This window comes from Balaenoptera acutorostrata, chromosome 3 (genome assembly GCF_949987535.1).
Source record: "Balaenoptera acutorostrata chromosome 3, mBalAcu1.1, whole genome shotgun sequence".
NCBI lineage: Eukaryota > Metazoa > Chordata > Mammalia > Artiodactyla > Balaenopteridae > Balaenoptera > Balaenoptera acutorostrata.
Genome location: NC_080066.1, coordinates 73,924,335 through 74,068,513, shown reverse-complemented (window position 1 = coordinate 74,068,513; position 144,179 = coordinate 73,924,335). Strand labels below are relative to the sequence as shown.

General features: G+C 40.9%; 2 protein-coding genes and 1 long non-coding RNA gene across 5 annotated transcripts in view; 2 read left to right on the top strand and 1 right to left on the bottom strand.

Moving 5' to 3' along the window:
• The first annotated feature begins 22,767 nt into the window (after window positions 1–22,767).
• Window positions 22,768–90,794, top strand: RAB8B (RAB8B, member RAS oncogene family). Its single transcript, XM_057544105.1, has 8 exons — window positions 22,768–22,972; window positions 71,744–71,804; window positions 75,012–75,072; window positions 79,836–79,913; window positions 80,886–80,975; window positions 82,201–82,266; window positions 85,525–85,575; window positions 86,505–90,794. The coding sequence occupies exons 1-8, from the start codon at window positions 22,849–22,851 to the stop codon at window positions 86,595–86,597; spliced, it is 624 nt and encodes a 207-aa protein (XP_057400088.1). The 5' UTR covers window positions 22,768–22,848; the 3' UTR covers window positions 86,598–90,794.
• Window positions 36,940–39,162, bottom strand: LOC103018325 (uncharacterized). Its single transcript, XR_449654.2, has 3 exons — window positions 39,077–39,162; window positions 38,208–38,391; window positions 36,940–37,314 (listed from the first exon to the last, which is right to left on the bottom strand). It is a non-coding gene; the product is annotated as an uncharacterized LOC103018325 (long non-coding RNA).
• Window positions 90,795–97,556: 6,762 nt separating the features above from the next.
• Window positions 97,557–144,179, top strand: part of APH1B (aph-1 homolog B, gamma-secretase subunit) — an 85,434-nt gene continuing 38,811 nt past the window's right edge. Inside the window, exons 1-7 of one of the 3 annotated variants that reach the window (XM_007165975.2) lie at window positions 97,557–97,773; window positions 99,142–99,312; window positions 104,315–104,385; window positions 105,208–105,330; window positions 119,901–120,028; window positions 132,648–132,842; window positions 133,556–136,139. In XM_007165975.2, the coding sequence (XP_007166037.1) occupies window positions 97,661–97,773; window positions 99,142–99,312; window positions 104,315–104,385; window positions 105,208–105,330; window positions 119,901–120,028; window positions 132,648–132,815 (774 nt within the window). In that variant the 5' untranslated portion in view covers window positions 97,557–97,660 and the 3' untranslated portion in view covers window positions 132,816–132,842; window positions 133,556–136,139. Of the gene's footprint in view, window positions 97,774–99,141; window positions 99,313–104,314; window positions 104,386–105,207; window positions 105,331–119,900; window positions 120,029–132,647; window positions 136,140–144,179 lie in introns of those variants that run through there. The other 2 variants (XM_057543778.1, XM_057543780.1) reach the window with 2 other exon arrangements.

The following is a 144,179-nucleotide window of genomic DNA, read 5'->3' as shown; positions in this document are numbered from 1 at the left end:
CTCGCATTACCGCCTGAGCCCCGCCTCCTGTCAGATCAGCGGCAGCATTACATTCTCATAGGAGCATGAGCCCTACTGTGAACTGTGCATGCGAGGGATCTAGGTTGCGTGCTCCTTATGAGAATCTAATGCCTGATGATCTGAGGTGGAGCTGAGGAGGTGATGCTAGTGCTGGGGAGCGGCTGCAAATATAGATTATCATTAGCAGAGGGTTTGACTGCACAGAGACCATAATAAATCAACTGCTTGCAGACTCATATCAAAACCCTATCAGTGAGTGGCAAGTGAAAACACACTCAGGGCTCCCACTGATTCTGCATTATGGTGAGTTGTATAATTATTTCATTATATGTTACAATGTAATAATAATAGAAATAAAGTACATAATAAATGGAATGTGGTTGAATCATCCTGAAACATTCCCCCCGCCCTCTGCCCCACACCCCACTCTGGAAAAATTGTCTTCCACAAAACCGGTCCCTGGTGCCAAAAAGGTTGGGGACCGCTGGGATAGATAGTATTATATTCCCCACTTTACGGATGAAGAAACTAAGGCAGCATGCTAGTTAAGGTCCCATGAATGGTAATTTGCAGAGCAAGCATATAAGCCCAAGTCTGGCTGAAGCTGAAGACCTTAACCAATATAAAATACTTGGATCGTCCAATAAGAAATTTTTGTAAAAAATTGAAAACGGGGCTTCCCTGGTGGCGCAGTGGTTGAGAATCTGCCTCCCGATGCAGGGGACACGGGTTCGAGCCCTGGTCTGGGAAGATCCCACATGCTGTGGAGCAACTAGGCCCGTGAGCCACAATTGCTGAGCCTGCGCGTCTGGAGCCTGTGCTCCGCAACAAGAGAGGCCGCGATAGTGAGAGGCCTGCGCACCGCGATGAAGAGTGGCCCCCGCTTGCCGCAAGTAGAGAAAGCCCTCGCACAGAAACGAAGAACCAACACAGCCATAAATAAATAAATAAATAAATAAACCCAAAGTTAAAAAAAAAAAAAAGCTAATGTTTAAAAAAAAAAAAAAAAATTGAAAACGAAGCTCCCTAATGGACAGTGGGAGTTCCTATCATTTTTTATCTCATGAGGAGTTTTCATTTTCAATACATCTAAACAAGTTGTTGGGGGTTTTGTTTTTGCTTTTTTTTTTTTTTTGTCTCCTATAAGGAAGGCACTGATGTCAAGGGTAATGCAAAAATGATTAAGACCCTCTTGGGTTTCTCAAGGAGCTCAAGATCATCTAATACTTAATAAGAGGCTGTACAAAATAGTTAGAACGCTGAATATGGTGTCTCATCCCAGTAACATCCTAGCTCTAGGAGATGAAGGGAAGGAATGATCATGTCTACTAAGTATATAAAAGTTACGATTTGCTGCTGTTAGCTGAATCATGTCAGAGAGACAGAAATCCCGTTAGCCAAAGTAATCAACAATTCTCAGGTGTGATTCTCAGCAGGACCAGTACAACTTCTGGTTAATCATGTACCCGTGTCTTTAAGTGAACTGTGGGTTGTGACCCTTATGAATAAGACACAAGACTAAAGGAAGAAATGGATCCTAGACAGGATTGATCCTTGTGGCCTGTTCTCAGTAAACACTGTCCCTGAAGAAAACACCTCTGCTGTGAGCTGTCAGCCAGCAAACCGAGGCAGGGACAACAGGGAGAAGGGCAGGGGAGATCTTTGGAAAGAGCTGTCCCCTCAACGTGACACTTTCAATCTCAAGGATCTTTCCAGAGCAGTCCCAGGAATAAATGGGTACACCTGTTCTTTGTACTTTGATTGCAGAAACCAGTCCATCATCTGCCACCAGCTGGACCCAATGGATCTCAGTGCTGCCTGCCATCAGAAATCTGAACCATGCACCGATTGCTTGCTCTGTGCTCCACTTCCATGACCGAACCCTGCTTTCTGTTCAGGTAAGGCGAGCCCAGCTGTGTTTTTCTGAAGTTTCTCTGTTTCTCTGTTTTCCTGAAGTCTGCAGCGGTCTGTGATCAGGACGTAAAGTCTTATCGATGGCAGTGGAAAGCAGGATGCACTCCAGATTTTGGATAAAATAGCTCCAATGCTCCTTTTCATTTATATATGACTTTACATGACAAAGCCCATCACAATCATCATTAATTAAACCCGCCGCTTGGTGCCCTCTGAGGCAGGGCTGAAATAGTCTGCTCATTTTACAGCTGACAAAACAGATAGCAAGGCTTAGGGGTTTGCTGAAGTGAAGTGGTGTTCAACCAAGGAAGCCTGCCCCAATTCCCTTTCTAGTTCATTCTTTTTGGCCTGGAAGAGGCCTTCAAAGTGCCCAGCTCTTAACTCCAAACAGCTTAAGGAAGTCAGCTGGGAAGAGCTGCTTGGCAGGGGAACGGCAGCTGTCACAACCAGAGCACAGTGTGGGGCTTGAATTCTTTGAAAACAGCCAAGTCATATTTTTATGGCTCTCAGTGGATGTTAAACACACATGCACATAAGGTTTCTCCTGCCAGGCCAGAGAGCAGGCCAGGAAATGTGGGCAGTTGTAGCAATGTCACATTTGACCTGGTGGAAAGCCGCCTACCCACTACCCACACTTCACCCGTCTCTTACCAGATCCTTCATATTAAAATTTTAAATGAACTCAGAATTGAACCTATTCCAAGAGCAGACCTAGTCCCATATTTGTGGGATGTGGGGAACAGGAAAAATGGAGGCCCACATATCATGTGTCTAAATATTAAAAAATGATAGCTGAAGCTAACAAGTTAGCCTTGACAGGCCAGTTAGCCTTTCCTACCTTGATAGATGTTTATAATGACCTATAAAATCAGTTTGACTGATGCAAAACTCCTCAGAGCTCCACGCCAGAATGTGGTGGTTCCAAGAAAGCAGTTCTGACCTGATGTCATTTCCCACCCGCCGCCCTGGCCCATATCATAAAGGGCCTTATATACACACGACGACGATCCCACCCCACATACGTTCAAGCTCCTGCCACATCGGCACCCCCTCACAGCCACCGCTTTGGGCCTGTTGTACCACACCAATGGCACGGTCTCCCTTTGGAAGGGTAGATCGGGAAAAGAGGTTCATACCAGTCCTGGAAGCAGGGACTTTGGCAGGGAATTCTGGACCTAAAAGCAGGGCAAGGCTCTGAGTGAATAAATCACTTGGCCTGTGGATTCCTCACCCAGTGAAGAGGAATGAGCAGAAGAGAGCAAGAGTAGGGCTCTCTAAAGAGTGGGCCCCAGGGAGGGGCCTCTTGCCAAGACCTAAGAGCAAATGCTCTCTGGCCAAATGATATATCAGCCAAAAGTGTGAGTTAATACTGGAGACGGCACAAATCTGGATACCATAAATAATTTCACTTCAGCTACAAGGCACAGAGGCATGAGCTGTTTCAAGTGTTATGTCTGCTGCCTCCCACAAATAACTCAATTACTCTGGGCAGTAGGCGTGGTCTCCAGTAGGTGTAAAGGCCAGAAACCCAATGAATAAGCTCTGTAATTAAATATTTTACTCAAGAGGCTGAGCTCTCATAAAAAAAAACAGATACCAAAGCTCTAGGTGGTGACCCTAGGTTGGGTACCCCTACTATTGCCTCCCCAAAATGGACCAAGTGGGTAGAAGGAGAGATTCCCCGGGCCCCTGGGCACGTGCCGCCTTGCTCTTTGTGGAGGGGTCCTTGGGTCAGCCGAGGTTTCGAGGAGCCGTGGAACAAAACAGATCCCTCTGTCCACATCGTTTCCCTTAGAGTCAGAGTCATGCTCCCAGTCCTGGGGCTTGAGATGCAAAGAGGTTAACGTTACCAGCTCCCGTATTAACTCACAGATCAACTTTGTTTAAATTAATGATTTACAACATTTAATTTTAGGGGAACCATGTCCACATCTAAAAAGTACTTTTATCATCAAATTCTCAAGGCCAAAGATGTAAATAAGGAAGTGTGTAAGATGTATATTCTGATGCTAATTTGTGACTGTGCTGTATGTCAATGGTAACAGCATTGAATTCTGGATTCTTGATTCAAAGGCTTTAGTCCAACCTTCTCTGACAGCATTGTTCCTAATATATGAAGGACATATTTCCTTAATGATCTTTCAATGGTGGTTATATAAATTAATACATTAAATTTTGTTTTTTTTTTTTTGCTTCTAAAATGGAGATAAAAACAGAGCCCAAATCAGAATAAAAGAGTCAATTCACACCATCACATAGTGGTCACATCTGTGGAGTGGACAGACAGGTCCTCTTCCTGCCCCTACAGCCTTCTCCCCCACAGATCCACTGTCTGTTCAGACAGACCCATTCTGTAGAGCCAGGGACAATCTGCATGCCTATACTGACCCCATCTCTGGTTGTCACTTGATAACATGGCCCATCTACTTTTGTGTTGCCACCCACACAAGTATCCAACTTCCTGAAGGCATGCCCTCAGCCTCCCCACCACAGTTCAAGTTCCCACATTATCTGATCCATCCTCCTCGCCCATCCAGTTCAGGTGAATTGTATGTCCAAAGAAGGTGATGTGGTGCTGTCAATAAGACCTTGCTGGAATGGTACAGTCCTGTCATTGAATGAGAAGAATGACTCTCAGACAATGTTGATGGCTGCTAGTAACACCTGATGTCACTGATATCGAGGAATGTAACCTTTCATTTATCCGGAATAGTTAAGGAACAGGGAGTTCTAATATACTGGATAATCCGCTTAACGATAGACTACCAGTTTTGAAAGAAAAATAAACTAATTTGTAAAGAACTATAAATAACACAACAGCACATTACTGGCAGATCATAATTTTACCTGGCATTGTAATTATTTACGAGTGTGCTCCACCTCCCCTGCAAGGCCATCAGCTTCTTTCTTTTTTTTTTTTTTTTGGCCCCACTGTGTGGCATGCAGGATCTTAGTTCCCCAACCAGGGATCGAACCTGCACCCCCTGCATTGGGAGTGCAGAGTCTTAACCACTGGACCACGAGGGAAGTCCCACCTGCGGCTTCTTTTTTTTAACCATCTTTATTGGAGTATAATTGCTTTACAATGTTGTGTTAGTTTCTGCTGTATAACAAAGTGAATCAGCTATACATATACATATATCCCCATATCTCTTCCCTCTTGCGTCTCCCTTCCACCCTCCCTATCCCACCCCTCTAGGTGGTCACAAAGCACCGAGCTGATCTCCCCATGTAATGCAGCTGCTTCCCACTAGCTATCTATTTTGCATTTGGTAGTGTATATATGTCAATGCTACTCTCTCACTTCATCCCAGCTTACCCTTCCCCTCCCCGTGTCCTCAAGTCCATTCTCTACGTCTGCGTCTTTATTCCTGTCCTGCCCATTGGTTCATCAGAACCTTTTTTTTTTTAGATTCCACATATATGTGTTAGCATACGGTATTTGTTTTTCTCTTTCTGAGTTACTTCACTTTGTATGACAGACTCTAGGTCCATCCACCTCACTACAAATAACTCAATTTCATTTCTTTTTATGGCTGAATAATATTCCATTGTATATATGTGCCACGTCTTCTTTATCCATTCATCTGTCGACCACCATTGGCTTCTGAAGAGATGGTCTGGATCAGTTTCATCTTTATTACCCTTATAGTACCTGGAGAGTTGCTTTATATATTGTAGGTGCTAAAAAATTTTTTTATTAAATGAAAATATAGTTGACCCTTGAACAATGTGGGGGCTTGGGGTGCCTACCCCACACGGTCAAAAATCTGCATATAACTTTTCACTCCCCCAAAACATACTGCTAAAAGTCTACTGTTGACTGGAAGCCTTACTGATGACATAAACAGTCCATTAATATATATTTTGTATGCTATATGTAAGGTATACTCTATTCTTATAATAAAGTAAGCTACGGAAGAGAAAATTTTATTAAGAAAATAATAAAGTAGGAAAAACTTTACAGTACTATACTGTACTTATTGATACTGTAAGTTTCAGTTTACAAAAGTTGTCTGTTTACAAGATGAATCTTCTGTCAGTACCTACATCAATATTGTCTTATATGATACAAAACACTGTAGATGTTATCCAAATAACTAACACTATTACCCAAAAACTGGGTTTACCTCTTGGTGGGTGTTGAGCCAAAAGACACAACCAAGCTAAAGAGCAGGAGAAGGAAGGACTTAAGCAAGTAAGGAGAACACTGGGGATCTTTCGCAAAAAAGTGTCTCCGCTTAAGCTAAAGGAGTGGGCCCCATGCATAAATACATGCATATTTATGTAGGGGCTTGAGCAGAGGAGAATTCAGCATAGAATTGGGCAGAGGTCGACAAGAGTCCAAGCTTTAGTTGATTGAAGTCACAAGAGTCAGAAAAGGTCAACATCATCATCCTTTAGGTTCTGGTTGATCTGGTGATTGAGTGCTTCAGGCTCATCTTTACCACTGAAATAGAACTGGGAGTCTTTACAGCTGATTTGCTCTCTTTGCTATTGTTACTTCTCTTGCCTGGTAACAGTCATTTGTTCCTGCTTCTTTTGTTCCCTTAAGATTATTAATTACTGAGATCTGTTCGAGGACAAGCACTGTGGCCAGGCTTAGATCACAAAATGACTTAGGCCAAAAGTGGCTTCTCTTTGTCAAGAAAGCCATGCCTGGTTCTCTTTCTCTGGGTACCCTCTACCCAATCTGCTTACAAAATCCCCCCTTGAGATATTTCACTCTTCAATCCTGAGGGGTACTGGACTGAAGGTAAGTCTTCTGTAATTGCTTCCTGCTGAGAATGGATGTTTTAGTCTCCTTAGTTAGAGGAGCGAAACTCTCTTGCTGCTACAGCTAGGTAAGTTTTGGGGTCCACCAAAGTAGTGTCTGAACCTTGCTTGAATAGCATTATTCTAGCAGGTGTAGAAGAGGCACAGTGGGAGAGACAGTTAACAGCAACTTTGCAACATCATTAGCACAGACTTGAGCCAAGAGCCCCCTAAACCAAACCATTTTTCTAATATTTTCCCTAAACTGGGAGGGGATCATTCAGAGAGGAGATTTGATTTTTCATGTGCATCATAAGATGAGTTATATTAGAAGACTCATCAGGTATTAAAAACAGCATTTGGTATATATTATAGCATAAGTTCCTCCTTGAGAGGCTGTTAAAATATCAAGGGCCATGCAGTTTTGTAGGACTGCTTTTTCATCATAGAAACTTCTGAGTTCATTAGACTGACAGCCTGATTACTGTTGTTAAGGCTTGCTGGATAAATTTTGTTAAAGCCTCTATGTGAGTGATGATGACGTCCTCTCTGTTTGATTTCTTTCTTTCTATTTTTTTTTTTTTTTTTTTGGCCACACCATGCAGCTTGCAGGATCTTAGTTCCCTGACCAGGGGTTGAACCCCAGGCCCACTGCAGTGAAAGCTGAAAGCACCAAGTCCTAACCACTGGACCACCAGGGAATTCCCCTCTATGTTGGATTTCTAAAAGCATTCCTCTCCTCAATGGCCAAAGCAGATGTACAATGCATGTTCTATAGGCCACAAAACAGGCCATTCTGGTCAGTAAAGTTTAAGTTAAACCATGTATAAGCCAGCATGACTTCCCCATATCTCAATATGAAGATTTTTTTTCATCATTTCCCCTCTTGATTGAAAGTCTTTCAACAGACAAAAATATTTGTCCCTTGATGCCAGGGTGGTTGCTGCCTGCCCTGGGTTCATCATGTCTCTTGGTGCTAAGCCTACTTTTTGTTAATATATAGATATTCTTCTAGTTATCCACATTGGGGGAAGTTAATCAATATTGTGAACAGGCTCAGAGGTATGTTAATGGGGAAACATTTTGGTAGGTTATATATACATTTATCCATTATACCAAATTGTAACACAAACATTGCACATGTGCTTATAGCAGTAGACTTAAAGCAAGCAGTGATACATGTCATGAGTAGTTACACTCTGTGATAACTTCACTAGATAATTTTCTTTTCCTCCTGAACATCAGGGCAAACATATGGCTAACACAATAACATTCAATTTTGATAGGGCCTTGACATGGGGCATCTGATCTTCTTCTAAAGATACATTGTTGTGATAAGCTTCAGAAACAAACTTAGAGTGTCTTTTTAGCAATTCATTTAAAATTTACAATTATGTAACGTAACAATATGTAGCTATCTGGGAGGTGAGTCTCAGGCAGTAAATACAGACCTCAATTAACAAAACTTGATTTTAGTATCCACTGAAACATAATTTTTCTCTAAAATTACCCTCATTTTTAGCAAATATAGCCAAATTAAGACTAATTTGTTTGCAAAATAAGTCTGATTAATTGATTACTTAGGCTCTTTTAAGTTGGCTCGGCTGGAGCTTTTCATAAGGAATCTCAATTGAACTTTTGAAAGGTATCTTAAAGCCAGGAAAGCCATGCCATGGGCCTGTCACAGATTTCACCTGAAATATCTATAGATTTGAGTGAATTCCGCCCTTTTCAAGGTCTCCAAAATATCTTGAGGTTCCTGTACCTTTTAGGTGGTGGCCTTCTTTATTTATCTGATAAAGCTGCTGGGAACTTAAGAATTTCTAATTTTTGGAGGAATCAGGTAGAAAAAAAAAGACAAATGTTCCTGTTTTACTTCCAAAGGTATAATTTACCAAATTGCTGTTAGTCATAATTAGCTTGAGCGGAAGGGTTTCTTTATATCTGGAAAACACAGATTAAAGCCAGTAACATTTTAGGCAAAAACCATAAAAATTATAACCATATTCATTAGTTCACTCAATAGCTAATCCTTTTTGTTAACAGTTTTATGAAGCCATCAGGTTTTCATTAAGATTCTTTAATTTCTTACCCAGTTCAGTGGTATGATCAGAAATTTATCAGAGACCTGTACTTATCAAAACATCCTTCCTAAGAATCTTCTTGAAGATGAAGCACTTTTGCAAAACATCAGAGTATAACAATAACTGTCTGTAAATGACAAAAGACTTAAAAAGGCGTGAGTAACACCTGATTACAATGTAATTGACAAAGAATGTTGGTTACTGCTGTGACATAGAACATTTTAAGATAATACCTAGAATTATGACATAACATTATATACCAGGACATATCCAAATTTTAGAAATTTCATATAATTTCTACAGTATCTATATTAATAATAATAACATTTATCCCTACAGTATAACCTGAGAAAGTTTATCATTCATTTGACAATGCTTCCCATGTAATTTAACATACCAAATAATCCTAGTTAATTTAATCTCTCTCTCTGAGGTGCTTCAGGGGTCCTCTGAAGCATCATAGTTAGCTGGAGGTCAAAAGAACTTCAGTTAGAATTTGATATTTGGGGGACTTCCCTGGCGGTCCAGTGGTTAAGACTCTGCACTTCCACTGCAGGGGGCACAGGTTCAGTCCCTGGTTGGGGAACTAAGATCCCACAAACCGTGTGGCATGGCCAAAAATTTTTTTAAAAAGAATATGATATTTGGGAATTTTGTCAAAAATATCAAAAGGAGGGGGTGGAGTCAAGATGGCGGACTAGGAGGACACAGAATTTGCGTCTCCTCACAATTAGGGCACCTACCAGGCACCGGTGGGGGACCACGGACACCTAAGGGGACGGGAGGAGCCCCCAGCGACCGGGTAGTACGTGGGGCGTGAGGGGAGTGAAGGGGGAGGAGAAGTGGAGGTGGGATGGGACTGGCGCCCCTGAGGGGCGGCTGGGGGAGGGGAAGGGATCCCACACCCGAAGGGGGAAATTGGGGGACCACTGGGAGGGCAGAGGATCAAAAGGGAGTGTGGCCATGTTTCCCCTGCCCACTTGGGCCCCCAGGAGCCTGCTGAGATCTGGGGCCTGATCCTCTGCCCGCCGAGGCCCCCTCCAGCTGTGGGTCCTGAGGGAGTGGGAGGGAGGGAAAGGGGAACAAAAGTAAAGGCCTGACCTCGGGACCAGCATCCCTGAGGGTTAGCTGGGGGAGGGAAGGAATTCCTACAGCCAGCGGGACCCACCCACGGTTAGGGGCCCAGCGGCGTCGGGGGAGACCCTGGGGGAGATAATGGGGAGGGGTGCAAAGGGCCGGAAGGGAACTCAGCCAGTGCTTTCCCTGTCTACTTAGGCACCACGGGCTCCCAGGCCTAATGCTCTGCCCTAGGAGCAGATTTAAATTTTGCAAAATAGCTCAAGATGGTGCTTCAGGCTAGTCTTTACCATTGAAATAGAACTGGGAGTCTTTACAATTTGTTATCTTTGCTATTGTTACTTCTCTTGCCTAAGTTTGTCCTTTTGTTCTCTTAAGATCATTATTACTGAGACCTGTTCAAGGACAAGTACTGTTGCCAGGCTCAGATAACAAAATGCCTTAGGCCAAAAATGGCTTCTCTTATGTCAAGAAAGCCATGCCTGGTTCTCTTTCTCCAGGGATCCCCTACCCTATCTGCTTACTGGACAAGATTAACTGCACAGTTCTTGAGTCATTCCTCCTCCCCTGTTGAGATGGGGACAGAAGCTGATTTGTTGGGTGAATGCCACTCACTTCTTCAAAGGGACCCTCCAGATCAAGATGTCTGGAGTAGCCTCTGAGTCTGATAAGTGAGTTGAGGTGCATGGACCTGACAACTCAGGCACCAAGAGGGATTCTCCTATGCCCTTGCCTGCAGGTCCCCAGCAACATAGAGCTGGGAGAACCCAAAGGGGCTAGGCAAGATGTCCCTTCGTGGTCGCCAAAAATTTTTACCAAAAAACTGTTGACCTCTTGGTGGGGGTCAAGCCAACAGATACAACCAAGCCAAAGATCAGGAGAAGGAAGGATTTGTTACTTGCAGCAAGTAAGGAGAACACTGGGGATCTTTCCCAAAGCAGTGTCTCCCTGAACAGCAAAATTGGCAAAGTTTTTGTTATTGGTGTTGTTTGTTTGTTTGTTTTAATATTTATTTAATATTTATTTATTTGGTCTTAGTTGCAGCACGCGGGATCTTTGTTGTGGCATGCAGGATCTTTCGTTGCAGCGCGCAGGCTCCTCGTTGAGGCATGTGGGCTTCTCTCCAGTTGTGGCGTGCAGGTTCTAGAGCACGCAGGCTTAGTTGCCCTGCAGCATATGGGAATCTTAATTCCCTGACCAAGGATCAAACCCACATCCCCTGCATTGGAAGGCAGATTCTTAACCACTGGACCACCAGGAAAGTCCCAAAATTGGTGACGTTTTAAGTTGAGGGTACATGCATATTCATTCATGAAGGGGCTTGAGCAGAGGAGAATTCAGCATACAATTGGGGGTTGACAGAGTTCAAGCTTTAGTTGATTGAAGTCACCAGGGTCAGAAAACATCAACAGCATCATCCCTTAGGTTCCAGTTGATCTGGTGGTTGAGTGCTCCAGGGGGGTTTAAATTCTACAAAACAGCCCAAAAAAGTGCTTCAGGCTAATCTTTACCATTGAAGCAGAACTGGGAGTCTTTACAACTGACATATTACCTTTGCTATTGTTACTTCTCTTGCCTGATAACAGTCATTTGCTCCTGCATTCTTTTGTTCCCTTAAGATCATTAATTACTGAGACCAGTTCAAGGACAAGCATTGTGTCCAGGCTTAGATCACAAAAAGGCTTAGGCCAAAAATGGCTTCTCTTATGTCAAGAGGAGCCATGCTTGGCTGTCTTTCTCCGGGGACCCCCTACCCTATCTTCCTACAACACTAGGCATCAGAAATGAAAAGATAATGTGAAAAAGAAATTCATATTTATTTACAGATAAAATGATTCATGCATTGATAACAAAGGAGCAATATGATTGCTTTACGGTAGCCTAGTGTAATTGATACTATTGCTTCACTGTAACTTAGCATATACCCACATGAATGGTTATACCATTTTTATGGCATACAGTATTACAGTCATATTCATACTACAGTATTAGAAACATTGTTATATTTTTTTCAAAAACCACGTACCTGTGATGATAGGCATATATGCAGTTTCTCCAGTTACGAGAGAGAGACAGATAGAGAGACAGAGAGAGAGGGAGGGAGAGAGAGGCATACTATATGGTCATGTAATTCTTTGAAAGCAAAGCTATAAAACAGTAAGAAAACTAACATATTAATTTCGTATTAAATATCACTCACCTCATGCTTACGTAAGGATAGGCTATCCACTTCAAGTCTTGCACAGGATGTTCTATATGTATATTTTTGGATATTTATTGAAAAAAAAATCTGCATGTAAGTGGACCCATGCAGTTCAAGCCCATGTTGTTCAAGGGTCAACTGTATAGAACACATACTATAATTTACCAACATGACTTAATCCTTCTTTGATGACTCAGAAGGCCCTCCAGGATCACACATTTCTTCAGGCTTATTATTATGTGTTTTATCTCTGGGGATGTTTAATATAGGCCAAGTGACGAAAGCAGAATTCTGTAATGACTGGAAGACAGAACTTGATGTCCACTGACTCATTCCAATTCTAAGTCTATGTGCATGTGTCTCAAAGTCAAATACAGAAGTGATCCCATTTATTACTACCTAAAAGAAACACCACATCACAGTGCAATTGTTTATGAAAATAGGTTACAAATAAGGAGTGTTAACCAGCTTCTGATTATAAACCTTAACCAGGGCAAGGAATGTATCTTAGAGATTTTTGAAAAGGTAGGCTATCATTAATTAGTACCATTAATATGTTATTACCAGGGGCCGCCCCCGCCCCCGTCAGCCGGGGTGCTCTAGATCCTGCGTGGAGACCCCCTGCGCCCCTGCGAACATGGCGCTGCGAGCGTGCAGGCCGCGGTCTGCAGCCTGCGCGCCATCTCTGTGCCCGACGCACCCTGCTCGCCGTTGCCTTGGGTACTGCGGGCGGGCTCCCTTCGGGCGCTGCGCACCGGCCCCAATCTGCTGTCGGTGCGTAAATTCACAAACATGAATGGGTAACAGCAGAAAACAGTGTTGGAATAGTGCGAATCAGCAATTTTGCACAGGAAGCTTTGGGAGATGTTGTTTACTGTAGTCTGCCTGAAGTTGGGACAAAATTGAACAAACGAGGAATTTGGTGCTTTGGAAATTGTGAAAGCTGCTAGTGGACTCTATTCTCTTATCAGGAGAAGTAACTAAAATGAATGAAGCTCTAGCAGAAAATCCAGGACTTGTCAACAGATCTTGTTATGAAGATGGTTGGCTGATCAAGATGACGCTCAGTACCCCTTCAGAACTAAATGAACTAATGAGTGAAGAAGCATATGAGAAATACATAAAATCTATTGAGGAGTGAAAATGGAACCTCTAAATATACTAGTTTGAAACAAACAAAAAATATGTTATTAACATTATTTTATTAAAGCCTAATCATCAGATTATAATCTACTAATTAATGCAAACGTATTTATCATTATGTGCCTGATATATGCCAAGCCCTGTGTTAGTCATTAGGGATACAATGTAAATATAATTCATGCCCTCAAGAAATTTAAGTAATTCACCTTTAAAACCATTTTATTGTGCAGTTCATTTTACAGAACTTTAGATGTCACTGTAAGAAATTAGCCTGGGCGTGATGGGACTGTCTAACACATCCTATAACTCACTCAAAATGTAGAATAATAGAAAAGAAAGAACGTGAATGTTAGCTTAATTACTTAACATTCGCCTTTTTTTCTGACAAACACAGCATCCAGAATGTTCCTTTAAGGATCTAGTCTTTTGCACTTTCAGAATTCTGGGTGAATTTGCTTCTGCACATAAAATGATTTTCATTTCAGTTAGTACAATATCTGCCAGTCCCCCAGGACTTGATGGTAAAGCCCCAGGCGGGAAGGGAACAGCCATCACATTGCCCCCACCCCTTGGCTGGCCTTTCTGTGGGTGTGATGGTGACAGAGGCAGCATGAGGGAGCCCTGCCCTGGGAGTCAGGAGAAACCAGGAGGCAGAGACAGGTGCTCTCAGTCCGGTGTGTCAGGCACTCTGCTAACGGATGCTGCCTTGCTTCTGGACAGCTTCTTGTAAACATGCTGATTCTCATCGTGACAGGAGGACTTTACAGCTTAGATCTTCATGTCTAAAACTAAGGGTTTAGGTTACATCAGAGTTTCCCAAATTATATTCCGCAAAACACAGGTCCTTTTTAAAGACATTTCTTCAAAAAGCAGCCTGGGGCAGCAGTGTAGGAAAAGCTGCCCACCACACCCAGTGGTGGAGAGTCACAAGGCACAGCAGCATATGAAGGGTTCTGAGAAGCTGTACCTTCAAAACACTTTGATAGCAGCATTTCTCAAACGAGTTTGACCATGAAACCCTCTCTTCTAGTTTCACCTACTAACATCTGCTGATTCACTTAGTATTCTGAGGTACAAACTTTGGAAACATTAGAATAAACGATCTCTTAAACGCATTGATTTTATAGCATCTTAAAGCAGAAAATAGTCTTAGAAATCAGAGGACCGTGAGGTTAAGATCTCATAGCTAGTCAATGGCCAAACTAGGTCCCTTTCAGTTGCCAATTTTTCACATTCTATGTGCTAACAATCGCAGTGAATGAAATTTTACTGTGAGGAAGTTTAGAAAAAGCGTCAGTAATTGAAATCTACAGATAATCTTAAAGCTCCAGGGTTTCCACTTTTGGTAAAACTCTGTTGTTTGAAGTTACTCCTGATGAAGCAAAACTAATGGTGTGTGTCCACAGGCTGGTGGAGATGCTACTGAGCAGAGAATTATCCAGAATTCAAGAAGCTAATGAGAACGGGGGAAGGAGAAACAAATGGCACTGAGTCCAAAGCCAGGGTAATTAGCTCCTGGGTGACTAAGAGTAAATTACCGTTTTTTTTGATACTGAGCTCAAGGAGATCCTTGGCTTTTTTTTTTTTTTTTAAGTACTGAGTCATATATTCCTTTGGCGTCAGAACTAAGAAAAGAGAACCGATGCTTGCTACACTGACCTCAATGTCCTGTGCTCTGGATAGTGTCTCCTTAATGCCAACTCGAAAAACCCTCACACGTCACTTCACAATGGTCTTTGCCTCTACTTAAAAGGACGAAGATAATTTTAGGCTTCAATTTCTTTTCATGCCATTTGCTTGAAAAGAATTCTTTAAGTTGGTGGCTAAGTACACAACAGTATTCTCCCAGCAGTGAATTGGCTGTCCCACTATCCCAACTGTAGTATAGCCTAACCCCAAAGTAATTAAAGAACCAAGCGATTTGCATTCTTTCTCTATAAAACTACTCTTGAGTAGCAGATGGCAAATGGCAAACACAAATGATTTGCTCTAGAGACATATGGAAACCTCTCTGTTTCGTAAAAGCCTCAATGAATATTAAACGCCGAGTGATGTCACTCACTGAAGAAATAAAATGTTGTGATAATCCCCCAAACAGGCCTAATTAGGCCATACAGCTACTTGAGTTTCAGAAAGTAATAGGAGGGAAATTACTATGTGATTGGGATTTCATTAACAGTTCTTCTTCATCTGAATATTCATCCTGGCCCCAAAGAATTACCTATTCAGCCTTATTTCTTCAGCATGCTATTAGATTGTACCATAATTTATCATTGTAAATCTTAAAAATGAGTAATCAAAGAGATCTGCTTGATTTCATGTTAACTCTTCAGTTCTGCCTGAACAGCAAGAGCAAAAATTTCAAGAGAGATAGGGTGTTTTATCACAGGTTTGGGAGCATTCAACGTGCTCCCTGATAAACTCCGTTTTATAAGCCCTTTTGCTGCTGTTACATTGGTGGTGGGGGCGAAATCTATGTTTAAGGTTATTCAGGAAATGATTATCCATATTAAGTAGGAATTGGAGGCAGGAATCTGATTGAATATGGCTCAAAATACAAAGGAGAATTTCATTTTTCTCTTCATCCTGTAGATTGGCAATCCAATAAGTTGTTGGCAACCCAGTAACTTGTTCTCGTCACAGAAAGGACTGAAACTTTGCACTCCTTGGAAAGAGAGAAGTACTGATAACTGAGTCATAGGGTGAACTGAATGCTTTTTAAAATAAGGAACTAGGTGTCTTGGGCTCCTTTCCAGCCCCACACTCTGCCTGGCCTCCAAGGCCTCCTAGGCCTGTTGATGAATCTCCTCAATTCACTAGGGTGTTTAGTTGGCCTTGGAGACCAAAGTCTGTAAGACCAGAACCCCTAAGGCAGATCTCAGGACATCTGTTAGGAGCTTGGGTTCAAGAGCCAAAGGATTTTATAGACAGAAATGGATTCTCTAGTCCAGCCTCTTTCATTTTACAAATGAGGAAACTGAGGCACAGAAGGGTTGTTGTCCTTCTTTTAGGTCACAGAGCTAGTTAGGGGCAGAGCTAGGAACGGAACCCAGGTCACCTGATGCTTTGTCCAATCTTCCTTCCATTACAAAATCCCAGGACAGGCTTGTCAGGGCCTGATAGAGAATTTAGAAAGTTCAAGGCTATCAAAGTGTTTGACCTTAGCTGGTTGCTGAAGTGGGGTAGAAAAGGGACCAGGTGTCTAAGTGCCTGTGTTAATTCTAGCTTTGGACCACCCATCCCCTCCTCAAGGAAACAGTATTTCTCTCTTGCCTCTTCTTTCCAGTTCAACATCAATCTATCTGTTTAAGAGAAAGACAAGTCAGAATTTTCCTGGATTCAGCCCCATGACCTCTCCAGAAATTCCAACATAACTGAACATGATATGAATATCTATATGCATTTGACACTGAAACAGGTAGTAGTTTTTGGGTTTTTTTTTTGAGAAGTTTTTTTTTTTTTAAATTAATTAATATATTTATTTTTGGCTGCGTTGGGTCTCGTTTCTGTGCGAGGGCTTTCTCTAGTTGCGGCGAGCGGGGGCCACTCTTCATCGCGATGCGCGGGCCTCTCACTGTCGCGGCCTCTCTTGTTGTGGAGCACAGGCTCCAGACGCGCAGGCTCAGTAATCGTGGCTCACGGGCCCAGTTGCTAAGCGGCATGTGGGATCTTCCCAGACCAGGGCTGGAACCCGTGTCCCCTGCATTGGCAGGCAGATTCTCAACCACTGCGCCACCAGGGAAGCCCCAGGTAGTAGTTTTCAATGGTTGCTTCTACAGCCTTGTTGCCTCCTGTCTTCTCTATTTCTAACAGGACCCTGTGATTTAGGGTGAGTTTGACCCCATATTCAGCTTGAATGACTTAAGCCAGTTGGGTTATGCCGTTCTCTTGGACCCTAGGATTTGTTCACGGAAGGGCAGTCAGGGCCCATGGAACTGAATTCTAGGGTATTAATTTGAACTCCTGAGAAAGAGGATTCTTTACATTCTGCTCTCTTTGAATCTAGGTGTCCCAGGAGTTTCAGCAAGTCATTTTGCAACCACATGAGGCTGGTCTGTTGAAATCAGTGTTACTTTGAGGAAGCATTGCTAAGAAACCAAGAGAGAGAAACCAGGTCCTGGGCATGTCATTTGAGCTGCTGGATCACTCACCTGTCGCTAGTTCTAGATCTCATTATTTTAGTATATGATTAAGTAAATATTTTTATTATTTAAACCATTTATTATTTTATTTTTTACTGCCACACGTATCTCAATACCTCTTATGATGCTGATGGTGAGTTTCACATCTTGACTTTGCCATTGGATCAAAGTCCATTTTTTTTTTTTTGAAATTTGAGTCTCAGATTTTTTTTTTTTAATTTTATTTATTTATTTATTTATTTATTTATTTATTTATTTATTTATTTATTTTTGGCTGTGCTGGGTCTTTGGTTCGTGCGAGGGCTTTCTCCAGTTGTGGCAAGTGGGGGCCACTCTTCATCGCGGTGCGGGGACCGCTCTTCATCGCGGTGCGCGGGCCTTTCACTATCGCGGCCCCTCCCGTCGCGGGGCACAGGCTCCAGAAGCGCAGGCTCAGCAGCCGTGGCTCACGGGCCCAGCCGCTCCGCGGCACGTGGGATCCTCCCAGACCAGGGCTCGAACCCGTGTCTCCTGCATTAGCAGGCAGATTCTCAACCACTGCGCCACCAGGGAAGCCCCAAAGTCCATTTTAAAGTTGGTTCCAAAAGGCTTTCTTTAATCACTCATTCTAACAAGAAACTCTACCCAAAACACATAGTACTTACTGTGTATGTGCCTTATTTGACACAAAATCCTACATAGCAATGCCCAGGCTAATGAAAGGAATGAATTTCACTAACATATTTTATTGTCAAAAACTTTATTATTAGAGAAAGAAAGAATACAAATGTATTAGAATAGATTCCTTCCAATCCACCCTATAGTAGAGTAAATTTCATGTAGCCATTTTTTGGTATTATCATGTCATTTTTATTTAATTTTTACATTCAGTGGAGATATGCAAAATATTTAACAATCAGTTTGACATAAGCACTTGACCAATCAGATTGGAGGTCTGACCAATCCGAATTAAAAGCCAATCAATCAGAACAGACACCTGACCCATCCGAATAGATGAAGTGTGTGTCTGCCAGATATCTGCCTCCCATTTATCACTGAACTTTTCGCTTGTGGGATCTCCCCTTAATTACCTGGGAAGCAAACTGAGGGCAGGGACCCCATGATACATACCTTTGTATCCTCCAGGTAGGCCTTGCTGAGCTGGTTTCACAGGGTGAGCTTGTTTGAGTAGACATTATTCAACCAGTGATTGCTCAGGAAACATCAGTGGGTGGAAAGAGTACAGTATGTCCCTCTCTGATGAAGAAAATTGTAGAATTATCCCACTGGATTATCACTAAACAAATAGCATGGTTTGGGATGACAGACAGTTGATAAGAGAAATTGGTATTTTTGAGGAGTTATCATTCAATATGATCTTGGCAAGCTAGAGAAATAATATATAATCACACTGATTTTTTAAACACAACAATAAATAGTATACTTTCAAAATGAATAACATATAAATACAAGGTAAAGTACGACCAGAAAGGTATTGGTGAGGCTACAAATACCTAGGTCTTATAGCAAATAATAAACTGAAGGTGTCCCAGATGTTTTATAAATACCTAGACTGGGGACTTACCTGGTGGTCCAGTGGTTAAGACTCCGCGCTTCTATTGCAGGGGGCACAGGTTCTATCCCTGGTCAGGGAACTAAGATCCCGCATGCCATGTGGTGTGGCAAAAAAAAAAAAAAACAACCTAGACTTCTGGCATGATAGTCAGATGTTCATTCATTTATTCAACAACTTAACTGAGTACCTACTATGTGTAAGGCATCATTCTAGGCATGCTGGCGACACAGTGAGAAATTAGCAATGTCCCTTTCCTCAAAAGGCTCAAGTTTTAAGGGAGAAGACAGAGAAGTACACAGACTTTAGAAAACAGAGAGAGAACTTATTCGATGACTGAGTCATCTGTCATTGAAAATAATCACCATGAAGGACATCTCTGTAGCCCACCAGGACAGCTGTGCTCAACAGATGGCAGAAGACCAGAACCCAAGGGTGGTTGGACAGAAGCATCAGCACTGATGGGTACAGACTGACAACCAGAGGTTGCTTTGTCCCTCATTTTTCAGGACCATGTAAGCACCTGGATTCTTGTAGGATACAGTTAAGGGAAGGAAAAGTCCCAATAATGTTTGATACCAGTTTTGCCAGCCCTTGATGAGTAGGGGTCTCAGCCAAGTTTAATTTCACTTAAGCAATTAAGAAAGGTGACATTTCTCGCATTCAAGTGTCATGGAACAATTTAAACCAGTTAAGGAATGCTTGAATTAATCTGAAAATTTGCCTAGAGAACACACAGACCCTCAAGAATGTGTTTGTAGATTCTTGGGGGTTAAAGACCCCCAGGATGAATAAACTACTGTAAGAAGTGAATAATGGCTCTTGGAATTGTGCAACATGGCTGTCCTGCTTGCTACCATGAGGAAAGCCAGACTGAGGACAAAGTAACCATATAGAGGAGGGCAGCAACAAGAGAATACAGGAAAATGAACTACATTCTGATCAACCAGCCTGAAGCTCACGAAGACCTCACATCAGCGAGACCTCCTTTCATCATCATCACCCCACCTTCCTAGAAAATTCACGGGTAAGAACTCAGTTTGACCTAGCCTGGCCATATGCCCACCTCTGTGGCTGAAGGAATAAAGTACCATGATTCACAGCCACCAGAGGGGGAGGAGCGGCTGCCCAAAAGCAGGAGGAAAAGAGTACTGGCCTGACAAAAACCACAGAGGGTAAACTCCTTGGACAGCTAGATTCCTGTTAAGTCAAGCTGCCATGTACATGTTAAACTTATCAAAGGCTTCAATAAACATTTACAGAATCAAATTGAAAGTGCTGGTCTGCCTAGTATCTGCAGTGACATAGCATTTTAAGGGTGGGTTTGGGCAACTGGCAAAAAAGTATTGATGTGGTTTTCTCAGAACATAGTAACGTGCCACTTGTAGAAAGAAAAGAAAGTGGCAGCCAGCACCCTGTTATCTGTGGGACCCTTAGGTCTACAAATACACTTATTGTCCAGTCTTTTGAGCAAAGTGCCTTGATTCAATAGTAGTTACTACCACCCAAATCTGATCTCTAAGTAACATGTTGTTATACAAAATATGAAAATTCATAATTCACAAAAGGAAAAGAATTGGATTCTGCTTGAAGTAGTGTCAGTATATCAAAATGCTTGAATGGTTCAACAGTGGTATACAGACTTATCAGCTAGAAAGTCCCAAATGTTATACACACTTGCTAATAGAGAAAAGCCAGGGAAGTGAAAACAAGACAAAAAAATTTTTAATTCCCATCAATGAACAAAATTCCCCTAAGGAAACTTAGGGACTTTAAAATTCCTAACCCTAGCTTCTCTTATGAACTTAAGTTCTTTGCCACATCAGTGTGTTCTTATTCATACAGAGAGAGAATGCCAATAGTTGCATGCAGGTAGTGGAAATAAAAGTTATTTTAATCAGTACACGTTTTACAGAAGAAAGAGGATTCCAGTGGTCTTTGAAGATTTTTTTCACTTCTTTTCCAAATGAAGAGGAAAGTGCTGTCCACATTTGTTCAGCCCTGGCTGAGGCCAAGTTCACAGACTTGCCCAGGAACTGGCTGGGACAAGGAGGCTCAGCCTGTGCCAGAGGACAGAATCCCTCCTCATTAGGGGATAGAAACCGTGACTTTGACCTTCTTAGAGATCTGTTCCCATCAAGTGGACTCTAGTGGACTCTAGAAATTACACATTAGATTAGCAGCAACCCTCTGGGTACTGTATGATTAAGATGTGTGAGTTAACATTTTATCTTTTTTTTCTTTTTTCACATGGAAGGTGAAAGCAGCTACTAGGCCCAACTGAATTTTCTCGTCTTTCTTGTCTCGCAACAAGACGAAGAATGGAATATCACTGGCATTGAACATAAAGTCACAAGGCACACAAGATGTGTTTTAGAAAAGCCTGCTGACTTGTTCAACTAACTGTCCAAGTTTTCTCCTTAGTCTACTAATGGTTGAGTCCACTGGTTCCCTTAATAACCTTCTCTAACTTTCCAAAAGGTGTTTCCTTAGACCTAAGAATCATAGACTGTGGTTCTCGTATATTTTGGCCTCAGGAACACTTTATCCTCTTAAAAATTATTGAGGACTCTAAAAAGTTTTTGTTGGTATTTGACATGTTAGAAATTAGAAGGGAGAAGGGATGAGAGACAGAGAGCCCTGAATGGATAGAGCTTCTGGTCCCAGACCTCCTTAGCTATTCGCTTGCCCTTCTGCTTTACCTGAGCCATTAAATCCCCCTTTCATGAGAGCGTGATCTGGTTGGGTTTCTGCCACTAGCGACTGAAAGAGGCCTGAATCATACATCCACAAAGAATAGTCTAAGACAAGAAATAAAGGATTAAATTGAGTATAACAGAATGCTGCTTTCCCCCCATTTGTTATCCGTAAAAGTGAGAGCCTACAGAGGGTTGAAGAAGGTAACCATCACCACTAACATTTCTACATTGCCTTAAGGATTTCAAAGTGCTTTCACATTCAGTATTTCACTTAATTTTTCCTACAACCCTATGAAACAGCTTGTTTTATACCCATTTCACAGATGAGAAAACTGAGGTGCAGAAAGCCTCTGTGCTGTTAAGCAGCTGAGCCAAGACAAAATCCAAATCTTATCCTCCAGATTCCCAGGGTCATATAGTTCCTGCCTCGCATGAATGATTGCAGTTTTATAGGGCACAGGCCTGCAGCACAAGCCTTGAAAATTTCAATTCCCAGATTTTTTGTCCATCTTCCTGCGGGAGGAGGTAAGCGGTCTGCATAGCAGATCCTCTAAAATATCCACTGTACTTCGCTCTGCTCTGGAGGCGTGAAGAAGAGAACAGGAGTGGGGTTCAAGTGAGAACCGCAATCATTCCTTTCGAGCTCCGTAACTGACGGACTGCGGGAGGGGGCTCAGACGTGGTTCTGGGCAGCAGCTGGAGGAGAAGCCAGATAAGGCACTCTGCAGGTAATCCACAGCCTGCGCCAGGGCAGCGGGAAGGAAAGAAAGCATCTCAGCTGCGGGTCGCGGTGGAAGAGATGCGGGATCGGCTGGACACAGATTCCGAGGTCCTGGATTTGAAAGGCACCAGCACACAAAGAAACGACGAAGTTAAGTTCCGGTGGTAGGACACGCAGAGCTGGAAACCGGCCCTCCCTGCCTACCTCGAGTGGAAACGCCTAATCCCCGATCACCCAGCCCAGAGCGGCTCTTCTTTTATCCTTTGGGGCCGCGGGGACAGGCCGCCCCGGGCACGCCCGAAGCTCCTCAAAGGAACTACAAGCCCCACCAAACACTGGGGCGCGGGCGGTGATGACGAAGTCTCTGCGGATTGGCCATGCGGGGCGGGGCGCGCAGGCCTTCTCCGAGGAAAGGGGCGGGGAGCGGGGCGGGGCGAGTGGCGGCGGCTCAGCGGGCACGCCCCCTCGCCCGCGGCCCCCTCCCCGCCACTCTCCGCCGCTCCTCTCGCTCCGCGGTCAGAGGGCCGGAGCGAGAAGATGGCGAAGACGTATGATTATCTGTTCAAGCTGCTGCTGATCGGCGACTCGGGGGTGGGCAAGACCTGCCTCCTATTCCGCTTTTCCGAGGACGCCTTCAACACCACCTTCATCTCCACCATCGGTGAGGGAGGGGCCGCGGCCGGGGACGGGGAGTGAGAAATGGGGAGCGGGTGCGAGGGGGCCGGGAGAGAGCGGTGGGAGGGCTTGGGAGCCCCAGGGAAGGGACCCCGGGGACAGCAGGGCTGCGAGGACAGTGGGAGAGGGTGAAGGCATGAGGGAGGGGGGCCGGTGGGGACGTGAGGCTGGGGGGGCGGGCGGTTGAAAGGAGGAACTTGGGGGCAAAGGAAGGGGAGGAGGAACCAGAAGAACAAGGACTAGGGGTGTTGAGAGAAATGAGAGGGTTGGGGGTGTGACAGGGAGGGGTCTTAGAAGGACAGAGTGGGGGGGACACAGGAAATCTCATGGAGAGAGAGAAGGGAATAGTGGGTGTGAAATGGATTAAAAGACAGGAAAGAGGAAGGAAATGTGAAGGGGGAAATGAAGGGTTGGGGGAATGGGAATGGGAGGTCCGTGAAGTAGAGGACAGAGGACACAAGGGACAAGAGAGGTGAGAACCCGGGAATCCGGAAGGAGTTCGGAGGAATGAGTGATCAGGAGGTAAGGGATGAGGGGCACTGGCTACAAGAAGTCTGGTCATAGATATCATGGGAGGGGGCAGAAGAAAATTGCAGGTAGAAGATGAGTTCAGGGGGCCAGAGGATGGAATGAGGATACTTGGTGGAGAAAGTAAAGGAGAGCTGGCTGTGAAATAGAAAGGAAAAAGGGAAGCAGAATATACAGTAGAGAGGTTGAGCAGAGAAGAGAGAAGATGGGAAAGGGAGAGGAAATGGAAAGTAGGACTTTCTCCAGTAAGTGGGAGCACTGGTTACCATTTTCTCTCTCTTTACTCCCTTTGGATCAAGTGCAGGAGAAAGAGCAAAAAGTGACTGATAATGAGATGCTGTCTATGGAGCATTAAATTGTTCTGTGAGTGTTAAGGGTGTTAAGAGGATGGGTGACTTTGGGAATGGTGTGGTCAGGAAAATGTGGTTCATTCCTTTACTATCTCCTGTGCCACAGCACTTCTCAGTTTTTAAAGTTCTTAGCCTTGAAGGTTTAATAATTCTCAGCTGGGGAATTGATCTTACATTCTGCCTGCCTCCCTGTATATTTTCCTTTGGTTTTAATTATTACTTGCTAAACGAATCACAACATGCAATATACCCCTCAGTTACTTTCAATTGATTCTGATTTTTCTGGTCTTGGCTGGGAGCTGTCCTTCCTACTTTTGGAAGACTCTGGTCAGGTAACAAGATCTCTAACTTAACGTAAACCTGAAGAAGAGCAAATCAGAGCTGGTTTTAAGCTGCCTGTACAAGTGACCTTAACATCATTTCCCTTGTTAAATAGCTGCGGTTAATTAAGTACCTTAAGAATCTTAGCTCTTGGTTGTCTGGATAATGTCATGGCTTCTCATAGCGGCTCACTTAAGCATCTTTCAAATGGTTCTTACAGCATATTTCGCCAAGAATTGCTGGGATTATTAGGGGGCTAGTGCTATGGTAATGAGTTATGTTTTAAGGATAATTTATCATTTATAAAAGAAGAATATTGGGGTATAGAGCACTCTTCAGCCAAGCACTAGGAAGGGCTATGGTTTGTTTGTTCTGGCGTCTTTCATATGGATTGAGTGGTCTGAAACCTCCCGGGTGTTATGATGTCTGGGCTTAGGGAAGTTTGAGTTGCAAGTTCTTGGCAGTCATTCTTGAGTGGGACTTTTTCTCTTCGGAGGAAGCAGATTTTAAATGTCATGTCTCAAGTATATTCCTAAGAGATTTGATGGGAGCGGTTGCAGCAACCAAAAGGCGTTAATTTTTGATGCTGGTACTCATTTCAAAACCCCATAACCCTTTTTCATTGTTGAATGCACACTGCAGTCCAGATGGTAAAGGACGGTTTCTAACAAGTCGAGTGGGTCGCCTTTTGTCCGTTCTACGAGTGACCCTCCCAGAAGTATTCCCCTGCATCGAAAGTGACTGAATCTCACTGATGCTGTTTCCATTAAGCTCCTTAAATGACTTTTGCTTGTTTGTAATAGTTTTATTAGTTTCCTCTTTTTTGGTCTTAATTTTTGTCCGATCTTTTCTGGGAGGGTGCCTGCTTCCTTTTACGATAGTAGCTTTGAAAAGTTACCTTTCATTCTGAAGGAGTACAATCTTTCTTCTGTGGATTTAAAAATTTTTTTTTTTAATGATTGAAATTTGGTTTTGTGGAGGGTTGCAGTTATTAAGGCAGGAAAACAAGTGTCCTGAAAGAGCTTAGAACTGGAGGTTAGACGTTAAATGGGGTGAATCTCATGTGTGATGCTGGCCTTTGTATTTTCCGTAGGGTGGATGTGGTAAAGAGAGGCTCTGAGCTGTGTCTTCAGTTGACATGGAGGAGGGGAAATCCCATGCCTCTTATTTAGCCCCAGAGCTCTGACAGGAAGTGGTGGCCCACTGCCTTCAAACAGCACAAAAACTGTACATACCTGCAACCTAATGCTTTGGAGTTGAAGTTAAGCTAGGAAAATAAGGTGAATGTTAACATCATTCTAGTGAAAAGTTCCACACACACTGATCACAAACATAGGCTTGGAGTGTCCACATCTCTGGCAGCAATATCTACCCGCCTCCAACCGTCACCCCTTTTTCCAGGTGATCTGAGGTTGCTGAGGGGAGAGTTGGTGGTCCATCTCCTCCCAGTCATAATTATTTCTTGAAGCACCTCAGTGTGGAAGTTTCCAGGGCTTTTCTGACTGCCACATCATTGCTGACAAAACTTGATAAGGTCTGCGTCCCAGGAATTGTCCATTCCTTAATGGGCATTTCTTAATACATGGGGTTTGTGTGTGTGTGTGTGTGTGTGTGTGTTCTGGGAGATATGTATGGATGCCTGTTTCTTCCCATGGAGATACATTTACAGTCTTAATTTTGCTTTGTTAAAATTTAAGTAGTTTTAAAAAATGGACATCTGCCACCTCTAGACACTGTTTTGATAGGGGTTCTGCATTCATGAAAGGAAGGAGACAATTAGTCATTTTGATTACAGAAACAGTTGTCTCACAGATGCTTTCTTCTTTCATGTATCTAAGGTTCTGGTATCTTCTCTGATGTCCCAGCTCCCCTCATTTCCTTTCTGCTCTTGGGGGTGGTAGAGGGTGCAGTTTTTCAAGTGACTTGTTGGGACACTTTTCGTATATCAGTCAGATAATATTTAACTTTTGAGTAGGGATGTTTTATCCATTTGAAGTTGTAGGCCCAGTGTCTAGGACCAACAACCAACTAGCATTTCAGTTCAAACGTTTAAGAACGGAAAAAAAAATTTTTGATTGACTCCCCAAGCCCCTTACATGATCATTAATAATGATTAATTAAATGTATGTAAAATGTAGCATTAAGACAACTAGGAAACAGTAATACAGTAGCTCTGAATTATATTTCCTATGGGATGTGGGTGCATTTTAATATTGATGCGAGGGTCGTATCGATGTCTTGGAATGGCCTGTACCGAACAAGGTGCTGGAAGAACAGAAAGAGAAAACCCAGCCCTGTCCTCTAACAGGACAGTCTAAGCTTCCTCCCTTAAGTGTCTCTCCCCTGCCCTGCCCCCTTCTTCCTGTTAGGGTATTTCCTGAGTGGTTTTATTATTTAGTATAGTCATAGTTTGACAGCAGAGTCTTAGAAATTATCTACCTTATGCCCATGGCCCAGTGTTATAAGTAAGAAAACTGAGCTTAGGTTGATACTGTCAAGATCACACAGCTGGTTGTAGAAGAGCCTCTAGTGAAACCCCAGATTCAAGTCTGGATCACTTTTCACAGCTGAGCTGCTGCTATTTCTGATCAGTATGATCACCACCATAGATTCAAGTCACCATCTTTTCCAGGGAGGGATTCGATTTTGCACGTTTGCTTTTATGTGAGGAAAGTTAAGGTGTTCCCATTTGGATTAGCTGTATCACTTCAGGGAAATGGTAAATGCTAATACAACTCAGAGTCCTATAGGAGTTTATATGGGCTAACTCAGCATGTTCTAACTATCCTTTGCCCTTTCTATGTCTGTAGTTTCACGTTAGGAGATCAAAGTGTATCCTGCCATGAAAGTTCCTTCCATGTGCAAAATAACTAATGATGTCATATTAATGTGTGCTGATAATCGTTGCAGCCTAGTGCCTAACATTTTTATTCCCTAACATTTTTTTCTTGGCTTCACTTACTTTCGTTTAGGGGTTGGCAAACTATGGCCCACAGGCCAAATGTGGCCTGCGGCCTGCAGCCTGTTTTTGTGCAGTTCACAAGCGAAGAATGGTTTTTACATTTTTAAAGGGTTATTAAAAAGTAACACAAAACAAAGAATATGCAACAGACACCATATGGGTCCCACAAAGCTTAAAAATATTTACTAACTGTTCCTTTACAGAAAGAGTTTGCTGACCCCAGCTTAAAATTAAAAACTGTTTTTGGTTGGTAGCAATTCAAAGTTTTTATCAAGACTGATTGACTGAAAAACAAACTTTGTCATATTTACATTTTTATCCAAGATGATATCAACATTTGGCTGAGCATAATCCAGATATGTAGTGCAAGTCTATTTTAATTTTCATAGTTGTTTTCCGTGGTTTCAACCTCTCAAACAAAAATATGTAAGGGACAGGCAACTTCAAATTGAACATTTTGTACATAAAGCCTTATTTTAATGTCACTGTCTTTTTTTTTTTTTCCTCTTGTGAGTGTCAGTACTTTATTTTGGCATGAAGACGGGAAGCTGGAAAATACACTGTATTTAAAATTTTCTTGGTTCCCCCTCACATTGTGGAAACCCCCTCCTCCCAGAGCTAATCTGTTCAAACTCAAATACTTAAAAATTACAGCAACAAAACAAAAGCACAGAAAAAAGAAAACCGGATGGAGAAGGTAGCCAGGCCAGTAGTGTCACTTGGTGTGGACGACCGAGGTGCTGAACAGGAGCTTCTGTTTGTTTTTTCTTTTCTTCCTCCTTTCTCTTCAGAGAGGGGATCTGAAGTAGCTGGCGTGTCCAGTTTCGTGAAGGCTGCTTCAATAGCTTGGCTGAAGGAATTCTGGAAACTGGGCACGGGAACACCGTCTGCGTTATCACTCTCCCCATCGGTGTCCACAGGGGCAGGAGGACCTGAGCTCTTTTCATCTTTCTTTGGAGCAGTTTTGGGCCACACATCTGCTTTTGCTTTCCCAATTCTCAGCATCTGGGCAAAGGAAGGGAAGGGAGAGTCTTCCTCCAGACTCCCAACGCAGAATGAAGAACTGCCCTGACTGGCGGTGGGTGACAGAGGGGTCAGCAGAAAGTCTGCTTGGGAACCTGGACTTCTGCTAAGAGGAGAAAGGGAGAGAGCCCCATGGCCCTTTCTTTCAAAGCTGTCGATAGACTTCCCATCTAGGTGATAGCTTTGAAAAGAACACTGTTTCAGGATTTTAATGCTTGCTCATAAAGGGTTAAACTCATCTCCTCAGTTAGTGTTCTAGCGAGTGCAAAAAGCCATTCAACAAATCAAGGATGGGAGTGGGAAACTGAGTCTTGGAGACAGACCTGGATGTGTCTTAAGAATAAGCGTACTTTCACAAAGAGCTTCACCAGCTGTTCCGCATGGCAGCAAACCAGGGAGGAGGTTCTCTTGGCAACAGCACCAAGATTGTTTGGATCCTCTAAGAAAAGCTGGAGGGAGATAGGTTTGGATATTGTCTTTGAAGACAAGGAAAAATTTAGCAGTTGATATTTTAGTGGAATCTGATAACTGAATCTAGAAGGAACCATGGAACCAGAAGTGGGAGACCAGGGAGCTGCCGGCATGGCCTGAGGCTGGCTGTAGATCAGATCTGCCTGCCTGCACACAGGACCATTCTGGAGACCCGCTCTCTGGTGTGTGTTAGAATGAGTACGTGGGAAAATTCTTCAGGAAAGAGTTTTCATAGCAGGATGAGAAGAGGGTGGGAGTGGGGAATGGGGAAGTAGCTGTTAGATGGTGAGTAATATCGTGGAACATAACATAATATGGATCTTCTGAAATTTAAGTAGCCGATGTAGCGGCTTGGTTCATGTTTGCTGTTAGGGAGATTGCGTGGTCAATTAAGAGCAATAGGTCTGGGGTCAGATCAGGGTTCATGTCCTGACATCTGCCGTTCCTACATTTCTGGCCTTTAGTGAGTCAGTTGTCCTTCTAGGGCCTTAGTTCCTTTATCTGTACTAGAGTATACTAATACTATACCAACTTTTCAGGGTTGATGTGAGTTCCCTAGGGCAGGAATCAAATCTTATTCACCTTTTAAGTCTCCAAGGCCTCTATTAAATGACTAATCAATTGGATGAATGAATTATGAAAGCACTATATGAGCTATAAAGCATTGCTTAAATTTTAGTTATTATCTTTCATAATATTCTAGATAATTAGACGATGTCTGAGGCAAGATTAATAGTGCTTAATTTGAATTCTTAATACAAGAATGGTATTTCCCCCACTATAAAATGCTGTCTTTCTATAATCAGTTTTAAAGGGATATTTTAGACTCTGAAAGATATTTCACTTGTCTTTCAGTCTCCATAATAAGCTGTTTAACACCCTGCTTCCAACCCCCCACTAACATAAATACCAAATAGAAAATGAGTGAAATCACTGGGTTTGCTTTAGAAGAGCCATTTCAGCTTTGTCTTTGCCCATTAGCTTCAAACAATGCAACAGATGCCTATTAACAGTTTCATGCCCGGTTTTAATTAGCAGATGGAGCTATGTTTGTGTCTGTGTTCTGCCCAGCACTGTTTGAGTGACAGGGTAGTGAGTGGTTTGGAATTGGGCTGGGCGTTTGGGTTGAATAAAGCCAAATTCTATTTTTAAAAAGATGGATATAGGGCTTCCTTGGTGGCGCAGTGGTTGAGAATCTGCCTGCCAATGCAGGGGACACGGGTTCGAGCCCTGGTCTGGGAAGATCCCACATGCCGCGGAGCAACTGGGCCCGTGAGCCACAATTACTGAGCCTGCGCGTCTGGAGCCTGTGCTCCGCAAGAAGAGAGGCCGTGATAGTGAGAGGCCCGCGCACCGCGATGAAGAGTGGCCCCCGCTTGCCACAACTAGAGAAAGCCCTCACACAGAAACGAAGACCCAACACAGCCATAAATAAATAAATTTAAAAAAAAAAAAAAAAAAAAAAAGATGGATATAAACATTTATTATATAGAACCGCTTGTGTATCTCAGTGGAACAGCATAGTGTCTAGAGTAAAACTAATGTTTGCAGTTATGTTTTCTGCTCTTATTATCCTTTAGAAATTACATAATATGGAAAAATACCTTTTTATGGCTTAAATGATGGTTTTTGGGTAGTCTTGAAACTGTCATGTAGTGGCTTTCTCTGAAGATCTGTTTCAGTATTTTGGTATAGTGGGTTGAGGACTATGCAAAGCTGGGACGAAATGGGCTTCAGCATGAATGTCGATGCTGATGGGTTGGTAGCTGCCTCCCAGCATGCTGTGTTGTATAGAGTTCTGAGGTCCTGTCTGAGCTCAGCAAGACCGAGGGCTGTGATAGATTCCTGATGTGGGCCATGGGCAATGGATGGAGAGAGTGGATGGCAACATCCTACACATTTGCTATCTATTTTCTTTTTCTTTTTCTTTTCTTTATTTATTTTCTTTTTTTTTTTTTTGGCTGTGTCGGTCTTAGTCGCGGCACACGGGATCTTTGTTGAGGCATGTGGGATCTTTCATGAGGCATGCAGGATCTTTTGTTGCAGCGCTCTGGCTTCTCTCTAGTTGTGGTGCACGGGCTTAGTTGCCCCGCAACATGTGGGATCTTAGTTCCCTGACCAGGGATCGAACCCGTGTCCCCTGTGTTGGAAGGCAGATTTTTTACCACTGGACCACCAGGGAAGTCCCTGCTATCTATTTTCTAAAGTGAATATGTAGTGTCTGCTGTGCAGTGTGTCATGGTTAAATTTCAGTATTAAAACATTATCTGTCAATGACTATTGCATATATATATATATATATATATATATTTCTTTTTTAAAATAAATTTATTTTTGGTTGCATTGCGTCTTTGTTGTGGTGCGCGGGCTTCTCATTGCGGTGGCTTCTCTTGTTGCGGAGCACTGGCTCTAGGCATGCGGGCTTCAGTAGTTGTGGCACACGGGCTCAGTAGTTGTGGCTCGTGGGCTCTAGAGCATGGGCTGTAGAGCAGAGGCTCAGTAGTTGTGGTGCATGGGCTTAGTTGCTCTGTGGCATGTGGGATCTTCCCGGACCAGTGTCCCCTGCACTGGCAGGTGTATTCTTAACCACTGAGCCACCAGAGAAGTCCCTATTGGATACATTGTGTCTGGAGATGTGTCCTTTTCCTGTGTTCAGTTTTGACTTTTGGGATTTTCCTTATTTTGCGTTGAATTATTAAGAAACTTAAAGGAAGTAGGTGCCTGATTGTCCTTAGAGGAAGAAATGTCTGCACTGCTTTTTTTTTAAAAGTTACTTAGTTACTTAGGACTTCCTTAGGGAAGCCACATAAAGTGATAGAAACAACTTGGAAACAGTTCTTGCAGCAGCCCTGTTTCTTGACTGTGACAAAGTATTTTCTTGCTGTCTGCCTGTAGCATCCAGCATCAGTTTAATTAGTCATTTTGGTATTTACCTGTTGCTGAAACTTTGGACGTTTTCTACGGAGCTCTCATCTTCCTCAGCCCAGAATTTTAATTCTTGGCTCCCAGGAGAAAATGCGAAAGCTCTGCATGTCCTCATGTTCATTAGATTAGGCTTGCTGTCACTAAGACAGGCTGGGTGACAGTGCTGCTTGCAGTCCCATGACGGCATTGCAGGGTTTCAAAGCGCTTAGCAGAAGCTCGGTTAGGTATGGAATCCCACCTCATCATGATAAAAACCAACCACAAAGTCGTTAAGCAGTATGTCGTGTTTCACAGCTTCCTGCTGGCAAAGTTGGGACTGGCGTGACTTCCCCACATCATGTCGTAATTTTGCATATTTGAGGGAAGAACTTGGCAGTAATTCTTTTAATAATTCATAGATATTTTCCTGATGTATAAAGTAGAAGGGCAGTCTCTAAAATGTATGATCAACTTTTGACCTGAAATATAGGGTGATCTACTTAAAAGTTGAATTATAAGAGTTCATTTCTTATGACCCTATGCAATATTTGTTTAGCTGGAATAGGTATCGCAAAATAGTTTAATCTCATGCAAATCTCATACACGAAATCCATTACGAAAAAAAAAGAAAGTTTGCATTGTGAGATGTCAGTGACTAACCCTACTGTAATTTGTGGCTTATGAATTTGGATGGGATAGCTGTTTCTGTTTTTCAACAAGGAATTTTTTTATTTTTTCTTTTCTTAAGGTCTCTGAATAAAATCTTGAGATGGCATGGAAAACAATTCTTTATTGAGAGTTAACTATTCCATTTTTGGAATGATTCAGACCACTTTCTCATTTCACTCTCCATTAACACCTCACCCCTATCAGGGTTTGGGGAGAGGGGATTGGATTGGGAAGAGAAGAATGAAAACAGCATTCCACCCTTCTCCTGTATCAGTTGCTTTGACTACTGTTCAGTCTCTTTTGCTTTTGTTAACACTTGGAATAAACTGTTGGGTGAGGAGTTAGAAACTTCTGCCTAAGATATGGTGACTTTTGACTGCATTGCTTTCTTACATTGTTTAAAACTAAATAATAAAAAATTGTCATAACCATGTCTCAGTCATAACCAGCAATGAACAGATTAGGATGTTGTCCATAAACAAAATAATTTGAGTGAGTGCATTTCCTATTTTGTCTACTTACTATTGTTTTGAAAATTTCCAGTCTTATAGAAGCATGAAAAATTAACGAAACAAGCAAAATAATTTCTTTCACATCCACAAAATTCCATAACAATTACATTTAAAAACATGTATATATAAATATCATCAGAGGTGTGTCTCTGTCTTGGCCCTTCAGCCTTCAGCTTCGATAAACACCATTGTATTTTATTTTCTGTTGGAATCTCTTTATATGATTTACCACATTTTTTTGGTCAGGTCGTCTCCTTGTTATTGCAAAATAAAGTATATAGTACTCTGAAAGACAATTGTTGCACGTTTCCAATCAGTGATGGCACAAGTCCTTCCTAAGGACATTAGACCAGGCCTGTTTTCTCATTGTGAAAGGCAAGTTCAGGCTTCGATGGTCTTCAGTCTCTTCTGGCTGCAGCATTCTGTGAGTCTATGAAATCAAGTAGTGTCTGTAAAGAAAAAAAGGGTTTGTCCTTTTTCAGTTAATGATTGTGGGGAGGTTTCTTTTTGCAGGTAGACACTAGGGTTTTGATGGCATGAAGACAGAAGGAAGAAGAAGTAGCATTAGTTAATCCAAGCTGAGCCTGTGTTGATCTTGTCATTCGATTAAACTTTTTATAGTACCAAAGAGACTGCTTAATGTTTTTGAATCCTGTCCTTAAAAATGTCTTGGTTTAAACAATAAAGCTAAATGTCACCAGAAAAATAACTATAGTCAGCCCTTTGTATCCATGGGTTCCACATCCACAGATTCTACATCCTGAGGATTGAACCAAACTTGGATTGAAAATACTCAGGAAAAAAAACTCCAGGAAGTTCTTAAAAGCAAAACTTGCATTTGCCACGTGCCAGCATCTATTTACATAGCATTTACGTTGTGTCAGGTATTGTAAGTAATACAGAGATGATTTAAAGTACATGGGAGGATGTGCATAGGTTATATGCCAAATACTGTGCCATTTTGCATAAGGGACTTGAGCATCTGCAGGTTTGGGTATGCATACTCTTTGGGGCGGGGGTGTCCTAGAACCAGTCCCCCACAGGTACCCAGGGATAACTGTACTCGAAAGCTGTAAAAATACTTCTTTGAGATGTATAAAGTATTTTCAGATTACCTCATTTTTGTCACATAAAACATGGCGAAGTAGGTGAAAAATAAACAAACAATAGGAAGCCTTTTGCTTCTTAGGTATGCTGATGCTACATTTCTGTTTGACAGTTGGGGGGCCTGAGACCCAGAGGCATGGAGATTGTTCAGGGTCACACAGAGCCTGGCCTTGAGCAGTAGTTTTCTGATTTCAAGTCTCTTTTCTCTTACAACTCCTCTACCTTCAGTTCTCTTGCTATGGAAAGACATTGATGGTATAGCATAAAACCTGGACATAGTAAGTATTTTGTGGGAGAACAGTCAGAGATCGAACTAGGAGACGTAGGGTGATTAGTCATTTGCTTTCGGGCAAGTCTTTTAGCTTCTCGTGGCCTTTGTTTTCTTTTGTCTTTTTTTTTTTTTTTTTTTGGCCTTTTCTTATCAGTAAAAAGGAGAGGCTGGGGTTGGGAACTGTAGTGATTTGTTAGTAGGCTACTAGTGTCAGACACTAAGTTATTTTCACTAAATTCACTCATTCAGTTAACAGTGTTCTTTAGTCCACGAAATATTGAGAGGAGAAAAGAGTAGTGAGTATCCAGGCAGTTTGAACACAATGATGAAAAGGGCTTCAAAGGGATTAATGTAAGATGTTAGGAAAGCATAGAGGAGAGGTAGAGGAGGACGTCTAGGGGGGAATGACGTGGAGGTTAAAATCAGGCCCCCAGGACGGGCTAGTTGGGTAGAATGTGGAGTGTCAGGAGGGAGGGCTGTCCCCTGCAGGTGTGGGAGTCACAGCCCCTGGAGGAACTCCTCAAGTGATGGGCATGTGACAAGAGGTCAAGTTGAAGAGTAGTTAGAGGGCAGATTGTGAAGGGACTTTACACCTGTTCAGGAGTCTGGACTTTTATCCTGAGAGCAGTGGGGAGTCACTGGGGATTTTCCACACAGAGACCAGTTAGGAGATAAGCAGACTTCCTCGGCTGCCCCTTTGCTTCGCTTGGACCTTTACTGTTTACAGAGTACTTGCACTTACGTCCCTGTTTAAACTCCTCAGTAATCATGTCCATGGACAAAGATTGTCTTCATGTTCTAGGCAAGGAAGCTAAGGTTCTGAGAGGGGGACAGACTCTTGATCAATCAAGCAGGTAGGTGGAGGAGCCAAGACTTGAGTCTTGAACTTCATTTCGGTTCTGGACTATAGTCTGTCCACAACAACCTGTTCCTCTCAGAATGGGCCCTGCAGTTTTCCGTGGGACTCAGTGCCCTGGCACTTAGCCTGTCTTAGCGGTCACTTCCAGTGGTCTGTAAGAACTGTGTAAACTGACCAGCAAACCCTTGAGAAGTGTGTTGAGTGGAGGGATGAAATCAGCCTCTCCCTGGATAAGGCCCAGTAACAGCTACTACAAACATGCATCGTGTCGCCTGTTGGCCCTGGGACGTCAGTGAACTGTGGTTTCGGGTTGTCTCCTGCTCTCTAACCCAGTCCCTTAGGAAGCAATCAAATATATACACAGCAGAACGGGGGCAGGAGGAGACAGAGTTTAATTATGGATCCAGCTCTTTTGTGGAAAGGAAACTAATTATGTCAGGAATCTCAGCATTGCTTCTCCACATGGGGCCGATGGTTTGTTATGCTTGTACGTACGTTGTTGGCCTCAGATAGACTAGTGTGCTAGGAACAGCTGCTTTAATTGTGAGCTTCCTTCCTTTGACAAATTAAACTTCTCGTTAGCCTGTCCTTTCTTTTCTTCCAGGGTGAAATTGTCTCTACTCTGGGTTTTGTTTGTAAAGCCTCGTTCGGCAGTTTTCCTCAGATTCACAGTGACATTGTAGACCAGACCGACACCTGATTTGTTTGCTAACCCTGAGTCTCCAGAACGCTGCTGTGAGCCAGAAAGCGGAAAGGTCCAAGCAGCGAAACTGGATATAACCAAGTCCATTTGCTAATGAACTTGCCTCACTGGGGTGCCCCTGGGTCCAAACTTAGCCTTTGCATTCTTGATTTATACAGTGGTCGTTGGAGCAGGGCTGGGGGCCTCCTAGAGACAGGCCACCAGCATCCAAGAGGAAAAAGCGGCAGCGTGGCACCGTGGCAGTGGCATTCATTATGTGACTTCGAGCAAGCCAGTAGCGAGCCTCCCAGGCTTCCATTTTTCTTCATAAGCAAACAGGGAATGTTGTGCTAGATACACTCAAAAGTCCCTTCCAAAACTCTGATCCTAAGTGATATAGCAGTGGACTCACCAACACAATGGGAAAAGTAGACGTAAGAACTGAAGATAACATTGTGTAGATAAAAGAACTTGGGCTTTTGAGACAGAAACTCTCAAATTCCAATCCTGATTCTGCTACTTCCTATTTGAGAGTCTTGGGTGAATTATTTAACCATTTACCTTATTGATAAAGGAAGGGTACTGACTCTCTTGCAGGAATTTTGTTATGTTTTATTTCGAGACTGAAATGCATTGTTGTGTGCATAATGTCTTTGGCACATGGGAAATACACAAAAAGGTGTGTGTGTGTGTGACTGTGTGTGGGTGAACTCAGTCTTGGTTCCCTGAGGGTGGGTTCGCTATGAGAACCTTGGTGATCCATGGGGTTTCGTTGTTCTAACACTTGCTTTTAATGATAAGAGCTAACATTTACCTAGTGTTTAATATATATCAGGTACAGTTCTAGGCATTTTACATGAATTAACATTTTTCATGGATTGACCCATTTAATTCTCACAACAACCTCTCAGGTACATTCTGTTATTATTTCCACTTTTTCCAGATGAGGTAATTGATGCACAGAGTGGTTGAATAACATCTTAGTGTCACACAGCTGGTAAGTGGTGGAACCAGCCCCGATCTGAATCCAGGCAGTCTGGTTCCAGAGTCTATGTTTTTAACCACTATGCCTTTCTGCCCCAACAGTGACTCAGAAATGTTAAAAAAGAAACAAAAAAAAGATTAGCTATCTTTAAGGAGGTGATGTGGCGCAAGGTGCACTGTGGGCGCTACTCCTTACCAGCTGGGTGACATCATCACATCCTTTAAACCTCCTTGGTCCCTGTCGCTTCTTCTGCAGAGAATTGGCATGAGGCAGTTTAATGAAGTCCTGTAGGGAAGCATTTAGCATAGGGCCTCGCACGCAGCCAGGGTCAGTAGGTGGTGAGGGTTTGGTTTTTCTCCAGGTAACTTGAGAAACACCTGCTAGCACAAGTTCCATAAAAAATATGAACGGGGACATTTTGGTTGCTTAATGGGGTGTGCTTTAGTTTTCTAGAAAATTAATCCTTAAAGTTTAGGACTACATGCGTTTTACTAAGCTAGAGTGAGAAGTATTTCTTTAAACCCATTTCCAAAGTGAAGGTGATTGTCCTTGGCCTCAGCTGGTGTAAGGAGGTGTCCAACACAGCCCTTGACCTTGGGTGCAGGATGTCGGTATGATATAAGCAGCAAGTTCTTCAGAACCTTTTAGCTGCTGCAAACTCTCAGGCATCTTGAATTCCTCCTTCTGGTGAAAACAAAAACAAAAACAAAATCAGTGTCGAATGCCCTGTCTAGAAAGGACAAATGTTTCAATTTAAATATTCCAGCTCAATGTCCTCTGTTAGGGCCCTGAATTTTAAGTGCAGTGAGTTTCTGAGTGAGGTCACCTGAATTTTAATGAGTTTGTTTGCATACATGAATTTGAACAATACATTAAATCTTGAAACATCGTAGCTGATTTTAATGGAGTAAATTACCCTACTTGAAAGTTAGTTAATAGGCTTTTCTTTACCTAATAATCAGGATGATGATACTTTCATCTCAAAAAAGTCATTAATCGTATTTTTGCAATATTGATACATGCTATTAATTTCTTTTTAATCATTAAAGTGTCTCATCAAGAGAATTAGGGAAATAAATGTGTCAGTGTGAGTGTAAAGCATGATCTTCCCCCCTTTTAACCCTTTTCCCCCCTGTGATATTTAGTACATACTGAATGGTTAAAGGTACATGGTAGGAATAAAGCCAGAACTGGGTTTGGTTTTGTACAGTGCTTGCTTGGACCAGGAAGGTGAAGTGAGATGCTCTTTACTAGCATAAAAATGTTTTTAAACATTAAAAAGAAATTACACCCCCCCACACACAAGGATGGTACAAGAGGTGACAGGGAACAAGTCATGAAGGGGTAAGGAGGATAGCTTTTATTGTGACTGTAGTTGAAAATACATATGTAGCGTTATATGCAGGGAAGTGACACATTTAATTTATAATTTGAAAAGCTGCAGTGAAGAGAGTTCATCTTGGGGTTTAATGGCACTGAAAAACCATGCCATGGAACTTTCTGGTCCAGTCCATTCCCTAAAATCATGTTGCATCCAGAAAAGTATTTGTTAAAAATGTTCAGATAGCCAGTCTTACCTCCTAATGAAGCATAGAGATTGTGAGGGTTGGTTCAGTTAATGTTCTGAGCACTCAAATGTGCCAAAATGTTGGAATGAGCGGAAGCTTTCAGGACATCCCATCTGATGGTGACCTTCTGGAGGACAGGAATCATGGCTTGCCTCTTCAGAGCTCATTTGTCTGATGTTCAGGCATGCAGTATCTGTGGAATAAATGAACTAACACCATATATTTCCTTCTGAGGAATGGATTTGGGCTCCTGTAATAGTGAGAATCTCATCCATTAGCACATACATAAGCTTCAAAGGATGTGTAATTATCACCTGTTACTGCTTATGGTCTTTTTCTAGATGTGAGAATGATAAAATCAACCTGTTTCTCTTTTACCCAGAGTATTTGCCTATAGTAATAAATGCCTGCTGACTTCACTTATGCCCATGTGTAAATGCACAGTTTTTGGTGCCTGGAAGGCCCTCCGTAAATGCTTGTAGCGTGAATGTACAGTTGGTGGCCAATGGCACTTTCCAGCTGTTCATGTCTCACTCAAATCACAGCAAATGTCTCCCCCTTTCCCCTGTTTTCCAGCAAAGACCCCATGACCCCATAACAAGAGCTTCCTCAACGTCCTTTCTTGCCATTATAATTTCTGCGTATTTTCATCTTCCCCTTGTTTCCTTTCCCCTTCTCTCCAAGGAGCCGGTGCTGACCTGTTGGTTGATGTTCTTGATGTAATACCCTCCTGCTCCTGGGGCCGGGCCCCGGCAGTCCTCCTCCTCCTCTCTTACATCTTCTCTCTCCTCTTTCTCTTTCTCTGCTGGCCCTTTCTGCTCTGCTTTCAATCCTGTTGAAATCATCCCCATTTTGATAAGGAGATCGCTTAAACTCACCCCTTCCTCAAGTCACCTTTCTCCCCATCGCCTTTCCTTTTGTCGTTTAACTTCTTGAAAGAGAAGTCTTGTCACTTGCACTTTTCTACCATCTCCTCACTCATTAACGCCTTGAAATCCGGCCCCGCCTGCTTCCACGCTGCGCTCAGGTTGTCCTGTCCTCAGTGAACAGGCCAGTGGCCTTTGCTCTTTCCTCATCCCTCTTGGCCTCTCAGCAGCACTTGGCACCATTTGTCACTTGTTCCTTGAAACGCTTCCTCCACCAGCTTCCAGGAATTGTCTGCTCAATTTGTTTCCTACTAACTGCCTTCTGGTTCCAGTGGCAGTCTCATTTTGCCTTTTAATTGAAGTCATTTTCCAAGTATCTGTTCTCTATTTTTTTTTTCCTTTTTCCTCTTTTGGAAATTAGACATTCTAATGCAAGTTGTAATGACAACTGCCTGTGTGATTACTGCATGAACGTCTGTCTTTCCTGCCAGATTGGAGGTCCATGAGTGCAGGTCCCAGGTCTGCTGGTCTTCAGCATATCTGTAGCACCTAGTACAGTGCCTAGCATGTAGTGAGGGTTCAGACATGCTCAAGTGATGAAGGAGGTAAGCTTGCCCCCTTCCAAGCCTTCCATGTCTGACTCTCCAGCGTCCTGTCTCATGTCCCCACCCTTTCCCAAACTCCTGCCCGGCATGTCCCACCCCAGCATGAATTCATTTCCTCCTCTTATCTAGTCCCCTAGATCTAGTACCCTTTCATGAATTTTCATATATCTGTTGACACTACTGTCATTTTTTTTTTTCTTGTATGTAGGTTCAAAATCTGGAAATCTCTTTGACTCTGTCCTTTTCCTCAAGTCCTATTCAATATATGTAATCTGTTGCTAAGTCCTTTCCATTCTTCCAGCACCCTGCTTTAGGCCCTCAACGCCTCTCACCTGGACTTTGCAATATTCTCCTAGGTGGCCTGAGCACTTCCAGTCTCACTTGGGCAGCAGCGCCCCCCTACCCCTCCCATTCCATCCCACACATTTTGATCAAATTAATTGTGGAGCATAGCCCTGATTATACATCATGTTAATCCCTTACCCCTCCCTGAAAAAGTCTTATTCTTCACTTTGCCAAATTGAATATATCTTCCTCAGTCTACCATTCCAAATCCCTACCATGTGGCTTCACCTGTATTTCCTTCAGCTCCTTACAGGAGTCCTAGACTCTAACCCACAGACTCCTACTAAACAGAGGTACCTGGTGGGCAGTGACCAAGTTTTCACCTGACCAGTGTAAGGTTTACTAGCTGCCCTTGCATGAGAAGGAATGCCATTTTTAAGTTTCTGAGATGATGTGCTTCCTACATTTTTGGAATGAAAATGCTCCTTTACTTATAAAATGATGAGGCTAATAGATAGCCATTATTTATTTCATTATCATTTGCAAAATAAAAAATGCAATAGAATTCTTGCTGTTTTGTTTCTCTGAGGGGGAAAAATCTTTCCAGTCCAGTTTTCTCCCCAAGCAAATTTTTTTATTTTTTTTTATTTTTTTAATGCTATTCTTGTCTGCTTACATTCTTTTTAATTTTTTTTTTTTTTTACTTTTTATTTTATTTATTTATGGCTGTGTCAAGCCCAAAATATCCAACCAGGCCATCTGCAGGAACCCTGTTTATTCACTGGAGTGTGACAAAGTTTTGAGGAATTAACCAGTCGGAGTTGGCTGATCGTAAAGAGATCTTTGCCTTGCATATTATAACATGAGAGATGACAGGCATGCCCTTTCCCTTCCTTATTCCCCAGTGCAGTGCTCCCCATTTTTTTTTTTTAAATGCTTTCTTGTTTTTTTTTTTAATTTATTTTTATTTATATTTATTTTTGGCTGTGCTGGGTCTCCGTTTCTGTGCGAGGGCTTTCTCTAGTTGTGGCAAGCGGGGGCCACTCTTCATCGCGGTGCGCGGGCCTCTCACTATCGTGGCCTCTCTTGTTGCGGAGCACAGGCTCCAGACGCGCAGGCTCAGTAGTTGTGGCACACGGGCCGAGTTGCTCCGCGGCATGTGGGATCTTCCCAGACCAGGGCTCGAACCCGCGTCCCCTGCATTGGCAGGCAGATTCTCAACCACTGCGCCACCAGGGAAGCCCTCCCCAAGCAAATTTTATGGAATACACAGTTCCTAGCTTAGTATGTTCCGTCTTTTAATTTCTTTCATTCTCCCCACCACTACCCTTTTTTTTTTTTTCCTGGAGATTTTACTAATTCACAAAATTAAAGAGTCTAAGAATCACCGCTCTACCAGAATGGGTGGTTCCACGAACACACCCCGTTCTGCCTGTTGACATCCTACCTTTCCTTCCTGATGCTCCTCAGGTGTTACTTTCTTTATGCTGCCATGTCAGAGCCTTCTCCCTGCCCCCTCCCTGCACTGGAAGATGCTTTCTCTTTCCTCGGTGGTACTTTATGCCCTGTAGTACTTTGGACTTTTACGTGGCACTTCCCGTGTTCTTCCTGTGTTAAAAGTAGAGCCGGCTTCCTTCTCCACTTTCCCGACTCCCCACTCCCATGATAACCTTGTTTGGGGCAGAAGCTTGTTTTATCTTGGTGTTCTCTGCATTGCCAGACATTGTACTTGGCACATATTTGGTGCTTGGAAAAATTGTCATCATACTGAAATTTCAGGATGATACTGATGAAGTGATTAAGTAAAGCTCTCATCTTTGGGGATAGGGGTCCCCTAAAGGTACTAGTTCAGAAGTCTTTTCTTGATAATTCCGAAATTAGAATTACAGTCACTTAACTAAAACACGTTAAGAATGATTGTCCGTTTATCTTTTAAAGATAAAATAATCTTAGACTGCAACTCTAGTTATCTGAGTGTGGAGTGAAGGTTTGCTGTGGTTGAGTTGAGAAATTATACACATTTCATTTGGCCTTTTTCTGTGAAACTTGTTTTGGAACGTTGATTTTGATTTCATTTTGACAGAGGAGGCCCTGAAAATCTTCTTTCTCCCAGGTGATAGGCTGCAATTTGTTTGCCTCTGGCTTTCTGTAGAGCTGTCAGCAATTGGCCTGATCTAGACAACGAGGCTTTCTCTGTGTCTGTGCGAAAGCCATCTTTGAACTATATACAGGCCTGTCACTTTTATTCTTCTTTAAAAAAAATTTTTTTGTAAGGAACTTCGTTTTTCTTCCCACTTTGTCTACGTCTACACTCTCCCACCAAATCTTTTGTTACTGAATTTGGATTGTGGAAAGTAAACCTGGCTGGGAGATAGATAGGTAGCACCACAGCTGGACCTCCTAGTATACACGCCCGAGACAACCTTCTGTGCAAAGTACCTTCTACCTTGACCTCCTGTGCTGGAGCCATTCTTCAACTTTTTCCACAGAAGCACTGAGATTATTTTGGAGTTGGGGAAAATGGCAGGGTTTCTAACATGGAAGACCCTGAAAGGAGAAGGAAGAGGAAGCCACTGCCTCTTCTATCTTGTCTTTTCTACTGAAAAAGGGCTGGAGCGGATGGTGAATAGTGATGGTAATGGTGGTGACTGCAGCTATGGGTAGTTCTTGGCCTTCTTTTTCTAAACTGGCGGCTGGATTTGTGTTCTGAGTGACTGGTGTGTAAATAGAAGATGATAAATTGAATTGTCTCTTGAAGAGGATGAAAGCTTAACATCATACGACAGGCCTGTTCTAGCAGCGTGCTAAACAGTGCTATGTGGTGTGGTTCTAATTAGCTTTGAAGAGCCGGGACTTAACTCCTCCCAAGGAATTTTTTTTTTTTTCCCCCCGAAAGATACCACTGCATAATGACCCATTGGAGTTCTTGCAACATCAAAAGATAAAAGCGGGAGTAGAGTTTGGGGAGCATTCTGTGCTTTGTTTGAGATGTGTGTCTTATCTGCAAAAGCCCAGATAAAAGTGAATGATCAACTCTGCTCTCATTGACTTAAGTGTTTTACATTTAAATCTCTTTTGGCTTTTTTGGCCTTTTCTGACAGGGGAAGAAATGAATAGAATATTATTGGTAGATCACAAGTGTAGAAATTACTGGGATTAGGGGGAAATGTTTTACAGATGTTCCTGAAACTACAGCCAAATTGAGTGAATTCTTGCCCCTTTACGTGTTGGGAGCTTGGAGAGTACTGTCTCACTTACTGGGCTATTATAACTGTGCTCTGCTCCAGGCTGCATTCACTCACTGTCTCTCATTGACAGGCTTACGTAACCTCGTCATACCTTAACAGTTGATGGCCTTTTGAACAGGAAAGAATGTGTAAGACTTTAGAGTCATAGTTTGAAAATTTCCTTATAAAGCTTCTTGATATTGTACTTAGCAAATACTTCCTTTAAATATATCTTGTTAAAAGTAAAAGTGAGTCTGGTAGAGTTCAAAATTAACTTCCACTTAAATCCAGTTATGGCTTTGGTGGATTTTTTGCCAGGCACCTACATTTTCCTTAGTCTCACCACATATTGACTGACCAGTGCATCTCATACGTACCAGATCTGAAGATGAAATGCCCCTAGTTGATTGTTCCACATCATTCGGAGCCCTGTCTTCCTATGACAATGCATTGTGGTCCTGCCTTCTTGTCGTGGAAGCATCCTTGGTGCAGGACAAGCAGAGCCTGCTGAACTAGTTCACAGCAAAAAGCAAACGCAACAAAAAGTTGATATCCAGGTTGTTGCATAGGTCACCATGTTTATCATTTTTAAGGATAGTTTTTAAGGGAGGGATTTCACCAGCACATTTGCTGTTTCAGTTCATGTTCAGCTGTGACTCATATTTATTCTAGTCTAACCCAATTTTTGCTTGGAAATTTTTTTGTAGTAGAAAATGTCACTTTCAACCAGGGGAGGGGAAATTCTGATTGGGGATCAGAAGAGCCAAGATACTGTAGTGATAATTTGGCATCACTGTTTTGTTTTTTTAAAAAAATTATTTATTTATTTATTTATTTTTGTTTTTGGCTGTGTTGGGTCTTCGTTTCTGTGTGAGGGCTTTCTCTAGTTGTGGCAAGCGAGGGCCACTCTTCATCGTGGTGCGCGGGCCTCTCACTGTCGCGGCCTCTCTTGTTGTGGAGCACAGGCTCCAGATGCGCAGGCTCAGTAGTTGTGGCTCACGGGCCCAGTTCCTCCGCGGCATGTGGGATCTTCCAAGACCAGGGCTCGAACCTGTGTCCCCTGCATTGGCAGGCAGATTCTCAACCACTGCGCCACCAGGGAAACCCTGGCATCACTTTTGACTTGAGGAAAAAATAGAGAACCCTTACAAAAGAGAGTGTTGAAAAGTACACAGTGATTCTTATAAACAGATAGGGGAAAGGAAAGTCACCTCTGAGCTTTACTGTGGGAAGGAGCGGGGGTGCGGGTCAGGGAAATTACTATAGAATTTTTATATGTGGCGGGGAAAGAGCCTTTGGACTTCCCCGTGTGTTGCCCCGTTCACTAAGCCAGCTCTAGTGAATTGCCTCACGATTGGTGTATGAATATAGAGAAAGACACTGGAACTCTCACACTTGATCTTTTTTTTTTTTTTTTTTGTAAACATCTTTATTGGAGTATAATTGCTTTACAATGGTGTGTTAGTTTCTGCTTTATGACAAAGTGAATCAGGTATACATATACATATGTCCCCATATCTCTTCCCTCTTGCGTCTCTCTCCCTCCCCCCCTCCCTGTCCCACCCCTCTAGGTGGTCACAAAGCACCGAGATGATCTCCCTGTGCTATACGGCTGCTTCCCACTAACTATCTATTTTACGTTTGGTAGTGTATATATGTCCATGCCACTCTCTCACTTTGTCCCAGCTTACCCTTCCCCCTCCCCGTGTCCTCAAGTCCATTCTCCAGTAGGTCTGTGTCTTTATTCCCATCTTGCCCTTAGGTTCTTCATGACCTTTTTTTTTTTTTTTTTTTTAGATTCCATATATATGTGTTAGCATACGGTATTTGTTTTTCTCTTTCTGACTTACTTCGCTCTGTATGACAGACTCTAGGTCCATCCACCTCACTACAAATAACTCAATTTCGTTTCTTTTTATGGCTGAGTAATATTCCATTGTATATATGTGCCACATCTTCTTTATGCATTCATCTGTTGATGGACACTTACGTTGCTTCCATGTCCTGGCTATTGTAAATAGAGCTGCAGTGAACATTGTGGTACATGACTCTTTTTGAATTATGGTTTTCTCAGGGTATATGCCCAGTAGTGGGATTGCTGGGTCGTATGGTAGTTCTATTGTTAGTTTTATAAGGAACCTCCATACTGTTCTCCATAGTGGCTGTATCAATTTACATTCCCACCAACAGTGCAAGAGGGTTCCCTTTTCTCCACACCCTCTCCAGCAATTATTGTTTGTAGATTTTTTGATGATGGCCATTCTGACTGGTGTGAGATGATATCTCATTGTAGTTTTTTTTTTATTTTATTTTTTTTTATTTTTGGCTGTGTTGGGTCTTCGTTTCTGTGCGAGGGCTTTCTCTAATTGCGGCAGGTGGGGGCCACTCTTCATTGCGGTGCGCGGGCCTCTCACTATCGCGGCCTCTCTTGTTGCGAAGCACAGGCTCCAGACGCGCAGGCTCAGTAGTTGTAGCTCACGGGCCTAGTTGCTCCGCGGCATGTGGGATCTTCCCAGACCAGGGCACGAACCCGTGTCCTCTGCATTGACAGGCAGATTCTCAACCACTGCGCCACCAGGGAAGCCCTCATTGTAGTTTTGATTTGCATTTCTCTAATGATTAATGATGTTGAGAATTCTTTCATGTGTTTGTTGGCAATCTGTATATCTCCTTTGGAGAAATGTCTATTTAGGTCTTCTGCCCATTTTTGGATTGGGTTGTTTGTTTTTTTGATATTGAGCTGCATGAGCTGCTTGTAAATTTTGGAGATTAATCCTTTGTCAGTTGCTTCATTTGCAAATATTTTCTCCCGTTCTGAGGGTTGTCTTTTCGTCTTGTTTATGGTTTCCTTTGCTGTGCAAAAGCTTTGAAGTTTCATTAGGTCCCATTTGTTTATTTTTGTTTTTATTTCCATTGCTCTAGGAGGTGGGTCAAAAAGGATCTTGCTGTGATTTATGTCATAGAGTGTTCTGCCTATGTTTTCCTCTAAGAGTTTGATAGTGTCTGGCCTTACATTTAGGTCTTTAATCCATTTTGAGTTTATTTTTGTGTGTGGTGTTAGGGAGTGTTCTGATTTCATTCTTTTACATGTAGCTGTCCAGTTTTCCCAGCACCACTTATTGAAGAGGCTGTCTTTTCTCCACTGTATATTCTTGCCTCCTTTATCAAAAATAAGATGACCATATGTGCGTGGGTTTATCTCTGGGCTTTCTATCCTGTTCCATTGATCTATATTTCTGTTTTTGTGCCAGTACCATACTGTGTTGATTACTGTAGCTTTGTAGTATAGTCTGAAGTCCAGGAGCCTGATTCCTCCAGCTCTGTTTTTCTTTCTCAAGATTGCTTTGGCTATTCGGGGTCTTTTGTGTTTCCATACAAATTGTGAAATTTTTTGTTCTAGTTCTATGACAAATGTCATTGGTAGTTTGATAGGGATTGCATTGAATCTGTAGATTGCTTTGGGTAGTATAGTCATTTTCACAATGTTGATTCTTCCAATCCAAGAACATGGTATATCTCTCCATCTGTTTGTATCATCTCTAATTTCTTTCATCAGTGTCTTATAGTTTTCTGCATACAGGTGTTTTGCCTCCTTAGGTAGGTTTATTCGTAGATATTTTATTCTTTTTGTTGCAATGGTAAATGGGAGTGTTTTCTTAATTTCACTTTCAGATTTTTCATCATTAGTGTATAGGAATGCAAGAGATTTCTGTGCATTAATTTTTCTCACACTTGATCTTGAAAGGCCCATCTTCATATATAATCATCCACAGATGTCTGTGTGTGATTATATATTCCCATAGTGAGGGAATGATAAATGTAAATGAGAACCATGGTAAAATTTTGCCTCGCTTTCTTGCACATTTTCAGAATATGATTGAAAGCACATGCCACTGTCAGTAGTTAACTGTGAGGTTCGCATTAAGTTTTTTTTTTTTTTCACGTTAAGTTTTTATAAGACTTTGTCAGAAACCTAAAGCATGTTTTAGTATCAGAGTCTTCCCTCTCCCCTCTCTCCTTCCCTCCCTTCCTCCCTCCCTTCCTTCCTTCTTCCCTTCCTCCGCTTTGGAATCAAAAGGAAACTCTCGTAGGTTCTGACTAATCTCTTTTCAAAACTAGGGACAATTCCAACCTGTACACAGATTAAATTAATTTTCATTTCTCTGTTTCCTAACTAGTACCTGAAATTGTAGCTGAGTTATACTAGATAATTGCACTCTAACATCTTTCTTCAAATAAAATCTGAAGGATAAATGTCTGCTAGACACTATTTTGCTGCCCCAGACAGGTGGATACGTAAGGAGGTGGGCTTGGGAAGGGAGGCACAGGTTAGGTTAGGGAAGCAATCATAATATGACTTAGGTCAGTGGATCAGTGTGTGGTAAATCTTTTTCCTCCAAATAGTGCCACATGCCCAGAAAAGCCACTGTACCGCCTGAAGAATGTCTTGTTCACTTAGTAACTCGTACTTACACTTAAAATTAATGTGTGCCTCTTTTAAATTCAGTAGGCTGTGCATTTATGACTACTGATAAAACAACCTTCATTTAAAAAATGATAACAGCTTACGTTGTAATAAGGACACTTAAAAAAAAACACGAGGAAACAAAACAATCTTCCTCTGATTAAGGGGAATTCTTACACGAGGTCTCTTTCCAACCACTTTTGTTTATGAGTACTGAAACTTAAAATGAGTAAATTGTCTTCCAAATAACATTCTACATTTTCCATTTATTCCTATCTCTCATATCTGTTCTCAAGAACAAAAAAATGTGGCTTCCTTCTCTCCACCAGTTTTGTATAATGTAGAAATTTCCAGTGCTTAAAAAGTCAAAGTAGTCATTCCTTTCAAAGCATTACAGTGTGGGCGTAAAGGGTCTGTTTAATGTAGTCATCTGAGAGCTTAATTCCAGTTTGGAAAAGAATTCTGCGATGGTGTTGAATTCCTTGGAAATGGGTGTGCTCAGCTGCTAACACTTTCCAAAGCTTGTGCATTTGACAATGGATGTGACCAGGGCGGGCATTTCCCGCCTCCAATTTCAGCAGCATGTCATTTCTCTTTTCTTACGTAACCATCAAGATTCGAGTTTCTGCTTTTGAGAGTTCACATTTCCTTTTTTTCCCTCCTAACTTAAAAACTGCATTTTTTTATTTCTAAAGAAAAATATATTTTCTGTGGAATACATATAGTATTTATTTTTCTTGTTTACTAAGGTCTTTAAAATTGAAGAACTCTTATGTCCTCATACCTTCCACCTCATTAGTGTAGAGTCAGGTGTCAGCAGTCTCTATAGGATTCTGAGCTGCTTCCCCATTCCAGACGGGCCACATACCTACTGTTCCTGTTTGTGACCAAATACCATGTTGGTCCCAAACCGCCAACTGGGGCTCAGGGAGTCTGGAAGTTGAAGACTGATGTCTGCATAATTCAGTCCCAGGGCCCTTCCTCTCTCATACCCATCCCTCTTCCACTCTCTGATTTAGACTTCTGCCTTCCTCCGTCTGGACCTCAGTTCCCTCTTGTGTAAAATGGGAATAACAGCCCCCATGCAGGCTTGTTTTGAGACTAGTGATAAGGTATATTAAGGACTTAGCACAGTCCTAAAGTTGTCATATTTTTCCCTCCTCTCTCTCTCATTAAAAAGTGAAGCTGGAGTGGCTTTTCCTTATCAGCAAAGGATTTTTTAAAAGGAAAGAAATGGCATGTGACCTTTGGTCGACTTCCAGAATCTTCTTTAGGCCAGTGTTTTTCAGTGTGGATTGCAACCCAGTATTGGGTCATGGAGTCTGTTGAGTGTGTCCAGACCTACTTTTTTTTTTTTTTTTTTTTTTTTTTGATGGAAGGGAAAAGAATAGATCATAACATAAGAATAGAAAAGAAAGTACATAGAAAAGAAAGTACAAAAGAATAGAAAAGAAAGATAGTTTCCAAAATATACAAACAGCTCATACAACTCAACAACAACAAAAAAACAAACAACCCAATCAAAAAATGGGCAGAAGACCTAAATAGACATTTCTCCAAAGAAGATGTACAGATGGCCAATAGGCACATGAAAAGATGCTCAACATCACTTATTATTAGAGAACTACAGATCAAAACTACAATGAGGTATCACCTCACACCAGTCAGAATGGCCGTCATTAAAAAGTCTACAAATAACAAATGCTGGAGAGGGTGTAGAGAAAAGGGAACCGTCTTACACTGTTGGTGGGAATGTAAATTGGTGCAGCCACTATGGAAAACAGTATGGAGGTTCCTCAAAAAATTAAAAATAGAGTTACTACATGATCCAGCAATCCCACTCCTGGGCCTATACCCAGACAAAACTATAATTCGAAAAGATACATGCACCCCTATGTTCACAGCAGCACTATTTACAATAGCCAAGACATGGAAAGAACCTAAATGTCCACTGACAGATGAATGGATAAAGATGATGTGGTATATATATACAATGGAATATTATTCAGCCATCAAAAAGAATGAAATAATGCCATTGAGCAACATGGATAGACCTAGATATTATCATACTAAGTGAAGTAAGTCAGAAAGAGAAAGACAAATACCATATGATATCACTTATATGTGGAAACTAAATATGATACATATCAACATATCTACGGAACAGAAACAGACTCACAGATACAGAGAACAGACTTGTGGTTGCCGGCAGGGGTTGGGTGGTAGATGAGGGAAGAAATGGGAGTTTGGGCCTAGCAGAGGCAAACTATTATATATAGGATGGATAAACAACAAGGTCCAACTGTATAGCACAGGGAACTCTATTCAGTATCATGTGACAAACGATAATGGAAAAGAATATGAAAAAGAATATATATATATATATATATATATATACACACACACACACACATATATACAAAACTGAGTAACTTTACTGTTCAGAAGAAATTAACACAATATGGTAAATCAACTATACTTCAATAAAATTTAAAAGAAAAAGAAAGAAAGGAAGGAAGGAAGGAAAAGAAAGTACAGAGTCCACTGCATATACAAGAGTAAGCAGGGGTAAGGGTCAAATATGATTTTATGAAACCTTTTCTTTTAAATATTTTTTAAAAATATTTATTTATTTTTATTTGGTTGCGCTGGGTCTTAGTTGCAGCAGGTGGGCTCCTTAGTTGCAGCATGCAAACTCTTAGTTGCAGCATGCATGTGGGATCTAGTTCCCTGACCTGGGATCGAACCCAGGCTCCCTGCATTGGGAGCGCAGAGTCTTAACCACTGTGCCACCAGGGAAGTCCCAATTTTATGAAACTTTTGTTTCAGTTATGTAAGTATGTACAGATGTGTAATGTACTGTGATATAAAAAGTATTTCTAAACTGTGGGTCAGAAAAGCTAGAAAGCCACTGGTGTGGCTGCTTTTGCCACTGAAGACTTTAAAAAACTTAAGCCAACTCTATGGAGGCTGTATTTAATTGGATAAATCCTTTTTTTTCCCCGTGAAAGAAAATTGGGCCTTTTAACTGTCAAGCTTTTATTGATGGAGGGCTTCCACTGATGGTTTGACCTGCTGTGTCTCTGTTAGGGTCTTTTGGGTAATCAACCTATTGTCTCTCTCCTTTTCTTGGCTTTCTGCTTTTTCTCTCTCTAAGTGGACTGTGGAAGCCATTCTAATTGTTGGAGCAGTGGCAGAAGTTCCCACACAGCAGAGACATCTGTAACATATGGTTTTGTGGTTGTTGCCAAAGTTTTAAGAAAATTATGGTTTCTGAAGAAAGTAAAACTCTCTAACCAACATGAAATATCCAGTTCTTCCCCCTTCCCCCCACACCCCCACTCCCCCACTGGGTGGTGTATTGGTCCTCCTAATATAACTGCAGAATTGGTATTTATTTCACTGTGTGTGTATTTTTAAAAATCACCTAGATTCCTAAGCCTATCTAAAGTGACATGTGATTTTAAGGGTTAGAATTGAGACCATGGTAAGAGAACCTTTTTTTTTTTTTAATAAGTTTATTTATTCATTTATTTATTTTTGGCTGCATTGGGTCTTCGTTGCTGCACGTGGGCTTTCTCTAGTTGTGGCGAGCGGGGGCAACTCTTCGTTGCGGTCTGCGGACTTCTCATCGTGGTGGCTTCTCTTGTTGCGGAGCACGAGCTCTAGGTGCGTGGGCTTCAGTAGTTGTGGCACGTGGGCTCAGTAGTTGTGGCTCGCGGGCTCTAGAGCGCAGGCTCAGTAGTTGTGGCGCACGGGCTTAGTTGCTCTGCGGCATGTGGGATCTTCCCGGACCAGGGCTCGAACCCATGTCCCCTACGTTGGCAGGCGGGCTCTTAACCATTGTGCATGGTAACAGAACCTTTAATTCATTTCTGCTTCTCTAGAAGAGACTGCATTGCTGTCTCTTCTTCATTCTAAAAAGAAAAGACGTGTTTTATGTGTGCTTAGTACTGTGTTTTTTTTTTGGTTTTTATTATTTATTTATTTATTTATGGCTGTGTTGGGTCTTCGTTTCTATGCGAGGGCTTTCTCTAGTTGTGGTGAGCGGGGGCCACTCTTAATCGCAGTGTGCGGGCCTCTCACTGTCGCGGCCTCTCTCGTTGCGGAGCACAAGCTCCAGACGCGCAGGCTCAGTAGTTGTGGCTCACAGGCCCAGTTGCTCCGCGGCATGTGGGATCTTCCCAGACCAGGGCTTGAACCCGTGTCCCCTGCATTAGCAGGCAGATTCTCAACCACTGCGCCACCAGGGAAGCTCAGTACTGTGTGTTTGATTTGTTATTTTCTCAATAATTTAGTGTTTGTGTGTCTCTCTCCTTTCTTCTTCCCTCCCTCCCTCCCCCTCTCTGTCTTTCTTTCTTTCCCTCTCTCTCTCTCTCTCCCCCTCTCCCTCCCTCCCTCCTTCTCTCTCTCTTTCTTTATCACCTAAAGTTTTCCAAATATGTAACTTAATTGTTACCCATTAAGATGCATTCCAATACGATCAGTTTGGAGATATGTGACCCTAATTGTTTTCAGAAGTGATTAATCAATGTCAAGAAGTATTTATTGAGTGCCTGTGATGTGCTTGGCGTGGGAGGGAAGTTTACAAAGAGAATAGCTTGTAAAAGATGAAGCTTAACTTTCATTCATCTCTTTAAACATGTATTGAGCACCTACTTAATCAGCTGCATACTGTGCTAGATGCTGTGCCTAAAACTAATCGGGAAGGCAAAACATCATATGAAACAAGAAAAATTAAATGCCACTGCTAGTGGTATTCTAAATTCAGTAGGAATTTAAGGTAGAGAGTAAGCAGGGCTGGCTGGGATATCTGGAGGACAGAGGAAGTGGAGTTACTGAGTCTTAAGTCACTGTCAGGACTCCAGTGGGAAGGATGGAGAATGTTCCAGACAGTGGGGGAATCCTGGAAAATGCTTCGAGGCAGGGAATATCAGAGTGGAACATGAGGGAGACGTTTCTGAGGGTGTGTACTGAGGCACTGTGAAAACTAGGGTTGGATATGTTGGGTGAGGCTGTGTACTTTAATGTGGGTAATTGTAGAGATTCATAAGCTCAAAAGGCACTCCACATACTGTGGGTGTGTACAGTCTACGTTGGGAGAAGGGATTATAAATAACTAACCAGGATGTCCTGTGAGTACTGTGATGGAGGCTGGTACCATGATGGAAATAGTATAAGGAAAAAACTTGGAGCCACCATGTCGGCGGCTACCCTTGAGCTATATTGGTACTGCTCTGGCTTAGGGCTTAGCAGCGTTGCTGACTCAGTGACAAACTTCCTTTTTGGAAGCCTGGCTCCTGACTTGCCAGCATATGACACTGTAAGTTCACCAGGTCTTCCTGTCCCGAACTGCCCGGTTGATTGTGAAGCTGCAAGATAGTAATAGCCAGGTAGTAATAGCCAGGGCTGCTTTCTACTTCCAGCTGGAGATCCCGAATGTGCTTTTCTTTCAGGACCAGGGCGTGGCTGGGGATCTGTACAGGTGCTTGCCCTATGCCTCAGGCTCACACATTAATGGTGGAGATGTTTTCCTTAAAGCAATTATTGAAAATAATTATTCATATGATTCCACGTTTGAGTCTCCATTTATCTGACGTTTCTGTCTGCTTATTTATTTACCTACCTGGTGTTGTTTGTGGAGGTATCCATCAATCAACTTTTGCTGTTACACAGCCCCCAAATCTCAGTGGCTTAGAACAGTAACACACATTTAATTCTTGTAGCTAAAGGCTGATCATATCCTTGGTCACTTTTCCATCAAATCCATTTCCTCCCTCTTCCCCTGCCCAGGCTCATGAGTCAACTGGCTTTAGACTGAGTTCAGCCAACTAGAGACACTGGAGGGAGGTTGGACGGGAAGAGAAGGGGAGCAATCAGGGTACTTCTCCTCCCTTCTGCCTCAGATGGCTTCTTCAGCAGAGACTGTTTCTCTGGGGCTCCAGCTCCCACTGGACAGGGCCACCATGGTTCCACCCTCTTATTATTATAGGCCTTCAGCTCCAGTAACATTATCTCCTTCTTTTGTCTGTCTGGCTTGGGGGTGGTAGTGGCTCCCTGCTGTTGCTAAACCTTTTACCATCCCTTCTTTGGTGCTCCGCAACTTCATGGCTTGTGTAACCAATTCCCTATATTAAATTCCTCCTGTGTAGATACTTGAAGTGGTTTCTTTTTTCTGATTAGATCCTGACTGATACATTTTTCAAAAAAAGGAGTATTTCTTTTGTCTTTTATGTTTTTTTTTCTATAGTGCAGCCTCAGAAATAGGTATCAAACAACCCATTTCATTATCCCATAAAACACCTCCTAATAAAGCAGCGTAATGCGAAAAGAGCACTGGGTTTGGAGCCTAACTGATGTCACAGAACAGTCTATCAGCTGGTCACATTTTAATTTTTTGTGATCATTTGTAGTTATTTCCAGCACAGTTTCTTTCTCATTATAAATTCAGAATTGGAAGATGCACCTACAATTATAAAGTTATATAAAGCATTCATGTCATATTGGAAGAAATTTATGTGCATTTAAAGGATATTCTCTAAATGGCCAGGAAATACATTTGGCCACTGATGATACCCTAGGTATTCCAAATTTTTTGGTTCTTCCTAGCTTTCCTGTGGAACCAAAAGCATGTTTCCTGGGGCAGCATGAGTGTCACAATCCCTGTCTTGCAGGCCGACTTGAGATGGATTTCCATCTCAGGAGCAAAAGTTGCCTCTTGCCCCTTCTCCTTAACATCCCCTATTTGGGGACTTGCTCGAGGGGAGAGGTTTGCTTTGATTCGAAACAGACTTGCTGTGATGGAGTCTTTTCCAGTTTGAAAGATGCCAGGATGATCAGATCTATTTTGTATTAATCTATCGATAGAATAAGAATTCTTTATGGAATGGCTGTACTAAACATACTGAGAGAGCTCAAAGAACTAATACCTAGTATTCAGGTCCACCCAGAGTGGACCCATTCTCCTTTTGTGATCTAGAGATGACCTAGAGCTAGGTTCAACTTTCAGTGCTCTGTTGGAAACTGGTTCCTCCCAAATCCTTTGTAATCTGAGTTGGTACCTTCAAGGCTGACTCTGAAGGGTGATTCCCCTATTAGTGCCACTTGAGTCCCAGAATTCTCATAGCGTATAGCCCAGTGAAGGGAGCTAGGCAGGCACAGATAAATATCCCAGCTCTGCTCTTACTAGCTTGTCATCTCGGACAAGTTACTTCTTTGAGCCTCAGGCTCTTTGGTGGTGAAATGGGGGATAATCGTGGCTATTTCTTATGGTTATATCTGGCACATAGTAGGTACACAGTAAATGGTAGCTCTTTAATATCATATCATCATACTTATCAGATAAAAGACTTTTGAGTCAGGGGCTCAAGACTACAACTGAGCTACAGAGGGTAGCTGAGCCCCCTAGCCTTTGCTAATATAACTTAAAAACTGACAGTTTTTATTTTAAAAAAAATTTTAAATTTTAAATTAATTTTTTAAATTGGAGTATAGTTGATTTACAATGTTGTGTTAGTTTCTGCTGTCTAGCAAAAACTGACAGTTTTTAATATTACCATTCTTCGTAAATGTGATGTTTGCTCATTTTGACTTCTAGCTGGTCATCAAAGCTCTTAGAGTTCAGAGAAAATGTCAAACTTGACCAAGACTATCGTTTATATATTGGAGTGCTGGGAGGGAATGTGAAGGTGATGGTAGAATGAGTCCTTTTTTTTTTAGACTGTTTTAAATCCTAAGCCAAATTGGCTTCTAAACAACAGTGAAAAATTGCTGTTACCATTTTTGCCATTTGTGATAGACAAATGCCACTTGTTTACTCTCAGCCTTTGGGAGATAATTGTATGCTTGCTTGTAGAAAAGACGAATTAAAGCAGGCAGTTTCATGTCTTAGGAAATCATGTTTTCTGTTGATTTATCATCTGTTGTTAGTTCCTGCTCCCGAAGAGCAAACCTTATAATATTATCTTTAACAAAAGATGTAAGTATGACGTGGGATTTTCACGTTAGGAGATTTTAGTGCCTACTGGCCTGTGAGCTCCCTGAGACCCATAAATTTTCATCTTTGTATTCCTCAGCACGTAGCGTCATGTCAGGCTCAGGACTTGTTGTCAAATTCAATATTGAAATTTGCCCTTTCATTAGTCAACTTGATTTTCATTAAGTGTGACTTAACGTCTGACTAAGCTAAACGTCATTGTATCTATCATATGTGGTTGAGCACTCTTTAGCCATGTCTTTTATGTAGCCAAAATGAAGCAGTCTCAGTCAGTTTTCTGTTTTATAATTTGCGTCGTGGATTATACTTACAGACAGGCTGAGGAACTGGTTTCACAGTCAAAAAGGGGGCCATGTCTGCCACTTCTTTGTCTCAGTATCATAATTTCCACACATAGACTGCAACCTTGAGGTCCACAAAGACTTATCTGAAGTGGATGAAATATCAGTTTTTCTGAATGCATGACTTTTTTCTGGTTTCTTCTGTCACTTTCAGAAATTCATTCAAAGAACTGCAGTCCAATGGGTGTGATCTCTTCTGTTCCCAGACTGGCCAGTGACATTATTCTTCACCCTCCTCAATTCTGCTGACAGACCATTTGGGGTTAAAAATACACAGTCATTGTGTATCATGTTTCTTAACTTCTTTGCATCACTGTCGTATGCATTTCCTGACCTAATGACTACACTGTCCAAACTGGGAGCACTGACGTTGTGACCACCAGATGTGGAAATCCTGCCCCAGGCTTGCCCGAGGACATCATTGAAATGACAGTGTGTCTATAAAATGATCACATGCGTGGAGAGTTCTGTTTTTGTTTTCCACTTTAGTAACTGAGGGTTACAGTTAGGGTGTTGCCAGTGTACTTTTGGATCACTCAGAAACTGGGTAGATGAATTTAACATTGTACAATACCACCTCTTCAATTGCAGAAGTAAAATTTTCAGCTTGATGATCAAGTTTGTTTTGTTTAGTTTTTTCTCAACCGTTTATATGTAGCAACACTCTGGCTTGATCCACCCCTACACACCCAAGAACCTGGAATTATCTACCCTCTTTACCCCTGAGTTTACTTTTAAAATAATCTGTATATACCTGCTGTTTCTTTTTTCTAAACCACATTGTAATATGGAGCCTTAAGTAGAAAGATGAGTTAAAAATATACAAAGCAGATTATTCACCAAGGCCACTCCTGCCCTTTGTGTGTGGGAGGGAATTCACTGTGAGCCTCAGCTGAGCAGGTTTTAAAGGCGCTCCCTTTATTAAAGCTTGCTCTGTTGGACTTCCCTGGTGGCCCAGTGGTTAAGAATCTGCCTGCCAGTGCAGGGGACACGGGTTTGAGCCCTGGTCCGGGAATGATCCCACGTGCCGCGGAGCAACTAAGCCCGTGCGTCACAACTACTGAGCCTGCGCTCTAGAGCCCGCGAGCCACAACTACTGAAGCCGCGTGCCTAGAGCCCGTGCTCCACAACAGGAGAAGCCACCGCAATGAGAAGCCCGCGCACCGCAACGAAGAGTAGCCCCCAGTCGCTGCAACTAGAAAAAGCCCATGCGCAGCAATGAAGAGCCAACACAGCCATAAATAAATAAATAAATTAATTAATTTTTAAAAAATAGCTTGCACTGTTGCCTTCTCCTGTTTTACAGCTGCTTAGATTAATTGAATAAGATTAATAAATTATAGTATGGCACACTCAGAATTATCTTGTTAATTAGGGACAGGGATAGCATGGGAAAATGAAATCTGCCGGTGATGCCTTTCCTCCTGGGTTTGTTCTGCCGATGCCACTAAGAAGCATCATGTGAAAGCAAGCTCACATTTCTGTATCCCTTTCTTTGTCTTGCCACACGTTCTCTTGCAGGTGACAGCAAATAAACTGCAACTGAAGGAATTAGGGGACAAGGGACACATTTGTCCAGGCTGTTTGGTAGATAATGGTTGCAGTGCTTCAGTTAAAGACTCTTTCAGGACCGTATGAATTACTTATTTGGTGTGCCTTTTTATGCTTTTTTTTCCCCCCATAGAAACAGTATTATATTCATTGGTAAGATTTTGTAAGAGCAGTCTCTCAAAGCTTCTTTAATCCAGAATTTGAAGTATAGTTGTAGTGAGTACTATTTCATCTATAGCATAAGTAACATTTTCTTCAAAATTGCTTAATACAAAGGTAATACAGGAGTATGTGAACATTTTAAGTTCATAAATGTGAAAATCATCTCACGGTAACATACCCTAACATAACTGCTTTATTGCTTTATATGTTCCTTTCCATATATATTTTCTTCATAGTTATAGACATAGTGCCTTTCATATTTTGCTACTTTTATCAAATTATAACATAAATACTGTCCAAGTTTCTGTGTAATCTTGATAATGATCAAGGATTACTTTTAATAGACTTAAAATACTCCCTCTTGGTGAAAAAGATGCAAAGACTTCAGTGGCTACTCTAGCATAGGAAATAGGGGAGGAACTGTCGGTGGGGGGATGGGCAGCAGGCAGATGCTGTTTTCAAGGAAGTGTGTCTGTGTTTGTACCTATCTTAAGAGAAGATGTAGCTCTTGGTCCCTCACTACTCCTGGTCACTGACTCCTGGTGTTCTGTTGTGGGAAATAAGGGGCATTGCCCTCCAGGACCCAAGGAGACTTCCGATGAGTCGTTTGTATCTTACATGTCTGTTGGTTGGGGCAACTGCCTGTTTATGACCTGTTTAAAGAACATTCTTGGATTTGTAACTTTGAAACACTTGCCTGAGAAAGACAGGTGCTAACAGACATTCTTTTATCATTAACGTGCTTCTCCAGGATTTGGAAAGAGCTATTTTGAAAGAAATGGGTAAAAAGAAGCATAAGGTAAATAATTCTCTTATCCAAGATTGAGGACCAGTCAGAGGAAACTGTGCAGGTAGTTTCTTGCTAGAACGCTCAAGGCCTTAGTTATTGGGGATGGGGGTGGGGTATCTTGAATGGGATATTCCACTTTGAAGTTGGTTTTATAAAAACACGCCGATAAAAATATAATTTGAAATAGATTTTTTGTCAATTTTAGAAAAGTTATTTTATGTGGCACTAAATGAATCTCCCAGCCATTAAAGTATCAGGATGGCTTCTAAAAAACGGTCTCTTGTCAATATTGTCTAGGTTTCCTTCTCCCCAGGCCCCTCTACCACTTCTCCCCACTCCGTGCCTCACCAAAACACAGGGCTTTGGAAGTAGGGAGAATAATGACTGAATGTGAATCCACTGTAGCGTATCTTGACAACCCACTCATTTTATGCTTTAAATATAGTTATTACTCATTCTTTGCATATTTGAAGTTTAAAGTGGCAATTAGCCCGGGGGACAAGGGAGAAAAAAAATATGACATGTTCTAGCTGCTTCACTGGTCCAGACTATAGGTCAGAGAAGATCTTGGATTTACCAGCCCAGTTGTAACATTGTATTCTGTTTTAAAAGTCAAGCCAAGGAAGTAGTAGGCGGCATAATCCTTTATCACCCTGTAAAGTTACAAAAATGTCTCAAGTATTTAGAGGTGTCTGGCTGTATGTCTATGAGATATGCATAATAGGCTGGTAGAAGTGTTTATTACATGCATGAAGGTTATAGGGTGTTGTCAACTTTAAACTTTTGTCTTGTAGGGAAGTGTGTTTACAAATCAGAATGATATAATCACCTGAAAAAGGTTTTCATTTCTGATTGGGAAAACTGTATTCTGTTTGTGCCATTTTTGTTGATTTTTGTCTCATCCTTTTGCTTGCATATACCCCATCTGTCTTTTTAAATCCTACTCATTAGCAATAGCTTATTATAATTATCCATCTGCTACCCTGGCTCCAATGAGCTGTAAGTGCCTCTTAATTTTACTGTACTTTTTGTGGCATTGATGTTGGTTTTGATCAAGAAAAGCCTTTTTTGCTAACTAGATTCAGAGCAGTGTGAGTTTGCAGTTATGTTTGTTTATTTTATAATCTCTGATCATCTTCCTTTTATCTAGAGAAAAGTCAGTGGGAGAAGAGGATGGGAGAGGTGAGGTGGGTACTGTATGACTTTAGATGATTCTTCTCTTCCAGCCTCCAGTAATTTGGTTCAGACCCTTACCTCCTCCCCCATTATAAGCTGATCTGTATTAACTGGCTGAGGAAAATTACTGAATTTTCACATTGTGCACCAATATAAGCTGAAGTCTTAAACAAGTGATATGGATATTTTCCAGGTAAATAATAAAATTGTAGCTAAAGTTTATTTCAGCCCTAGTTGCTAACTGGTATATTACATTGATAACCATCTTTTTTGGTTTTCCTCTTTTAAGAACTCATTCTCAAAGGGAAAATATATATCATTTGTTTTTAGTTAGTTGTACCATGTAATATTGTTGCTTAGTTATTTTTTTCTTTTTAGCTTTCATTTACCTCCAAACGAATGGAAAATATGATACATAGTCAGTACTTGGAAAGATTTAAAGGATCAGTTTTGTTGCATTTTTGGTGCAACATCATTGGAATGTAGTTGTAATTTTTTCCAGTGGTAATTCCAGTGATTTGGCAGTATGGTTTTCCCATGGCAATAATATGTAAAATCTGGGATTTGCTTTTTTATCTTCATCTTTTGAATAACCACAGTATTCCCTTCACCCTTAAATGAAACAGACCTGACCCTGAGTTGTCAAAGTACAAACAAAGAAATGCCAGGTTTAGGACTTGTACTGGAGGGCTTTGCCTGTTACAAAGGTACAGTTTTTCAGAAACAGTGGATAGAGCAGAGGAGATGCAGCTGGTTTCACTGGGGGGCAGTTTGGTTCTTGGAGTGGTCATGAATTAATAACGGGAAAAGAGATGGAAATCTCAGAGGCATTCTGAACTTTTACTCTTCAAGGAAGTCTAGTTCATAAATTAGGCTTTTTATGAAAAGAGATTTTATTGAAGGGAAAACATCTGTTCATTGAAAGCCTTTAAAATCCACATTTTGACAACTTCAAGCACATTGCTACTTCCAGCTTGAGTAACACTTAAAACACATTTCATTTTGAAAGTGCAAGATTTGCAAAAAAGACTTGTGCATTCTTTGGCCATTCTCAAATTGTGAGTTGAATGCTGGGTAATCGCTGCTGGCTCCTTAATCAGATTTAAAATTCTCAATCCTTCCTAGGTGTTTCTGCATACTTTATCTGAGTTGTTGTAGCTGTGTTATTACACCTTATTTGCCAGTTCTGTTTTTCTCTCTTGACATTTTGGCAGCTCTAGCATTAAAACCCTTTCATTTGTAATTCAGTTATATTTTAGTAGTTATCATTTGGTATTATAGTGATTTGTTTTGTTTTGTTTTATTTTTCTTTACACTGGTGTGAAAGTGATGGTATTATAGTGATTCGTTATTTTGCCCTTTCATTGCCCAAAGACATTTTAAGGGTTAATTAAATCTTTATATTTTAATCTATAAAGCCCTTTGAGACTCTCCAGTATAGAGACTCCTTAAAGCTATTCTTTTTTTTTTTTTTAATAAATTTATTTATTTATTTTTGACTGCATTGGGTCTTCATTGCTGCATGCGGGCTTTCTCTAGTTGCGGTGAGCGGGGGCTACTCTTTGTTGCCGTGTGCGGGCTTCTCATTGCAGTGGCTTCTGTTGTTGTGGAGCATGGGTTCTAGGCATGCGGGCTTCAGTAGTTGTGGCACGGAGGCTCAGTAGTTGTGGCTCGCGGGCTCTAGAGCGCAAGCTCAGTAGTTGTGGCGCACGGGCTTAGTTGCTCCGTGGCACGTGGGATCTTCCCAGACCAGGGCTTGAACCCGTGTCCCCTGCGTTGGCAGGCGGATTCTCAACCACTGCGTCACCAGGGAAGTCCCTAAAGCTATTCTTTTTTTTTTTGTTTTAAGAATTTTTTAAAATATTTATTTTATTTATTTTTTTGGCTGCGTCGGGTCTTAGTTGTGGCACGCAGGGTCTTCGTTGAGGCATGCAGGATCTTTCGTTGAGGCGCGCAGGCTTCTCTCAAGTTGTGGTGCACGGGCTTTCTCTCTAGTTGTGATGTGCAGGTTTTCTCTCTCTAGTTGTGGCACGCGGTGTCCAGAGCGCGTGGGCTCTGTAGTTGCAACTCGTTGAGGTGCGCAAGCTCAGTAGTTGTGGTGAGCGGGCTTTGTTGCCCCGTGACATGTGGGATCTTAGTTCCCTGACCAGGGATTGAACCCACGTCCCCTGCATTGGAAGGTGGATGGATTCTTTACCACTGGACCACCAAGGAAGTCCCTCAGAAGCTGTTCTTAAATGCACTGTTTTTGTATCTGTCAGGCGTATGTTTATGGCTCAAAGAAAAATTAGTAAATCCTTCATAATTTCTAGAATTAGTTTATGAATTTGTTATCTTTTGTTGTCATGATTAGATTTTATGGGTTCAGCTGTCTAATGAAGAATGCCAAGAATTGAATTTAATTCAGTAACAAGTAGGAAATTCCAAAACAGTGTAAAGATGTGCAGCTTTTTCAGCAGGAAGTGGTGATAAGTGTCACTGCTGATTTACACCATAAATGGGGTTTCATTTACCACTTCCTATTCACAGAGTAGAAGAACCAAAGAAATCTGAAAACTTCTAGTCTGTCTTCTTTTTTAGTACATCAGGTGTCCTTTCCTTTAAGGGCAAATAATATTCGCAGACCACTTGTTAGTCCACCTTTAAAAATAAAAAATCCCCCTTTTCTAATATTGGATTTAACAAAATTAACATATTTGGCTGCCAGTGCTCATTTCACACTGTTGTCAAAACGTCTTCTAAATTTACTTTTAATGTGTTTTTCCTTTTGAACTTTATAATGTTTTATCTTTAGCATTTTTAATGTTTATTTATTTATTTATTTATTTATTTTTGGCTGTGTTGGGTCTTTGTTTCTGTGCGAGAACTTTCTCTAGTTGCGGCAAGCGGGGGCCACTCTTCGTTGCGGTGCGCGGGCCTCTCACTATCGCGGCCTCTCCCGTTGCGGAGCACAGGCTCCAGACGCGCAGGCTCAGCAGTTGTGGCTCACGGGCCTAGCTGCTCCGCGGCATGTGGGATCTTCCCAGACCAGGGCTCGAACCCGTGTTTCCTGCGTTAGCAGGCAGATTCTCAACCACTGCGCCACCAGGGAAGTCCCCTCCTTTTGAACTTTAGATTTTCTAATTCTCAAATAAGAAAACAGTAAATTTGAATATAAGTGAATAAAATAAAAAATAGTTCTAAATATATGCAGTAAAGTTGGCACTTGGTGGAAATGTGCTTTTATGAACTTATAGAGTGTGCTTTTAAAAAAGAACAATGCCTTGAATGCCTCTCTTTTAATCTAAGTAACATTCTTAACTTTATTTCTACTTTTACACATTTTTTCCAAGTCCCTTCTTTATTTTGGAAAAAAGAAAATAGTTTAAAGCTTCAATCTATGACTCATATTTTATCCTATTTCATTAATCTGTTTTTCTAATTAGAGCTTTTAGCTAATCATCCTGAAGTCAGCTACTCTAAAATTTTATTATTCTCCATGTTTAAAAGTCCACAGAAAAAACAAGCAAAATATGGTTGTCAAAGTTTCAAAACTGACAGGATCCATCTATACTGTATCTTCATTATTAATAATAAAAGTCTTGAGTAAGGAAGTGAATGTAACATTTCTTTAAAGTGGATTTCAATATTTGAGAAACTTTTTTTCTATTCCTGGAGTATCTCTGAAATGTAAATAGAGAAACCATAAAACTCATATTCAGATAGCCTAGAATCACAGATGTTTTTTGTTCCCAAATGTACTTTTGAAACAAAGTACATTTTTTTCTTTTTAATTGTAAAAGTGCAGTGTTAAACTTATACTTCTTAAAGTGGGTCAAAGGGGATAGATGACCCGTGTTTTTTCCCCTCCTTGTGCAGCACTGGGGTAAACCCAGCATTGGAATCTTACATTGCTATCATTCATTGAAAGTCTCAATATCCCAGAAATCTTGATTTTTTTTTTTATGGCTCTCTTGACTTCAGCCAAATTGGACTTTTAGAAGAACATCAGTGGGAACCACATGTCTAAAACTTCAGTTGAAGGAAGGTCCCTACTGTTTCTCCACCCCTGATTTTCCTGGGCCAGGCAAGGAAAAGTGACCAAGTGACCCAAGATAGAAGAGAGAGCTGTGTGTGTGTGTTCTAACCTCCAGCACCCACAGAGCAAAAATAAATCAAGTCACAGCTTAGGCTGAAGGTCGAGACAACTCCCTGGCCCCCCAGAGTTAGTTCTGAAGGCCAGGAAAAGTCCTTCTTCGTACTCTTTTCCCACACTTCAGCAATGGTATCCTTTTACCCATTCACAAACCTGGGCAACCTCCCTGTTCTCTTGAAACAGAAAAGGTTTTGTTATTATATCTGTTGGCTGACTAATGTGACTTTGGTGTAAAAGAATTTTGTCCATCTGTTCGCTCTCCATGTTAAATCGTATCTAACTTGCGGAATGAAAGGAGGCCCAAGACTGCTCATTCCAAATTCCTTTTCCCTCTAAGGTCTGTTAACTGTGGACTTGGGCCAAGTTCAAAGTTTCTGTCCCTTTCTTTTGCTGGTCAAGCCCTCCCTCCAGGTCCACCACTGGTTTCTGAGAACTGTGATTGATAAGCAGTGCTTTGGGCACGTGCTTGGTTCATATCCCTCGCTAGAGCCTCACTGCCAGCCTCTGCCAGGTCTTGTTCCTATGGGTCGCCCTGAACAATGCAGAAGCCTCAAGTATACTCCACCTTCTCCTCAGAGGTGCAGGGCAGACCCCTGCTCCCCGCAGCGGAAGCCTCTTCCCTGTCGCATTAGAGATGGAAAATCAGAGCTCCTTTGTTCCTCTCCCACGGTACCATTCCCAACGGTGACCACATGTGTATTCCTCCCTTGTCCTTGGCCCACATGGAAGCTCCTTTTCCTCCAGTTGGGGAAGGAAATGTCCTTGATACCCTTACTGGAAATCTGAGTGGCCAGCACTCCTTGCAGCCCCAAGCCACTCATCTGCCCCCTCACTTTCTGAGCTTGATCCCGTCTTTCTGTCACCCCGTAACTGGTCACCAAGGGCTCAGTCTATTGAACTGAGCACCAAGGCCCTCTTGGTATTGAACAAGTTGGGGAGGGGGTGGTGCCTGTTTTTCCCTGGCCTAAATCTTCTCGGGTGCCTTTCATCTCTCAAATTTGGTTTGATTTTTCTCCTGCCATGAATAAATGTGTGCCTCCCTATGTCATTTTTCCAGTAATTAGCCATTGCTTTTAAAAAATGATGAACAGATTTAGGCATACAAAAGTATACCTAATAGAAAACACTCCCATGTTCATGTACCACCCCTCACTCTTAGAAATAATAAATAACAAGTAGAGTTGAAGTCCCTGTGAACCCCTGTCTAATCCCTCCTCTTCCGTTTCTCTCCAGATGTAACAGCTATCCGGATTTTGTTGATAACCATTCTTGCGTATTTTTTTATATTTTAATTACACGTGGATGGATGTATAAATGATCCATACTGTTGTTTTTGGTATTGAAATTTTACAGAAATGGTTTGTCTCTGTGTGCATGTCTGCAGTTGCTCTTTTCCCTGGATGTTGTTTTGAGCTTCATTCATGTTGATACACGTGACTCTTGTTCACCGCTCCCTAGTATTTCCTTATATACCAAGGTATTCTTGGCCTTGTATACCAGGGCATTCCTGTTGTTGCTAGTGCTTTGCTACAACCCGTAAAGAGGAGGCCTCCTCAGGGAGATGTGGACATTCTTGTATGCATCTCTTCAGGAAGGCCTGATCTTTAAATGCCAAAATTTGATTTTAACCCCGTTTTGAATTGGCCTTTGTGAATCTGGGTAAGTTGCTGCGTCTCCCTGAGCCTCAGTTTTCTTCAGCACAGGGGGAGGACTGGACTAAATGGTCACTAGAATTCTGTGGTTCCTTTCATCTTTCCCTCGGTGCCTCCTTATGCTGCATAATATGTATCAGTGATGAGCAACCGTTTAGCATGAGAATCAATTCAGAAAAAATAAAAGTCTATTAGTGAGTGTGTGTGTGTGTGTGTGTTGTGTGTGTGCGTGTATGTATGTATTTAAATTCAGAATGAAAAATGGTTTTGTGTCCCTTGCAAATGTTTTCTTACAACTTAGATTTCCTGTTTTATTGACTAGATAAATATTGAGAAAACTGGCGCTTCTTTAAAGCCATCAAAAAATTAATGTCAGGGCATATTCAAGCAACATGGAAGCAACGATGGAGTCTTCTCTTGAGCATAGATGTTGGCTGTGCTGCCAGCCAGGTAGGCTGCAGGCAGCCTGGTGGCTCATGGATTGCTCATGAGGTGGGATGACTCAGGGCTGTCATTTTGAACATGAATTATTGTATTATGTGCTGCCAAAAAATGATGCTTTCTAAATGACTATTGAAATACAGGGGGCTTGGGACTTCCCTGGTGGCGCAGTGGTTAAGAATCCGCCTGCCAACGCAGGGGACACAGGTTCGAGCCCTGGTCCGGGAAGATCCCACGTGCCGCAGAACAACTAAGCCCGTGCGCCACAACTACTGAGCCCACATGCCACAACTACTGAAGCCCATGTACCTAGAGCCCTGCTCTGCAACAAGAGAAGCCACCGCAATGAGAAGCCCTTGCACCACAACGAAGAGTAGCCCCCGCTCGCCGCAACTAGAGAAAGCCCGTGCGTAGCAATGAAGACCCAACGCAGCCAAAGATAAATAAATAAATTTATTAAGAAAAAAGAAATACACGGGGCTTTTTGTGACCCTAAATGTAATCCTCTTCGGGAGCTATGTTTTTTGAGATTGTATAGTCCTTTTTTTTTTTTTAATTTAATTAATTTAATTAATTAATTAATTTATGGCTGTGTTGGGTCTTCGTTTCTGTGCGAGGGCTTCCTCTAGTTGCGGCAAGTGGGGGCCACTCTTCATCGCGGTGCGCAGGCCTCTCACTATCGTGGCCTCTCTTGTTGCGGAGCACAGGCTCCAGACGCACAGGCTCAGTAATTGTGGCTCACGGGCCTAGTTGCTCTGCGGCATGTGGGATCTTCCCAGACCAGGGCTCGAACCCGTGTCCCCTGCATTGGCAAGCAGATTCTCAACCACTGTGCCACCAGGGAAGCCCTGTATAGTCCTTTTAAAGGGAGGAAAAAAAAAAAAATTGGTCCCTTACTGCTAGGATGAGCTTTGGTTCTTGCTGCTGCCGATGACTGCCTCCTCCTTTGCAGTCTCTAATATCTGGGGCTAGAGCACAAGCCAGGTCTTTGGAGCTGTGGGCTTGGGAACTCTCCTAACAGTGAAGATCATGGTTTAACCCAGAGATGTTGTGGCAGCTACTTGGGTTGCTCGTTGTCCTTTTTTTCCTTCATGTTTTCTTTCTTGTTCATGGCTGAACATGAGGAGAAATTACCTTCAGAGAAGTACTGTAGTTATCGTGAAATTTAATAACATTCATGCCAGAGTAGTAGTGATAGCTGTTAGCATCTCTCTGTTTCATGTAGCTATGAATATAAAATTTTATTAAATAAACTTGTATAATTCTAACAGATATTATGATTGATCCAACAGCTTTCCCCTCTCTCCTATTTTTACTAGGATCGGGGGAGTGACCCAGCTCCAGGGATGGGCCTGGATTAATCTGAATTTAGGGATGGGTTTAGATTCATCCAATCTTGGTAACTGCCCAGGGCAGTGATTAGTTCAGGAGCTCAGTCTTGGCCCCCAGAACATGACATTCCCTTGGTTATAAATCCAGAAATGAGACATGAAGGAAAGGTTGCTGGAGGCTTTGGGGAAACATTTCCTCACTTTTAAGAGAGAGGCACAGGAAGATGATCTCTTTTCTTCTCAGTATTGCTGTTGTAGTCAGGAGCTGCTATCAGTCAGAGGATGAAATTGATACTCCCATGAGGGCAGAGCCAAAGGAGGTGCAGAGAAATGAGCCAGAACTCCTGGACTGAGCCGTCTCTGAACCCCAGCTCACCACTGGGCTTGTCATATGAGTCAACAAATTACCTTAAGCTAGTTTGATTTGGAGTTTCTGTTATTTGCAGCAGAAAGCATCCTAATTGATATAATTATATTATCATTCTTTTTTTTTTTTTAATAAATTTATTTATTTATTTATTTATTTATGGCTGTGTTGGGTCTTTGTTGCTACGCGCGGGCTTTCTCTAGTTGCCACGAGTGGGGGCTACTCTTCATTGTGGTGCACGGGCTTCTCATTGCTGTGGCTTCTCTTGTGGAGCATGGGCTGTAGGTTTGCGGGCTTCAGTAGTTGTGGCACTTGGGCTCAGTAGTTGTGGCTCGCGGGCTCTAGAGCACAGGCTCAGTAGTTGTGGCGCACGGGCTTAGTTGCTCCGCGGCATGTGGGATCCTCCCGGACCAGGGCTCGAACCCGTGTCCCCTGCATTGGCAGGAGGATTCTTAACCACTGCACGGCCAGGGAAGTCCTATATTATCATTCTTATGACTGATTATTCTTTTAATCCTGGAGTAGCCTCAGAAAGTTGTCTTTCCTTTATAGTAAGTATTAATGCACTATATATTCTACTGATATTATTGTCAAAACTAATTGTAATGTAGAGATCTTCATTTTCTTAGTGTCATAAGATTTCTCAGCATCCCTACTATTCTCACTAGAGTATGCTGACAAAACTTTGAACTTCCAAGGTTTTCTTAGCTCTCTCCACACTGAGTAGAATTTAACCTTTACTTAATTACACATGGGTATTTAACCTTTCATTTAGGATCTACTGCATACATGTTTCTGTGTGCAACCTAACTGGCAAAGAGAGGATGGAACCCTTGCTTGATGTGAGAGCAATTCAGGACAGTATGTTAATAAACCCAGTAACACAGTATTGAATTGCTGTGCAAAAGCCAGGCCTGGAGGTAAGGATGGACAGGCCTGAGTGGAGAGGACCGTGGGGTAGGGCGGCACCCTCAGAGAAGGCTGCCGAGTGAGGTAGCCATGCACGGGCAGAGGGGAGGAGGTGCGGGGCCCAGTGAGAGAAACAGAGGCCGAAGTTGGAGAGAGACTGGGAGGGTGGCGGCGTCGGGAGAGCGGTGCACCTGTGGGGAAGGCTGGATTGCCAGGCCGAGGAGGTTGGATCCATGGCTTCTTGAATAGGGAGGTGACATTACCACAGGGATTGTTGAAAGCTGTTCTCACAGTTGCATGCAGGGGAATTAGACCAGCAAGAGATGTTGGCACAGCGCCCTGGGAGGCTATTACCATAATCCATGCATGAGGTGACGAGATCTGCCGGATAACAACATCTGAATGTGTAATATCTTACATCTGTGTGGAATTTCAGAGTTCCCACCGCACAATCAAGCACATTATTTAATTTATCTAATGAGATTCTCTCAACCTTTTCTATGGATGGGAATGTGGAGGTTCAGAACAGATAGGCAACCTCCTAAAAGTTGTTAATGACAGAACCCAACCTGCAATCTAGCTCTTTGGACTTCCAGGGCCAGGGCTTTTCAATAATATCATAAGTGATATTTCCCATTTTTAGTGAAATTCAAGTTGTGCTAATTTGACTGTGCTCTACAGCATTTGTCTGTCAGCTGGCTCCTGATAGCAGCATCAACCAAAGCTAAATACCAGTTCACAGCTCTTACAAAATGTTGAAAACCTCTGAATAGTGAACAGACGGTTAAGTATCACAGATAATGGTAGAACCTCCTCCAATAACAGAAAGGTAATCCTTCTAACAAATACAAAAAACAAAAGGCTGGGTCAGTAGAAAGCTTCCTCAATGTTTCACATGAATGGAGAGTAACTGAGACTTAAGGGCGCCTCAAAATGGCTTTGTTGAATGAAGGTGGAAAAGTTGCCCATGACTCCTGACTACAGGTACAAACAACCTTGAAAGAACCGGAGTTACATCTTAATAAAACAGAATAAGGAAAAGTATTCATTTGGCAGGCGTTTTGATAGACATCATCTTTTACTTAAAATGTGAATGAACTATTAAAAGATGGAATGTTGGATGACTTTAGTCTTCCAGTTAAGAAAGTTATTTTCTGGAGATACACTAAGTATTTTGAAAGTCATGAATTTTTCTTCTTTTTTACTGTGCTAAAAAAAACCCATACACACACATAAAATAAAGTTTACCATCTTAACCGTTTTTTCAGTGATCAGTGCAGTAGTATTAAGGATATTCACATTGTTGTGAAATAGATCTCCAGAACTTTTTCATCTTGCAAATGTGAAACTTTATGCCCATTAAACAACAGCTCTCCTTCCCCGCCCCCTCCCTTCAGCCCTTCATAACCACCATTCTATTTTCTGTTTCTATGAATTTGGAAAATTGTGAATTTTTAAAAAATGTTAACATCAAGAAACATTTATTTCTTGCTTACCGCGTGTTGGGCATTGTTCTTGATGTGAAGACCAAAAAGAGATAAAGGCTAGAGAGAATCCCTAGAGGGTCTTTGTTACACTGGATTTGGAGATATATAAAAAGATAAATCACAATAAAAATCAATGTGTGTTAAATCTTAAATGAATGATGGCCACAGTGAATTCTGTGTGATGCTGACAATAATATTTGTGCTGTGTTGCTCAGTTTTGCTTCAGTGACTGCAGACCCTGCAATACTGAGGTACCTTAGAGGAGGAAATGTGAGCCAGATAACCTGGGGGTATTGGGTATGAGATTGTATTTGTTAACATTACATGGTTATTAGTGAAGGGAAAGAATAAGAAGCTGTTCTGCTGGATTAGCTTGGGTGTGATTGTTGCGTATTTCAAGATTCACAAGCATATGTGAAAAGGTTCCCTGGGGGAAAAGTGCCACGCAGAGAAGAAGGGGCAAATCCACTTGGTTTATGCCTTTGCCATATATGAAGCTGGAGCCGGCAAACAGCCTTTTTGGGCGTTGTCAATGTTAATATGTAGAAATACTGTAATAATGTAGCTGTTGAAGGCTTTTCTCCCTCGAAATAGCTGCAGTTAATGTTTCAGTCACTTTAGAGGATGCATAATTGACGTTTTCTTGAAATGTCTTAGAAACCACTTTAAGGGGTTCTGTAGAGAATGTGAAGGAGTAGAAACATCTGAAACAAAGCTGAGTAGCCAGATGATGAGGATTTAGCAAATTGCAACCGAGCTGTATTCACTAACTGGTCCCCTCACAAAGAGCAGCAGCCTGTTCCTGTTAAATGGTAGAGGACGCTTATATTTGTCAGGGACTTTGTGGTTCTTTGTAGCTGAAATTGCTGAGTAAGTTTTGAGCTACCATAGTGGGGGGAAATAGGTGAGGGAGGGGTTGAACTGTTGAGTGCTGGAGGCACAAATGACTTTCACATGCTACCTGTCAGGCTGGTTGAGTGCTTCTTAGCTTTGGCTTCAGGTTGGAATCACTTGGGGAGCTTTTGAAATTACTAGTGCGCAGATCCCATCCTTGACCAATTAAGTCAGAATCTCAGAATTTGGGGAAGGGAGCAGGCCTAGTCATGAGTAGTTTTATTTTTCTTTTAAGTTCTTGAGGTAATTCTAAAGTGCAGCCAGGGCTAAAAGCCCTTTTAGCTATTTTAGCACTAGCCAGAAAGATGCAGGGAACATTTATTAACACGTATGTAAAGTACTTGCTAACTGTATAAAATAAATATGCAGGCTTTCTCATCCCTGCCTTCAGATAGGTGGGTTTTGTTTTGTTTTTTCTTTCTTTTAGCCAGTTGCAGATTCTAAAGAAGCAAATGGAAGGAGGTGGAAATAAAACAAAAAGAGGCCTCATGGCCTTCTTTAGGGAAGGACGGGGCACGAGGGGTGGGTAGGAAGCTTTGTTTATCTGTATTTCAGGAAGTGGAAAATATGGCATGTTCTCCATCTATCTAAATTATGTACCTTTGAGGGATGTGTTCCATTTGTGTCAAAATAATGAGGCATATAATACATTTCATTTAACATGTGTGGGAATTCTTTGCACAGTAATTAGCATTCCTTTCTTCAGCCTGTATTCAGAGGAAACATACCATTCACACCCTCTCTGTGTTCACATTTTCCAGTGCGTTGGAGAGCTTTTTTTCAAAAGAAATCTTTGTCCTTTTCCTAATAAGACTTGGATTATATTTGAAGAAATTTAGCATGTCTTTCTTTCTTTTTCTGGCAGGAATTGATTTTAAAATCAGAACGATAGAACTAGATGGAAAGAAAATCAAGCTTCAGATATGGTAAGTAAAAAAAAATATATGCACACAGCATTTCTACCTTAATCAGGAATTGAAAGTGGGAATTAAAAGGTGAATTGTGGTAAATTAGAGGTATCGTTCGGTAGCTAAAACTTCTTTATCAGAACCAAGGGGAAATGGGTAGGTATTCAAAGGTATCTTCACCAGGAGTGGGATGGTGAGCATGATATCACTAAGTCTCACAGCCAGGAGAAATTTGAGAGCTCATTCTTCCAAAATGCTAATTTTATAGGGGAGGAAACTAAATTCTAAAGCGTGTCAGTTATTTTTCCATTGTAGTTGTTGCAGCTGTGAAATCAGATAAGGCAAAGTAGTCAAGTGGTAGGAACCCCAAAGTTCCTACCCCAAAGTGCTGATCTGGAGTCCAGCCTCTAAATTGAAAGACTTGGAGTTATTTGCTTCCCTCCTTAGGGACTACTTGTCCTCATTTGTAAATTGATTGGTCAGACTGATGACATCTGAGTTCCCTTCCAGCTCTGATATTTTCTCATTTATTTGCATATTTCTTCTCCTTAAATAAAAAATGGGGAGCACTGCACTGGGGAATAAGGAAGGGAAAGGGCATGCCTGTCATCTCTCATGTTATAATTTGCAAGGCAAAGATCTCTTTACGATCAGCCAACTCCGACTGGTTAATTCCTCAAAACTTTGTCACACTACAGTGAATAAACAGGGTTCCTGCAGATGGCCTGGTTGGATATTTTGGGCTTGAACTCAAACTCTTAGATTTTTTTTTTTTAACCTCCTTAATTGCTTTCAGTGTAGGGCCTTCCATGGAGTCACATAGATTTGGAGCCTTGAGGAAGGTTTCTGATGATGTTTACTGACCTAATGTGTGACAATAACAGCAGGAGACAAAGCTTAGAAATTTAGAGCATCATAGACTTAAGAAGGAAGCAGGGCAAAATAATAAAGTAATACATACATATCAGCTTTCTCCATAGGCTGTTTTTCTTCTTTGAATTTCAGAACCGGGATAGAACTAGAACCTTATATTGAAATCCGCCAGCCTTTCTTTGATAGGAAACTGGGACTTAGAGTGGTTAAGTTCATCTGAAGGCATATGTCTGGGATAGTGATGGAGCTGGGACAACTACCCAAATCTCCTGGAACCTTGTGTCAGCTTCATGTATTAGCCTTGTATAGAGGTTCCCCGTATACTTCACTGGAAAACATTGTGTAGGTCACCACAAGCTACTCTTCTCATCTATTGGTATTTAATAAGAGTCAAATATTTTAAAGAAAAAAAAAATTTTTTTAAGGGGGAAGCAAAGAGAATCTCTGACTCTGTGCTGTACAGCCCTGATCATAGCAATAAGGAATGTTTCTAGGAGCCTGTGGGTAATCAGCTAATTAGAACCCCATGGCACTATTTATCAGTCCTCTTGGCAGCAAAGTAGTCTCCATTCAATCTTCATGGCCTGCTTTTAGGATGGTAGGGTTTCTCCTCCATCCTTGCTGCAGAGCTGGTTCTAAATCAAGTAGCATGTTAGAATCAAAATATGGTTATTCTGGGCTTCCCTGGTGGCGCAGTGGTTAAGAATCTGCCTGCCAATGCAGGGGACATGGGTTCGAGCCCTGGTCTGGGAAGATCCCACATGCCGCGGAGCAACTAGGCCCATGAGCCACAACTACTGAGCCTGCGCGTCTGGAGCCTGTGCTCCCAACAAGAGAGGCCACGATAGTGAGAGGCCCACGCACGGCGATGAAGAGTGGCCCCTGCTTGCCGCAACTAGAGAAAGCCCTCGCACAGAAATGAAGACCCAACACAGCCAAAAATAAAATTAATTAATTAATTAATTAAAAAATTTATTTTTCGCTGTGGTGCACGGGCTTCTCGTTGGGGTGGCTTCTCTTGTTGTAGAGCGCAAAGAGTAGCTCCCGCTCGCCGCAGCTAGAGAAGCCCGCGCGCAGCAACGAAGACCCAACGCAGCCAAAAATAAATAAATAAATAAATAAAATATGGTTAGTCTGCTCAACGGTGTTTGGCTCCTGTTTTCCTCATGATTTGTTTGCTGAGTCCTAAACAAGTGCCTGTGTATCTAATCCTGATCAGTGAGAGGATGGCAGGATAAGATGATGGTAGTGTGAGGCCAGGGCCTGCACTAAACAGCCAAGGCCTAGAATGCTTGAGTCGCATTCAAGGGTATGAGCTATTTAGTGGCAGAACTGGGACCACAGCCCACCTGAGCCTGTTTCCTCTTCTGTAGAACAAGGATGATGGTAATACCACCACACTGGGATGTGGTGGGCATCATTTGAGCACCATGTGAAAGTATTTTATGTAAGGTATACATTTTATGTAAGGTATGCATAAATGGTAAGGTATTTATTAATGTTTTAAATTTACTATATTTCCCTTAGGCCTTTATCTCATTTGGGTTTGGTATGTGTTAGATTTTTAGTATATTTCCACAAATGCTTCTTTTTTAGTGTACTTCCACAAATGCTTTTTTTTTCTTTTAAGAATATTTATTTTTCCCAGATATCAAGGAAATTTGACTTCCTTTATAGGGGTTGCTTTGGTAATGTAATTCGAAATGTTGGCATTTTTCAGAATGTATTTAGATGGTACGTCATCCTCCAAAAAAGCAAGAATAAATGCAAGTTGATGTAATTTTGAGGTATTGTTCATATTTTGAAGTCTTTGTCAACAATTGTGTGTTGAACTCCACGGTCTCATTTAATCACGGGCTCTAGAGCTGAAAAAGTTCTTGAGGAGACCCATTTTAGTGTGCTCTGCTGAGCAAATTCACATGGTAGTAAGTCCAGTCCAACTGCTTGCTTTGTACAGAAATCAGACTTTCAGTCAAGAGAGCAAAATGCCTGAATCATTGGGCATTTATAAAAAGGATTAGAACTGCCTCTAGTAGTCCAAGAAGTTAGAACTATTCTCTATTCTGTTCCTCATCTGACTGGCGAACACAACATTGCCAGTTCCTAGCAGGACCATGCATTTTCCTGTGGCTGCTTTTGTCATCAAGGTCCAAGTTTTTCACCCAAGTCATTGCGAGCTCCCGACAGGCTTCCAGAGGCACAACAGGCTCCCTTTGTGTCTCGTTCCCCATCTCCCTGAAACCACTGCATTTGTGAGCAGACCACAATTATATCTCCTACAGCTTCGAGTGTCTCCTCAGCGATACTGGTGATGACTTTGCAAACCACCCTCTCCTTTGTTTCACATTTTAGGGACACGGCGGGTCAGGAAAGATTTCGAACCATCACGACAGCATACTATAGAGGAGCTATGGTGAGTGTGTTTTAGGCTTTTGTGGAAGTAAAACATGAATGTTCATTCGTCAAGTTTGTAGGATTCAAGCTAGAGTCTAGTACATTGGAGAAAATAGATTTTTTGATGTGCAAACAAGACATTTAAAGGGGATTTTACGTTTTGTGTTTAGTAGCTGTGTACTCTGCCATTGGTCTTCATTATATTAATCATGTAATTAGCTTGGAGATGTCTTAGAACTCCTTCACACATTCTGAGTGATCGTATATTTTTGTGCTTTGTCCTTTTATTAATACCTTTGCCAAATCTTAGCAGACCACAAGCTCTGTGACTAAATATGCATTTCTTGCACCCTCTCCCCATTCAGCCCTGCCACCATCATCCCTTATCTCTCACCAGGTCCACAACGTCCACTCCTATTGGCTCATCCCTCTGGAGTCTCCTCCACCAGCATTCTGCCAGCTGGCCAGGAAGTAGCCAAATGATCTGTGACTCTCTGAGGCTTAGAATCTGGTGAATCTTGACTACCAGGTCCTTCTGTGCTATATCCTAGCCTTATCCTTGTTATCATAACCTCGTCACTTGGCTCTTTTCCGTCCTAAGATGCTTCATCTCTACAACCCATTATATTGTTGGCTCAGGGTAGATTCTGTGTGGTGCTGTGAGTACAGTGGTGAATAAGGCAGCTTAGAAGCTGAGCTCTACTGAACCAAGCCTAAAACGTCTGACCCAGAACAGGGCTTTATCTCTGGCTTTTAGGCCTAAGCCAGGTATAACTTGGAGCTTTAAATGATGATGAAACCCAATATGCTCAGAGAGTCTTGGAAGGTTGAACAGTTGAGATCATGTAGCCCAGCCTAGTAGACTCTGGGGTGCCAGCTGCCAACTTACCCAGCTCATTGCATGAAAGACCGTTGTGCTCCTGAGAGTGGTGTGGACGTGACGGAGCTGTAGGGGTCTTAGCTGTCCCTTTGCCGCAGGAAGGTGCGCTCTGAATCCACAGATCCCTCTATTATCATGCTGCTCTCCCTTCCTCCTCCACTGCCACTCACCCTCCAGTATTTGAGTGCCAGTGGCATCCCCACACAGAAGTTGGGGATTCCTTCTGGGAATTCCTTTTTGAAGCTCTACCACCTTGGGACTCTGTACCACTAACCATTTTATATGTATGTGTTCTCCACCCTATAATACTTTGAAGATTGTAAAAGGTCATCCTTTTAAGAAGGGCAGTTGTCAGCTACTCTCTACTTTGCTTAGATTGGAATCAAAGGGAAGGAACTTACCTTGTGTGGAGAAGTTTGTTTGTTTTTGATTTCCTCCAGGAAGGATTTTGGGGGTAAATAAGAACATCTTAACAGGGATGATTTAGAATAGTTTATAGGTAATTTTGATTAGAAGCATCTTATAAACACAGGCCTTTATATTGACCAATTTTTTTATTTTCTAGGAATGATGTATTGATACCACTTGCAAGCTTGTTTTCACTACAGAGTGGGCAAGAACACTTAGAATGTGGAGCAAGTGTCTTCCTTGGCTGTGTAGCTCTAGTTCATGGTATAAGGAAAGAGATCATTGAAATGTGTTCTTTAATTTAGATTTTATTTATCTACTGCCTAGCCTTTTTTTTACATTACTGCAAATAATTAGAAATTGTTGCTGTTCTAAGATATCTTGTCATTTTCATTTTGAAGGTAGGGATTTTTGTCTCTTGTTTTGCTGTGGATGCCAGTGCCTTACACATAGTAGATGCTCAATAAGTACTTGCTGAAGGAGTGAATCAGTGAACAATTTCAGACCTAGAAACAATCTTAGATACGTGTTCAGGAAATCCTACTCTACTTGAGTCTTGGATCCTGCATGTCATCTGTTCCAGTGGGACGTGGGGTCGTTGTGTTCCCATTTCAGCAGGTGGTGGTTCTGGCAGGTTTAGTTTGGTTGGCTCAGGTATGCAGTGTTTTGGTAAGCACAGTACTGAGTCTGACACCGTGGCAGCGTCCTTTGGTCTATTTCAAACTATTCAGCAACATTTGTAGGCATAGCAGTAACCCTGATGGACAATCGGGCTTTGGGGGGACAAGGGACTGTATCATTGCATTATCGCCATTTCTCAGTACTGTCTTGTGAACTCTTAGGAGGCTGTTGTTGTTAAAGGTATGTATACTAGATATATAAAGTTTTTACCTGGTATACCGGAACTTGTATTTCCAGCTGATTCATAATATCAATTAGCTTACAAACATAGGGAATAGTCAAAGGGTTTCTGCTACTGAAACCAAAGATATAAGTTAATAATTGTTGCCAATTATTGAGTCCAAGCTGTGTCCTGGATTCTAGGTAAAGTACTTTACAGATAATATCTCAGTAGATCCTCAAAAATCCAGTGTGGAAGATGTGCTGTCGTCATTTCCCAAACGCAGACTGCGAGGGATAAAATAACTTCTCCAGGATCTCCCAGGTAGCATGTGGTGGAGCCCAGACTTGATGCCTCTGACTCCAGAATCTGTGCCTTTAACCACTACACTGTGTTCGCACTTCCTGTGCTAACCACCCAGAGGGCTACTTGACAGACAGCAGTAAAGATCAAGGTTGTCCACATAGCCCAAAGGGAAGTAAAGCTCTGGCAATTTTTTGCTTAATTTTACTATTGTAGGTAGCTAAGCTGTTTGAATCAGGAATTATTCAGATTGCATTTTGAGGCTTTTAAAAATTATGATCAAATATATGTAACATAAAATTTAACATTTAAGTGTACAGTTCTCCACTTTGACTTTTTTTTTTTTTTTTAATTACCTTGGTAATTGTAAAATCTGCTTTACAGTGTAGCCAAAGTTAAACATTTGCATTTGAGGCTAGGAGGAGGGAGGATAGAGAAGAATGTTGTTTGTCATTTAAATTTAAATAATAATGTATATTTTTCTGGTTGTCAGAAGGTTACATGTAGTATAGAAAGCTTTGAAAATCCTAAGAAATCATCTAAAATCCCGCCACCATAAGAGATAGCTTCTGTTAACATTTTGCTATGTTTCCTGGATTCTTTTATCTATGTGTATTTTATTTGATTTATATTTATTTACATTTATATTTTGTATTTATTTACAAAGTTGGAAGCCAGACCCTGAAAGATTTTGCCTGCTATTTAAGGAATTTTAATAATGAGTACAATGGCGAGATACCAAAGGATTTTAAGCAATGAAGTGATAACTCTGGTACCCTTATGGAGAGTGGATTAGAGGAGGTTAAGAATGAAAGCAGGGAGACGTAAGTCATCCATGTAAAGGCTAATTGATGAGAATGTGAGTAAGGCCTTGCATGTGGGGTATCAGACTGTGGAAATGTGGAAGTTGTTGAGTCTACACGACTTAGTGACTGACTAGTGGTGGAGCAGATTACTCCCAGGGGTCTGCTTGGGCTGGCTGGCAGGGATGTATTGCCCTTCTTCAAAACGAGAGTACAAGGAGGAAGAGAAGATTTGAAGGGGACAAAGACAACTTCCTATTTCACTTAGTTGAGTTTTCGGTGACCACAGGGGCCATCTGGGAGCCGATGCCCTGTCAGTGTTCTCCAAGGCACACCTGACCCCTGTCTATGTCTTCGGCCTCATCTTGTGCCCTTCTCCCGGTGGATCTGGGCACTCTTGCCAAGCTGACAGTCTTTTACTCAACCTAGTAGGTTCCGGGCCTTCCTGGTGAGCAAGATATTTATCACATTTCTGCTATGTCCCAGGCACTGAGGGCTTCCCCTCTTCACTCCAGCCTCTACCCCTTTGCCCAGTTCAAGTCTACTCAGTCCTCAGGCCTTGGCTTTAATGTCATTTTCTCATGGAAACCTTCCCTGGGGCACCCCAGCCCCTCAGCCAGATTAGGTGAGCATTTTTTACTCAGAGTTCCTCATGCTTCTTCATAGAGATTGTCTAAATTATAATTAATTATATAATTATTGGTTCATTGTTTTCTTTGCTAGCCATCCATGAGAAGAAGGGGCCTTGTCTATCTTATTCACTACTAGTAGCATTTGGTATACTATCAGGCACATAGTAGGTGCTCACTAAATATTTGTTGAAATGGATGGACGGGGGGGGTGGATCTAGCACTTAGTACACAAGTGTGGTCTTGTGATACAGATTTTGGAATAGGTAACGTACAGGTGTCAGTTGAAACATTTAGAAGATAAACCGTTTAAAAATACTAGACATGGGGTCTTCTAAAATATGATGACGATGCTTTTCATTAAACTGTGTAACAAATGCATTATATTTTAAGTGTCTGTGATTTACTTAGACAAATAGTAACTTTTTTTAGTTTAGTAACATTTCAATCAGTTCATATAAAAAGAAATAAATCTAAAACCATATGGTTACAATCTTAGTATAAGAGTCAGAAACAAGATAATTTCTACTTAGAATAAAGAAGTGCACAACAGAAGCGATTACCTCTTACTCTCAATGTTACCTCTATTTTAACTTAAACATCCTTTTAGCTTCAGTTGGTGCCAGTTTTATTATATGAGGTCAGGTAGAAAGGGTGTATCACCTTTACCATAATTACTAATTCATTAAAGGTTAAAAGTGAAAAAAATGTTAACAGAGTATTTATTTACATGGTGAGACAATGGAAGATTTTATTTATTTCTGTTTCTCTGTACTTCAAATTTTTATTATAAATTCCTTTTATAAAGACAGAAAAAGGACAAACACAAGGTTTCTGGAGGAGAAGAGTACATTGACATTATATTCTTTAACTTTAAATGTATAAAGTACTAAATAACGGTCTTTTTTCCTCTTATAGGGAATTATGCTGGTCTATGACATCACAAATGAAAAGTCCTTTGACAATATTAAAAATTGGATAAGAAACATTGAAGAGGTATGTATGGAAAGAGAATGGATACTAGAGAAGAGTCCTGCTGGGTGCTTATAAAGGGCTCCTCTGTCTCCCTATCACTCAGCTGAGCTGCTAGGAAGTAGGGCGCGGGCAGGTCAGGCCCTCTGCTCTGAGGAGTGCCAGGGAGGGTGACATCTCTGGTACCGCCAGTCTGACTTCTCTGCTGGACTTGGGGGGTGCAGACAGAGGAGCAGTTTCACAGAATTTTAAACTTGGCCCTGATCTTGAAAATAATTTAATCCAAGCCCCCATTTTACACATGAGAAGACTAAGGCCAGAAAGAGGTGACTTGCATGTGCTCATAGAGCCTTTAAAAAGGAGAGCGAGGATTAAAACCTTGGTTCTCAGGTTCTGTCTGTTCCACCAGGCTGTTTGACGGGCAAAAATATATCTTTATTCCGGCAGTTTATCATTTTGCCCTTCTAACATTTTCTTCATCTTAGATATTTAAAATTTGGTTTAGTTCCAGTTTGATTGGTATGAAGATTTTTTAAAATGTCTTTGACATTTCAGAAAGAAATCTGACTCTGAAATAATTTCGTACACATTTATATTAACCTACGTGAATTTATTGTTTAAGTAGTTCAGAATCCAGAATACCTTCTGCATTGGCTCACTTAGTACTGAGGTTTTCTCCCTTCTTTGACGCAAACTAACATTTGGAAGTTTTTTTGTTAGATAACTTTAACTTTTATTTTTGTTTGTTCTTGTACCAAAAAAGACATGAGAATGACTGCAAGCCTTTGGGAAAAAAGTTTGCATGGACTCTTATGCTGTAGCTTTCCCCTCCTCTCACCTTTAAAATTTTTCTGTGAATCAGGCCTTGTGTTGAGTGAAAGATTATTTGTCTTATAATTAAATTTCTGGATCTGTTTCTGACAGGTTAAGATTTGCCTATTGAGTAACTGTGTTTTTCTCAGGTTGTTTGTGTAACATAGTGTTTTCTCCCTGCAGCATGCCTCTTCAGATGTTGAAAGAATGATCCTGGGCAACAAATGTGATATGAATGACAAAAGACAAGTGTCAAAAGAAAGAGGGGAGAAGGTAAATTTGAACTGAATGCATAAAGATTGGAATCTGCTCACGTTAAGCATTCATTTTCTTACTATTATTTAATTATTGATTTAAGTTTTAAAAACATCTATATTTTAATCTGTTAAAAAAACAACAAAAGGGTTGTAATCCATACTTGAATGGTATGAATTAGTATTCGAGCTCCAACTCCATATACTGTGTAGTCATGACTCATTCCTAAAGAATTTGCTGTTTTCTGGGAGATACAAATTGGTCCTTTTTCAGATTCCTGCAGCTTAGAGTTCAGGCTTTTTCTTCCGTATCTGTGTGTAAATACCCAGTTTTGAAGTTAAACCAGTTCATTCTCTTTGAAAAAAAAGTAGCAGGATAGGTGAAGTTTCAACAGTAATCATTTTTCAATTCATTTCTTTTTTCAGGAATATTTTACTACACATTAGATTTAGGTCATTATGGAGTTTTAAACTCTTCATTAAGCTATGGATATCATTTATAGGCATTTCTCTATTTTATGTCCTGCAAAACAAGAGTTTATTACATGTACGTATTCATTTCTATGACATTTTCCAAATTGACTTTAGAGGCTTCAATTTTTTAAGTCTTGGAATTTTGCTTTAGACTTTTTTTTAGTGATACGCGCAAAATGCATTTTGTTTTTCAATCTGACTGCGAACTTTTTTCCCCTAAAAACATTCACTTAATCTTGGTGTTGCACATGAACTGGGAACTCTTTGGAAATAGATGGAAATGTAGAAGAGTTCACAATTAGCCACAATCAATAGAAACCCAAGCAGTGAGTACTTAGTATTTTAAGCATTTGTTCTTTTATGCACCAATTTATTAAAAAATAATGAAAAGTTACAATAGTAACTGTTGGAGGTTTGTACTTTGGGAGCAGATAAAAGGGGTAAATGTATCCCAAATTAATGATAGGGGTGAATGTCTCGTAGGTTTGCTAGTGATTTTATTAGAGAACTACAGGTATAATAAAAAAAAAAGGGAAGTACTTAAGTTATGTTTTGAGTGGAAGTGATGCCATTTTACTTACTTGTGGTGATGAAGTTAGATATCTAAATTTCAAACATGATACAGTAGAAGAAAGCAAAGAAATTTGAGAACCACAGGAGTTCTGAACTAGGTACATTCCCTTTAGGACTCTGAAAAACCTAAAAAAATATAAATGCTCTATATGTTCAAGAAACTTGCACTGAATTTAAATGTTTCTCTTGTCTTTCAGTTAGCAATTGACTATGGGATTAAATTCTTGGAGACAAGCGCAAAATCCAGTACGAATGTAGAAGAGGTGAGAAGGAATTGTTTGGTGACTTGTTATGTAGTAGCATTAGTGTCTTAGGTGCCTGTGTTCAAGCAACTCTCCAAGCCTTGATATTTTCTGACTTAGTGAATGCCTTGTGGGAACTCCACTTCCATTCTGTAAATGTTTATGCTTCTGACTTTTATGTGGATCCTGGTTGTTGGATTTCTACCACCCGTCCTCCACATGGGATATATTAGATTGCTCAATTAAGAGTCACTGAACAGGGCTTCCCTGGTGGCGCAGTGGTTAAGAATCTGTCTGCCAGTGCAGGGAACATGGGTTCGAGCCCTGGTCTGGGAAGATCCCACGTGCTGTGGAGTAACTACTGAGCCCTTGGGCCACAATTACTGAGCCCTTGGGCCACAATTACTGAAAGCCGTGCGCCTAGAGCCCATGCTCCTCAACAGGAGAAGCCACTGCAATGAGAAGCCTGCAAAGAGTAACCCCCGCTCACTGCAACTAGAGAAAGCCCGCGTGCAGCAACGAAGACCCAACACACCCAAAAAAAACCAAAAAAGGGTCACTGAACAGAAGATGGAAGTTCAGGTTAAGTTTAGTTTTGCCCTTTGTTTGGGAAGCTGGAAATCCTGCTCTGGCCGACCAAGCACAGTGTCCTCTGCTCATTTATCATCGTCCATGTCATCCTACAGTAGCGTGTAGCACAGTCTTAATTACTTGCATGCCTGCACTCTCTCAAGAGAGAATTAAACTGTTAGCTTATTGAACAAATTCCCTTAGTGTCCATGTTTGAAGTCGATTAAGCATGATACATTTTAACACTATGGCATTAAGTAGAAATAAGAAAGTGTGTTTATCAGAGAGTAGTTTTAATAAGTTTTCAGTAAGTTAACTGTTAAGACCAAATTATCTAAGGTCTTCTAAGAATAGATTTTCTTTGCCAAGCGCAGAGTTGTTGATAATATTTTCTTTTTTAAAAACATTTTTAAAACTGATCATAAAAATAATACATGTACTATGTGTTAATACATGTAATTTATTTAACAATAAAACTGATGGTTTCATAAACATTTAATTTCTCAAGCTGTTCACTCTTCACCATGACACATGGCTAAAAATTGAGACTTAAGTGACTCGACTAGTGGACGCTGATCAGAACTTTTTCTTTCTTTTAAATAACTAACAGTCATTTCTTCAGGTTGGCTAATGGGTGTTAGGAAACAGGAAGCCTCTACTGATTTATTTACTCAAGCATAGATACGCAGAAAAATGCTTCCTTCTGCTTGCTACAAAAGGATTTCCTTTCATCAGAAAGAGGGGAGCCTCTTCAGTCAGGTTTAATGGTGGAGACAGGAGAAAAGCTTGCTCACTGAGATGGCCCACGTAGGATTGCTGCCACGGAGTGAGCTCTGTGCCCTGGCTTAATGGAGCAGGCTTCGGTCTCTGTTAGTCCTGTGCCCTGATCATACCTGTGACTTAGAGAGAGTATTGAGTTGGGAATTCCCTGGTCAGGGAACTAAAATCCCGCAAGCCGCTCGGTGTGGCCAAGGAAAAAAAAAAAAAAAAAGAGAAGAGAACATTGAGCTATGGAAATACAGACCTGGGGATTGCCCGAGCTGCTTATTCTGGCCAGGTATTCTGCAGAAGTTAGCAGTTTTCCCAGAGCTTTAACTTAGCCTCAAAAACTGAGATGGGCTTACTTAGAAACTTTGACTCACAGGTGACCAGTGTGACAGTGAGACACTGACAATGAGTGATAATAGTAGTTATCATATTGCTTCTTTTTGACTGGTTTAATAATAGTCCTTTTGCTGAACATTTTTGGGCATTAGGAGTGATTGGGAACAGACTGACATACCAGTGGTTTAGCATGGAGACAACTGAGGAAGCCTTAAGAGTCATGTAGAAACAAAGTAGGGATGATAGTTTTTTTAAAATTATTAATTAATTTATTTATTTTTGGCTGTGTTGGGTCTTAGTTGCAGCACAGGGGATCTTTCGTTGCAGCGGGCAGGCTCTTCAGTGTGGCAGTTGGGCTTCTCTCTAGTTGTGGCACACGGGCTCTAGAGTGCACGGGCTCAATAGTTGCGGCTCATGGGCTCTGTAGTTGTGGCACTTGGGCTCTCTAGTTGTGGCACATGGGCTTAGTTGCCCTGTGGCATATGGGATCTTAGTTCCCCGACCAGGGATCGAACCCCTGTCCTCTGCATTGGAAGGTGGATTCTTGTTTGTTTGTTTTTTTTTATAAATTTATTTATTTTTGGCTGCGTTGGGTCCTCGTTGCTGAGCGTGGGCTTTCTCTAGTTGCTGTGAGCGGGGGTTACTCTTCGTTGCGGTGCGCGGGCTTCTCATTGCGGTGGCTTCTCGTTGCAGAGCATGGGTTCTAGGCGCGCGGGCTTCAGTAGTTGTGGCTTGTGGGCTCTAGAGCTCAGGCTCAGTAGTTGTGGCGCACGGGCTTAGTTGCTCCACGGCATGTGGGATCTTCCCAGACTGGGAACCAGGCCTCAAACCTGTGTCCCCTGCATTGGCAGGCAGATTCTTAACCACTGCGCCATCAGGGAAGTCCCTGGAAGGCGGATTCTTAACCACTGGACCACCAGGGAAGTCCCAGGGATGACAGGTTTTAAAAACGTTTGGCTTGGGTTTGGGTCAAGAGGCACTAGGCATAAAATGCCACTGAGATTTGTCCTGCTTCTATTTCACTGATTTCCACGGTGGGGAATTTAGCTGAGCTGTAGGAACTGTTGGGATTTTGGAGTGTTGCGACACGGGAGGTTATATATTCTCAGGTATAAGAGGGAAAGCAATTTGAAAGAGAGGAGGTGGGGAATAAAAGGTGGAGATTTTTGTGAAAACGAATTTTAGAGCTATAGGGTAATTCATAATTATTCCTTCAGTTATTAAACAGATATTCAGCATCTCCTAGACCAGAAACTGTGCCCCACTCTGGGGATGCCCAGGAGCTTTAGAGCCTCCGCCTCCCAAGTGATCTTATTATACCCATAACTCAACAAGTGTCGTATTAGGAACTTGTGCCAGGTGTTATGTGCAGAAAATATTTGATGAACGACAGTTTGATTACACTGGAAAACCTTTATGATATGATAAATGAAAAATAAGTTACAGTAGTCATGTGTCTACTGTGATTGCAATTATGTTCTTTTCTCAATTAAAAACCTCAAAGTAATATATTTATATTTTATAATGAAATAATAAAAAAGGCTACATTTCTATTTTAAAAGATAATATAAACATATAATAATGAAATCTTTGGTTTACCTTTAGGCATTTTTTACACTTGCACGGGATATAATGACAAAACTCAACAGAAAAATGGTTTGTATGACATATAATTTTTATTTTCCTTATGCTGTTTTTAAATTTGTTTTCTTATTTGTGTTGTTTATTTATTTAATTAAAGGGATAGGCCTGATTATAATATATTCAGATTAACCCATTTTTTTCCCTGACTTACATTTTCACCTGCTTAAACTTTGATTCTTATTTCTGTTTCTTCAAATTTCTTATTTCTGAGCTGCAGCTGTTTCAGTTCTTTCCTCTGGCTCTTTAAGTGGTCTTTATTTTTATTATTTTTTTTAACATCTTTATTGGAGTATAATTACTTTACAATGGTGTGTTAGTTTCTGCTTTATAACAAAGCGAATCAGCTATACATATACATATATCCCCATTAAGTGGTCTTTAATTGAATTTTGATCAGAATAATTAAAGTAATAATGGCAAAATTAAATTTTTTATCTCTCTCTATATCAGTATATAATTATGATCTCAAAGTCGCTGAAGTTTGCTTAAATTTGAAACAATCTCAGTGATGAATCATTACGACATCCCGACATCCCGGAAAGTTTGGTTTAACCTGAATCTTGCATATAATTGTATACCTTATGTTACCAACTCTTCTTACCTCCAACAAAGGGGTTGCCTGTACCAGTATCTTAACATTGTTTACATTATTACCCTTGAAACTTTACACTCTTTTGGTTATAATTTTTTTGAACTGGACTTAGGAACTTCCTAATATGTGGTTAATATATTAGGTGCTAGCCTTAAAATATTTTTCCTATATTAACCCACCGTTTCCAAAGAAACAGACAACATCAGAGCTTAACTAGTTCCCTTCCTAATTAACCACACTACTGAGGACACATTTATGGCATGGTTAGATATTTTTTTATTTCTTAGATAATTGGGCTCAAACCATGAAACTTTTATTTCCTTGCTAACTCCATCTTCTGTTTTTTTAGAATGACAGCAATTCATCAGGGGCAGGTGGACCAGTGAAAATAACAGAAAACCGATCAAAGAAGACCAGTTTCTTCCGTTGTTCGCTACTTTGATGAACTCTTTCTGAGAGACTGCAGCTCACCTAGAGGACCCTTTCCTGCTTCTCTGAAAGCACAGGTCACCCAGCCTCAGAATCATCCTGCCTGGCTGCTACTGAGAGCACCGCTGAACCTAGACCTAGATTCTGCACGCAGAATGTGCAGTGGATTCCAGCCTCATGGCCCATCAAGATAACAGGCTTCTTCTTTCAAACGTGGAAGCAATGAAGTGGAGACACATGCAGGACTTAACTTGTTTTTCCTCTGTTTTATTGCGTGTTGCAGAAGCTGCTATCTTTTTCTTTTTCACTTTGCACATCAGTTGTTAGCCTTTCCTTGTTACAGCGCAATCTGAGATTCATATCTGCACACTTCTGTCTGATGAGGTTCTAGACAAATTTGCATTCGGGAATGTTTTAAAAAAGACTAGAACATTTAAAGCAGAGGTTAATGTACGAAAATTACAGCATATCTGGTCAGGTTCATATGGGCAAATGTTATTGCATTGATAGCATTTATTTAAGGGCTCTGATTTTCTTAAATAAAAGAGTCATTAAATTCTGATAAAATTTATCTTAAAAATTCATAAAAATGCCCATCTGTTCATCAAAGGCCACAGTTTCTTTATTTCTTCAGATTGTTTAGAGTTTTGCTTCATTCCTGACTTTTTTGCCAGAGTCTGGGTAGCTGAATAAATCACTTTTTCAGGTGATTTATTGATTACCTCTGCCTAATCTATTGACACTGCATTTGGAAATCACTTTAATGTCGCTTTTCTTGAGTTTTGTATTTGCTCTTCTTTCCTATGTTTGACCTATTATAATCACTCACCTAAAACATAACATATTTGAACATTGTTGTCTGTTTCTAAGTGTAAGCTTCTTAAACTGAAATTTTACATAGACAGACACACTACTTAGGGTTTTATTTCAGCATCTAATTGTTGTTCTGTCACATCAGCAAACATAATATATTTTTTCTTAGATTCACTCCTTAGCTGTTGGTTTAGTAGTAATGCCCAATTCTTATCATAATCCCTGTCTGCAAGAATTAACAAGAGTTAGATTTAGACTTAGTTCACAGAATGCTTACCTATAGGGATAGAGATTAATTTGTGGATATAAATTTCATAGAAATAGCTCTTGGTAATGGTGAAAATAATGATTTTTTTTTAATTTGGGCTTTTTTTTTTTTTAAGTAAGATTAATTAGACCTAGTGCAGCCTCTAGGAAAAGTCTTGCCTTTTCATTAGAGCAAATATGAGCATGGTTTCAGTTTTACAACAGCTGTTGTTGAATGTGTAGAACCCAGTTCCATCTGTTCAGGTGCATTGTTATAGAACTTGGTCCAGCCATTTGGGCCAAAGCCAACCAAAAAACTTAGCTGCCTTTCTCACCAAACACTGGTACTGGTACGCCTTTTGTAGATGAAACCGTCACATGAGAAAAAAAGGTATTTAGTGTTAACTTAATGTGCCAAATTCATTGTTGTTATTCTAGCCTTCAGTGTCATAACACAGAAGGGAGTAATAAAGAGGTGATTAGGAAATAATAATTATTCTTCCTGTTAGGCCTGGTTTTGTTTCACAAAGGTTAACATCATGCTTTATAGTTAAGTCCGGGAGTTGAAAGCGGGAATGGATTGCTTGTTACCTCAGAGAATTCTGCTTCAAATTAAGATGTATCATTAGAATACTTGGACCAGTCAACCTTTACTACTTGTTTGAAAACTTATGCACAATTTAGTGGCAGGAGATATATACCAGAGCTATTTTTGATGGGTTCACTAAATTTATTGTTCACAAATTTCAGTCTCCTTGATTTTTTCTTTTTTTTTTTTTTTTTGTACTTACTTATAGGCTTAAAGGCACCAGTTGGTGTCCCAGTAAAATCAGTAGTTCCTTGATCAAAAGTTGACTGTAAGTCTACCATCTGAAAATTAGATAGGTTTCTGGAACAAAAAAGATAATTTCTTAGAAACATTTTGTATTCACTGATTTTCAGAAAAAGATCCCAGCAGTTAAGCTTTCTGGATGGTAACAAGGTAATTTCTGAAAGGCAAGTGCTATGACACCAGGTATGAATGTAACTCTCTTAGTAATTTACCTCCAACTCTTTGGTGTCTTAACACTTTGGTTTATATCTCAGGGGTTGTCTGCAAACCAAAACTGACATATTCTGTGGTTAGCCTTTTTTTTTTTAAACAGAATGCTTTGCTTTTGTTTTTTTTTCCTTTTCTCTTCTGTTGTCTCACATGGGTTAATAACTAGTCTCCATGAACTTCCCTTTGAAAGAGCCTATGAAAGTTAGATGAGTCTAAAAGTGTTCTTTGAAGTAGCAGCAAACTGGGGGTATATACTCTGTTATATAGAAATAAATTGTCCTTGCTATTTTCTTACATTTAGCTTTGCTAAATTGTATATAATTTGAGCTAAGACCATAGGAGATTCACTTTCTGCATGGTAAAATGCCCCAATAAATACTCCACTTTGCTTAATAATGTACATATAGTGCATTATTTTTTCTATTTGTAGATGAATTTAGTGACAGATAATTGTCTGTTCCCTGCTGAAATCTAGTTTTGTGTGAACATTTTTGTGGTTTTATGGATAAAGGTACATGAAGGTTTATTGCAGCAGTATTAGTGGTTCAGTGGCTGCATTTTATTATCAGTGTGCTAATTTTTGACAATGATTGGGCTAGACCTTTTCAAATAGAGTCTGAGGGTATCAGACAATGAAAACGTGCTGTAACTAAGTAGCATGTAAATCAGTTGATTGTAAAGCGTTTCACTGGGAACTTATTTTAGCTATATTTTACTTCAGACAGATTATGAGAAAATAATCCACCTGTGCATCAGTTAGGAGGTGCTGCAGGGTTTCTTACTATTTACATGAACATTTTGTGCAGTCTTTGTTATAAATTTTCAGAAGACTATACTCTTTACTTTGAAGGACTATTTTTTAATTATACCTCATTTAGCTAATTAGTATTCTAATACCTAGTAGAAAAACAGTGAGCCAGTCTTTAAGTATCCAACACAATTTAGACTATATGTTTTGTTTTGAACTAAAGGCATCATTGGAAAAAGTAGCAGGTAGTTTAGGATAGAACATACATGTCATATCCAGTAGTGCAAAAAAAGTATTATCTTCCTGTCTCCATTAATAAATTTAGCTGTGCAATATAGACAAATGTTTGCAGAAATTTCTAAATAAGAGATTATAACTCCATTTTACAGGTTCTGAATGCTGAGAATCTGTATTAAGGCTTATAGTTTTTCCTGTGAACAGTAAGTGATACGTGTAAGCAGACTTCCTTTCCTAGTTCATGACTTAGATTTCTTTATAAATTTAGTTCTTAATCTTTAAAGATGAGCTTCTAAGCTTAAAATTTTAAAATAGCATTTCATTATGTTGGTTTACTTTTCTCTGATTTTAAGCACTCATTTCTGCTCTCAGATTTTTTATAATTTTTCTTTTAACAGAAAGGACATTCCTTTTTCCTTCTTGTTATATCCAAAGAAGGGGGTGGGGGAATGTCTAAAAATGAAATTCCTTGTCCTAGAGGGACCTAGATGGACAGGATATACTAATAAAATTTCAAATGCTAGCACAATTTTACAGTAGAATTGGTCTTTTTTCAGACTAATAAAATTAATGGGTGTCATGTTCACTATGAAAAAAATCTAAATGAAATTTACAGAAATGAAAATTAGCAAACAATTATTTTAGGGATATTTTCAAATTTTACTTCATTTTTTGAAATGCTTGTGCCGTACGCAATTGCATTTCATATTGCCAAGAACTAATAGAACTTCTTGTTTTATTTCTTACCTTTTTTTAAAATGTGAATTTAATTATAATTCATTCCTATGGCCTTACAGATGGGTTTTGTTTATTTGCAGCTGACACTGTCCCTTTAAAGCAAAATACTGTAAACTATTTGACTAAGATCATGCCCCTAATGGGAAATATCCGTTTTTTCCATAGAATCATCCTACTGTAAGTTTCAGCATATTTTACTTTTGCTCCAATGGCTTAATGTGAAAAAGCTCCTGCAGATAAAGTGGACCTGTCATGTTGTTAATCTTGTTTAAGCCAATTCATTAACTGTGTACTGATAATGATGATGTGTTTTTTTTAAGAAAAAATGGATTTTATTCCAGGTGAACTTTTTTTTACAATAATGTTCGTCTAAAATAAAAACTACATAATGAAAATACTTATGTCTCTCTGAAATGGATTGCACATTTTTTAAATGTTTCTTCTAATTTGCTAGGTGTGTGTCTCAAACCATGGTAGACTTGAGATATTTTAGCAAACTTTACATCTTACTTCGAGTTCTTTTTTTTTTTTGATGGGAAATTTTATTTATTTATTTTTAAACTGAGGTGTAGTTGATTTACAATGTGATGTTAGTTTCAGGTATACAGCACAGTGATTCAGTGATATATATATATATTTTTCAGATTCTTTTCCCTTACAGGTTATTACAAGATGTTGAGTATAGTCCCCTGTGCTGTACAGTAGGTCTTTGTTGGTTATCTATTTTATATATTTTAGTGTGTATGTGTTAATGCCAACCTCCTAATTTATCCCTCCCCCCCGCCCTAGAGTTCCTTAAAGACTGAGAAAAATGGCCAGAGCTCCTGCTTATTCTTAATTCAGCATACATTGAGGTTATTCTGTTATAGAACTGCAGCCTTAAATTGATTGTGCTTCCCTTCTTAGTCCTTGCCAGTTTAGTTTCTGTTGTTTTCACTTTCAAACAGCACAATTGGATGTCGATGTTCTGCCAGTGTTCTACCCCTGGGCTGGTGCATGTTCCCGGTAGCTTTTGCCGTTCATCCCCAGAACCATTTTGAACCTTCACTATTCCTCTCAAGCTTATTTTCCTTTCACTCTTTTTTTTTTTTCTTAAAGGTCAAGTCTTTTATTTATTTATTTTTGGCTGCGTTGGGTCTTTGTTGCTGTGCATGGGCTTCCTCTAGTTGCGGTGAGCAGAGGCTACTCTTTGTTGCGGTGCGCGGGCTTCTCATTGCGGTGGCTTCTCTTGTTGCGGAGCACGGGCTCTAGGCGCGCGGGTTTCAGTAGTTGTGGCACGTGGGCTCAGTAGTTGTGGCTCGCGGGCTCTAGAGCACAGGCTCAGTAGTTGTGGCGCACGGGCTTAGTTGCTCCGTGGCATGTGGGATCCTCCTGGACCAGGGCTCGAACCCGTGTCCCCTGCATTGGCAGGCGGATTCTTAACCACTGCACGGCCAGGGAAGTCCAGCCTCTAGGATCTTGAAAAGGTGAGGTTAGAGATTTTCCCCTAAAGCCTCTAGAAGGAAACTATCCTGGCCCTGACACCTTGATTTTAGCCTGGTAAGACTCATTTCATAATTCTGACCTCCAGAACTATAAGAGAGTAAATTTGTGTTGCATTAAGCCATTAAATTTGTGGTAATTTGTTTACAGCAACGATAGGAAACTAATACAGTTTTCACATTTGTATCTCTAGCTCCAGCCGCTTTCCAGAGGGCCAGACTTCAAAGTTGATCCGCCTCCTGGACACCTCCCCTTGAATCTGCTACAGGTACATCAAACAACATGTCTGAAATTCCAACTCAACTCTCCATCTTTCCTCCTTCTCCAGCAATTCCCACCAACAACTCTAAATCCCAAGAGGAGAAACCTATTCTTTCTCCTCCTCTCTCCATCTTGATAGCACCATCATCTGCCCAGATCCCCAAACAGTTAATCAACCTCCGAGCCTTACATGTACTAACTCCTTACTCTCTAATCTATCTCCTTGCCCGTTATTTTTGCCTCTTCGTTCAGGCCTCCTTATCTTTTGCCTAGATTTCTGCAACCTCTCCTAACCAGTCTTCCAGTCTCTAATCTTATTTTCCTCCAATCCAGTTTTCACAGTGCTGACAGGTTTTTAAAACAAGTCTTACACCCCTGCCAAATTTAATCCTCATAACCTTGGGAAAAAAAAAAAACTAAACTCTGTAGCCTGGCAAACAAAGTCCTTTGCGATCCCCACATCTTTCTTTCCCGCCTTAGATTTTGTCACTCTTTAACTCATATGTACCTTTTGAACCGCATCAGTAATTGCATTTCCCCGAACATAACATGCTTTGTCATTCCTTTCCTTATGCTCTTCCTTCTGCTGACTCCCTGCCCCTTGTCTAACTCCTCCTTATCGTTCAGTAACTTCTACTTATTTTCATTCAGTAAGGGTTTCTCTGGGAAGACTTCAGCCACAACCCATCCCTGGTTAGGAACTCCCTCCTGTGTCTGCCCAAAGTGTCACTCACTACCCTGGATTCGAATCATCTGTTTACTTTCCTTCCCCACTAGACTCTAAGCTCTTATAAGGTGGGGACCGAGTCTTTGGTTTTTGTAATCACAGTATCAGGCAAAGAGCCTGGCACATAGTATGTGTTTAATAAATGTTGAAAGAATCAGTGAACTTCAGTAGTCATCACAATCAACACGTTGCTGAAGAAAGCTAAGTGTAATTTAGGAGCTGTTTGGTTCTCCATTTACTTTTAATTTGAAGGAAGAATGGAAGTAAATTCATCAGTGCCTCAATAAGTTTGGCAATAAAAAGAGAAGCTTCATTATCTGGTTTTTATTCTGGCCCTCATCTTACACTATTTTAATCTTTGTTAAATATCTTACACTCTTTTATCCTTTATTAAATATAGAAGAATTTTCTTTTAATGAGATAAATCACCCAGCATGCTCTCTATGTATTGATAAATTGAGTAAACCCTCTCTTCCCCTTTCTTCATGTTTTCTACTCTCAAAATTTAGGTTTTCCAATATTAGTTCCAGGGATATATGAGAATGCCCCCATAGCAAGTGTGGATGAAAAATGTCGCATGCCATATCAGTAAACAAAGGATGCTGCGACCATCAAGCCCTCAGCCACTGCAGCTGCCCCCCAAAACTGCACCCAGAGGGGAATCAGGATGAAGAAAAGCAGGATACTGACCCTAGATAGCTAAGGTGCATATCAAAGGAATGTTTTCAATGAGCCAAGACTCTTGCGTCTTCCCACACATAGAAAAGTGCTAAATTCATTAACTTGAGATGTCTGGTTTTTCTTTAACAGTAATCGTCAGCTGCTCTAACCACCAGGTTTTGTTTTTGTTTTCAAAACTCCTATATATCTGGCTCCTCCCTTTGGCTCTTTATTTAGAGCAGTCCCGAGCCCTCAGCAAGTCGGCTGAATAAAACATAATTCTCAACTTTTAGGTTGTGCATTTTTTTTCAGTCAGTACAAGTAAAATTAATTAATATTAATTAATTTAAATATATATATACCTTTCCAGAAGCCATCACCCTTGATTTTTTCCCCTCCTTCACTCCATGTAGCTCATCAGGTCATTAAATTGTGTTTGCACAGTTCCTAAATCTCTTCAGTCTTTCTGCTTCTCTCCAGACTCCTGCTGTTTCCCTGATTCATCTGCAGATGCCAAAGACCTCTTATCTGAAATCCCATTTTCCATTATCTTTACAAAGGAGATCTGAGCCTGTCACTCCGAGCTTGGATAAACTCCGGACTTGAGGTAAACTCTAACCTGCTGGCCTTTTCTGTCTTATCTCTCCTCACACTGAGAGGACATCCTGAACTACTTTCTGTCCCTCAGAAATGCCCTGCTTTCTTTCACTTTGAGGCCTTTCCACTTGTCCTTCCATTTCTCCCCTACTTCCTAGCTTTGCTGACTCCAAAGCTGAGACCTGAATGAGTGGGTGTCATCTTCTTTAGCAACAGCTCCCAAGTTTGGATTGGCTGTCCTTCCCTCTTCCTGTATATCCTCATAACCCCTCTACTTGCCTGTCTGGCTTCTCCACTAGACTGTAAGCTCAGTGGAGACAGGAGCACAACTGTTTCATTGGTGTCCTCCCAATCCCTAGCGTTTTGCCTGATACTTCATGCTCACGCAGCATGCATTTTGAATGAATGAATAAATGGTTGAGTATAAATCTATCAGCACTATCAGAAAATAAAGCTCAAGTGAATTCATTAGTATATTGTGAATTACTGGTGGGTATGTCCAAGCCTTATTGGATAAATTGCTAAAATGTGGTATTGCTTTTTGCACCCTCCCACTCCTCCAGGCGCATACCCAGCAGTGGATATCCTTATCCATAGTGTGTGTCAGCCTCTTTCCCCCAGGCACCTTTTAGAGATTTAACTCTCAACATCACTTAGTATGTTTTCAAGTCTTTGGAGAAAACTCATAGTAAGTTCGTAAAAACTTAAGGAGTCAATAGCACTGCTTCTTAGCCTCACATTCCTCACTTGTAAAAGAATTGTGGAAATCAGTGTAAAAGTGCTTTTTAAACAGCCATGCATCATATAAATGTAATTCAGAGAAAACTTGAAATAAGTGTTTCTAGTAAATAACCATGAATGCTGAAGAAGTCTATCTTATTGGTGATTTTGACAGTTTGGTCTAGTTACTTCCTTTCCTATTTTATTCCAACAGACATCAGTTAAAGATGTCTTCATAGATAGGGGGGCAGAGTCATTACATTTTGCATTGCCTTCCCATTTTTTAACTGGACTTGGGGACTAAAATTGAACTGAGATATGGTCAAGATAATGTAAAGTGCAAATTCCCCCAATTTATAGCTCTGCATGTTGAGTTGCCTACTTCCAAAGTATTTGAGGCACCTTTAACAGAGACACAGATCTATCCTTAAAATCAGGATAGTCAAATCAAAATAGGGATAAAAGAATAAGCCATATTCTGAAGTCATGGCAGTAACTGTAATTAAAAAAAAGAAGAAGAGTTGCTACAATTGACTATTAAATTTAGCTCCAAGCTTCCTGGGAATTAAGATAAAGCCTGAATATGATGAGTTAGCTCTCAAGCTGAGCATATGCACTTGTCAGGAGAAACAAAACTTTTTTCTAGCCCTGAACTCAAACAGTAAATTAGAGATATTGAATAATGATAATGAAATAGTTTATGAAATATGCAAGAAAAAATGTAGATGGCCATTTTGCTACCCAAAAAATGGGGTTCGCCTCTTGGTGGGTGTCGAGCCAGAAGACACAACGAAGCCAAAGATCAGGAGAAGGAAGGATTTATTACTTGCAGCAAGTAAGGAGCACACTGGGGATCTTTCCCAAAGAAGTGTCTCCCCAAATGGCAAAACTGGGGAAGTTTTAAGCTAAGGGTACATGCATATTTATGTAGACGCTTGAGCAGAGGAGAATTCAGCATAGAATTGAGGCAAAGGTCGACAGAGTCCAAGCTTTAGTTGATTGAAGTCACAAGGGTCAGAAAAGGTCAACATCATCACCCCTTAGGTTCCAGTTGATCTGGTGGTTGAGGCTTCAGGCTAATCTTTACCATTGAAACAGAGCTGGGAGTCTTTATTACTGATATATTATCTTTGCTATTGTTACTTCTCTTGCCCAATAACAGTCCTACATTCTTTTGTTCCCTTAAGACTATTAATTACTAAGGCCTGTTCAAGGACAAGCATTGTGTCTAGGCTTAGATGACAAAATAGCTTAGGCCAAAAACAGATTTTCTTATGTCAATGAAAGCCATGCCTGGTTCTCTTTCTCCGGGGACCCCCTATCCTATCTGCTTACATTTCTTGTATTAAAAAAGCTTAATTTACACCAAGGACGTGAGTAGGATATGCCTCTGTGATGGCACTTCTGCATGAAGCTGAAGTAATGTAATTGTATTTGACAAATTTGATTCAGAATAGAACCAAAAGAATCTATCTAATGGTGAGTCACTCTATCAATTTCAACTGTTGTCTCAACCTGAGTTTTAACAGGTGCTGGACAAGACATTTCAAAATGAAGAAAAATTCTGTGGAGTAATAGGAAAATATGTATGTCTGTTGTAAATGGACAAAGGTGACATTTTACCACAAAAATTAAATACTTGTATTATTTGAAGGCCCATTTTTCAGAGGTGAGCTGCGAAAACATCTTCAGCCAGGTCCCAACTTTTGTCTTTTCAGTGTTGATTTCCAAGAGCTTTATTCACGATAGACATTAAAGAATGAGTAGGAATGGCTAACACTTACATAGCACTTACTGTGCAGGCACAATCCTCAAAATAACCCATGACGTATTATATCCCCATTAGGCATGGAGGTAAATCTTAGATGTGAATGATTACGGAAATTAACCTTCTGGTTTTAATTTGTAAACCTCTCAGAAATTGTTTAATTAATACAAAATAGCAAATGTTTTTAAGTTCCACTTTTTAAATTATTTCACTCATTGAACAGATATTTACTTCAGCACCTTCTTGCTGCTGCAAAACCAACTAAGAACAAAACAAAGACCCTGCCCTCCAGAAGTTTACATTTTAATCGGGGAGACAAAATGAGCAAGCAAAAACTGAGCAGGGAGATGTTACTGTTATTACGGGGTGGTCAAAGAATGCCTTCAAAAACAACTTTTTTAAGACTTGCCGGGAGTGGGGTACAAATAAAACCAGCTCGCCAAAACAACCCCGAGATGGACAGCTTCTACTGTGAGTTATCGCCTGGGTCACTGCCCTCCCAGCTAGAGTTTTGTACGTAGTTTCACGAAGTTCCCGCAACTATACAAATGGCATAATGTGCTTCAAAAAAAGACTCCTTTGTTTAGAAATGGAATCCTGCCTATGTCCTGCGCGGAGTTTTTCGTTAGCTGATCTGGACTCTTCCCCAGTTCTGGCTCCAAAGCGGGTTGGGGACCTCCCCTTCTCTTAGCCACGTCGTGGGCGGTGTCGTTGGCCTGATGGATGCGTACCTGTGGTGGTGGCGGGGGGCGGCGCCAAAGCTCCGACGCTAAAGTCTCCAGATACCGCCGCCTCTGCATCAGAAGCTGCTAAGTCTCCCGGGCTGAAAGCCAGAGGTGAGCCCCACCCCGCCTCCTCCGCCGCGCCCCGCCTCCTCCGCCGCGCCCCGCCTCCGCCGCCGCGCCGCGTCCCGCCTCCTCCGCCGCGCCCCGCCTCCAGCCCCTCGGCCTGCCCCGCCCTCGCCGCTCGCTCTTCACCGTTGGCGTTCTGCGCCCCCGCGTCCCCGCTAGGCCCCCGGGCCGGCTTCTGCGGTCGCCATGACGGCGGCCGTGTTCTTCGGCTGCGCCTTCGTTGCCTTCGGGCCTGCGCTCGCCCTCTACATCTTCACCATCGCCACCGAGCCGTTGCGCATCATCTTCCTCATCATCGGGTAAGGCGGTTGCGCCGGGAAACCCGGACCTGGGGCTCCCCTCCCCCGCCGGGGGTACCGGCGATCCCTGGCGTCCCCACCAAACGGCTCGTCCTCGTTGGGCTTTGGAGCGGAGAAGGGTTAGGAGGGGGGAGAGCGGAGACCCCACTCCTGGGACTCCTCGCCCTCCTCCGAGGGTCGGCGAGAAAAGAACAAGAGCCCCGCGACCCCAGAGGGCGAGCTCTAGGGAAGGAGATCACACCTTGGGTCTCAGAAAACCCTGACGCTTGGCTCCCGACTTTTTGCCTAGGGTCCGTGGGTGGGCGTTAGTGAGTCATACATTAAAACTGTATTTAAAAAATTGTGGATAACTTCAAATATGCATTTTTTTTTGGAGGGGGAGGTCCCTAATTTCCCTCAGATTCTGACAGGCATCTGTAATCCCCAGCGAGTTAAGAGCCCTTAAGCACCTGGGGATCGGGTGCTTTAAAACATACGGATGCACAACACCTATCCCTCCCTGAATCAACTGAATAGGAATGTCTAGGGGGTGGAATTCGGACTTTTTAAAAGCGTCCCAGGTGATTCAGGTGTGCGGCCAAAGGGTAGAAACCTGTGAAAACTCCGCAGCACCTGTAGTACGTCTCCTTGCAGGAGCTTGGTCAATACCGAACTCTGGTGGCGAATGTAATCATAATCTCAGTTTTCACCTGTCTGGCAGCTCTTACTGGAGCTCCCCTACGACCCTCTCCGCCACTGAGTCTCACTTGGTACCAGGAGAAACAGCCAGGCGAGGCCAGTGAATCCCACCTTTTCTGAGCTTTCTCACCTCTCACAACTGTATTGAAAATGCTGCATCACACGTGTCATTTAAAAAACAATAGAGATTTGGGCAAGAGGTCTGTAAAGCTTGTTATAATCATTAAAATCCACAGGAATGTTGTAAAAACCAGGCCTGGAAGACTGATGTAGATCAGAGCACAGGCTTTCAACCTCTGGATTTTAAACCAATCGCTCTGTTAATAGAGATGTAGACATTTTCCTGGAAAAGACATTTGCACATCAATGGGCAAAGCTTTAATTAGGAAGCTTAGCAAATAACCAAGTTTCCAGACAGACAGTCCTTGGCGGTTAGTCTGCAAATTTACTTACAAATAGCAGGGTCACTGAAAAAAGTGATTTTTAGGAAAAATCTCAAACTCCTCTTGGCCTGCATGTTTATTTCACCGGGGAAACTGCCCCATTGATTAGGACCAGTTGGTTAAGAGCATCACTTCATGAACACTTTTTTTGTCAGGAAATCTCTTCCTTCTCAAGCAGGGTTTTTTCTGCTTTTAAATCATTATTAGCCCTGTTCACTTGTAACTCCCCCCCACCCCTAATTTTCAGAGCTTTCTTCTGGCTGGTGTCTCTGCTGCTTTCTTCCTTCATTTGGTTCATGGCAGCAACCCTTACTGATAACAAAGATGAACCAAGACAGAGAGATCTGCTGATCTTTGGAGTGTTAATCTCAGTCCTTATCCAAGAAATGTTCCGGTTTGCATATTATAAACTTTTAAAGTAAGTTAAATGCTTTACCTTTTATCCCAGTTTTATTTGAATTATGATTTAGTAGTTTGAAACATTAATGTATTGTTGTATTTGAAGGTCCATGTCTTCCTACATAGTTCCAAGCCAAGGGATTGTACATTTCCAGCCTGAAAATATTGAGTATTTTAACTCGTGGACATTCATTCCTTCCTTCACTCATTCAAAAAATATGTCTTGAGAATTTGCTCAATGCCGTGCATACCTTAGGTACTGGGGATACATCATGATTAAAAGACAGTCTCATGGTGGTAATATTATAGTGGGAAGAGATAGACAACAAATGAATAAACAAGAAAAGACATTGTATATTAAAAGATAATAAGTGCCATGGAGAAAAATAAGCTAGAGAAATAGTCATTGAAACAAGAAGAACAAAAACTGTACCAGATCAGAATTTATACGCACTTCTCTTTGACATCACCTAAAATAGGTAATTCTTATGGTGATTATGCCTGCCATTATTTTGACCGTATTAGGGAGGAACAGGGGTTCATTTTGTGATATGTCATTTGATTTCATGTTCAGAATAGAAAAATACATTAAAAAAAAAAAAAAAGCCATGGGCATGAGTTCCCTTTTTAGGCCAGAAAGTAGGTCATCTGTAGGATCCATGAGGATCTCACATGAAACCACTGTTTTTAAACACAGCTTGAACTTGGAACCATATTTTCTTTCAGGTAGTCATGAGGTTGGCTTTGATTATGTAGTAAGGCTTAGTTAGTAGAGTGATAAATGTGCTATGTCTTCTCATCTCTGCAAATGAGATAATTAAAGCACTTTATGAATTTTATGGATGCAACCAAGACAGAACCTCAATAACATCTCTTATAATAGGCTTCTGATAATTTGTTCTTGCCAATATGCCAGTCCTTTTGTATTTTTTACTTGTTGCTTTTAATAACAGATATTGAAATTTAATAACGAAGCAATTTAAATCACAAGTAGAAAACCAGGAAGCCATTGCTTAGAAGCAAAAGTCATATCTGAGAAAAAGTTTAAAAATGAAATTTCCATTAGTTCCTGGAAATATTAAAGAACAACCAATAAAAATCAAACATAACATTTCAGATTCCATGGGAATACAGTAGCCTTAACAGATGGACATTCAGCTGTGGTTGAATGTTTCTGGTATGCAGCAGTTACTACTATTCCAAAATTTAACTGTAGAATATATTAAGGTAATAAAAATCTCCTCCTTTCTGACCTCTACCTTACACAGGCAAATGCAGTCTCTGTCACGTGGTTATCATCTTGTCTCTTTCAAGGCTAAACATTCCTTATTTCTTCAGCTGGCCCTCAGGAGACATGGATGTGGCTTCCAAACCTTTTCCCATCTCTGTTCTTTTATGTCAGTGGACACACCCCTTTTTGTCTGGGATTGTCTGGGTGCCTGGGATTTACCTGTGCCCGGAACCCAGCACAGTACCCTGCTGTGGTCGAAGCAGTGCAGAGAGCAGGGTCCTTCCCACCCTTGACAGGGCACTGTTCTCTTAACTCAGCCTCGGGTTGCACTGGATTTTCCTGTCTCCAACATCACTGGCTCATGTTGGTTTTGCATTTACTAATTTCAGTAGATTTTCATAGATCAGGACATGGCTTTAATAACCCCTTAGGACTTGAGGTTCTAAAACCTCACTTACCTGGAGTGGCTAAATGGGTATCTGCTGTTCTTCACTATTGTGTTTCTTCACAGTTTCCACCTGAAAAGCAACCGTTTATTGGCACTAACCTAAGGTTCCAAAGGACTACAAGCTGAACATGGGTTGCCTTTTTTTTTTGGCCATGGCTGTGTGGCTTGTGGGATCTTAGTTCCTCCACTAGGGATTGAACCCACGCCTTCGGCAGTGAAAGCGCAGAGTCCTAACCACTGGACCACCTGGGAATTCCCCATGGGTTGCCTTTTTTTTTGGCTGCGCTGGGAGGCGTGTGGGATCTTAGTTCCCCGACCAGGGATCGAACCTGTGCCTCTTGGAGTCTTAACCACTGGACTGCCAGGGAAGTCCCAGAGTTGCCATTTTTAATGAGGGCCACGTGCAGAAGGAATTATGGCTGTCAGTCTGCAGGCTCTCATGCCAGGAAATTCACAGAAGGCTCTTTGGCCTTCTGGGGAAACCGTGTTTGCTCCTCTGAAAGGACCTTTGGAGATTTGCAAACAAATAATAGGACAAACCTGTATTAACAGGTGCCTTTGTTTGCCTTTACAAAAGGCATCTGCTACAAACCTTTGGAATATGGTACAGTATTTTCCTAGCACATTTTAGAAATGTTGGATGTTATGTAGTTACGTGTTAAAACAAGTTTGAGAATTATTATGATACTTTATTCATGACTAACATTTATATAGATGCATTTAAGTTGCTCTCTTAGGCTTTACTACATTCAAATATAGGAACTTCAGTTTAATCAGTATTCTAACTATCTCCACTGCCAAAGTAGGTTTTGAACTTTTAAGTTTAAAGTACTGCCTCAATCAAATTTTCTCTATCTGAATTTGGTGCCAAGATTAAAATGTGGAGAGCTTGCACCAGTTTTTTTTTTTTACATATAGGGAATTGAATCAAAGTATTTATTATTGTAGTCCAATATAAATTTACTTCATGGCTTAGGTCTTAGGACCAGTACTTCATCTTGAATGAATGAATTGACACTTTCAGCCTAGCAAAGAGTTGCACTCTGAGAAATTGACATGTGGCCACATGTGATAGCCCTTTCTACCTTAATCAGAAGGAAAAAGAAAAACCCAAGTTATGGTCCTGCACATTGCCTAAAACATACCTTAGAATTTTTTGGCTTGGATTGAAGCTTTTGTAATTTAGTTCAATTGTCTTATAATGCTGATACCATAAATATTTGGTAATTTGAGAAAATCATTTATAGACAAAATAATAAGATAATCATTGCTATAATGTCTTAAAAGGCATAAGTCTATTTAAAAAATTTTCTAAAATGGTGTATTTATATGCATATTCCTTGGTACTTTCCCTCTCTTACACACACGTATAAAGTGAATCAGAAGAAACAAGAAAGCTGGTATGATTTATCATTTGTTTTTCAAAGTTTATATTTAAAAAATTGAGCTTTTTCTTTTTTGTTCTTGGAAACAATAATAAACGCAAACAAAGAATTTTCCACTTCAGTGAAATGGTCAAATTAAAATCACCGTCACTTACATCATCAGTTGTGTGATGTATCCGTCAGGAACACGGAAACTGATGGTGTTTTGTACTTTTTCACTTCCTGATGTCGGCCCTAGACCTTTCCTTCCTCATTGAACAAGGACGTTTACTAAACTTTTAAATTTATATCTTTAATATATTTGTGATAGCAGTACTTTGTTTTACTAAATAGCAAAAATCTTTTATTCATTGCTGAGCAATTTACATAAAACAGAAATCCTCCAAAATTTATTGATTCTATTATACCATTATATCTGTTTGTTGATGGGAGTTATTGCTATTGTATAGGTCTCTAAGCATTCAGTAGCCTTTAACAACATTCCTGTGACAGGTACGTTTATTTAGGAAAATTGCACATTTCAGGTGGTTACTGCTCCAGAGAAAGAAGATGACAGTCACTAAATTTTGGCTCATGTCCCTCCTACCAAGTGATGCTTCCAAATGGAGAGCACTGAAATGGCAAATTGTTTCTTTTGAGTCTAGAAAAGAAAAAGGCCTTTTTTTTTTTTTGGCCGCATCTGGGATCTTAGTTCCCCGACCAGGGATTGAATCTGTGCCCCCTGCGTTGGAAGCGTGGAGTCTTAACCACTGGACCGCCAGGGAAGTCCCAAAGACCTTCTTCTTTATGCTTATTACAATTTTGGTTGAATTCTGTGTTGCCTTAATGTAGTCAATATATTTATGTCATGAGATAAGCTCACTGTAGTGAATATACATACCTTAAAATTTAATTAACACAATACCCAGAATATAATTTCCATGTTCTAGTTAATTTTCTACTCTTGCAGTTAACTGAACTCCTTTTTGTTTCAGCACTTGTTGAAAAATCGTTGTAAAATGTTTGGTTCCTTTATTGCTTTAATAAGTATACTTTAAATATCCTTTGCGTCAGGATTGTTGTTGCAGACTTTCTAGCCAACAAGGGGTAGCAATAGTGACAAGAGTGGAGCCGACCTGCCGCAGTCCTCACACATTTGTGTGGGGTGCAGGGGCTCATGGTCAGTTTGCAAATTGTCCATGACAGAAGCATGGATATGATCACGCTGAAGATCATTTCTTATTGAGCAGTAGTCTAATGTTTCATTCAGGTATTCATTTATCTTCTTTTCTGAGGGTAGCATTTTATTCTCCCCTGAGGCCTGACTGGGGTTATGAAACAAATAATCTTTTCGAATCAGAAGACCATTTGATTAGGTATCCATATGAGAGTTCACACTGTCAGTGTTGTAGAATCATTTAAGAGTAAGGAGAGATGGGATGAATAATTATCAATCATTGGTAAAGATGGCTTCTTTGAGCAATTGTTGCATGAACTAGACTTTGAAGAGTGAGTACCACTTACGTTCTATGGAGTGGAGGGTAGAAGGGAGAGTGGCAGAATAAGTCTAACCCAGGCGGAAATACAACAAAGTACCAAAGAAGTGGAATAGAAGATACAGTACTTTGGGAAGAGGAAAATTCAGAGTGGTAGATGCCATAAGATATTGAATTAAATACTTCCTAAGCTTAGTCATAAGTATTACTTTTTTTGTATTATTAAACTGAATCCCTGATGGCTTATTTACTTATATTCTTCTTATTTTTCCTCCTCTTTGTGAATGTCAGATAAAAGGCAAAAGTTGGTTGGAAATTTTGGTTGACTTTAGTTAATTGAAAACTTGCTGTGTTCGTTTAAATGGATTTTAGATTTAGAGTATAATGTGATCAAAAACCTCATTAAGTATCTGGATTTCAAAATATCATATTATTTTTCTGATATACTACTTAAAAAAATTATCTGTGTGGTTTTATTTTAGAAAATCCAGTGAGGGTTTGAAGAGTATAAACCCAGGTGAGAAAGCACCCTCTATGCGATTGCTGGCTTATGGTAAGTTAGAACTGCATAGCATCCTAAAGGTAAAAGATCAGACTTGACATAAAAGCCATTTTTATCTTTTAAATCTTTGTAGGTTTCAAGTAGTATTTTACTACCGCATTGGCCTATTGGTGTACATTGTTTATTTTTCTAGCTTTTCAGGGCCCTTATGTAAAGGAAAGTGATTGCAGGTGACCATTATCTGTGTGTCCATTAAATATTAACCAGATTTGACAGTTACGTTTTTTAACATGTATACACTCTAGTTAACAATTTCTAAGTGATGTTATTGTTACCTTCTCTGGGTTGTTTCCATGACTTTGTCTGTACTGAGAGGACTCTTCATATTAATACAGTTAATACCTCTTTGTATTTTTCTTTCAGAATTATGGTTTAAAGGTTGGATCCGGGTCCCTAAATTGAGTCACCCAGCTTGACCCAGGGATCCCTCTTTACAATACAGTCACCCCTCAAGCTCAGTTCCATCAAACTTAATTCTACAGATTCTGTTGTCACGAATTAAAGTCAGAGCTTCAGTATCGTATTCTTCTGTCTCGCCTATCCCTTCGGAGCCTTTCTGGATCTGTTTCTCTCCTTTTTCATTTCTCTGCTACATTTCACTGACCATTTCCTTTCCTCTTTTCTCCCCACTTCTCTCTCGGTTCATCACTTAGCCAAGCGCTTGCCTTTTCTGAGCCAGCTTTCCACTGCTCCTCCAACAGCATGTGCACCCTTTTTCCTTCAACAAAATAGTGTTCCTTAGTCCTTGGGAATTTGATTTGAAGAGAAATCACAGCATGAGTAAGGTTTAACAGTGTTTTCCTTCCTCTTTAGTTTCTGGCTTGGGCTTCGGAATCATGAGTGGAGTATTTTCCTTTGTAAATACCCTGTCTGACTCCTTGGGACCGGGCACGGTGGGCATTCATGGAGACCCTCCCCAGTTCTTCCTGAATTCAGGTATGTGTCTGGTAGCTGTGAATGTTCAGATTTATGATCTAAATGATCATCCTTAGTGGAGTTCCCTGGCTTAGGAAATGAAGTGAATAGAAATTTATGTTATACCTTCTAAAGGCAAGATACTGTTAGACACTGTGATGGAAAGGACCTAGGAAAATAAAAATTACAGTTAGAGTATTGTAGAATTTTAGAGTGGAACTAAGCTTGCATAAAATTTATTTTTCTGTTACTATACTAACAGTGTTGCTGTATAGCTGATATATTGTAAGTGAACTTTTATAGGCTATATGCTTTTTTTGTTTTTGTTTTTATTAGCTTATATTTCTCTTCACTGTAGCCCTAATCTTAATTCATTTGTCATCTTGGCTGCTTTTTGGAATGGGAAGTATAATTTAATCTTGAAATTGAGAGGAGAGAAAATAGTTCTTATTTAATGTGAGGTAATGTCATATATCTAAAAACGTATATTTAAACATATATATTTAATTTTAACTGTAACAATCCATCTTCCCTGTTCCTTAAGAACTGGGACACCAGCAGGAACTTAGAGTCCCTTGTTCCTCCTCACTCCTCCCCGACAGGTAACTGTTGCCCTGATTTTGTGTTGTTAAGTCCCTGGGTTAGCCAGGTCTGAAAGTTAGGTTTTTAACATGTATCGATGTTTTACTTTGAAGGTAAAACCTGAAAGTTTTACCTTCATGTGTGTATCTGAAAAAAAAAAAAAAAAAGTTTAGTTTTCTTGCTTTTGAACATATAAAAATAAATTGTACTATATTCTTTAAAAAAAAGAAATTGAGAGGAAAAAAATAATAGATGAGTTGACCTTTATCCAAAGATGCAGGTAAGAGGACCAACCCATTTCAAACCGCTTTTCATCCACCAGATGAAAATTGTCCCCATGATGCAGTGGTCACACATTTGAGAGTTGGTAATATACATAATTAATATAAGATATCTCCTAAATTACACAAGAAGAATCTTTTAAAAAATAGTTTTTAAAAACCCCACTGTATTTTTTTTGTCTTCACAAGTTGTATCGTTGAAATAAGTGACCCTATGCACAGATTCTTTTAATTAAATCATTATTAATTTATCATTTTTACTAAAGTAATTTCTGTCTTCAAGGAGCTTATCATCTTGTAGAGGGAATAAGACCAAAAAAGTGATCAAGCGTTTCAATGCAGTTTAACATAATAATAGAAAAGATATAGGGAGGTATGACCAAATTAAAAAAACAAATTGCTGCCTTAAAAAATTGAGAGACATGCTGCACGTTATAGTGATCCCCAAACCCAGTGGACCCTTGTTCATCATTTCAGTTCAGACCTTGGTATCTCCTGTCTAGATTACTACCATTAACTCCCACCCGGTTAGTCTTTCCTCAACACATTTTCCATGGGAATCCATCCTGTATACAGCCCCCCAAATGACTCGTCCCTGTACAAAAATGTATAAGGGCTTTTCAAGGCCTACAAGTTATTCAGGGCCCTTCACGTCCGGCTACAAGTTAGAGGACAGGAAAGTATGTCAGTGGAATGGGTCCTACTTATTTAGTTGTGCCCCCGACATAGCAAATTATCTTCCTTTTAAACATCCCATAATTAGAATATTTCTGACAGTCTTAAAAAATGAACATAATAATGAGTATTAGATTTTTAGAACAACTGTAATATTAATGCTAAAATCTGTTAGCGTCCAATATAAGTTAATAAAACATAATAAGGAGGGGGTGTTACTGCCACAGTTTTCTATATTTTCTTAAATCAGTCTGTTAAACTGCTACATATGCATTTTTTTTTTTGGTTCTCAAGTAGCAGTCTCCTAATGGAACTTATTTTTCTACCAGATTCTCTCACTAGATGGCGCTAATTCCCTTTTGTGAACTAGGCTGTTTTCATAAGATTGGCTTAAAATGATTCTTTTGGAAGAAAGTAAAACATGTGCTAGCAATTTGGGGATTGTATTTGTGATTTCTATAAATTCAAAGAGAATAAAGTGTTGTAATATCTTTAGCTAAGTTAGGATGGCAGGCTGACCATGCTGTGGATGTGTACCTATAGAGTCAAGAATAGCTGTTACTTTTATCATGTGCTAGAGTTTATTTGTTATAACATCATTCTTTGGAGCATAACCTTTGAATTAAACATTTAAGAAACTACTTATTGCGTTTAAAAATAATAACCCCAAATTTGCATGTATTTGTGTTTATTGCATATATTATTTGTAACTGCTGCTGTTTCCATGTATTTAGGCATGAGCTCCTTTTTAATTTTTCAGTTAAATAGTTTAACATACTCCATTATAAATGCCTAAGTAATAATCAGGAATATGGGGTATAATTAGTATGTCTATGTTAGTACAAGATGTACACTATATGATACCTGTAGGTACATTGGTTTTCATGTGACAAGTCAGCATAGTTTACAAATTAAATGTATTATAAGTTAATTATTTTTGTTTGTAGTTGTATAGTAGGCTAACATTAACTTTATTAGAATCATTACCGTATCTTGGTTATTCTGCATAGAGGCAAGGTATAGGAATTGGAGTTTTAAGTTCAAGTCTTACCCTGGCTCATTAATTTAGTATTTTGGGCAAGTCCATTTGATCATTTAATCACTCATTCCACAAATAATTAAGTATTTTTATTTAACAGCCCAGTTAATGTTTACATGTTCCACTCATAGCAGGGAATAAAGACAAACAGCTGATTACAGCAAAGTGTGATAAATACCATGATGAGGAAGAGCCATGAGTGCGCGAAAAAGCTGTAACCCCCTCGGGTGGTATTGTACTTCTCCTTTGTAGTACTTACCGCATTTGTAATTAATTGATCAACTGTGTAGTTATTTGTTTATGTCTTTCTCCCCAGCTGGATGCTCAGCCATATAAGTGCAAGGACTGTCTGTCTTGTTCACTGCAGTATCCCCAGCACCTTGTGGAGTTCTTTGTTTCTAGATGAACTCATAAATATTTATTGAAAAAAAATGAAAGACAATGCTTATGGAGGAAGGGCTATCTGAGTTGAGATTTAAAGGATGAATGGTAGGTGGCAGGCAAAGCAAGGTGGTTGTCAGGGAAGAATGTTCCAGGTGGAGGGAAGCAGTCTTCCTTGTAGTCCTGGAGGTTACAAAGACATTGTTCACGGGGCACAGGAAATACTGGACTTCCATCTAACCCCTCAATTTCCTCATCTTTCAGCAGAGGCAAAAATAATACCTAGCTCAAGGTCGTAGAGAATGAAATGAAATTAGAGAGTATATATTTAAGTGCTCTGTAAACTGTAAAATAGCCCAAGGGTAGAGAATTTGGTTCTCGAAATGAAGAATAGAATTTAGAGAAAGGATAATTTCTCTAATTTATGTGGTATCTGGATTTATCACTCTGAATTGCCTCCCTTATGCTTTAGAAGAAAAATGTCTTTAGTACTCAGTAAGGATAGCTGATATTTTATTTTTAAAACTTCCCCAAACCATTTCATTTGTATTGGGTTGGCCAAAAAGTTCACTCGGTTAATGAATACATTGTCCAATGAAGTTCTTGGTGAAAATGAAAAATGTGTCTTTTATTTTTACTTGAAACTGAACGAACTTTTTGGCTAACCCAGTATTTTATTTTCTTAGCAGTGCTCTTATCTAGGTAAGGTTTTCAACTTTTCAGCCGCTAAACCTTTTACTAGGAGAAATCAGTATGGGTCAGATCACATGTAGAGTATCGTGTTCAATTCTGAGCATTGTGATTTAATAGGAATACTGAAGAACTAAAGTTGGTATAGAAGAACATCGTTAGTATGGTGAAAGATCTAGAAGCTGTATTATTGAAGGGAAGAGGAATATTGAGCTTGAAGAAAAATAAAAGTAAGGGGAATGTGGGAGATTTCATTTGTGTCCAAATTTGTCATTCTGCTGTAATAGAAATATACATCCACACCCTTGCATTGACCTCATGGTGACTAGAACGTACTTGCCTACCCCTGACTTTGAGCTCAGCCCTGTGACACGAATTGGCCAAATAGTGAACGTAAGTCACTAATTGGATGTAAGTGGATGTAAGTCAGAAACATAAAAAGCACTTGCATGGTTGGTTCTGCCCTCTTGGGCTCTGATCATGTGCCAGAGAACATGCCCCCATAGTTAATGCCCCCTTAGCCTGGACCACAGGATGAACAAGTATAGAGCAGACCTGGGCCCAACCTGAAATGACAAGGCAAACCCAGCTGTACCAGCAGGCTGCAGCAGAGCTGTCCAGCTGACCCCAGCCTCACTTAATCAGCCAAAGCACAGTCAACCTCTAGACCAGTGAGCATGAGAATAAACCCTTGTTGTTGTAACCCAGTGAGTTTTTTTCATTCATTCACTTTTTTCCTGTAGTATTTTAAGTATTGATATAATTTCTATAATACAATGTGGCAGTTTGTTAAATGTTTAAACTTTTAAGTGAAAGCAGTTTTCATGCAAGACTGTCTCAAATAGGTACCAGTTCCAGAGAGGTAGAGAAACTATAGCATTGTTAATGATACAGAGAAAATGATCTGCAATAGAGCTTAATCTGCAATTCTTATCTTTTTCTGAATTTGTTAGAATCTTAATTTCTTATAATAAATTATCACAACTGTCACCGCTTATGACACAAGGATGCTCCATATACTGTAACGTGTCATTGGTTTTGTCACCAAATATATATTTTCATTATATGTTTTCAATACATCAGTAGCGTAATAGTCTTTCCTTCAAGCTTCTCAAATAACTGAGAATGGAAAATTATACTTTCGGAATGTCTTTTCCCCAAACCTTGGCCTGTTATAGGCTCTAGTAGCCTATGATACATTATCAAGTATGCAGAGCCCAGGTAGCCATCTTTAGGCAGAGTGCAAACAGGCAGCTCAGTGAATTGCTTCGCAGAGTGACTGAAAGAATGACACAGGCTGTGGCTCTTCCACATGTGTTCTAGGTCACCTTCTGTGACACTGACATCTCTTTGCCCACATGGCTGGGTGGAGAGCCCGTGCTGACCCCTTTGCAGTTCAGGCAGCCTAATGCCTTGTGCTTCTCTCTCTCTTCAGGCCTTGTGTCATCTTCACATGTGAATTGGTCCTTATTTTCTTCATCCACTGCTGCCTTTAATTTTTGGTGGTTTCTTTTGTGTGTGTGTGTGTTTAGTTTCTTTTTCTTCAATGAATCTTACAGAGATTTTTTTCGTAGTGTGATGAGCAGGATAGTACCCTGTAAAGATGATTTGCATTGGGAAAAGGTAATATTTTTTGAATACCATTCAACATAGTATCTTCCTTCATTTAGCCCCATAGGAATATATGTTTACCCACTATACCCAATATTTATAATTTGAAAGGAGAAAAAAAAAATCCTGTCTTCAACTTTATTGATGAGCCTAGCCTTGCTCAGCAACCTCAGCTTGATCCTCTGCAGCTCCATGGCTGCGCTGGGAGGATGTGCTGGAGTCCCGGCATTTACTGAGCTGCTCCATGCGCACTTCTCACCAAGGACGCTCGTCACTACTGGGACCGCTTGTACCAGTTCACTCTTCTACCTCCCCTCAGCTCTGCTAAAGAGAATCACAATGTTCACGTCAGTGCTGCTGCTGTGCACAGTTTCTGGGGGAATCATTCACATTGTAACAGGTTTCACTGGTGAACTCTGAAGTTTTCCAACAGTATTCCTGGAACAGGTTTTAACTAAATTTCCCAAAACCACTTTTCTTACATACATAGAAGTTTGGAAATCTTCATGGTTCTATGAAGGGATTAATCAAGCTTGAGGTTTATTTTAAGGCAGCGGTCCCCAACCTTTTTTGGCACCAGGGACCGGTTTCATGGAAGACAGTTTTTTCCCAGAGCCGGGGGTGGGGGGATGGTTCAGGCGGGAATGCGAGCGATGGGGAGCGATGGGGAGCGGCAGATGAAGCTTGGCTCGCTCGCCCGCCACTCACCTCCTGCCATGGGGCTGGGTTTCTAACAGGCCGTGGACCAGTACCGGTCCGTGGCCCGGGGGTTGGGGACCCCTGTTTTAAGGGATAGATCTATTAGATTTTCTCATCTTTTTCATTCTAAAATTCTTCACCAAACATTTACTTGAATATTTTCATTTACAAAGATCTAAGTGGATATTTCCATCTTGAGAATGAATTGCCTTGTTTCAGATGGTAGGCTGCTTTTCCATCTCTCAGGAGACTTTCTCCTTATATTCAGTGGAACAGTGATTTGCAGTACTGCTGATTTACCAGCATTTCTGGAGGACAGAAGGCACGGATGGAATCTTTAAAGCGGGGTATCTCTGCGGTCTCCCTCATCTCAGTTGAAGCACTTCCATCCTTCCTGTTGCTCAGGCCCAAAACCTTGGAGTAATTCCTGATTCTTCTGTTTTTCTCGTTACTCACATCTAATCCAACTGCAAATCTTACCTCCCACTTCCATTTAAATCTCCATCCAAGTTCTTATGCGCTAGCTTTTGCTTTATATATGGAATCAGGAATGGATGTTTGAGAGATGCTTTGGAGCAAACATTTAAAGAAAAGGTAAACCTGATGGTGCTGAAACTACTCCAGGGCAGAGACAGACATGAGAAGGTCCTAGTTAATTTCATGAAGTCTGTGAAGCATTAATACAAAGTAATAGAATCCTGAGAGCCCACACTCACTGAATTAAGGAATTGCACCCTAGGTTCCTGTGAGCACTGCCTTAGACCCCATGCTCCCAATGGCAGCTCTGGCCAGTGAGTTTGGCTTGGTTTGTTATGCAGCATTTTTGTGATAATAATTGACCTATAGAGAGAGTTTCAAGTATTTTTTAATGTGCCACATACGGAAAAAAAGAGTTGACTTTTGCTTCTTCAAAGGGCCTTCCTAGGCTTAATAAGCAGGAGCTGGAGCAGGGTTTCTCAACCTCGTTACTATTGACTTTTGGGGTTCTTTTTTTGGGGGGGCGTTGTCTTGTGTACTGTAGGGTGTTCAGCAACGTCCCTGGCTTCTGTCCACCAGGCGCCAGAAGCAGCCCACCCCCAGTGTGGCAACCAAAAATGTCTACAGACATTGACAAGTGACCTCTGGGGGCAAAATCCCCCAACTTGAGAATCACCGAGTTGAAAGGCCAGATTTGGGTTTGCTTTTAGAGGGAACTTTCCCACAGTGACTGTTTTGGTGAAATAAGCTCCTAAACTGGAAGTATTTGAAGTGGACCCTGTGGGATCTGCTTTTTCATTGCACAGGGGACTAGATCAGCAACTTTGAAGGGGCTTCCCAACACTGACTCTCCACACTGATGGGCTAATTGGGGGAGGGAATTTCATCATTTTTCACCATCTGCTAGGGGGACTGTAAATGTAACATCGTTTCCTTGGCAGTCTGTTCAGCTCATGAACATCCTTCAGGAGCGTTTTCATAAATCTGAAAAGATATTTTGTATCATTATATTTGTTTATATTCAGATTGCTTTCAGGACATTTTCTTTTTGATCTGGTTGGTATTAAGGGACAGTACTACGCCTTTCTTATGGCTGTGTCATATGAGATGGTTTTCAAAGTGTCTTATTTTTATCTGGGAGAATGTTACTTGTTTAGTAATATATGTACATCTACATTACAATAAACTAGGTCACAGAATTCTGTTACATTTTTTAAAGCAAAAATGTAAAGTTAAATCCTTATTGCAGGAAAGGCATTTTCAAAAACACTGGTTTAGTTCTGGGTCCTGACTTGGACTAGGTCATTGGAGATCTCTCCAGGATCTGGTGAGTTTCTGCAGCCAAGAGGGATGGAGGAGAGTCTGTCACTTCACAGAACCTTGAAGTCCCAGACCCTTCTCTTCCTCGGAAAAAGCATCCAGAAGCCCTTTGGTAATCACATCCTATCTCTGGGCAGCTGAGGCTGAGCCTTGGCTTTGGGAAGTCCTCCTCTGTCTGTTGTTGCCACCATCCAGCAGCAGGCCTTGGAGCTCTCTGGCCTGGTTATAGGGATGCTCTGAAGTTGTCAGGGGAAGCCAGATGATAGCAGTTTCCATGCTGGCTGGATCCAGTATTAGGATCTATAGCTATATTAGGCCGTTGCCTTTGCAAGGACAGAAAAGTAGATATCAAGAATGAGGGAGAGAGGGACAAGCGTGAAAATGAAGGTATTTATGAATCCGTGTGCTAGAGTGTTTGGGCTATGTTCAGGAAGGATTAAAGAACCAAATAGTAAATGTAGCATCTTAAAGATAACACTGAAACATTTTGCTTAGAAGTAGGTTAGATTGAAACATTCTCTACCAAGAGAATGTGTAAAAGATTATTAGAAAAGGAAGTGCATTAGCAAAGTATTGAAATACAATTTCACAAACAGGTGTAAAATACTTGTTAGAACTCTTCAGCTTTCTGATTAATGTTCTAAAACATTAAAATTATGGGAGCTCTTTTTATTAATCTGGATTATAAAAGGATATAATTTTGATATTCTCATGGTTAACTTAGAAAAGTGTTTTTGTTTTTTCTACTTTTAAGAATATTAGAACAAAGCAATGGGAATTCCCTGGTGGTCCAGTGGTTAGCACTCCGCGCTTCCACTGCAGGGCACATGGGTTCCATCCCTCGTCGGGGAACTGAGATCCAGCATGCCGCACAGCGTGGCCAAAAAAAACAAAAAAAGAACAAAGCATATTTTAGGGTTAGACTCACTGAAGGACTTTTAGAATTTTATATATTTAGGAACATGACATGAGAAAGGTTTAGTAATTAAAAGATAGTACCCTAGAGATACTATTAACAAATCTTCATTTCTAGCTGCAGTTAATTCCATTTATTAGAGAGAAGTATCAAAATAGTATGTGTGTACCTCTAGCTACATGTATGTGACAGAATAGTTTAGATATCCAGGGCTCAGTTTCTGTTGGACCTCTAACCAGTTGCAGAGGAAACAAACAATAAATCCCAGTAATCTAAATAGCACATTGTAATAGTAAAGGCTTATGACTATAGAAGCTAGCCAGAAAGTAGTGCTAGCTGAATAAATAAGCAGTCAAGTAGGAGTATACAATGTTTTAGTAAATGTCTGAGAGATCCTTTTTAGATATTGTGTTAATAAAACAGTAAACTGAAACGATGCGCTTCTTTTCTGAAAAGGAAGTTCCATGGGACTGTATTTTGTTCACTGTGATAGCCCTATTGCCTGGCCTATAGTGGGTGCTAATAAATCTTTGTATGGATTAATAAAAGAGGGGAGGAAGAAAGTAAATTTGCGAGTAATACAATGTCAGAGGAAGAAATAATCTACAAGAGTGAACAAGAGTGCATTTTAAAACATAGTCAAGTGCCCAGGAAGCTTGGATGAATGTGGTAATTGCTTGCTGCTTTGCTTTACTTTCCCGCCTGTTAGTACAAACTCACTAAATTAAAGGTCCTGGCTTATGTTCATCTTTGAATCTGGAGACCGTAGCACATAGTAGTTGTCATTTATTGAAAAACTGTGGTTGGCAAAGCACTGTTTTTCCCTGCGCAGCAACCCAGGGGCATTATTTGCATTTTAGAAATAAAGGAAACAGAAGCTCAGAGGGGTTGGAAGAGCTTGCCCAAAGCCACACCGTGGAGCTAGGATTCCAGCTCAGGAGTGTGTGACTCCAGAGCCCATAGGCATCATCTTCAGGCCAGACTCTCTAGGTGCTCAGTAAATGTGTGTGGAGTGTTTAAAAAAAAAGAGTAGGTATCAGGATGAGCTTACCAAGGAGATGGCACTGAGCTAGATGTTAAATAAAAGTAAGATTTGGATGGAGTGAAATGGTAGGCTGGTGGTGAGAGGTAGAGCATTCAGGCAAAAGGGGTAATCAGTTAAAAAACAAAAAGTGAAAACAGAGAGGCATAGACAGAGTATAAGTAAGAGTTCTGGTTTTCTTCCATGTAGGATATGTTTGAAGATTAGTAAAGGATAGTAATTTGGGTCTAGGTTGTAGAGGGCCTTCGATGCTAACCTGAGATGCTTGGACTTTACTTTGGAGACAGGGTCAATCCATCAGAGATAATTTTTAGCAGGAAAGAGCCTTGCAAACAGAAATGTCCTACCTAGAATTTGAAAGAAAGTTGAGGGCTAATGATATCTTGAGAATGTTTGTCTGAAACAGAGTAATGCTCTTTTGGATGAGAATGAACTGAAAAGTCCGTAAGTAAGAGCGTTTTCCAAGTAGCTGAACTCTAGGACTTGATCACAGGAGGATAATTGGCTGGCTTCAGTATATGTGGCAATGCATAGAAGAAAGGGCAAATATAGCTGTCAAACAAAAGATAATGCGGGAGGCTGCAAGTAAGAAAAGAGATTATTTGGGGTCTTAAGAATTGCAAGTCAGGGACTTCCCTGGTGGCTCAGTGGTTAAGAATCTGCCTGCCAATGCAGGGGACACGGGTTCGAGCCCTGGTCTGGGAAGATCCCACATGCCACAGAGCAACTAAACCCGTGCGCCACAACTACTGAGGCTGAGCTCTAGAGCCCGTGAGCCACAACTACTGAAGCCCGTGCCTAGAGCCTGTGCTCCACAGCAAGAGAAGCCACCGCAATGAGAAGCCCGCATACCACGAGGAAGAGTAGCCCCCACTCACTGCAACTAGAGAAAGCCCACGCACAGCAATGAAGACCCAATGCAGCCAATTATAATTAATTAATTAATTAAAAAAAAAAGAATTGGGCTTCCCTGGTGGCGCAGTGGTTGAGAATCTGCCTGCTAATGCAGGGGACACGGGTTCGAGCCCTGGTCTGGGAAGATCCCACATGCCACGGAGCAGCTGGGCCCGTGAGCCACAATTGCTGAGCCTGCGCGTCTGGAGCCTGTGCCCCGCGACGGGAGGGGCCGCGATAGAGAAAGGCCCGCGCACCGCGATGAAGAGCGGTCCCCGCACCGCGATGAAGAGTGGCCCCCGCTTGCCGCAACTGGAGAAAGCCCTCGCACGAACCGAAGACCCAACACAGCCAAAAATAAATAAATAAATAAATAAATAAATAAATAAATAAGAAAAATCCTTTAAAAAAAAAAAAAAAAAAGAATTGCAAGTCAGGAGACAGATTCGTGTAATCTTGAAAGAGTGTTCCAAGGAAGAAATAGACTCGGGCTTATAAAGACAAAAGACGATGAGGTTGTTAAAAGTTGCCTGGTGAGAATTGTGATTGACATAAGTCGGAAAATATTTGTCCTTAAGGAATCACAAGTTGTTTTAGAGTAGGGGTCCAATAAGGGGATAGACTGTCATGAGTTATTTTAGGGTGAAGTTTCAATAAGTGTCTTGAGTTTCTGGCAGGTGTCCTGGATGACTTCATCAGGTCAAAATGTCAGATTCCATCTCGGCTGAGCCATGCCTAAGTTACACTTCCTTAATGGCCACCCGGCTCCATGTGGAGAATTCTCTTAGCAATACTGACTCCATTTTGATCTTTCTTTCACATAGCTCACGAACAGATGACTCATTAATGATGTCATTTCTTTCTCTTGACATGTAATTGACGTGTAGGCTTTAGAAAAACCTTAGAGTGTGAACATCTGTGTCTATAGATCACAATTTCTACTCTGGTCGTTTGTGACATAAAATTAACTCCTGGGTGTTTTCAGTTGTCTCAGCTCTACACCATCACATAAACAGGCATCTGTCTTCGGGGAAACTGACCTTTGAGGGATCATCGATGGAATTAAAATGCATCATTTTAGTTTCGTCTACCATTGTCCCGAAGTTTTTTCTTTTTTAAAATTCCTCCTCTACTTTAAAGTATTTACCATCATTTGCTGAAACACTATCACTAGATGTAACAACTTGCTTTCCTCCAGCCTCAACAGTTATGTCTTTTTAATAGTTTGCTTTTGACTTTGTATAACTGAAATAATGGTCATTTTCCCACAATATGCTTTTCCCTCAGTCAACATTATATTCTTAAGACCATTTATATTATAGAACATATAAGTATTCCATTGTGTGAATACACCACAGTTTATCCATTCTGGTAATGATGAACATTTTTGGTCATTACAAACAGTGCTGCTATTAATATTCTTGTATATATCTCCTTGTACAGATATACTAAAGTTTCTCTATAGCAGTGGTTCTCAAACTTGACCATGCATTAGAATCACCTGGAGGGCTATTTAAACATAGATTGCTGGGTGTACTGTGTCAGATTCAGGAGGTCTGAGGTGGGTCCCAAGAATTTGCATTTCTAACAAGTGCTCAAGTGCTAGTGATCTATTGATTCAAAAACTAACTGCTTCAGAGTCCATACAGTCAGCCCTCCATATCTGTGGGTTTTGCATTCACAGATTCAGCCTACCATGGATCAAAAATAATTCAGGAAGAGAAAATTCCCCAAAGCAAAACTTGTACTTGCCTGGCTCCAGCAACTATTTACATAGAATTTATACTGTGTTTACAACTATTTTCCTAACATTTACATTATATTAGGTATTATAAGTAATCTAGAGATGATTTAAGGTATACGGTGGAGGATGTGCTGTGCATAGGTTATATGCAAATATTATGCCATTTTATATAAGGGACTTGAGCATCTGCAGGTTTTGGTATCCATGGGGGGGTCCTGGACCCAATCCTCCACGAATACTAAGGGAGAATTGTATAGGTCTAGCTGTGGAATTGCTGGAGTGCGATAGAGAATGCACATTTTCAACTTTGCTAGGTAATGCTAGATTGTTTGCCTACCAGCAGCGTGAAACAGAATGGTCAGACTTGACTTTTTGCCAGATTGGTGGGTGTTAATGGTGGAAAAGGGAAATCTGTGTGCCTTTTTTCATGTTGAAACTTTCAGAATATGTGGAACTTGATCTTTCTCTTTTTTTTTTGGCCACACCTTGTGGCTTGTGGGATTTTAGTTCCCCGACCAGGGATCGAAGCTGGGCCCTCAGCAGTGAGAGCGCGGAGCCCTAACTACTGGACTGCCAGGGAATTCTGAAAACTTGCTCATTTTAAGTAAGGAATGTTGTCCAGGATGCAGGACACACACGCACACGCATGCACACACACAGTATTCCATAGAAAAACCTGTGTGTGCCGATCAAGTTCAATTTCAGTTGCTTAAGAATCTTGGATAAAAAATGGGCAGAAGACCTAAACAGACATTTCTTGAAAGAAGATATACAGATTGCCAACAAACACATGAAAGGATGCTCAACATCACTAATCATTAGAGAAATGCAAATCAAAACTACAATGAGGTATCACCTCACACCAGTCAGAATGGCCATCATCAAAAAACCTACAAACAATAAATGCTGGAGAGGGTGTGGAGAAAAGGGAACCCTCCTGCACTCTTGGTGGGAGTGTAAATTGATACAGCCACTATGGGGAACAGTATGGAGGTTCCTTAAAAAACTAAAAATAGAACTACCATACGACCCAGCAGTCCCACTACTGGGCATATACCCTGAGAAAACCATAATTCAAAAAGAGTCATGTACCACAGTGTTCATTGCAGCACTCTTTACAATAGCCAGGACATGGAAGCAACCTAAGTGTCCATCGACAGATGAATGGATAAAGAAGATGTGGCACGTATATACAATGGAATATTACTCAGCCATAAAAATAAACGAAATTGAGTTATTTGTAGTGAGTTAAAAAAAAATGGTTCTGAAGAACCTAGGGGCAGGACAGGAATAAAGATGCAGATGTAAAGAATGGACTTGAGGACACGGGGAGGGGGAAGGGTAAGCTGGGATGAAGTGAGAGAGTGGCATGGACATATATACACTACCAAATGTAAAATGGATAGCTAGTGGGAAGCAGCCGCATAGCACAGGGAGATCAGCTCATGCTTTGTGTCCACCTAGAGGGGTGGGATAGGGAGGGTGGGAGGGAGACGCAAGAGGGAAGACATATGGGGACATATGTATATGTATGACTGATTCACTTTGTTATAAAGCAGAAACTAACACACGATTGTAAAGCCCTTATACTCCAATAAAGATGTTAAAAAAAGAAAGAATCTTGGATAATTACTGCAATTTCTAATATTTTTATCTTCCATTGGCCTTAAAAAAAAAATCCAAGGAGAAATTCCACTTTAATGAGAAGACTTGTTTAAATTGAAGACACCTCTTTTAATGGAGAACAGTTTCTCAGGGACCTCCCTGGCAGTCCATTGGTTAAGACTTCGAGTTTCCAATGCGGGGTTGGGGGCGTGCTGGTTTGATCCCTGGTCGGGGAACTAAGATCGCACGTGCTGTGTGGCGTGGTGTTGGGGGAGGGTGGGAGTTTCGCAGTTAGTGCAGAAGGGTAATTTGGAGAAAAGCTGATTAGATATCACAGTAGTTTTATTGCATTCCTAAGAGAAACTCCTTGAAAGCCAGCTCCAAGTTGACTTTTTGTTTCACAAGTTCACGTTCTAGAAGAGAAGCTGCTTCAGAGTTGGCCCCCTGGTTCAGGAATGTTGCTGTCAGAGTTACTATTCGAGCAAATATGTGTCAGGGTCCCGCTTCTGTCAGATAGGGTTGAACCCTCCCAGTAGTGCGGTGTACCCCAAGAGCGTTGTCCCAGGACTAGGTGTTCAGTGGGCTTTGGGGTTTGTTGTCCTGTGACTGGGCAGTAATGGTTGCCTGTCTTTCAGCTTTCATGACGCTGGTGATCATATTGCTGCACATGTTCTGGGGCATTGTGTTTTTTGATGGCTGTGAGAAGAAAAAGTGGTACACCCTGCTTGCAGTGCTTCTGACGCATCTGCTGGTGTCAGCCCTGGTGAGTATTGCTACCGTGCTCAAACTGGTTTTTGGAGCTCAAGTCTGCATATCTAAAGTGGTAGATTCCACTCTGAATGAAATACATGCTCATAGGAAAATGAGGAAATTCAGAAAAGTCATTTAAAAGAATGAGTGAATGAATGATAGATAAATCATCTATTTCTTACCATAGAAAGATAACTATTAATTTGTTGGTTGATTTCATAAAAGTTTTTTGGTTTTTTTTTTCGTATGTGTCTTTCTTTTAATGGGTAGAGTCAAACTGAAATAGGCTTGCATTATGCTTATGTTATGTAACACATCTTAAACAATTTCCATGTTATTATAAATCCTTTTAATATTTAAGTTTTAGTGGCTTTAGATCATTACATAAAGTTATAGTTTGCTTAACTGATTGATAACTTGTTTTTCTACTTTTGGTTATTATAATGCTGTCTGGAACAACTTTGTATGTGAAACTTTTTCAATACATTGTTTAGAGTCCAAGGAATGGATTTTTGAAGTCAAATGGTGTGAATATTTTTAAAGCCCTTGATGCAAATTGCTAAAATACTCTCTACAAGGGTTGTACTATTTTTACGCATTCTGATGAATGTCAAGAGTGCCCATCTTACTCTCTCCTCACTGACATTATAACGCCAGTTTTCAAAAGTAATTTAAAACGAATACTTGACTAGATGTATTGTTTAAGCACTGTTTAATGCTTTGGTGTTAGTTTAATTGTAACGTGTCATATACTTGCAACAGAATTATCCCAGCCACTGCTTTGTCCAGACCTTTATCATTTCTCACCTACAGTATTGAAAAGCTTCCTTTTGATGGTGTCCTGCCTCATGTTTCTCTCCTCTCCATCCATTTAGAGTTCATATCAGGTTTTCTTATACTGGGCTTCTTGTTCGCTGTTCCATCTAAAAAACAATCTTATTGCCTTTCTTACCTAAAACCTTTCAGTCATACAGGATACTAAAGTTACCCTTAATATGATGGCAGCTACGTAAAGTCAAATCTTTTTTTGTTTTTTAATTTTTGAATTTTATTTATTTTTTAATACAGCAGGTTCTTATTAATCATACATTTTATACACATCAGTGTATACATGTCAATCGCAATCGCCCAATTCATCACACCACCACCCCAACCCCCCGCCGCTTTCCCCCCTTGGTGTCCATATGTTTGTTCTCTACATCTGTGTCTCAATTTCTGCCCTGCAAACTGGTTCATCTGTACCATTTTTCTAAGTTCAACATATATGTGTTAATATACTATATTTGTTTTTCTCTTTCTGACTTACTTCACTCTAAATGACAGTCTCTAGATCCATCCATGTCTCAACAAATGACCCAGTTTTGTTCCCTTTTATGGCTGAATAATATTCCATTGTATATATGTACCGTATCTTCTTCATCCATTCATCTGTCGATGGGCATTTAGGTTGCTTCCATGACCTGGCTATTGTAAATAGTGCTGCAGTGAACATTGGGGTGCATGTGTCTTTTTGAATTATGGTTTTCTCAGGGTATATGCCCAGTAGTGGGATTGCTGGATCATATGGTAATTCTGTTTTTGGTTTTTTAAGGAACCTCCATACTGTTCTCCATAGTGGCTGTATCAATTTACATTCCCACCAGCAGTGCAAGAGGGTTCCCTTGTTTGTAGATTTTCTGATGACGCCCATTTTAACTGGTGTGAGGTGGTACCTCATTGTAGTTTTGATTTGCATTTCTCTAATAATTAGTGATGTTGAGCAGCTTTTCATGTGCTTCTTGGCCATCTGTATGTCTTCTTTGGAGACATGTCTGTTTAGGTTTTCTGCCCATTTTTGGATTGGGTTGTTCGTTTCTTTAATATTGAGCGGCATGAGCTGTTTATATATTTTGGAGATTAATCCTTTGTCCGTTGATTCGTTTGCAAATATTTTCTCCCATTCTGAGGGTTGTCTTTTCGTCTTGTTTATGGTTTCCTTTGCTATGCAAAAGCTTTTAAGTTTCATTAGGTCCCATTTGTTTATTTTTGTTTTTATTTCCATTACTCTAGGAGGTAGATCAAAAAAGATCTTGCTGTGATTTATGTCAAAGAGTGTCCTTCCTCTGTTTTCCTCTAAGAGCTTTATAGTGTCCGGTCTTACATTTAGGTCTCTAATCCATTTTGAGTTTATTTTTGTGTATGGTGTTAGGGAGTGTTCTAATTTCATTCTTTTACATGTAGCTGTCCAGTTTTCCCAGCACCACTTATTGAAGAGACTGTCTTTTCTCCGTTGTGTATCCTTGCCTCCTTTGTCATAGATTAGTTGACCATAGGTGCGTGGGTTTATCTCTGGGCTTTCTATCTTGTTCCATTGATCTATGTTTCTGTTTTTGTGCCAGTACCATATTGTCTTGATTACTGTAGCTTTGTAGTATAGTCTGAAGTCAGGGAGTCTGATTCTTCCAGCTCCGTTTTTTTGCCTCAAGACTGCTTTGGCTCTTCGGGGTCTTTTGTGTCTCCATACAAATTTTAAGATGATTTGTTCTAGCTCCGTAAAAAATGCCATTGGTAATTTGATAGGGATTGCATTGAATCTGTCGATTGCTTTGTGTAGTATAGTCATTTTCACAGTATTGATTCTTCCAATCTAAGAACATGGTATATCTCTCCATCTGTTGGTATCATCTTTAATTTCTTCCATCAGTGTCTTATAGTTTTCTGCATACAGGTCTTTTGTCTCCCTAGGTAGGTTTATTCCTAGGTATTTTATTCTTTTTGTTGCAGTGGTAAATGGGAGTGTTTCCTTAATTTCTCTTTCAGATTTTTCATCATTAGTGTATAGGAATGCAAGAGATTTCTGTGCATTAACTTTGTATCCTGCTACTTTACCAAATTCATTGATTAGCTCTAGTAGTTTTCTGGTGGCATTTTTAGGATTCTCTATGTATTGTATCATGTCATCTGCAAACAGTGACAGTTTTACTTCTTCTTTTCCAATTTGTATTTCTTTTATTTCTTTTTCTTCTCTGATTGCTGTGGCTAGGACTTCCAAAACTATGTTGAATAATAGTGGTGAGAGTGGACATCCTTGTCTCGTTCCTGATCTTAGAGGAAATGCTTTCAGTTTTTCACCGTTGAGAATGATGTTTGCTGTGGGTTTGTCGTATATGGCCTTTATTATGTTGAGGTAGGTTCCCTCTATGTCCACTTTCTGGAGAGTTTTTATCATAAATGGGTGTTGAATTTTGTCAAAAGCTTTTTCTGCATCTATTGAGATGATCATATGGTTTTTATTCTTCAATTTGTTAATATGGTGTATCACATTGATTGATTTGCGTATATTGAAGAATCCTTGCATCCCTGGGATAAATCCCACTTGATCGTGGTGTACGATCCTTTTAATGTGTTGTTGGATTCTGTTTGCTAGTATTTTGTTGAAGTTTTTTGCATCTATATTCATCAGTGATATTAGTCTGTAATTTTCTTTTTTTGTAGTATCTTTGTCTGGCTTTGGTATCAGGGTGATGGTGGCCTCATAGAATGAGTTAGGGAGTGTCCCTTCCTTTGCAATTTTTTGGAAGAGTTTGAGAAGGATGGGTGTTAGCTCTTCTCTTAATGTTTGATAGAATTCACCTGTGAAGCCATCTGGTCCTGGACTTTTGTTTGTTGGAAGATTTTAAATCACAGTTTCAATTTCATTACTTGTGATTGGTCTGTTCATATTTTCTATTTCTTCCTGGTTCAGTCTTGGAAGGTTATACCTTTCTAAGAATTTGTCCATTTCTTCCAGGTTGTCCATTTTATTGGCATAGAGTTGCTTGTAGTAGTCTCTTAGTATGCTTTGTATTTCTGTGGTATCTGTTGTAACTTCTCCTTTTTCATTTCTAATTTTATTGATTTGAGTCCTCTCCCTCTTTTTCTTGATGAGTCTGGCTAATGGTTTATCAATTTTGTTTATCTTCTTAAAGAACCAGCTTTTAGTTTTATTGATCTTTGCTATTGTTTTCTTTGTTTCTGTTTCATTTCTTTCTGCTCTGATCTGTATGATTTCTTTCCTTCTGCTAACTTTGGGTTTTGTTTGTGCTTCTTTCTCTAGTTCCTTCAGGTGTAAGGTTAGATTGTTTAGTTGAGATTTTTCTTGTTTCCTGAGGTAGGCTTGTATAGCTATAAACCTCCCTCTTAGAACTGCTTTTGCTGCATCCCATAGGTTTTGGATCGTCGTGTGTTCATTGTCATTTGTCTCTAGGTATTTTTTGATTTCCTCTTTGATTTCTTCAGTGATCTCTTGGTTATTTAGTAACATATTGTTTAGCCTCCATGTGTTTGTGTTTTTTACGTTATTTTCCCTGTATTTGATTTCTAATCTCATAGCATTATGATCAGAAAGGATGCTTGATATGATTTCAATTTTCTTATATTTACTGAGGCTTGATTTATGACCCAAGATGTGATCTATCCTGGAGAATGTTCTGTGTGCACTTGAGAAGAAAGTGTAATCTGCTGTTTTTGGATGGAATGTCCTATAAATATCAGTTAAATCTATCTGGTCTATTATGTCATTTAAAGCTTCTGTTTCCTTATTTATTTTCATTTTGGATGATCTGTCCATTGGTGTAAGTGAGGTGTTAAAGTCCCCCACTATTGTGTTACTGTCGATTTCCTCTTTTATAGCTGTTAGCAGTTGCCTTATGTATTGAGGTGCTCCTATGTTGGGTGTGTATATATTTATAATTGTTATATCTTGTTCTTGGATTGATCCCTTGATCATTATGTAGAGTCCTTGCTTGTGTCTTGTAACATTCTTTATTTTAAAGTCTATTTTATCTGATATGAATATTGCTACTCCAGCTTTCTTTTGATTTCCATTTGCATGGAATATCTTTTTACATCCCCTCACTTTCAGTCTGTATGTGTCCCTAGGTCTGAAGTGGGTCTCTTATAGATAGCATATATATGGGTCTTGTTTTTGTATCCATTCAGCAAGCCTGTGTCTTTTGGTTGGACCATTTAATCCATTCACGTTTAAGGTAATTATCAATATGTATGTTCCTATGACCATTTTCTTAATTGTTTTGGGTTTGTTTTTGTAGATCCTTTTCTTCTCTTGTGTTTCCCACTTAGAGAAGTTCCTTTAGCATTTGTTTTAGAGCTGGTTTGGTGGTGCTGAATTCTCTTAGCTTTTGCTTGTCTGTAAAGCTTTTGATTTCTCCATCGAATCTGAATGAGATCCTTGCCAGGTAGAGTAATCTTGGTTTTAGGTTCTTCCCTTTCTTCACTTTAAGTATATCACGCCACTCCCTTCTGGTTTGTGGAGTTTCTGCTGAGAAATCAGCTGTTAACCTTATGGGAGTTCCCTTGTATGTTATTTGTCATTCTTCCCTTGTTGCTTTCAGTAATTTTTCTTTGTCTTTAAGTTTTGCCAATTTGATTACTATGTGTCTCGGTGTGTGTCTCCTTGGGTTTATCCTGTATGGGACTCTCTGCGCCTCCTGGACTTGGGTGGCTATTTCCTTTCCCATGTTAGGGAAGTTTCCGACTATAATCTCTTCAAATATTTTCTCTGGTCCTTTCTCTCTCTCTTCTCCTTCTGGGACCCCTATAATGGGAATGTTGTTATGTTTAATGTTGTCCCAGAGGTCTCTTAGGCTGTCTTCATTTCTTTTCATTCTTTTTTCTTTATTCTGTTCTGCAGCAGTGAATTCCACCATTCTGTCTTCCAGGTCACTTATCTGTTCTTCTGCCTCAGTTATTCTGCTATTGATTCCTTCTAGTGTAGTTTTCATTTCAGTTATTGTATTGTTCATCTCTGTTTGTTTGTTCTTTAATTCTTCTAGGTCTTTGTTAAACATTTCTTGCATCTCCTCGATCTTTGCCTCCATTCTTTTTCCAAGGTCCTGGATCATCTTCACTATCATTATTCTGAATTCTTTTTCTGGAAGATTGCCTATCTCTACTTCATTTAGTTGTTTTTCTGGGGTTTTATCTTGTTCCTTCATCTGGTACATAGCCCTCTGCCTTTTCATCTTGTCTATCTTTCTGTGAATGTGGATTTTGTTCCACAGGCTGCAGGATTGTAGTTCTTGTTTCTGCTCTCTGCCCTCTGGTGGATGTGGCTATCTAAGAGGCTTGTGCAAGTTTCCTGGTGGGAGGGACTGGTGGTGGGTAGAGCTGACTGTTGCTCTGGTGGGCAGAGCTCAGTAAAACTTTAATCTGCTTAAGGGTGGGGCTGGGTTCCCTCGCTCTTGGTTGTTTGGCCCGAGGCAACCCAACACTGGAGCCTACCTGGGCTCTTTGGTGGGACTAATGGCGGACTCTGGGAGAGCTCACACCAAGGAGTACTTGCCACAACTTCTCCTGCCAGTGTCCTTGTCCCCATGGTGAGCCACAGCCCTCCCCTCCCCCCCGCCTCTGCAGCAGACCCTCCAACACTAGCAGGTAGGTCTGGTTCAGTCTCCCCTGGGGGTCACTGCTCCTTCCCCTGGGTCCCAATGTGCACACTACTTTGTGTGTGCCCTCCAAGAGTGGAGTCTCTGTTTCCCCCAGTCCTGTCAAAGTCCTGCAATCAAATCCTACTAGGCTTCAAAGTCTGACTCTCTAGGAATTCCTCCTCCCGTTGCTGCACCCCCAGGTTGGGAAGCCTGACGTGGGGCTCAGAACCTTCACTCCAGTGGGTGGACTTCTGTGGTATAAGTGTTCTCCAGTCTGTGAGTCACCCACGCAGCAGTTATGGGATTTGATTTTACTGTGATTGCGCCCCTCCTGCCATCTCATTGTGGCTTCTCCTTCGTCTTTGGATGTGGGGTATCTTTTTTGGTGAGTTCCAGTGTCCTCCTGTCGATGATTGTCCAGCAGCTAGTTGTGATTTTGGTGTTCTCGCAAGAGGGAGTGAGAGCACATCCTTCTACTCCGCCATCTTGGTTCAGGGCCGTAAAGTCAAATCTTAATGGATGAAACACTGGCGAGAGAGTGCGTTAAAATATTAACAGCTTTCATCTTTGGGTAGATTCTTTTATTCTTTACGGTTTTTGGCATGTTCCAAATTTTCTACTGTGTACACTTTAATAAACAGAAAGGAAGTTGCAAGGAAAAGGAAGTATTCTTCTTATGGATCCAATTGGCCATTCATTCATTCAACAAATAGCCTTCTATGTTCCAGGCACTGTTCTAGGCGAACAGAACAATTTAGTGAAAAAAAGAAAGACCCTGCCTTTACCATCTAGTGGAGAGAGAGGCAGTAAGCAATAGACATAATAAAAATAAGTTTTATAGTATTTTAGAAATTGATAGGTGCTGTGGGAAAAAAGGGAAAGTAGAGCAGGTTAAAAGGGTTCCAGATTGTGTGGGCTGGGGATGTTGAATTTTTGAACTATATAGTCAAAAGTAGGCTTCATTGTGAAGGTGACATTTGAACAAAGAAGTGAAGTTGGCCGTGTGGCTGTCTGGAGAAAGAGCATCCAAGACTAAAACAGCCAGTGGCAAAGTCCTAAGACTAAAGAACATGCTTGGCATGTTTATGGAAGTGAGGGTGGCCAGAACCCGTGAGCCTGGGGAAGTTAGTAGCAGATACTGTCACAGATTTGAAGTTGGGGACGGAAGTAGAGGTTGGAAATGAGAACCACATCTAGATAATGCAAGACTTGAGCTTTTTACTGTCAATGAAATGGGAGTCATTGTAGGGTGTTGAATACAGGGACATGACTTGAATCACATTTTAAAAGGATCATTTTGACTGCTGTGTTCAGAGTAGACTGTAATGGGGGAAGGGATTACAGTCATCAGGAGAAGGATGGTGACAACTTGGGTGAGAGAGCAGTGGAAATAATGAGAAATGTTCAGATTCAGGACATATTTTTGAAAGTAGAGCCAACAGTATTTCCTGACAGACTGGATAAGGCAAGGGAGAGAAAGAAGAGGAGCCAAGGATGTCGTCACAGTTTTTGGCCTGGATAACTAGAAGGATGGAGTTGCCACCAGCTGGGATGGAGAAGCTTGTGAGGGAGATCAGGAGTTCTCTTTGGGCACGTTACCTTGGGGGCGCCTCTTGGACATTCAAGTGGAGAAGTCAGTTAGGCAGTTGGATGAAAAAGTCTGGAGTTTGGGAGAGAAATCCAGGCTCGAAGAGATGATTACAAGAAGTGAATATAAGCAGAGAAGAGAAGAGGCCCAAGGACTAAGGCCTGGGGCATTCCAGCCTCGAGATTGGGGCAAGAAGAGGAGCCAGCCAAGGAGACTGAGAAGGAGCAACTTAGTGAAGTAGAAGAGCACCAGGAGCCAGGTGTCCTGAAGCCAAGTGTGCTGAGGAGGAGAGAGGGATGGGCTGTAGCAGAGGCCAGTGGAATAAAACCCAGACTTCTTTGTTTGACATAAGCCTCTTACTGGTTTTACTGGTGCAGAACTTACCTCTTGCTGCTCCCCATTGTTCACATCATACACTCCATCTAAATTGATCCAGTGTGGCTCCCCAGCAGGGAGTGCCCTTGTTCGTGCTGTTTTACCTGCAGTGACTCCTAACCTAGGTCAGTTTGGAAAACTCCTGAGCATTTCATGTGAGGCCTCCCTGGAAAAGGTGCCCATTTCTGACTCAGCACTATCACTAGCCCTTATTTATAGCTGTGTTATAACCCCTCTCCCCGGCCAGCATTATTTTATTTGATACAGTTTTTACATCGACCTCTCTAATTAGAGTTTGATCATCAGTGATGGGACCTTATCTTGTCACTCTTTGTATCCTGAATCCAAGGGCATGTGCAGGCAGGGTGAGGGTGAGGACAGTGAGGTGCCTTGGAGGCACTCCCCCGCTACCCCTGCTGGGCAGAGGTGACAAACTGACCCAATCAGAGCCTCTTCTTTGTTAAGAAGAACCCATCTCCCCACCTTACCCAGACCCAGAACTGGAAGTATCCTTTCTTCTATAAAAGGCCAGTCCCTCCACTTGGGCTCCAGACCTAATTCCTTCCTACTTAAGGACTTTACTGCTTTGACTGTGCCCTCTCTCCTATCTCACCAGCCTATCCCTCTCTTCACCAGCATATAGACATATCTTAAATAAAACTCTTCATTATTGCCTGTTCTCTTTCTAGCTATGACTTTTTTTTCCTGGTTCCCATCGCAGCAAAATTTCTCAAAGAGTTATCTCCACAAACTCTGTCTCCGCCTCTTCTCTCATGCTTCTAGTGCATTTTACCTTCTGTTCAACCACCCTTCTAAGACTGCTTCATTTTTTTATACAGCAGGTTCTTATTAACTCCAAGTCTTTTAAGCTTGGTCTTCCTCAAGTCTTTTGTATCTCATTAAATAGCACCACCATTTACCTAAAGCCAGAAACATGGAAGTCATTCCTGGCCTCTCCCTTTCCCTCACATTCCATCCACCAGCAACTTCCATTGTTTCCTATCATCTGCTCTCTCCATCTCTACCACCATCACCCTGGACTAAGTCACCAACCTGTACTCTCCTCATGCAGTGCAGAGTCTTCCTAACTAGTCTCCCTACTTTCACCATAGCCTCCTTGAATCCATTATCTGCAGTTTAAAAAATCTAAAATCATGGGAATTCCTTGGTGGTCCAGTGGTTAGGACTTGGCGCTTTCACTCCCATGGCCCAGGTTCAATCCCTGGTCAGGGAACTAAGATCCCACAAGTGCAGGGTGGCCAAAAAATAAATAAATAAATAATCTAAAATCATTCAGCTCCCCGACCTAAAACCCTTCTGTGCACCTCCATTGCACTGAGGATGAAATTCACACTCCTCACCAACATGCTGGGTAGCTGGCCCCTGCCTTCCTCTCCTATCTCAGTGCTTGCCCTTCCATCCCTACACATCATTTATATCACCTCTCAGGTTCTCAGCTGCAGTGAACTCCTTGCCCTCCTTTGGTTCCCTCCCTTGGTCTACACCAGGCTGGCTCCCTCCTCCTCCTGTAAGTCTCAGATTAAATGCTGCTTCCTCAGCACCTTCCTTGACCCCCCCCCCCATAGGTAGATCGCCTTGGTCTTACCTATGCTAGCACCATCTCAGTTATAGTTATTCTGTCCTAGCATTCACCACAATTTGGAATTATTTATTTGTTTCTTCATTCATTACTTGTCTCCCTTACTGGTATATAAGCTCCATCAAGATAGGCACTGTGGTCTTCACTAATACCTCGCAGCATCTTATCAGCAGTTTTTAAATGAACTTTTGGAACCCTCAGCAATTGTGCAGCTGAAAAAGATGCTGTTCCCTCACGTTCCCTTAATACTAAGGATTTTTACTAAAGTAACCTGGACTTGTCTCACTTTCTTGCTAACTCTAAGAGCCCGTTAACACAGAAATGGTTAAAAACTGGGCCCTGGTTATGTAACATCTATCTTCTGTTGGGTATTTCATTAGGTCTGGCTTCTGATTACCTTCTAGGGTTGCCATTTGAATATATTGGGTTGGCCAAAAAGTTCCTTCAGTTTTTAAGTCAAAATAAAAGACACATATTTCATTTTCACCAAGAACTTTATTGAACAGCGTATTCACTGTTTTGTTCCACTACCTTTTGCTATTTTTCAGGCAACTTCATAATTCTGTCTTCCTAAAACTGATTATCTTTTTGAGCAAAAAACTGTCCCAGGTTCCTTTTACAGTCTTCCAGGGAATTGAAATTTTTTCCATTAAGAGAATTTTGTGAAGACTGAAATAAATGGAAATCCGAAGATGCAATGTGTGGTGAATACAGCGGAAGAATCAGAACTTCCCAGCCAAGCTGTAACAGTTTTTTGCCTGGTCATCAAAGAGACATGTTGTCTTGCATTATCCTGATGGAAGATTATGCTTTTTCTGTTGACTAATTCTGGACGCTTTTCGTCGAGTGCTGCTTTCAGTTGGTCTAATTGGGAGCAGTACTTGTTGGAATTAATCATTTGGCTTTCCGAAAGGAGCTCGTAATAGAGGACTCCCTTCCAAAACCACCATCTACACAACATCACCATCTTTGGATGAAGACTGGCCTTTGGTGTGGTTGGTGGTGGTCCATTTTGCTTGCCCCACGGTCTCTTCCGTTCCACATTATTGTACAGTATCCACTTTTCATTGCCCATCACAATTTGTTTTAAAAACAGAACGTTTTCTTTATGTTTAAGTAGAGAATCGCATGTGGAAATACAGTCAAGAAGGTTTTTTTCACTTAACTTATGTGGAACCCAAACATCAAAGCGATTAACATAACCGAGCTGTTGCAAATGATTTTCAGTGCTTGATTTGGATACTTTGAGTATGTCGGCTATCTCCTGCATGGTATAACGTTGATTGTTCTCAATTAATGTCTCGATTTGATTGCTGTCGACTTCAACTGGTCTACCCGACTGTGGAGCATCGCCCAGCGAGAAATCTCCAGCACGAAACTTCGCAAACCACTTTTGACATGTTCGATCAGTCACAGCTCCTTTTCCATATACTGCACAAATCTTTTTTGCATTTCGGTTGCGTTTTTACCTTTCTTGAAATAATAAAGCATAATATGCTGAAAATATTGCTTTTTTCTTCCATCTTCAATATTAAAATGGCTACACAAAAAGTCACCAATTTTGAAAAGTCTTTTTTTAAATGCACGCTGATATGACAGCTGTCACATACAATCTAACAAAATTGTTTTTTTTTTCTCATTTTTTTTTTATTTTTTATTTTTTTATTTTTTATTTTTTTTATTTTTATTTTTTAAACATCTTTATTGAAGTATAATTGCCTTACAATAGTGTGTTAGCTTCTGCTTTATAACAAAGTGAATCAGTTATACATATACAATATGTTCCCATTTCTCTTCCCACAAAATTGTTTTGAATGAAGTTAAAGACAACTAAGTGCTACTAGAGCCATCTTACGGAAAAAAAAACGAACGAACCTTTGGCCAACCCAATATTTTCTCTCCACAGACGCAAAGAGAAGCTTGGCAGCCAGGTTACATTTCCCACCTCTAAAAAGCTGTCCTTTTTCTCAAGGCAAATAAACTCTCTGCATCTCGGCCTTCCTGCATCTTCACCAGCCCTGGGCACTTCCCTGCCCATCCTCAGCTAGACAGAGATGCCCCCTGCCTCACTCTAGTCAAAAGCTCTCCTACACGCAGCATCTTTTCACTTTGGGAGCCAGATCTGGCTTCACTTTTCCTAGCTGCCTAGCCTGTCAAGTCCTGAAATCTGAGATTGTTCTTCTATGAAATGGGCCCTTAGCTCACAGGTTATCATCGTGGGACTGGAATGTGTGACCCAGGTGATAAGTACACAGCACAGCACCTCGGGCACGCTCGACGGCCCCTCCTGCTGCTGCCCTCAACGTGCCGCGTGTGCCGTGGAGACCAACACGGAAGACTTGGGGAAGCTGGGACAACACTGACTCTGCCCCGTGTGGCAATGATTGTTATCAGGACTATCTCAGATACCCTGTGCCAGAACCTGTCATAAGCGCCTTACTGGTGTTATTTTAGCTTCACCTCAGTCCCATTTCACTTACACAGAAACAGACTTACGGGCTAGTGTCTGTTGACTAGGTTAGTCCTATGTGTCTTTGTGGGTGCGTGACATACATCGCATGTTTGGTGAAACACACCCCAGCTATTGAAAATATTTCATATTTTCCTTTTTCTTTGGTTACTCCACATGTTTAACAAGCTTGCTGTTATTTTCCCCTTGCAGACCTTCATAAGTCCTTATTCTGGATTAAATCTGGTGTTGGCATACATCATCCTGGTGCTCACGGGCATCTGGGCCTTCTTTGTTTCTGGAGGCAGCTGCCGAAGCCTGAAACTCTGCCTGCTTTGCCAAGACAAGGACTCCCTCCTCTTCAACCAGCGCTCCAGATAACCTCCAAGGACCAGCGCTTCTCAAACAGTAAGCTGCCTCTTTAGAGGAAGCGCAACGGTGCCTTTTTCTAAAAATCCCGTTTCCTGGTGGAATTAGAAAAAACCAAACTATCTAGATACAGCATGGCTTTCATGCAACAGCTTTCTGAAAGGGATTCATCAGTGGTGTGCAGCCAGGCTGCACATTAGAAAGAACTACCTGGGGAAGCATAAAGAATACTGATTTCTGGACTCCACCCTCCAGATTTAATTGGTCTGGGCATTTGGTGATTTTTTAAAGTTTCCCAGATGACTCCGATGTGCAGCCAGGTTGAGAACCATCGGTGTCCAAACAGGAACTTCCTGAGAACACCGTAAGTGAATAAGAATCAGATGTTTAGCTGTCTCTTAACTCAGCCTGCATTGGGCAAGTAAGCATCTGAAGATCAAATCCTGGTTAGCCTTTGTCTTTTCAAGTTTTGAAGTCACAGAAGGCTAAAGGGCTATCATCTCCGTGAACTGTTTTCACGTCCTTCACTGGTACCCTGTTTTATGAGAACATGGTAGGCCGTGCTTCTAACTATAATAATACATTGCACTGACTAACTATGATCATTTAACCAAAGTAAGCTATTGATTAATAGACTGTATTTTCCTCTAGTTTTTTCATTCTCGATTTTGCTTGTTTGAAGCATTACATTACATTTTTGAGCATAGATTATGTTTCTTTAACTAAAAACCAATTATTTTCCAACTTCCTAGGAAGATGATATAAAACCAAGAATTTTTGTGCAACTTCTGTAAGTCTTCCCTGAGCTCAAGGCTTTCCATGGGCTCTGCCCCAAGGCAGTGTTTACCAGCTGAGCATTTGCTGCCGGACTAGTTGAGTTGAAGCCCATGTTCTGTCTCTGAGCAGCTCTGCAAGTTGCTGAGTGATGTACCCTGGAACAGGCTTCCCTGGAGCTGGCAGAAGTTTACGAAAAGCAGGAGGAAAACAAACCAGTAGGGTGGTGTTGACACTTATAATTTGCTCCTGTGATATTAACTAGTACTTCTCCCCAAATGGTGTAGTGAAAAATTGGAAATATGACTTAAACTGCCAAATTCCCGCTTTTAACATAGCCCTTATAATCTTTAGATCTTGTAAATGTTTCTGGGTTTTGCTGACAGATACAGCATTCCCTTTATAAGAATATCTAAGATGTTTGTTCAGCTTCCAAACAACGCTTTTGGTTTCCTTTGTAAAGAGTAATTGTTCCCAGTTGATGGCTTTTAGGAAGCTGATGGTGTGAAATGTAAATTCCCTACACATTTAAGTGAGAAGCTCAGTGAATCCCGTATGTGCAGTAGAACAGCCAAAAGAAATAGAAGCAGCAAATGAGAGGGCTCACCAGTGATGTGACCGATGGGAGAATTTGACAATACTGTGGTGGGGAAGAATAACAAACATGTTTAAAATGGAAACGCAGCCAGTATTTTGGGTTAGCCACACATCATTCCAGGGACCAGAACCTTTCACGTGAACTAGACCTTTATCAGAGAAATCCCCTCTCATGTTTAAATTATTTGAATTTTTCAATCTAGGGATTCAGGAGCAATAGGGTTTCTCGCAAGGCTGTAAACAGTCCCATAAGCAATTATAGTTATTCCTCTAAAGCTTACTTCACCACTAATACCAATGTTTTTGCTGGGGTTTACAATTTTCCACCTTTTTACAAGATTTTCTTTAAACTAGGTGAGTCATAGAAGAGTCAAGGACATAGAGACTGAATAGTGAAATCTATTGTGCAGAGTTGAGGGGAACAAGATACCCACTGAACTGGGCTTCATTCCTATTGGAGCATGGTGTTCTTTGATGAACAGGATAAGAAAAATATAGAGTTGGCTATTACTGTTGACATACACATCTCTTTAACGGATAGTCTGGTTAAATATTTGCTGATCTGTAAAGTATAGAAATATCTGAGAATATTAATATTACTCATGCTTGAGCTCTGAGGATGTCCTGTGTGCATTAATAGTTTAATATTAGGTAAGGAATCTGGGATATTGTGACATCTCATTTATAAAAGCATCTCGGGCAGGAAGAAAATTTTCTTTGATGGTGAGACTGTTGTCTTAGTTTTATTTAATAGTTCATTTAATAATCCTTGATTACCTGTGAATAAAGGAACTTTGTAATTCCTTATTTCTCTTGTGAGCATTGCCATAGTCAGCTTAGGCACTGTTATTGCAAGTAGCCTTGTTTGCCTAATGCCAAGGAAGCCCAGGGGAGAGTAGTCTTCCTCTGTTGTGTGTATATATTGAGATGTGCTTTATTTTTTTAATTTTTATTTTTTGCGTTTGTTATCTCTAATGAGCTTTCTGAGCCCTGATAGTACTTGGAGAGGAGTTGGTGGTGGTAATCTTGTATGTTCTCCTCCACACGAGGCTTTCTCAGTTTGGAGGGAAGTGTGGCTATAGTTAAAGCTGACCTTGGAATGTGAATGCTGTTGCAGCACCTGACTCTGTTGCCATGTGAATAATTGAGATCGATTTTGGTTCTCTAATAAATTTGTGTTTATTTTTAACTCATCTGAATTAGCAGTTGTAGTGGGAGGAGTTTTGTTACCCTTGATCCTAGCCTGTGTGACTGGCAGTATAGTAGCAGCCTCTTTTCGAGCAGCTTAGTGAAAACATGGCTGAAAGGAATAAATGCTATCTGAAGACTGTATAGAAGATGGCTTTTGTTCCCAATGTTAATATTTTTCTTCTCAAGCACATTTCATTGTTTGCTGAGAGTGGCAGGTATGCGTCAAAAATGCTAGGTGTTCTTATCCTGTAGAGTTGGTACAGGATAAGGAGTCGTGACAGACGCTTCCTCTTACTTGGTCCTCTTCCCGCTCGCCTCAAACTAGCCCCAAGACATGGATTAATGGTCAGAGTGGGCCTGAGGGCTCCGCGGAAGCCAGGGTGGCAGCCTGTCTCAGGCATCAGCAGCCCACTCCCTGGGACGGGATCCTTGAGAGTGCTAGCTTTCTATTTGGCTAAGTTTTTCCTAGGCCGCACCATTCCTAACTCCAGGTAGATAGATGTCACAACAAAACAATCTCAAAGTTCTTTGCTTAGAGCACTTTGTTTATGATTGCGATGTTTACATTTCTCATTTAATAAAAGACTTTACTTCATTCCGTTAAATTTTAGTGTTTAGAGGGGTGGGCACCGTCTCCATGTACAATACGTATCGTTTTATATTAGTTATACTGTTATGTCATGTATACTTGCAATGTCAGACCTTGTGTTCAATACAGAATGCAATAGACTCTTTCCAGAGCTGTATTTTTCAGTAAACAATAAAAAGATTGTTTGTCACTACTTGTTTCTCACGTTTACTCTTCTTTGGAATAGTGTATCCTGCAGTATTTGTTTTATAATTTTTGTCTCTTATAAAACTTGGCTGTACATTATGTTATTTGTCACCGGTCAACTCGGAGACTCTTTTCAAAGAGAAATCTTTGTTATCTGATTTAAAATTTTAAGGCCTGTTTTGTTTCTGTGTGTTCAGAAGCAGTTTGGTGCAGAGGAGTTGCCTGAGGTGTCATAAACCAAATGGAGGAGAATCCTCAAAGGTCCTGAAAGCCCTTGAAAAGTCTCCTAAGTAACTGTAAAATAGTGAATGTATAAAACATCATGGAATACTGGCTAAAGATGGGAGTTGGTTGACTAGGAGAGTACAATTTAGCTTCTACCCAGTGACCCCGAGCAGCCTGTAGAGTCGTTTTGTTTTTTCTTCCCTTGGTGAGGAGTCAGTGCAGCTAAGGGGCTGAGCTTGGCCTTCACCATCAGACACGCTACACAGAGAATTGTTAGGGCCTGAAACGCAAAACCATGTGATGCCTTTTCACTCTGGTTTGAAATCAGGCTGCTCCAGGTTTATGTTAATTGTATTATTAGATGAAATACCCTCAGGAGTCAAGGAGTCTTTGGTCTAACTTGTAATGGAAAAGGTGTACATTCCTCAGGTAACAGCCCAGATTCATGTACAGTTACTTTAGCCGTTCCACACTGAAATCGTGGCTCTAGTTTAATTGTTATTTGTTTGATATTTAGTTGGAACAAGGATTTCCCTGTGACCAGCCTCAACATATGAGAAACCCCCAATGGAAAGAACTACATATTTTACCTTCGCCTTATTGAAAATGCTGAATAGAAGGAACCACTCCCTGGCTTATGGTCTCAGCCTTAGTAAAAGAATTGGGGATTTGACACATTCTAAGGGGACGACAGTAGATTATGAGCTCTGAGTGGGTCCTGGCTTTAAGGTTCAATAATTAGTAGGTGGTACTTTTTGCTCAAGTGTGGGTCACTGTAAATCCTGCTTATACCTAATAGTAAATCCATACATATTTTCTGTGCTTGAGCAAAATCAGAGGTAGAGTCTACAGCATTTAGTCAGGGCTTACCATGCACAGAACGTTGTGTTAGATACTTTATCTTGTGTGTGTGTGTGTGTGTGTGTGTGTGTGAGAGAGAGAGAGAGAGAGAGATAGATACTTTAAAAGGATGGAAAAGAGCAAGATGGTGGAGATCTTTGTTTTTTAGGAAATATATAAGGCAGCTACAAATGCACTACAAATTAGGAAATAATATAGAATAGCTTGAATACATAGGATGATACTTAAAATTTTTGGAGTAGATGAAGGGCAGGTGGGTCATGGAGGTATGTCAAAAAGAAAAGGTGGGGACTGAGGGCTGAACTCTGAGGCGCTCCACTTGACAGGAAAGGGCAGGTGGGGTCGTCACTGAGAAAAGAAGGAAAACCAGGAGAGTGTGGTGGCCTGAGAGCCAGGGGGAAGTATGTCAACTGCTGCTGAGCAATGAGTAAGATGAGGAGTAGGAACTGATTGCTGCACGTGGAGAGATGGAACTTTCTGGTGACTTTGATAAAAGCAATTTTAGTGTAGGGGTGAACATCTAAATGGAGTGGGTTATAGAGATTGGGAGATAAGGAAGTAGCCACAGGGGCTTCCCTGGTGGCGCAGTGGCTGAGAGTCTGCCTGCCAATGCAGGGGACACGGGTTCGAGCCCTGGTCTGGGAAGATCCCACATGCCGTGGAGCAGCTAGGCTCGTGAGCCACAATTACTGAGCCTGCGCGTCTAGAGCCTGTGCTCCACAACAGGAGAGGCCGCGATAGTGAGAGGCCGCGATAGTGAGAGGTCCGCGCACCGCGATGAAGAGTGGCCCCCGCTTGCCGCAACTAGAGAAAGCCCTCGCACAGAAACGAAGACCCAACACAGCCATAAATAAATAAATAAAATTAAAAAAAAAAAAAAAAAAGAAAGTAGCCACAGCATGTAGAATACAGATAACCATATAATTATAGTAGGGGAATGGGATGATAGCCTGAGGAGGATGTGAGGGCAAGAGACGGCATTCTTCTTTCCTTTTCTTTTTTCTCTCTAACGTTGTACTGTAACAGCATGTTTATATGAAGATGGGGATGATTCAGTGGAAAGGGAAACATTGATGCAGGAGAGGCGATAGTTGCCAAAGCAAAGTCCCTAAGGAGAGAATAGAGTGGGAAGTTTTTTAGCATTAAATGCTTACATTAGATAAGTTAAAATGTTTAAAAACAAGAACTTAAACTTCTACTTAAGAAACTAGAAACAGAGGAGCAAACTAAAGCTAGAATAAGCCAAAGAAAGGAAGTAGTGAAGAGAATAGCAGAAGTCAGATAGAAGGCAGAAAAAACAATGGAGCAATCAATAAAAGGAAACTCTGGTTCTTTGAGAAAATCAATACAATTGGTAAAGCTGTGTCCAGATTGATAAGGAAAAAAAGAGGGCACAAGTTATGAGTATCAGGAATAAGTGGAGACATCAATACAGCCTCTACATTATTTTTTTTTTTTTTTTTTTTAAGGATTTTCTTTTTTTTATTTATTTATTTATTTATTTTATTTTTATTTATTTTTGGCTGTGTTGGGTCTTCGGTTCGTGCGAGGGCTTTCTCCAGTTGTGGCAAGCGGGGGCCACTCTTCATCGCGGTGCGGGGACCGCTCTTCATCGCGGTGCGCGGGCCTTTCTCTATCGCGGCCCCTCCCGCTGCGGGGCACAGGCTCCAGACGCGCAGGCTCAGCAACTGTGGCTCACGGGCCCAGCTGCTCCGTGGCATGTGGGATCTTCCCAGACCAGGGCTCGAACCCGTGTCCCCTGCATTAGCAGGCAGATTCTCAACCACTGCGCCACCAGGGAAGCCCCCAGCCTCTACATTATTAAGTAAAAAGGGAATATTATGAATAGCTTAAAGGCAGTAAATTAAAAACTTAAATGAAGTAGACAAATTCCTTTTTAAAAAAGCTCACTCAAGAAGAACTAGAAAATCTGACTATCCCTATATCGCTTCAGAGTGTTTTTTCTTGCCTTGTAATGTGCCTTGTGATTATTTATTGAAAGCTGTACATCATGTATTAGGTAATAGGAACTGAAGTAAATAGGCCTTTAGTGTAAGTTTTATGTCAGCCTGGGCAAGAGCTGGACTGTATTTAATATCTGCTGCAGCTCTAAGTACCAGAGGCTTCAAGTTCCTCTCGTGTCCTTGTTGTTGTCTCCCCTCTTGACTTTGGGCTTCCCCTGTGCTCCTTCTCAAAGAAAGTCTATGTCTTGCGTATCTTTGAACTGTAACCCACTGTTTTTATATTGGAGCCCTACTGAGGTGGCAGTAAGGTTGGTGTGGGAGAGGGGCCATGTCCTATAATCTTAAGACTAAATCTCAGTTTTTTGGTGGGGCTACATCCCTTAACTAAGTGTCTCTTAGTTCTTTTCCTCCCCTTAGGTGAGACAGGAAGGCTAAAGGGGGCTGGAATGGGAGAAATGCCCTTCTTCTAGGTGCGATAAGGCTCTTGTACTGTCTTTTCTCCTGGAAAGTAGGCCTTTGTTATGGAGAACGCTCTGGGCATATTTTACTTTTTTTTTCTTTTTTTAAAAATAAATTTACTTATTTAATTTTGGCTGTGTTGGGTCTTCGTTGCTACGTGCAGGCTTTCTCTAGTTGCGGCGAGCAGGGGCTACTCTTTGTTGCGGTGCGCGGGCTTCTCATTGTGGTGGCTTCTCTTGTGGAGCACGGGCTCTAAGCATGCAGGCTTCAGTAGTTGTGGCACGCGGACTCAGTAGTTGTGGCTCATGGGCTCTAGAGCACAGGCTCAGTAGTTGTGGCACATGGGCTTATTTGCTCCACGGCATGTGGGATCTTCCCAGACCAGGGATCGAACCCGTGTCCCCTGCATTGGCAGGAGGATTCTTAACCACTGCGCCACCAGGGAAGTCCCTCTGGGCATATTTTACAATGATTATCCTTACCCTCTCCCTGCCAGAGCCACAGAGGGCTCTTCACTGAGAATTTACCTCCAGGTCTCCTGGAGGTAAAACCCTCAGAAGTGTGGGGCTCTTAAGACTCTGTTCTAGACTTAGGAATTTCTCACTTTTAAGCTATTCCATACTTGGGCTCTAGCAATTTGTCAAAATTAGCATTTAAGTGTCCCTACCTGTTTATGGCTCCACCAACTTCTGCTCTAGGTAAGCAAATCTCAGCTGTGGCCCCCTGGATTCACCTGTCTCTCCAGATTTCAGGATGATGGCTTGTCTTGAGACCTCAGTTCTCTAATGGGGGTGAGAAACATTACTGATTTTCAGTTTGTTTAGTGTTTTCCTTTTCTTTTCTTTTTTTTTAACATCTTTATTGGAGTATAATTGCTTTACAATGTGTTTAGTGTTTTCTTATCGTAAGTGTGAGAGTGACAGCTTTCAAGCTCTTTACATGTTGGAGCTAACCAGAAATCCCCGAAATCTATTAAAGGCATCGAATTTGCAGTTTACGTAAAGAAATTCCTAGAAGGCTTCACTGAAGAATTCTACCAAACTTTAATAAAACAAACAAACAAAAAGGAGATATGTTATAAAACTGTAGTAATCAAAACAGTATGGTGTTGGCATAAAAACAGACACATAGAACCATAAAACTTCTAGAAGAAAACATAGGCAGTACTCTCTTTGACATCAGTTTTAGTAGTATTTTTTTGGATATGTCTCAAGCGAAACAAAAGCAAAAATAAACAGGACCACATCAAACTAAAAAGCTTTTGCACACCAAAGGAAACTATCAACAAAATGAAAAGGCCGCTTACTGAATGGGAGAAGATATTTGCAAATAATATATCTGATAAAGGGTTAATATCCAAAATATATAAAGAACTCATAAAACTCAACATCAACATATGTATATGTGTGTGTGTGTGTGTGTGTGTGTGTGTGTGTGTGTGTATGTATGTATGTGTCACATCTTCTTTGCCCATTCATCTACTGATAGTCACTTGGGTTGCTTCCATATCTGGGCTATTATAAATGCTGCAATGAAAAAAGAAAAAAGAAAAACCCCCCACAAACAATCCAATTAAAAAACAGGCAGAGGATCTGAAAAGACATTTTTCCAAAGAAGGCATTCAGCTGGCCAACAGGCACATGAAAAGATGCTCAACATCAGTAATCACCAGGGAAATGCAAATCAAAACCACAGTGATATATCACCTCATACCTGTCAGAATGGCTGTGGTCAAAAAGACCTCAAGTAACTAGTGTTGGCAAGGATGGGGAGAAAAGGGAACCCTTCTGCACGGTTGGTGAGTATAAATTGGTACAGCCACTATGGAAAACAGGATGGAGGTTCCTCAAAAAATTAAAAATAGAACTACCATATGATCCAGCAGTTCTACTCCTTGGTAGTTATCCAAAGAAAACAAAAACACTAATTAGAAAAGATATATGCACCCCTGTGTTCATGGCAGCATTTGCAATAGCCAAGATATGGAAGCAACCCAAGTGCCTATCAGTAGATGAATGGGTGAAGAAGATGTGATACATACATACACACACACACACACGCACACACACACACACACACACCATGGAATATTACTCAGCCATAAAAAGAATGAAATCTTGCCATAACAGAGTTATAGATACAGAGAACAAAACAGGTAGTTAGAGGAGAGGGGGGTGGGGAGAGGAAGGAAATAGGTGAGGGAGAGTAAGAGGTATAAACTTGGAGTTGCAAAATAAATGAGTCATGGATATGAAATGTACAGTGTGAGGAATATAGTCAATAACTGTAATACCTTTGGGTGGTGACACATTGTAACTAGATTTATTGTGGTGATTATTTTGAAGTGTATAGAAATAAATCACTACATTGTGTAACAGGAACTAACATAGTGTTATAGGTCAGCTATACTTCAAAAACAAGCAAACAAACATACAAACAAATGGAAAAAGATCAGCTATATGGTTATCAGAGGTGAGCAGTGGGGGGAGGGGGAATTGGATGAAAGCAGTCAAAAAGTACTACAGACTTGCAGTTTTAAGATAAATAAGTGCTAGGGATATAATGTACAGCATGATAAATACAATTAACGTTGCTGTACGTTATATATGAAAGTTAAGAGAGTAAATCCTAAGAGTTCTCATCACACACACAATTTTTTTTCTGTTTCTGTAATTTTGTGTCTATATGAGATGATGGGCGTTCACTAAACTTACTGTGATAATCACTTCGTGATGTATGTAAGTCACATCATTATACCGTACACCTTAAATTTATACAGTGCTGTGTGTCAATCTCAATAAAATGAAAAGAAAAGAATTGTTTAGCATATGGTAGAAACAGCATGTTGCTGTTTGTCATGTTTAGCATGTTGTAAGCAGACAAATCAGTACAATCCTTTTGGGTGGTAATTTAGCAAAATTTATAAAATATCTATAAGATTTTGAGATGTGCGTTTTTTGAGCCAGCAGTTCCTTTTCTAGGAATTTATCTTGCAGAAATACATCTGAATACATAGGATCTTGTAATAGTCTTGTAACTGTAAGGAATTTGCAATGAACGTCTTTCTTTTTTTTTTTTTTTTTTAAATTAATTACTTTATTTATTTTTGGCTGCAGTGGGTCTTCTTGCTGTGCGCTGGTTTTTTTTTCTAGTTGTGGCGAGCGGGGGCTACTCTTCGTTGTGGTGCGCGGGCTTCTCATTGCGGTGGCTTCTCTTGTTGGCGGAACACGGGCTCTAGGCGCCCGCGCTTCAGTAGTGTGGCACGTGGGCTCAGTAGTTGTGGCACACGGGCCCAGCTGCTCCGTGGCATGTGGGATCTTCCCGGACCAGGGCTCGAACCGGTGTCTCCTGCACTGGCAGGCGGATTCTTAACCACTGTGCCAGCAGGGAAGCCCGCAATGAACGTCTTTCAACAGAGCTTGGCCTCCAATTGCAGAACGCTTTACAGCCATTAGAAGGAATGAGGATATTTGGAATATGTTAGAAAACAAAAGCAAGGTATAGACCATTCTTCCATTCAGTAAATATTTTTTATGCCACACATTGTGGTAGATACCAAGAATACAATAGTGAAAGTAGGTAAGATCCGTTTATTAAATATTTAAAAGTGAATGTTAACACACAAACATACATAACTATGACTATTTTGGGAGTTAGGATTATGGGGGACTTTTGGCTTTATTCATAATTAAATATTTGTATTTTTTAATGAGCATATATTATTATTATTATTTTTTAAATATGGAAAACCTCTTATTTAAAAAAAATATTGATCACAGCATTATTTATAGTAGCAAAAAGCTAGAAGAAAAATATTAATGTTTAACACTAAGGAAAAGGTTAGACCAACAAATCCATCCAAAGAAACATTATCCAGCTAATAAAAATTAGGTTTATAAATATTAAATAACAATATGCTATCATGTTAGTTACTTAAAGACTTTTTAAAAGTATCAATACATAGAAAAAATATCAGAGAAAAACACAAAAACATTAGTAGCATCTGCATTAGAGAAGAGGTGACTTTAAATACACTTTCCATTTCTCTGCATTTCCAAGTTTCCTTTTTTTTTTTCACACACACACACTGTATTTCATTTTTACAAGAGATAAATAGACTGACACCAAGCATTGTACATGGGTGACCACAACAACAGCAACAATGATTGCAATTACCAAACATGAAACACACTCATACTATGTCATAATATTGACATTCAGTCCAGTAATCCTCCACTGTAACAGCATCTTTACTTTGCAGTGAAAATTGATTTGTATATTTTTTGCCTCTGAGTCCTTGTGGGATTTTTTTTTTTATATTCAAACAGAAAGTCACAAAAATTATAATCATCCTCATCAGTTCACTCAGTCCCATGTAATTAATTTTTTTTATCTTGATCTTTTGTTTTGCACTTTTATGAATTCATCAGTTTTCCATTAGAGCTCTGAAAAGGCTTATTCATTCAGTTCAGCAGTATAGTCTGTTACCAGAAACCTGTACTTGTCAGAGTCTTTTCCATGAATTTCTTG

Excerpts from the sequence above, each read along its gene's own strand:
- RAB8B (XM_057544105.1), top strand. The coding sequence starts at position 22,849 with ATGGCGAAGACGTATGATTATCTGTTCAAGCTGCTGCTGATCGGCGAC. Across the intron at positions 71,805-75,011 it reads AAAATCAAGCTTCAGATATG|GGACACGGCGGGTCAGGAAA; the intron begins GTAAGTAAAAAA and ends TTCACATTTTAG. Across the intron at positions 82,267-85,524 it reads CCAGTACGAATGTAGAAGAG|GCATTTTTTACACTTGCACG; the intron begins GTGAGAAGGAAT and ends GTTTACCTTTAG.